Source organism: Polypterus senegalus, chromosome 17, assembly GCF_016835505.1.
Source record: "Polypterus senegalus isolate Bchr_013 chromosome 17, ASM1683550v1, whole genome shotgun sequence".
NCBI lineage: Eukaryota > Metazoa > Chordata > Cladistia > Polypteriformes > Polypteridae > Polypterus > Polypterus senegalus.
In genome coordinates this window covers 26,726,155-26,870,333 of record NC_053170.1, presented here as the reverse complement: position 1 = coordinate 26,870,333, position 144,179 = coordinate 26,726,155, and positions in this window count along the sequence as shown.

The following is a 144,179-nucleotide window of genomic DNA, read 5'->3' as shown; positions in this document are numbered from 1 at the left end:
GCACACAATCAAGTGAACTTACATTTTTAAGGTCTAACCAAAACTCAGAGTGTATAATTAAAATACAGGTAACTAAAGAATAAAGAATGTGAATAGGTGTATTTGACTGGAAACACAAAACTCAGCCAATATATTTCATTTATTTTAAAAATTAGAGACATCAGTAGACAACCAACCTTGAATTGGACAGGTCTAAAAATGGATAGATGGATGATACCAGTCAATTGTTGTTATATTACTGTAGACAGCTGCACTTTTTTTAACCAGGAAATTCCTCTCTATTTGGGGTAGCGAAAGTACAGAAAGTACAGAAACTTGCATTAGAAGTAATGGACTATGTTAAATGTGTGCTTGAGAACACGTAGTCCAGCCTACAAGATAGTATCTTTGAAAACTTTACAATATAAAAAGCAGCAAGAAAGATAAACTCTTTTGAAAACTTTTACAGCCACTGATAAATTATGTTGATCTTACTGTTTTATAAACAGAAGTTTTGTAAATAGGCCCTGTGCATTATCATATTGTGAAGATAGGGATCTTAATTTTCTATTCATGCACTACAGTATGCTCTCCTGATAGAGGCACATGCTTTGAGAGATTGAACTGATTTCAAGAAGATCCCATTAGCCTGCTGTTTACAGGGTCATGGTGGGCAGCTGGTAACCTTGGCTCCCATCTATATTAATGACTAGCCATCCTTATGATCAGTATTAATTGTGTTCGTAAAGTTTCACTTATGCCTGCTTCCATCCTTTTCTTTGTATTGATATTTTCTTTAATTTGGACTGTAGATGCTGCAGTTTGTGTATTTTTGAAGCATATGTTGTTATTCACATGTGGTGACTGGAGTTTCTGACACATGACATCACCAGAGGGATGCTATTTAAGATGGTATGCTTACTTCTGTTGATGTTTCTGAATATTGTGACAATCTTCAATGGTATAGTGTAAGCTATCACAATCGATTGTTTACTAAGCACTATTATCCTGTCAGGGGTTACCCCAAACAGTATTATTAAAAGCATGGGGATTATTGTGAATCCAAGGCTGTCTAATACATAAACAAGTGTTTTATTTCCAAATACTCTGTCCTGGGGACATTCCCAAAATATGTGACCCACTGAGTTTTTGAATGACAACATCTTTAACAAGTAGGGTCTTGATTTGGGTACATTTTTAATGTCTGAGTAATCATATATCTATACAATTTGAATTGAGTTAGAACATATTGCACAAAATTTATCTAGAGCTGACTTCCATTGACTATATAAAAAAATCTAATTCAAAATGCTGTCTATGACTAACTAGAAGTGCTCAGTTTTAAAGTTTGGAAATGCTATGTATGGTTTTATGTCAGTGTGATAGTGCAGGTCGACTCCATGCTCTGACTTCTGTCTTTGGAGCCTTTTCAGCCTGACAACATTGATAGTCTGACCAGGATGAGTTGGGCAGATAATGATACTCACAGAGCAAGAGGTAGGTGTAACAGGTACTCAGTGCTTTTATTGAAAATGGCCAAACCTCAAATTAAAGTGCAGTGCATTCTTAAAGAAATAAATAATCCTAAAATAACAGTGTCAGTCCATGAGGTTAAAATCCATACTAAAACGAGAGTAAAACCAACAGACATCAGGTCTTTCCTACTCCAACAGACACTTTGAGTGTAACACCCTCTTATTCTCCCCAGCTTACCCATTGCTTGCTCAGCTGGTGGAGACACTAGCAGCCGCAGTCCTCACCTCCAGACCCCTGTCTTTGCTGCCTTGAGTGGCTAAGTCAGACCACTCGGGGTCAGTTGACCTCCAGTTTTACTTCCCTCTCCCTCAGCATACCTTGGATCCACGGGGAGGACACCACCTCAATTGTACCCACATCTCAACAGTAAATCAGTGGGGACAAACCACCCCTAGAATCTCGATCCTTCACTCCATCACAGGAATGTCCACCATGCTGCCTTTCCCTCACTTGCTGGCAGGCTCGTCCTAATGCTCTCCACCCAAATGCTGTTCTCGCAGATTGATTTCTGTTCTCTCTTTTTTTCTTTGACCCCCTTTGTGTTCCCTGCAGGCTTCTCTTATACTAATGCTCCTAATGGCACATACTGTAGGTGTGAATGTGCCACACCCTCCAAGGAATCAATAAGGCACCTTCCTGACATACGCACTCACATGTGCCTACGCAGTCAGGCAGGCACCCCAGCCGTCCTTGGAGAGAAGTGTTTTTGGGCCCAATTAGAGCCTGCACTTTGAGGGGCGTGATTATTTATGTGCACTATGCCAGCGTATTGGACGTTTTACCATATACCCCCATTTCCACAAAGCTGCCAGAGGCATGGGAAGGCTCCACACTTCCACCATCCAAATGCAAATGGTGGGTGAGGTCCACAGCATGGCCACACATCATACTAAAAACAGCAACAAATAATAAAAGTACTAAAACAAACCCCCATTCCTAAAACCCAAGACCCCCTTCAAAAATCAGAACATTAAAAGAATAAGAACTGTAAAACAACAATAAAACAATCAGCAAAAAAGAAAGTTCAGCTCTTAAATATTTCCTTCTCTGATTTGGGTCCCATGGGTTCTTTAAAAGTCAGGCACCTATCCTACTTGCTGCTCCTTTGTCCAGTTTTCAGTCCTAACTTCGTCTGCCCATCCCACCTCTGCCACCAAATTTTATGGGCCTAGTTGACCCCATGCTACCGGGTCCATCCAGGGAGCTTCTTGAATCTGGATAGTCAATAATCATGATCAGAATGAGCCAACAGACAAGGACACTCACACAAAGCAAGGGGATGGTGCAGTAGTGCTCTGGTGCTTTTATTATTAACAAACAGTCTTCCAAACGATAGTGCACTGCCACAGTTCCAAATATGTTCAATAAATAAAAAAGCCAAAAAACAAGCAGTAAATGATGTGGAAGTTGAAATCCAATAAACATTCCTTTAAAGTAGAGTAGAGACAGTCTTTAAAAACTCACAAGCCCCAATGCTTCCATCAAAAAACTGGCATTTCCTTCACTTATCCTATCCGGATCTTGTTGTGCAAGGCTTGGATCCCCATTACCATTCCTCAGGCAACCCTGGGATGCCACGCCGAACCACACTCATCTACCGCCGCTCATCTTCAGCCACTGAGGGAGATGTTGCCACCGGGCCACGCCTATTTGCCTGGTAATCGCTCAGTAGGAGCGCTCCTTCTCTAGCCCCTGGCTTCACATCCAATCCAGACCACCTGCCTCCGTTCTGCTGCACGGGCTCTCACTCTACTGTCTCTCTTTCAGTCCCCTCTTTCTTCTTTCAACCTCCTCCATATCTCTCTCTCACTGGCCAGTCTGTTCTCCCTTCCTCCAATCTGCTTTTTCCCCCCTCTAGCACTTGCACTTCCCTTTTAATCCAGGGATGTGGCACAGCTGTGGAAATCAGCAGCTCCCGGCACCAATTAGGGTTGCAGGTGATCCTACACGTATGTACTAAGTGCAGGGTCATCCGCTCCCGCATTGCACATGGGATCCACTCTCGCCACACTACAACACCCCCACCCAAAGAAGTGAGGGTGGCAATTATTCATTCAAAATATACCCACCAGCTACTGACCTCACTCACCACAGTCAGCTATAAATACAAACTCTATATACACACTGTATATACTGCCTATGATGTATACAGTATGGATATTATGTGTTCATCTCATATTGTTTATGCAAGTTTTTTTTACTAAAGAAGGTTAATCTTGTTTCAGTTTCATGGGGTACAGAGGGGTGAACCCTGGGCAAGGTTCCTGGCCATCACAGGACACATTCAAGCTTAGGTCCAACTTGAACTTTGTGAGGAGTGAGCTTTGGATTGTCATTAACCTGTAAGGATGGATTACTTCTCTCTGAAGCAGGTAAAGCCAGTGTTTTTTTTCTGTGAGATTCCTGATGAGGTGTTTGTTTATTGGGTCCTTAATAATAATAATAATACATTTTATTTATTTAGCACCTTTCCCATGCTCAAAGTGCTTGAAAGAAATTCAGAATGAACAACAGGGCACATACAATATTGCATACAAATAACTACAGGATAGACAAAGCTTTAAATTAGAATAAGAGACAATAAACCAAAAATAAAATACAAATAATACAAGAAAGCATTGAACAATTAACATAGATTACAATTCGTAAAAATTCATATAAAAATGAGGATGATTTAATGAGTAGAAGGGTAATTTCAAGGTCCATTGGTTAGGTGCCTTAGGTGAGGAGAAGACATAATGCACTTCTACCATCAATTCACATAGAAAGTTCCATACTGACAAAAATAGTTGCAGTCATCCAGTTTATATGAAAACTAGCATTGTTGACAAGCATGGCTGTCCTGGGCCTCATGTATAACGCCGTGCGTAGAACTCGCACTATAACATGGCGTAAGCACAAAAGCCGAAATGTGCTTACGCACAGAAAAATCCAGATGCAGGAATCTGTGCGTACTTCCACGTTCTTCCGCTACATAAATCCAGATCAGCGTGAAAAGTAACGCTCGTGCACGCGCTTTATGTAACGCCCCAACTCCTCCCAGAATTACGCCTCTTTGAATATGCAAATGAATATAAATCGCCTTATGTGAAAAGACAATGGGAAAAGCACGGGGGAAAATATAAGAATTTCAGCGAATACCAAGTGGAGGCAAAGGAAAAACATACTATTTGTTCAAATAAACCATGGTATAATCAACAAAAGGAAGTTGATCGAGTGACATAGCGTGTTGGAGAATCTTTTTTTTTTTTTTTTTTTTTTTATTTATTAATTTTATTACAATCAATACATAGCAATCAAGTTTTTACAAAAAAAATTATGCTAAGAACAGATCGATCCCCACCCTTGAGAGAGAGAGCAAGCCAAACGGTGTAAAATTTAAGGCTTGTAAAAATACCTAAATCCACAAATTCTCTGTGCTTTATAAACTTATTTCAAAATATTACTGATTAGATCCTGCCATGTTTTGAAAAAGTCTGCACAGATCCTCTAACTGAGTATTTGATTTTTCCAATTTTAAATAATATAACACATCAGTTTCCCACTGACTTAAAGAGGAGAGTTTGGGTTCTTCCAGTTTATCAGAATAAGTCTGCGTGCCAACAGTGTAGTGAATGCAATCACAATTTGTTTGTCTTTCTCCACTTTAAGACCCTCTGGAAGAACCCCAAACACAGCTGTTAATGGGTTAGGAGGGATTGTGAGTCCAAGACTGTCTGAGAGGTAATTAAAATTTTTGTCCAGAATAATGTTAATTTGGTGCAGGCCCAGAACATGTGACCTAGTGAGGCTGGGGCTTGGTTGCAACGTTACAGGTTGGATCATGTCCTGGAAACATTTTGGAGAGTTTTAGTTGAGACAGATGTGCTCGATATATAATTTTGAGTTGTATAATTGTATGCTTTGCATATGGAGCTTGAGTGAATTCTCTGCATTGCTACTTTCCACTCCTTTTCTGATATATTAATTGAGAGGTCATTTTCCCAGTGTCCTCTTGGATCTTTGAAAGGAAGGGATTGTAAAAGGATTTTATATATTGTAGAGATGGAGTCTAACTCCTTGAAATTGAGCAATATTTTTCCAGCGTGGATGAGGGTGCAAGATGAGGAAAATCTGGAAGGTTCTGTTTAACAAAGTTCCTGATTTGAAGATAGTGAAAGAAATTTGTAGCTGGAATGTTAAATTTGGAATGTAATTGTTCATAGGATGCAAAGGCGTTGTCTATATAAAGATCTCTAAGCAAGTTAATTCCAAATTTTTCCAGATATTAAAAACTGCATATGTTTGTGAGGTTGAAAGAGGTGGTTCTTTTGCAGGGTGCCACAGAAAGAAGCTTCTCCGTCTTAAAATGCTTTCTACATTGGTTCCAGATTCTAAGTGAGTGGAGCACAATTGGGTTATTAGTGTATTGCCGATAGCGTGTGTTTATTGGAGCACAGAGCAAGGAATACAAAGAAGTACTGCAGGATTTTACTTCTATTGCGGTCCATGCCTGTGTATGTTCTTCTATTTGTGTCCAGGTTCTTATCGACTGTATATTTGCGCCCAGTAATAAAACTGGAAGTTAGGTAGAGCCATGCCGCCTTCTGCCTTTTGTCTTTGTAGGGTCGCTCTTTTGATGCGTGGATGTTTAGAATTCCAAATAAATGAGGTTATTGTTGAATCTAATTGCTTAAAGAACGATTTATTAATGTATATTGGTATGTTTTGAAATAAAAAAGGAGCTTAGGAAGAATATTCATCTTAACAGTGTTAATTCTTCCAGCTAGTGTGAGATGAAGGGTTGACCATCTATGCAAGTCTTGTTTAATTTTTTCCATGCAGGCGACGAAATTTTGTTGATAAAGAGCTTTATGTTTATTTGTGATGTTTACCCCGAGGTATTTAAACTGTTCTGCAATGATAAAAGGAAGGGTGTCTAATCTAATATTATATGCTTGAGAATTCACGGAAAGAGTACACTTTTATTCAGATTAATTCTGAGACCAGAGAGCTTTTGAAATTCTGTGAGTGCTGCTAAGACTGCAGGCACAGAATTTTCTGGGTCCGATATATACAGTACCATGTCATCTGCATATAATGAGATTTTCTGTTCCAGTCCTTCTCTGCTAATCCCCTTTATCTGATCAGTATTTCGACAATGTATTGCCAGTGGTTCAATGGCAATTGCAAACAGCAGTGGTGACAAAGGGCATCCTTGTCTTGTGCCACGTTCTAGTTTAAAGTAGTCTGAGCAAATGTTATTGATGCAAACTGAAGCTTCTGGGTTAGTATACAGTAATTTAATCCATGCACAAATGTTGGGCCAAACCCAAACTTCTCCAAAATAGTAAAAGGTATTTCCATTCAATCATGTCGAATGCTTTTCTGCATCCAATGATAATAATATTTCTGGGGTGTTTGATTTAGTTGGTGAGTATATTACATTAAACAGGCGTCGAAGATTTGAAGATAAGTGTAGGCCCCTAATAAATCCAGTTTGGTCTTGTGATATTACGAGGGAGCACTTTCTCCATCCTTCTAGCTATGATTTTAGAGAGTATTTTAACGTCGTTATTCAGAAGTGAAATTGGTCTGTATGATGCACATTGTAATAAGTCCTTATTTTGTTTTGGAAAGACAGTGATTAGTGCTTGGCGAAAGGTTTGTGGAAGAGATTGGTTATCTCTGGCTTCTGTAAATGTTGCTAATAGGAGGGAGCTAGCTGAGCGGAGAATTTCTTGTAAAACTCTGCAGGGTAGCCGTCAGGGCCTGCTGCTTTTCCACCTTGGGTGACTTTATAGCATCCAGTAATTCTGATAATGACAGAGGTTTATCGAGTTCCTCCACACTAAAAGCGTCAATTTGTGGTATCTGTAATTTATCCAGAAATGCATTAGATTGTATATTGTCTTCTTTAAACTCAGTAGTATATAGGGATTTATAGTAGTCTCTAAAAGTGTACATTATATTTTTGTGTTCGATGATTTTATCTCCGTTAGTGTTAGTAATTACGAGATTGCGTTGCATACATCTTGCTTGTGAATTTGTTGCTAAAAGCTTATTAGCTTTCTCTCCATGTTCATAATAATGATGTCTGGATTTGTAAATTAGTTGTTCAGTTTCTTTAGTTGTCAAGAGGTTTAATTCTGAATGTAGAGCCTGCCTCCTCTTATGTAGAGTCTGCTTGGTAGTCTGGCATGTTCTTCATCTATTTTAGTAATTTACGCTTTTTATCTCTGCTACTTTCTTGCGGTTTATTTCTGTGGGAAAGATATGAGATAATCTGTCCTCTTAAGAAGGCCTTAAGAGTTTCCCAGAGTATTCCTGCAGAGATCTCAGGGGATGTATTTGTCTCTAGAAAGAATTCAATTTGTTTGGATATAAATTCAGTACAATTCTCGTCAGCTAATAGAAGCGGATTGAGGCCATCTCTTGGGGTGAGTGTATGGGGCTTAGTAATTTCAGCTCCAAGATCATGAGCATGGTCTGAAATAACAATAGCATCGTATTTACAAGATTTAATCTTAGGCAAGAAGTTATTATCTATAAAGAAGTAATCAATCCTTGAGTAGCAATGATGTACTGGTGAGTAGAAAGAATATGTTCTTGAATTTGGGTTTAAAAACCTCCAGGGATCTGATAAGTTGTGATCAGTTATAAACTTTGTAATTATCTTTGCGGTGTTAGTTGCGTTCCCCTGTGGAGAAGTCTTATCTAAAAGTGGATTTAGAACACAATTAAAGTCCCCAGCCATTATAAGTTTATGAGTGTTCAGATTGGGAATGGATGCAAATAAATTTTGTATAAATTCCTTATCATCAACATTAGGTGCATAAACATTTATCAAAATCATTTTACAGTTAGATAAGTCTCCCATGACCATCACATATCTCCCTTCAGGATCCAATACTACATTTGATGCTACAAATGGTACTGTTCTATGTATGAGAATTCCCACACCTCTAGTTTTCTTTGTAAAACTAGAATGGAACATTGCCAGTCCAGTCTTTTGCAGCGGAACTGATCCTTACTTAGTAAGTGGGTTTCCTGTAAAAATACTATTTTAGCATTTAGACCTGTTAGGTGAGAAAGTACTTTCTTTCTCTTTAATTCGTGATTCAGGCCTTTAACATTCCAGCTTACGAAGTTAACTGTCCCATCATGGAGACACTGATTCTGAGTTTTTGATGTCATTTTATAGTCTTAACTGGAAGTGAAATAGTTTAGGTCTTTAATTTAATAAATATGAAAACTAGCATTGTTGACAAGCATGGCTGTCCTGGGCCTCATGTATAACGCCGTGCGTAGAACTCGCACTATAACATGGCGTAAGCACAAAAGCCGAAATGTGCTTACGCACAGAAAAATCCAGATGCAGGAATCTGTGTGTACTTCCACGTTCTTCCGCTACATAAATCCAGATCAGCGTGAAAAGTAACTTTCAGCAGCTTTATGTAACGCCCCAACTCCTCCCAGAATTACGCCTCTTTGAATATGCAAATGAATATAAATTGCCTTATGTGAAAAGACAATGGGAAAAGCACGGGGGAAAATATAAGAATTTCAGCGAATACCAAGTGGAGGCAAAGGAAAAACATACTATTTGTTCAAATAAACCGTGGTATAATCAACAAAAGGAAGTTGATCGAATGACATAGCGTGTTGGAGAATCTTGAAAGCTCACGTTCACAAAATCGTACGTGCCGGAAATAAAAAGAAGTCACATATCAAAGTCGCCGTGATAGGGCGAGTTGTAGCCCACTGTTTGAGTGTCATATGAAAGCTTATTAGGGTACAGAGAAAAAAAGGCACACAGTGGGGAAAAAGCAAGAAATGTCAACTTCAGTCTCGACATTTCCACTTTAACCACGTAGTTTATTTTGTCATTAAAGTAGAACATCATTAACTTCATCTTAAAATCGTTTAATTAACCAGTTTCTCAAATCACATCGTAATTAAAGTAGGACGTTAAATGCTTTGTTTTGTATTTGATCTTCTATGTGCTCTATGTGTGTGAATCACTACTTGCTTCTTAAACCCGCTCTCTTCCTCCAACTGGACACAGAATCCATTACATTCATGATATTACAGCTCTCTGAATAACTAAAATACTGAGATGTATACGTGATATCATTTTTATGATGACAGGCGTTAAAGCACATTATTAAACATGAGTTTCACGGCGCAGTGATTGTGTGCGACCTTCGATGAAATAATTTATTGCAGCAGTACTCAGGGGCGGCTCTAGGCTTGTGGTGGCACTGGGCAGAGGTAGAATCGGTGGCTCCTTCACCCTCCAATGTCAGTAAGGTAGCTTATGCACGGTGGATGGCCACGTCCGTTGCAGACACTGCATAGCCGCCTCGTGCTCATGGCCTTAAGCATTAAACTTTTGCCGAAATTTGTCGCTGCGTTTTAGCTGTGTTGTTATTTTCTCTTTCTGTGTTATATTCAATATATATTGGCGTAGCCGCCACTGCAGTCCTTGCTTTTCTTTCCCCAAATACCCAATCACCACACAATCAGCTCTGTAATAGAAGTTAAGCCATCTGTAAGCTTAGCACCGATTCTTCAAAATGTTTAAGGAACATTGAAATATCTTCGTAGTACATGTTTAATTATTCTATCCTTCACGACACTCCCAGTGAAGAATATAGATTATTTAAATGAAGTTAAAGTTTTATTTGTATAATATAATAAACATATTTTGCTGCATTTTCACCTTAAAAATGATATCGTCATCATATGTAAATACGTGCTTTATAAAGTGGCTCAGGTTGTGTGATATTATAACTGTAGTGTAAGTTTACAGTGAGGTAATTGTACTTATAAGTACAAACAGTTCTACAAGGAGCAATTGATTAAGTGCGTTTATAGTTCTTGGGATGAAACTGTTTCTAAACCGCGAGGTCAGGAAAGGCTTTGAAACGTTTTGCAGTGGCTGAGGCAGCGTGTCCTTGAAGCTGTATACCGATAATTCTCTTTCCGATCAGCTGCTGCTGTGATTCACACTCAGATACAGTGATACAAATACTCCGAGTGGTGCAGTGAGAGTAATATGGAAAAAGATGATCCGCTGTGGCAACTCCTAACGGGAGGAGCTGAAAGAAGAAGAAGAAGAAGAAGGTGCAGTGAGAGTAACAACGCTAAAGCAGTTATGGTATTTGGAATACTATGGCTGTTCCCTGGACCATTATATTGTTACAAGTTAATTACAATCAGATGCGTTACACTAATAAACAATATGCGGTTAGTTTCAGTGTATTTATAAAGCCGCGTCAGGAAAATAAGGTGTAACCACACAGGAACAGCAGCATTGCTTTGATGCTGGGTGCCGCCAGTCTGCACAACCGAGCGGAGAACTTGCATACGACAAGGTATGAGGTACCGTGGAAAAATGCGTGGCTTTACGCCAAGTGTAGGTTTTATACATCGCAATTTGAATGTGGAAAAGTTCTTACGCAACATTTCTGTGCGTACGCACCGTTTGTACATGAGGCCCCTGGTGTGCCAGATCTTCCATTTTTTTTAAATAATAGACGCCTATATTTTCATTATTATTTTTGTTCAAACAAACAAGATGAACTGAAATACAGGACATTAAAACATCTTATTTTGTTGAATTATACGAGGACATCAAAGCATGTTGTATCAGTAATTAGTCACCTTAAAACATCTGTGTAAATGAAGCAGAAGCTCGGGAAATGACTGTGATGCCTTGGCCTAGGACTAGGAATTACCAAATTAGTTTACAGCTTGGAAGAAGACAGAGTGTGGAGGAACTAAAAAAATCAAAAATCTGGAGCGAAGTCATCCATCATATGGACAGACAGCCAATCAAATGTGTGTAATATCACATGTCCCGAAGCCCCATGTGGCATTTTAAATATGGCTTATCTGAGGGACCAAAGCAGAAGATAAAACAGCAACGACAAAAAGAATGTCAGAAGAGTGTGAAGGTGATGTCAGAAAAGGAGACTGAGAGACATGCGACCATTTCATCTGATAGTCAGTGAAAGCATCTTATGAGTAAAATTGATTGCTAAGTCAAAAGCCATCCCGGGACAAACTTCCAATCAGACTCTTATATATATATTTTCTTTTATACTTCTACTGCCATTAAAATTCTTTAATAAACACCATATTTCTATACTTTGCCCTTATATTTAGAGTGATTGAAGTAATGAAGTAAACATTAAGAGCACCGGGAGCAGTAGGAAGTTTCCATACGCTCTGATCTGCAAGGCTTATCAGGAAGGAAGAGTGGAGCTCCTTCCAATAGAAGGATCAGTATGGTAAAAGAAAGACATCATAGGTTGATAAATAGCCTATAGCCAAGAATGTTGAACATTTCTATGTTTAAATATATTCTTGGAGACCAAAGTAATATTTAGGCCTGAAATATATGTAAGACATCGTACATTGTTCACACCAATGATAAGTCTTTTGAGGTACTTGGGAGCGACGAGCTGTGCATGCATCATTCATATGGCACTTGTGTGGTTAAAGTGCTAGGGAGTGACAAGCAGTGCATGTGTCATTCATACGGCACTTATGTGGTTAGGGTCTGTATGTATGTGCATATCTGTGTATGTGTGTGTTAATCTTAAAGTGCGAGAGTAGACCAATCCAGTAATGAACTTGGGTAGAGAGGGTAATACCACAACGATACACTTGCTCAGCTTGAGTATCCAGTGCACTTCTTTCTCCCACTACAGAGTCATACATCAGGCTCACCTGGAAAATGCAATAACTGATGGGGATGAACTTTGGACACTTTTACTGACAATAAACTACACTAAAAAGCTAAATGGATGTGTTTGTATATTTGTCAAATACGTAAATGAGAGGAACAGTGGAGAAAGTGGCAGGAACTATAATCTGCAGCCACTGTGGCCCACTGGGAATTGAGTTGGACATCCCTGAGCTATATGTTGGATGCAAATGTGAGATGATGCTGGCGGCGATTATTCTCATGCTTGTCTTGATTGATCTGATAGCCTTAGTAGACCAAGACCACTTATAATGCTACAACCTGTTGCAGCGCCTAAGTCAATATTTTTCACTATTTTCATAACCACTTAACATATGAGAAGTTGTGACTAAACGCTGGTCAGTGCTATCAACCCCCCTCCTTTGCCATTTGCTTCAGTGTCATAATCAGGTGGTCTATGCAGCCATGGACTAGAGTCAGATCTATAGTGAATGGCTTCCATGTCTACTCAGTTTTTGTGGCTAATGTCCAGAAGATTAGCAGATTGAGATAATGTGGAAAATAATGCAATCTGGAGAATACTCTCAAATAGCCCACCAATAGCACTGAAGGTGTCATGGTAAAGGGTATTTTAAACTGTGATAGTTAGTCATTATACTGCTTATTAAAGGCAGTTCAAAAAATGTCAAAAGGAACCTGAGACCTGATCAATGCCAGGGAATGCTCAGCTGCCATCTATCAAGTAAACTTTTGTGATATTAGTGCCCTTACCTAGACATCTACATTTCAAAGCATGCCCACCATAAATCACTGCCTTTCTGTAATTGCCACTGAGCACAATTCAACACAATTCTCCACCACAAAAGACAACATGTGTTGTCAGTTTAGTTGACATTCATTGAAGTTTTATCTGATACTAATGAACATCACTTGCCCTTTTGTTCTGAGCAACATATTCCTTATGCTCTAGGTTTAGAATCCTGTCTTAGGAACATGTCAGATTTGTTGTGCAGTGGGCCACTGTACTCACCGATTTGTCATAGAAAATGGGGTCTAACTCCTGAGGCTGTAGCGAGTATTCATTCATTCATTCATCTATTACTGAACCCATTTAATCCAGTTCAGAATTTTCAGGTTATAATATATCATGATAGCTATAGGATTAAATCCATCAACTGATATTGTGATATTGCTGTTTGACATTCAGAACCAATTGTAGCTGAGAAGTTACCTCAATATAGCTGTATCTAGAAAATTTTTTTCTTTGCTTCTAATAATAAGCTATGATATTTGAGGAAATTAAGTTTAAAGATTTCACCTGTTTTCCAGTAGAAGAATATTTTTAAAAATACCATATTGAACATCTCCAGCAGTCCTGAATTACTATGGTAAAAAGACATTTTTGCAGGCCCAATACTTTATTAATGTAAGTCAAATAGATTATTAAAGAATATGTCCTCTAATGGGCTTCTTCAGACCCTAATATATATAATATAAGAAATTATATCTATTACGGAAGGTCTTTGCACTGAGAATATGTATAAATCAAAAAAATCTGGAATGGTACCTTTAATAAAAAAAAAATGGAGGAATGAAAAAGGAGAAAAAAAGATAATATTAAGTATAAAGTAAATCAGAGATGTAAACAAAACATCACCAGAATTCTGTGGCTTTAAACAATTGCCTGACAGTTGGGGGGCTAACTCTTCTCCCATTTCTCTCTTTCTTCCTTACACATTCTCTCAGTCCAGCCTTTCTTCTTCCATCAGTTGAGCCTTCACCACCAATCACTCTGTCTTACTAGTTTCCCTTTGCTTCTATAATAGTATGGCTAATGAAGTCACTTCTGGCCAAGCCTTGGGCCTCAATGACTACAGATAAGCCACCTTGACATCTGTTCTAAAGAATCAAATCATTGCCATTTTCCTATTGAATGTGCTTTGGGGCCCATGCAAGTTCACATACAGAGAAAACTGGATTTGAGTATCAAATATTTCTTTGTTAATGGATATTGGATTTGTTTTTCATTTCCCTTTACTTGGCCAAGATAGATTAAGCGTACAAAAAAAGTTGAAGTTTGGGATAATCTTGCCTACTATTCTTTTACCTATATCCCAACAGTCATTAAAAGCCTCAACTATAACAAAACAGCTGCAGTTTAGATAAAAGAGAGAGCGTAACAAAAGGTCTTTACATTTTTGGTGTGTTTGTGGTGTTTATGTCACTTATTTTTTGACTCTCTATTGTGCCCTTCATATCATTTTCCTGCATTCACTATATTTGAGCTTACCTTTTGGATTGGTTAATATAATGTATAGCTTTTTGTCTGCATGCCATGGGTTGTTTCCTGGATGCTTGCATGCATCCCAGTCTTGGTTTGCACTTTACGGGGTGGCACGCTACACTCTAGTTCTGCAGCTCAACTTTTTCTGCTGAGTTGGAGTCTATGAGCTAAACAGCATGATAAGCTACATTTTAACTAATTCCTGATCTAAGATTACAGTGAGTCTATATGCAGAAATGATGTAACCAAACTTGTCAAATGGTATAGAGGTGATCTAAAACTTTGTTTTCTTGGCATACTAACTTTGAAAGTCAAAGCAGAACAACTGCTTTACATATATTTATGCATGTGAAGAATTGTATAGGTACAGGCAATCATAATCTATACTAGTATTTCTTACACTGTTATGTAGTTCAGCAAAACCTTATTGCAGTTCTGTTAGCCCTCAGTCATAATGCCTTGGATCATCTGTAGCTAATGGAAAAAATAGTGATGATCAACATATAGGCAGAATTTAATGCAACACTAATTTGAGCTCACCCACACCAGAAAGCAGAGGTCCTGATCTCTGTAATGATAATTACTAAACATCTCTGTTGTTTGATGTATGCAGGGTTGTATTTGTCACCGTGCATTTAGTTGTGCTCATTAACTAAAATGGTCATAATATTAATTTGTTCTATATTTTTTTACCATATGAGTAAACAAGTCAAAGTACATTTCTTTTTTTTAAATGCTACTAAATGTGGATGTTTGCTAGTTTTTGCAAGGTCAGATATTTAAAAAGATTTTGTGATGATCTGACAGCAGAAATAATTATATTCCTATCAAACAGGAAATTGTCACCTTGTGCAGTTCTTCAAAGATATACATTGGAACATGAAGTTATGTTACCCTGCAGACATACTTCAACTTTTGAAAAAGTTTAACTTATCAATTCTGGAAACGCATAAAACAACATTCAACAGTTATAATACAATAGAAGAACATTAAATATGGATACAAAGAATTGAAAATAATTTCTCTTATAACTTTGAAACTTACCTGACTTAATGAATCAGGCAGATCGAGAAATGAAGATTACAATTTCAACCAACTGAAACTTATTGCGATCAATCATTTACAAAATGTCATTAGTTAAATTTGAAAATTATTTTTCGGAAAGTCACTCAAGAGAAAGTTTGTTTTTTTTGGAGCCTGGATCCAACCAACATGTAAATGATGTATCAACAAATGAAGAATGGATGTTGAATGATTTTAAAAAATTTGAAGACTAGTTTTTCTTTTTGATAGGTACACAATCATAGTGAATGTGGACTTTTAAGACAACAATAATTTGAAATGCAACTCCAGTGTGCTTATGTGAAAGTAAATTTTTGACTATCACTGCTAACAAAAACAAGTGACCAAAATAGGCTAAATACTATATGATGCGTACCTTAAGGCTATCACATTAGCAAAATTTACACCATATATTGGACATACAATGCCAGCACATACTTTTCACTTACATTTCTTGTCTGAAACAGTTTTTATTAATTTGCCATTTTTCTTGATTAAAATATTTTTCATATAACTGATACTTTTGTAATTTCCATTTTTTTTCTTATTTTCAAATGGGTTCAGCTGATCAAAATATTTTTGTATAGAGGTCTGCAGTCCCAAATAGTTTAAATACTGATCTAAAAAGTTTAGCTTGCCTGTGAAATGGGACGGGGCTGAATATTGGTGACACATGATGTCCGGTCTCAGTTATTTCAGACGCTGTCCTCGCAACAGCCACCCAAACGGCAAGTGGCTTGATCATAGGCTGCAGTGAGGTGGGCTTCTATGTTCACACGCTGTGGTTCACTCACCTTGTCACGACACTTGCTCATGTCTTCCTGCATTGTCCTGGGCATCACAGCTCCAAAACAGATCGTGAAACAGCTGGAAAAGTCCAAGAAAAACTGAAAAGCCATTATTTTAAATGTGAAATTAGAAGTGATAAAATCTAGTTAAATAGCTTTATTAATCATTTTTAAAGAAGGACAATGTCTTATTTGGGTTTGTTTTGATGACAAATGTTGTTACACTAATTCTGTCAGCGTTAATGTATTATTTGAAAATGTTTTCCATTTAAATGAATTTCAATTATGGTAGGAAATTCACTTTACGAAGGTGTTTTCCAGAATGAATTGGCTTCTTCTTAAAGCAGGAGAAACACACACACAACTGTTAGCAGTTAGGATATAATCATTAAGATCTCTGCTGGCACTGAATGTCACTACTTCAAGTTGTAGTTACTTTAGTGATTGTAATTTGACTGGCATGAACAAGAAGGTAGTCAGAATTGTTTTGTATTTGTAAGAACTTTTTTTGATTTTAGACGGTATTTATTTCAAAAGCATATCTCCTTGGTTTAGATGAACTTTTGATACTTGAATATCAGATACCCGAAAATGTCTGCTTAAGTGGTTTTCTCATGGACAGATTTTAACAGAACTTTACAGAAAGGTATTTCTACTTTTAATCAAGTATGACTGTTGGGCTCTTTATACAACACTGCACTTGAGCTAATTTGGCTGTTGTTATTGTTCATTCGTATGAACATCATAAAATCCGATTCCGTATTACAGGTGCTTTATAACAATTGCAAAAACTATAATCACATTTAATTTATTGCCTTAAATTGAACTAAATATTGTACAGAGTTCTTTCAATGTCTGTTATGCTTTATCACTTCTTGATTCCAAAGAAAAGGAAAATACAGTATGTTACTAAAAGAGGAAATCATGTTTGTTTAAAAAAAAAAAGCATTCTGATAAAATTATGAATTCAAAACTATGAATAACTCCTTGAAATAGTGTAGGATTTAATAGATCTCCCCCAACACTTATTTACCATATAAGTATTTTCACTTGGGAGCAGCAATTAGTAAAGTCAAATTCTTAAAATTCCCCTTGTTGCCTAATTGGTCAGTCTGAGATGAGCCATATGCTATCTCATCTTTTTTTCTTGGCCACTTGTACTTCTCTCCCACAAAATCTTTCAAGCTGTTTGGAAACTGCATTTTGCTAACATTTATCACATTGTCAATGTATCCTCCACAAGGTTAAGCCTGTCCTTCCAGCAGTATCATTGTAAAGCACCCACACAGCTACATACATGCAGATATCTCAAGGGTGATTTAAACTTTCCAGTGGGACAAATTCTGTGGCATCAGCCTGTGTTAATGCAAGGATAACATCCACCCACCAAGAGTTTCACCCAGAAGCCATGACCTTAGCTATTCTGGTTGCAAGATAAATGATTTTTTCCCCTGTGATTACCATGTATAAAACTATTCAAAAGAAAAGTTACTGCAGATAAGTCTTGCTTTTAAGTGAATCACTATTTTATAGTACCTTTTTATACCATTATCACCACACTTTTTACAAAGCATGTAAAAGCGATAAAGGACAAGCAGAATCAAACAAGACATTGATTGTTCAGAGGAGTAGATTATTAACAAGAAAATAGGCACCTGAATGAACCTTTATTTTATATAGTGCCTTTAAAAGGTAATAATGCCTCATAGCTCTTTTGCATATAAAACCTTACTATATTTTTTTAATATATCCAGTACATTTTCTTTGTTTTTTTTTTTCCTTCAAGATCATCACACAACACAGTTCATAAGAATAATTAAAACTCCAATTAAGAACCTCACAATATGCTTATTTTCAAGTAGAGATTTTTTAAAGGGCACTTCCTGCTTCAGTCAAAATTCCTTTTAGATGGCATGTTTTTTCCTACTTTGGTATTGAAAGAAGCCGGAATTTACAGTATTTATGTTTCAATGAAAAAATTCCACTTTGTAGCAATAGTCTTATTATTACTCATCTTTCAAAAGATATGCAAATAAAAATGTACTTGTAATTAACCTTGAACTTGAAAAAAAACTATTGAAGTAGATGGTATGGGACTGAGGGGTGTAGGTATTGATAAATATGGGCAGCATTATGGGAACTGGAAAGGATTTACATTTGCAGTTCTCAAAATAGCCATGTGACAGCCATTGTACCTTCCGACTTCTCTTTTTCTAACTGATTTAAGTTTCACTGGTGTTTGCTGTTTAAGTTACTTGCCACTATCTTTTTCTTCCAGCAGGTGGTGGTGTTCTTAGGAGGCTGTGTTTCCATTATATTGAAAGTTAAATTCTTAGATACAAAGTGCAATTGTAGGCATAATAAATTTAAGTAAGAGGTGTGTTACAAATTAACTATATAAACAACAGTAACAATACTGAAATAAAGCAAAGCAAGCCAGCTACCATTGAAAAATAATACCTGCCTGCCATTCATTTTCTGCACCCACTTGGGAGCATTCAGGGTTGCTGGGTACAAGTAGCCAGCCTTGTATAAGATGCTAGTCCATCCCAGAGCAAACTCACAAACCACCAGCCACTTCCATTCCTGCTGGTCTTATTTAGATCCACCAATAAAACAAACTTGAATGCCTTTCTCAGCAAACCAGCATATATTCTCTGTAGCATCCTTAATAACCTCATACGAAAAAATTTAAATTTATCAAATTGGGATATTGTTTCCTTTTTTTCTTAGTAATGAACACACCCAAAAACAATTCATGCACTTAATAATATTGTTTGCTTGTCTTCAAGGAATTTATTTGCATTTTTTCTACTCCATGTTTAAGTTTTGCAGCTCACTCTGTAATGCATTCAAGGTACCTTTGAGGTATCACAGAGAAGTTGCAGCTTTGCTGTGTGCTTGGGCATCCACCTACATTACATCATAAATGCAATCTTTTATAAAATATGTACAGAACATGCACAGTGTATGGAAGTGATCAAGAAAGCTAATAAGATATTAGGTTTTGTATCACGTTGAGTTGAGTACAAGTCAAGTGAGGCTATGTTTAAGGTATTGTATATAACGCATCAGTTAGGCCTCATCTGAAGTACTGTGCTGAGGCTGGGTCTCCATATTACAAAAATAAGTTATAGCAGCACTAAAGATAATCCAGAAGAGAGTGACTAGGCTGATCCCATGACAAAGAGATATGAGATATGAGGAGTGACTGAAGTAGCTGAATCTTTTCAGTTTAAGACAACAGTGATTAAGATTCAAGGTTCAAGAGTTTTATTTGTCACACATACAGTTGTACAGGTACCAGAGGCAGTGAAATGAAAAAAGCTAGTTTATTCCATACTTGTGCAATACAAAAGCAACACACAATAGAAGAAGATAATAAAATTAACTACATTTACATAAAATTAACTACATGAAATTAAATTAAACTAGATTTAAAATTAAGTTAAAATGTAAAATCTGGGGCGGCACGGTGGTGCAGTGGTAGGGCTGCTGCCTCGCAGTTAGGAGATCCGGGTTCGCTTCCCGGGTCATGCCTGCGTGGAGTTTGCATGTTTTCCCCGTGTCTGCCTGGGTTTCCTCCGGGCGCTCCGGTTTCCTCCCACAATCCAAAGACATGCAGGTTAGGTGGATTGGCGATTCTAAATTGGCCCTAGTGTGTGCTTGGTGTGTGGGTGTGTTTGTGTGTGTCCTGCGGTGGGTTGGCACCCTGCCCAGGATTGGTTCCTGCCTTGTGCTTTGTGTTGGCTAGGATTGGCTCCAGCAGACCCCCGTGACCCTATTCGGATTCAGCGGGTTGGAAAATGGATGGATGGATGTAAAATCTGAAACAGTAAAAAGTGTAAAGCGACTATGCAACAAGTTAAATTGACTGTGCAATAAATTTTAAGATCAATTGTTTGTTGGCATGTCAGACATGCTTTAAGTTAAGTTTAAGTTAAAATTAAGAAAGGAGTTATTACAGTAGATTCCAGTTTTTACTTTAAAATAAATACTTTACAAAAACACAGGGTCATGGCTGGAAACTTGTAAGGGGGATATTTTGCACAAATGTTAAGTTTTCCTTCATACAAAGAACCATAAAAACATTAAGTACATTACCAAGTAGTGTGGTGGACAGTAGGGGTCTCATTTATAAAGATTTGCTTGGATTTAAGTGTGAAATTATGTGCATGGCAAAAATATATATATTAATAAGACTTTGCATATGCACATTTCTACGTAATTTACCCTTTATAAGTCACAATCACCTTGTAAATATGCATACGTGAATGTACCTTGAATGCCACCCTGAAACATCCATTTATGGAACATGCTAATCAACCTCATACATATGCAATCAGGATGCTGTAGAACTTCATTGGCTGGTACAGCAGCCTCTCAGCTGACGTATTCAGAAACTGCATTCAGGAGTATCAGGCTGTGATCTGCAACTGAGAGCACAAGATCGTGCACGGTGTTATAGCACCTCTCCTCTGTGTTCTGGGGGCTGGAGAAAGCTGCCAGTATCTGAGCGGGTAGTCACTATCACCTGGCACATGTAATGACATGATTGCTGTTACAATGAATAGTACAAGCCATATACAAAACACTGAGGGTTCAGCCAGTTAGCTTACCAACAAGCCATTCACCACATGCAGCACCATCACTTCTGTCAAAGCTATTTTGCCTCAAAATAAATGAATCACGGGTTGACCCAGGCCACAAAGACACAACATTTGTCAGCCACATCTTGGGATCATAGATGACTTGAGTATAAATGGAATTTAAGTAGTTACAGTTAACAAAAGCAGATTCATTTTTGGTAGGTGCATTTATTGCAATATTTGTGCAGTAAATTGCTCCAGTTACATTAGGAGAATGATGCAAATTGTCAATTAATATTGAAAAGAACATGTTATATTTTATGTATGCGTTCCCACACTATTCAAAAACTGGATGTAACGCCTTGCTGATTGGTTAATTGCTTCCAGCACAGTGGGCATGATGGAGTGAAGCTTGGCTGAGATATTCCTGACCTGTCAGCCAGTTCCCTGAGAAGTGACAACAGGTAACTGATAAAAACTAATGAGAAACCAAAGAAATTCTTCAGTGTAAATATGCAAATCTTTTAAAAGGGAACTGAAATACAGTATGTGCATTATATTCAGAATTTTTGAGGTGTAAAATTTTTGTTCCATCAACACACATTGCAATATAAGTTTGGTGATATTAATTACTATGCATGTGAATTGTCATTTAGGAGGTTTGCCTATATTTCCCTACATCTCCACTTTCTCTGAAATGTTGCATACGTATGTGTCAGAGTTGCCATAAATATAAGCATGTTCGACCATCAAATTTTCCTTTATAACAATTGCGTGGTAAGTTACATATGCACATTTTGAGCCTCGTTTTGTGTGTACACAAGCTATGTACATAACACCCCAGGACTTTAAGGACCTTCAAATCTCGACATGATATTTCAGACAGTCGAGGTGAATAAGATAGATGAGCTTGTTGGACTGAACGGCCTGTTCTTGTCTCAATTTTACTAATGTTCTCAAGGAAGCAGAAGGCAGACCACACTGTCCTCTACATCAGAGGAGGATGCTCTGGAGAGGGTCAACAGTTTTAAATTTCTTGGAATCACTATCACTGATAAACTAAAGAGGGCATGATATAGTGTTGCTCAAATCAAGAAGATTCATCAGTGCCTCTATTTCCCCAGACTTCTAATTAAAGTCCAAATTTCTCACTGATGTCTATAAGTGTACATTTGAGCTCATTCTCACTGGCATCCCATCCTGGTATGGTACCTGATCAGCTGAAGACCATAAAAGCATGTAGAGGGTGGTGAAGTTGGCACAGCATATTACTGGCACCCAAGTGTGTTTGGTTCAGGACATACACAACACTTGCTGTCGTAGTAAGACCTCAGCCATCCTGTACAGTCACTCTTCTCATTACCTTTCTAGCAAAGTGGCACTCACATCAGTAGATTCAGAGTTTTTATCCATAGATTTTAAGGTTACATAACAGCCAGTCATCATAACAATTATTGTAACATAAATAATTGCAAATATACACCATTGTATGTAATTTTGTAAGTGCACATATATATGTATATATCTAATGCAATACCAACACATACAGTATATATATTGTGAGCTATGGCCAGCCGTTCATCCTGGCCAATACCCCCACACCGCTAGATGGAGCCCTTCTGGCAGCATGGAGGTGCCCCGAATGCCAGCAGGGCATCATGGATATTGGAGTTTTCCTTCACAGCCCTGCTGGATACCATGGGGGCCGCAAGGGGACGCTGCAGGGAGGCTCAAAGACTTTTATGTGCCCTATACCCCGGAAGTACATCCTGGTCACAGGGACAGAGGAAATGATGTACTTCCACGATGAAAAAGAAGAGTTTTTGATCTGACCCGGAAGAGCTAGGAAGTCACATGGACTGAGGCTTCAGAAGCACTTCCGGGTCAAGGACTATAAAAGGACTGTGGGAGATCCCGGACATTGAGCTGAGCTGGGTGGAAGGGTGGCAACATGTCTGGGAGTGGAGGATTGGTTTATTGTAGAGTATTGTGTTTAATTTAATGAGTTTTGTGGAGAGGAAGGTGCTTTGTGCACTGTTTGTGAAGAATAAAGTCAACATTTGGACTTTTACCTTGTGTCTGGCGTCTTGGACAAGGGTTCAAGGGAGCAATTGCGCCCCCTATATGTCACAATATATATATATATATATATATATATATATATATATATATATATATATATATATATATATATATATATATATATATATATATAGAGTGGGGAACAGCCCGGACACAGACAGGTAGACATCGTTGTTTCAAACCCAAACACACATTTATTCATATTATATACACTATATACAATGACACACACACAACCCACCCTCAGTCCAGGCCTTTTCCTTAGTGCCTTTCTTTTGGCTACCTCCACTCCTCTCCACCAGGCCTCGTCCTCTTCCACCCGACTTCAGCTTTGAATGGAGGGAGATGGCCCCTTTTATCCTCACCCGGACATGCTCCATGTGCCTCCCAATGAGCTTCTGTCGGTTATTCCCTGGTGTTGCGGAAGTGCCGGCTGTGCACCTGGAAGCACTCCTTGTGTCCCTGGTCTTCTTCCACCCAGCACTTCTGGGTGTGGTGGAAGTGCCGAGGGCCAGGGCTCCTTAGGCATCCGAGCACCCTCTGGCGGTGAGCACAGGCCCATATAGGTTTGAGCTTCCATGCTGTGTTCCGTGGTCCCCTTTCCAAACAGGGCGTCTGCCCTCTCGTGGTCCGGAGGAGGCACAATCCCTCCTTCGGTCCTTCCGGGCGTCCCAGCTGGGTACAGTCCCCAGCTGCTCGCCACTATATATATATATATATATATATATATATGCTGTACATATATACAGTTAGGTCCATAAATATTTGGACAGAGACAACTTTTTTCTAATTGCAGACTTTCAGCTTTAATTCAGTGGGGTGAACAAAAAGATTGCATAAAAATGTGAGGCAACTAAAGCCGCAGTTTCTGCAATTCTGCACGGATGGCACCTAGCACCTGCATCATGGACAAGCACAGAAAGTCAGTTGACAATTGACCTACCTGGTTGTCAGTCATCTTCACCGACTGCTTTCTGTGGGGCTCCTCCAGCCCAATCGGGTCTGTTCCTGGGACGAGATGAACATTCCTTGGTCCCGCCTCTATACAGTCATTGGCGGGCACACAAGACACACCGTCCAATCCCGTGCCCATCTCAGGGAGGAACTTCCGGTCCGCGGCCATCTTGGCTCCTCTCCTCCAGGTGCGACGCCATTTTGGCTCTTCTGGTTGCATCATCTCCTTACTGGCAGCTTTCCCTGCTGCTGCCGCGTTTGTAAAGTGCCACGGTTCGGCGTGCAGTTGCCTTCTGTATGGACCCGGGCAGCCGCTGCCTGTAAAACATAAAACAAACCCAGCCCGGGCTGTTGGCACGCAGGGATCGGAGTTGCTGGATCCCGTCTGCTTGAAGCACCACACCGTCCCGGACGCCTTTAGCAGCAGCACGCTCAGAGGAGCCCGCTGCACTCATCCAATGCCCGTCTGGATTTTCCCACACCTGGTAGGTCACCGACTGCATTCCAGTGGCGGTCTGGGTTTTTTTTCCCTTTTCTCGGGGCCGTGAGCACTCCGCACCCTCGGAACGTGTGCAGGGGTACCTGCTGCTCCGGGCTGTCCACAAAATATTTATTTTGGGGTCCCCATCTTGGAACAGATGGAGGGCCCCACGTTGGGCGCCATTGTGAACATTGCTCCGGACACAGACAGGCTGACACGCTCATGTCACCAAGCACACTTTTATTTTTCCTTATTTGTACAGTTCCGTGCTCACCAATAACCAATACCCCTCAGTCCTGGGGCCTCATGTATAACGCCGTGCGTAGAACTCGCACTATAACATGGCGTAAGTACAAAAGCTGAAATGTGCTTACGCACAGAAAAATCCAGATGCAGGAATCTGTGCGTACTCCAACTTCCACGTTCTTCCGCTACATAAATCCCGACCAGCGTGAAAACTAACGCTCGTGCACGCGCATTATGTAACGCCCCAAATCCTCCCAGAATTAGGCCTATTTGAATATGCAAATCAATATAAATCGCCTTTAAGCGCGGCCTTCTGTGAAAAGACAATGGGAAAAGCACGGGGAAAATATAAAATTTCAGCGAATACCAAGTGGAGGCAAAGGAAAAACATACTATTTGTTCAAATAAACCGTAGTATAATCAACAAAAGGAAGTTGATCGAGTGACATAGCGTGTTGGAGAAACTTGAAAGCTCACATTCACAAATCGCACAGTGCCGGAAATAAAAAGAAGTCAGATATCAAAGTCGCCGTGAAAAGCCGAGTTGTAAGCCCACTGTCTGAGTGTCATATGAAAGCTTATTAGGGTACAGAGAAAAAAGGCACACAGTGAGGAAAAAGCACGAAATGTCAACTTCAGTCTCGACATTTCCACTTTAATCACGTAGTTTATTTTGTCATTAAAGTAGAACATCATAAACTTCATCTTAAAATCGTTTAATTAACCAGTTTCTCAAATCACATCGTAATTAAAGTAGCATGTTAAATGCCTTGTTTTGTATTTGATCTTCTATGTGCTCTATGTGTGTGAATCACTACTTGCTTTTTAAACCGGCTCTCTTCCTCAAACTGGACACAGAATTAATTACATTCGTAATATTACAGTTCTCTGAATAAAAATACTGAGATGTATACGTGATATCATTTTCATGATGATAGGAGTTAAAGCACGTTATTAAACATGTGTTTCACTTCGATGAAATAATTTATTGCAGCAGTACTCAGGGGCGGCTCTAGGCTTGTGGTGGCACTGGGCAGAGGAAAAATCGGTGGCTCCTTGGCCCGCCCGTCAGTAAGGTAGCTTATGCACAGTGGACGGCTGCATAGCCGCCTCGTGCTCATGACACAAGCATTTAACTTTTGCCGAAATTTGTCGCTGTGTTTTTAGCTGTGTTGTTATTTTCTCTTTCTGTTTTATATTCAATATATATTGGCGTAGCCGTCACTGCAGTCAGTGCTTTTCTTTCCCCAAGTAACCGATCGCCATACAATCAGCTCTGTAATAGGCGTTAAGCCATCTGTAAGCTTAGCGCAATTCTTCAAAGCGTTTAAAGAACATTGAAATGTCTTACGTAGTACATGTTTAATTATTCTATCATAACGACACTCCCAGTGAAGAATATAGATTATTTAAATGAAGTTAAAGTTTTATCTGTATAATTTAATAAACATATTTTGCTGAATTTCACCTTATAAATGATATCGTTTCTGTTTCTGAACCGAGGTCCGTTACAGGATAGGCTTTAAAACATTTTGCCGTGGCTGAGACAGCGTGTCCTTGAAGCTGTATATCGATAATTCCCTTTCCGATCAGCTGCTGTGATTCACAGTCAGATACAGTGATATAAATACTCTGAGTGGTGCAGTGAGAGAAATATTGAAAAAGATGATCTGCTGTGGCAACTCCTAACAAGAGGAGCTAGAAGAAGAAGAAGAAGAAGAAGAAGTGAGAGTAACAACGCTAAAGCAGTTATGGTATTTGGAATACTATGGCTGCTCCCTCTACCATTATATTGTTACAAGTTAATTACAATCAGATGCATTACACTAATAAACAATATGCGGTTAGTTTCGGTGTATTTATAAAGCCGCGCCAGGAAAATAAGGTGTAACCACACAGGAACAGTAGCACTGCTTTGACGCTGGGTGCCGCCAGTCTGCAAAACCGAGCGGAGAACTTGCGTACGACAAGGTATGAGGTACCGTGGAAAAGTGCGTGGATTTACGCCAAGTGTAGGTTTTATACATCGCGATTTGAACGTGGAAAAGTTCTTACGCAACATTTCTGTGCGTACGCACCGTTTATACATGAGGCCCCTGGTCAATACAATGTCTTTTCTCTTTTTCTTCTTCTTCAGACCGCCTCCTGCCTCCTCCGTAGACCTTGTTCCAATCTTCCACCCGACTCTTGTCCCATCTGAAGGGAGGCGGTCCCTTTAAATAAGAACCCGGATGTGCTCCAGGTGTGTTTCCGGCAATCTCCCAAAGCCACGCCCCAGTGTGGCGGAAGTACCGGCTGTCTCTCCAGAAGCACTCCGGGTGTCCCTATTTCTTCTTCCCCCCAGCACTTCCTGGTGTGGCGGAAGTGCTGAGGTCTAGGGTCTTCCTGGTATTGGGGTCCCCCTGGCGGTAACCCCGGGTCCCTACAGTGTAGAGCTTCCCAGCTCTTTACCCGAGGCCTCCAGGGTGGTCCTGTCTTCTCAGGCGTCCCGGCTGGGTACCACCTCCATCCAGGTATGACCATATATATACTAGGGGGTTTGCCACCTGCTAGCTTTGCCCACCAAACCTAGGCCTACACTACGTGCCAGCCACTTCATGTCTATGCCACTTGTGTTGTGAAGAGAGTGGCTGAACGCACCCCAAGGGGATGTGGTTGCTCCTCCAAAACAAATAGTTTTTTTTACCTCCTCTTTGCTCGATCAACTGCTGGGTTGCTGCTGCTGCCATGCTGTGTGATCTGCATTTTGCGCTGTGATTCGAACATTTATAAGCTTGTACAACAGCTATCTTTGTCATCTACTCTTTGTTTTTTACTTCCGGCCCGGGGCATGGTTAAATCTGTTGTCACAAAGTCTCGTCTCATGGGACGTGAGTTCTTGATATTTTTTAGTTTATAATTTAAAAACCAAATAAGAATCTGAAAATCTAACAAAATTACACTAAAGTTTGATAAATTCTGCAGATAATGATACCTAACATATATACAGTATGTAGGTTTTAGAAAAAGCCCAATTTAAAGCGTGACAAAAAAATGTGACATAAAAACATCACATAAAATCATTGCACTTTTAGGCTTAGGATTTTATATCTATAGAGTAGATAAACACATTTATATATACTGTATACTGTATATATACATATACACACACACACACAAATATATATATATATATTCTGTATGTGTTGGTATTGTATTAATGTGAACTGTTCTGAAAGACATGTACAGCAAGTATGAATTTCATTGTACTAATTTACACTATGCACTATGTACACATGACAGTAAACTTGTACTTGAGCTTGTACTGTTGTCATATATACATAGTACAGGTAAAGATTTAGTTGCATGGTCAACCAACATGCAACAAAGTTAAACTTGGAACAATAAAATGGAAAAAAGCCTACAAAATTAAGGTGGTGGTATGAAGATATGGTGTTGATAGAGCAACCAAATACAAAAGTCCTTTTTATTTTTCTTGACTCTAGATCCCACCAAAATAAGTAACAACATGGAATAAATTTTGTTATAAAATTGTCATAATTACCTGCATGGGTCAGGAGCATTTCCACTTTGTTTGTTGGCTTATGAAATTCCACAGAGTGGTAATTGTTTGTTTAGCTCATTTAGATTTCTGGGGTTTGGTTTAACCTTTGTGTTATTGACTTTGTGTTGCCCTTCCATTCAATTAGCAGTGCAAATCTGATTTTTATCTTAGGGACAATTTGAGTATTTTTTATGGCAGGAGGAACTATACATTTGTCATCTGTACTGGAATGGAATTTTTTGGACATATGTCAATACCTGAAAGCAATTCTTTTGGCATCTTGGCTTCTCACATAATCATTGTGGTACTGACAGATATGTGTTGGATATTCTGACCTGGTTTATTAAATTCAGTATGACTGTGTTGGTTAAGGGATTGGAATCAAGCTGAAGAAGGACTGGTTAATCACTGGCCACATGCCTCAGGAGTTTTTCCTACCGCCTTGTCCTCTTGTTTTCCTTCTCTCCATTTCTTCTTTCCCTTCATTCCTATCCATCCTCATCCAGCCTGTGCCTTTTGGCAGGTCGAGAGGCTGTGTTTCCTTTTGTCTAAGTATGTGACTTCAGACATGGGTGGACCTTTACTCATTCTGGGAAAGAAAAATACAGAGTTTCATTTGTGATAAGCAGAGGAAGTCTCTTCCATATGTATTGTCCCCACTAATCCATTCCACATGCGAGCACAATGAAAACCACATTTATGTCATATTGTTTCAGTGTGGCTCACATTTTCTTCATGACATTTTTAAGACGAGGCTCTGTTTCTGTGTATATCCATTGTAGATTTTTGCTGATGTGATCATATTTTGGGTTTAAGTGGGTGTTTTAGAGAATTACTACATTTTCCTTCAAGTGAATCACGTCAAATTCCAAAGTGATTTTGCTTAGATAAAGACAAATTAGTCTTGTTTTTTTTATTAGAATTACTGAGTCTGGGGGAATGTGGGTATATGTAAGTGTGCCCAGTGTTGGACTGAAAGCCCATCAAAGAATTGTTCCTGCCTTGCATCAAGTGCTGCTGGGATAAACACTAGTTCTCCGAGACCCTGAATTGCATTAAGTAGGTTAAAAATAGAAGGGTTTTAGTAGAACTTGTATTTGTTTATTTTAATTTTAAATGTAAGAAACACAGATTTACTTGCAACATCAGTTCACTTTGTCAAGAATGCAGTTCTTGTGTTCTGTGTGTACAAGTGAATATCAAAATAATTATCAACATTGTTAATAGTAATAATAACATACTAATTAATAGTGAACTCTGATCATTTTGAATTTTTATATTTACAGCAGAATCTTTGATGAGATTCTAGGTGTGGTTTGGCCAGTTAGACTATCTGCAAAATCTGAATGCATTCCTAGGTGAAAAATCACAGACCGCTGTGAATAGGGAGTAGACGATAGACTGTGGAATGTTCTGGAAGAACTGATGAGGTGGAAGAATTGATTGAGACATTCTCTTAATATAGATTATTAATAAACTTTGCTCAGGATATCAGGCTGTTTAATTCCACATCCCTAGGATATTAATTTTAATTCCAAACATTATTTTATAGATTATTTCTGACCAAGAGCAGCGGCAATGAAATTTACTTCAACCTTAAATGCCATTCTAATTATGAATAATAGCACCCAGATTCAATCATGAATCAATTATCACAACAATGTTACGAGGTTCCTAGTAAGCACGCTTCTAAAGAGTTGGACTTTACAGTATAGGCAGTCACAATTTCCATTCTTTAACTTGAAACACCTTCCAAGGAGTTCTCACCATCTTTTACTGCAGAATTGCCGTATTTAAGCAGGGCAGAGCTGAGGATGCGATACTTTAGAAGAAATTCTACAATTGCATTACATAGCCATCCATTTCCTGAGACCAGTGACTCCAAAATTGTTTGTTGGTGAACTTGGAGCTATTTTAGCAGCATAAAATGGAATAGTGGGGCCACTGCCAGTTACAGTGCCAGTCTATAACAGGGCATACTCTCATAATTTGTGAAACTTGTAGACATGTGGGTAGGTGTGCTCATATTTCCAGAGAGTACTATTGTCTTAGATAAGTTGCCATTCTGTCACAGGCCACCCTCTTGTGTAATCTGTCTACATTGAAATTAAAACTGTGTCTTTAAAATTTAAAATAATCAAGAAAAAGAGATAAATTAGAAGCAAGTGATATAAATTAATAGAGAATATTCAAGAAGCCTGCTTGTAGCACTGGGCTGATTGTGTCCTTTCTGGCACTAATAGCTTGTACTCTGGTCTCAGATTACTTAGGTTTCTTGCCACCTGAGCAACATGTGACCATATTTTTGCCTTTTAGCAGGTAATCTGTGTTATAGTATAATGAAAAATTGTGAAAGAGCTGCTTAATCTTATAGTAAAGTGTTGTTAACAAAAAGTGTTGCTGGGAAAATGTCGTATAACTAAAGCACCATGAGAATATACTATAAATAAAAAATAATAATTATACTATAAATATAGTACCATGGGAAAGGCAAAATATAAATAAAATGTATTATTATTATTTTTATTTTATTAATCTTGTATTAAAATGCTTCCTTAAGGTAAGTTGACTTGTATCACTCTGGATTCCACATCAGTGGAAACTACAATTAAAATATTCAATGACTAGCATTTTTAGATATTTTTTTCAATGTTGTGTCTTTGCAGTAGTTAATGTACAGTACAAATTAATTTATATCTAAGCTTGTGTTTGACTCATTGACTGTCTTTATCAGCATATCAAAATAAACGCAATAATAACATAACATTTTTTTAAGTCTGCTATATCCAATTCAAGTTCTTGACTACATTAATAACAATCATTATTTTTGGATGTAGCATACAGTGATTACATCCTGAGTTCAAATCTATGTATGTTGGAGCAACTGTCACTCCTATATTGACCCCATGTTGGGACCCTATGATGGGCTGTTTCCCCATCCAAGGTGAGTTGCTGCTGGGCTAGTTTTTGACCTCCCAATTACTGTCAACTGTATTAAGCAGGTTAGATTATTATTAACAGTTGCAGTATTGAGAATTAAACCAATGTACTTCCATCAGTAAAACTGAAAAGTGTTGATGTGAGGTAAGATTCACATTAAATTACAGCAACTGATAACAAACGCTGCAAACTTTGTAGAATAGTTAATTAGGCAGTTTGATGGCACAATGATTAGCTCCAAATAATGCAACCCTGTATGAGCAGAAGAGAGTCAAGAAGGACAATATATTGACAAACAGATGGATATGGGTGACAGCTAGATTTGTGGTTCCTGACTTAGACTCATTGTTCCTGGGATAGGACTCGGCTGCACAGTTCCCTCTGACCCTGCACTAGACAAAGAAGGCTAAAACTGTATGGCTTATAACTGAGTATGACCTTTTGTCATGTTTGTTTGCTATATTTTATTTCACTCTGTGCACTTTGTGTACTTTTAAGTTAAAGGTTGCAGATAACTTTACCACTTGTGAGCCTGTAATCACACTGATCTTAAAAAAGTCCACCTTTACTGTCTAAGGTTGATCTTCTTCTGGACCATTATCGGGAAACGTCAGAGCCCATGTTGTTAAAGGTGGAAAGTGAAAAGGTCACTCAGTATGCCTGCATGGGTAGGACTGCAAAATGCCTCTTGAAGTTGTGTCTGATGAACTTTTGAACATATTCGTTCATTTTAGAATAAATAAGTTCAAAAGCAAGAGTTGGTAATATTCATGGTTCCCTTTATGAAGTCTGTGACAATAATGGGCTTTTATTTGTGCTGTCTCAGAAGCCTAATGATTTACTTTTCCATTTGTTGCAGGCACTTATATGTGCTCTTAGATTTGCAGTTGCATGTTTTAGTAAGATTCTATCATTCAAAATCAAAAACTTACTCATAGAGGTGATCTCAAAATCATCATCAGAGCTTTGATGCTCTTAAATTACAGCCTGTTTCATTTTAGTCCTTCATGTAAGGGATACAGCTACATGTTCAATATGGTCTGGTTTTCATGGCTAGGAAATTGTTACCTTAAAGTGGTTTGTGCTGGTCAAGGATGGCCGTTTTTTTACACCACCTTCTGTGCTTGTGAATGTTACTTCATTTTTTGCCCAGATGCATTTTTTCCCAAATTCCCAGGCGGGCTGCTTTCAAATTATCCATATAAGGAAAAGTATGTGTTTCCTGGTTCTTTACATCTACCCTTGTAAAAATATGACTTAAGTGTGACAGCTGTGTGGTGGGTACCTGTATAGGAGGCATTCACAGAATGTTCTTTATGTTCCTGTTTTAAAGTACATTTTTGCTTGTTTTTGAAGTGTAATGTCTCTGTACCCAGCTTGATATAGTGAAGCTTTGTGTGTTTTGTTGTGATTTTCAGATTTTTCAAAGTGACTTAAAGAGGCTTACAATTTCAGTTCTGGGGGGATCCCTGTGGCTGCAGGTTTTTGTTTAAAATAGTTTCAAAATCAATGAGTAGTTTTTCCCGTCAATGTTTCTCATTGCTTAATTATCTAGTCTTTTTGTGTTATTCTGCATTCAGAAAAGTGTAGTAATATGAGATTTAAAATTATAAGAAATTTTACCTTTTTTTTGTCTTTTTATCATGGCTTTAAATGCTTAAGTCCCCATTTTTATTTTTTTCTGTATCCTAATAAAGACAACAGCTTATGGATACTATGTTATGGCATCCAAGAAAAAGGTTAATTATTTTTGGGGAAATTTTTGATAATTTGTTAATGTAGTTTATTCTTTATATGTCTAGCCATGTCATTTTGTGAGGTTAGGGTGGTTGCACTTATATTGTTGGCAAATATGGCTGCTGTTAGGCTGTTGTTAACTGAATTTAAGATAGTGTCACGCAGGACTTTATCAGAGCATTACTGTATATAAAAAGAAAAAATAACAAGCAATATAGAGTTAGTTAGGGGAAACAAAAATTAGTATTAGTACCTTTTTTCAATGATCTTTTGACACATTTTTTTTTCCATATCAGTTTTGATACTTGCTTTTACAAAGTGTGTTATGATTATTTTTTTCTGTTTTTAGTTTTCTGTTATCCATTTCTGGGTTTTATAGTATGGAAAACCCATTTCTGTTCATATTTCCTACCTTTGGAGTCTTTTAAAATGAGTAATTATTTTTCACATCTTATTTTCTTATTAGGGGACATAATTTTTTAAAATTTTGGGCACCACCATTTTGTAGCCCTCTTGCTGGACTGCTTTGCTAGGCCCTCACACATGAGAAATCACATCACTTGATGTCCTCAACTCTCCAATATGTAAGCTGGTGCCACACAAAGACCAGTGTCCAAGATTCTGGATATTCTAAAAATGTACTTTTTAAACTCTACTGGTTACTTTTGATCATGAATTCATCTCTCTGCCTTGTATTAAGGGTTTCTCGATCAATCAAGAACAACTATGAATGAAGTTTCACCACAAGGTGTCTATCATTTAGGATGTGGTGTACTGTTGATTTTCCTTTGTTTTACTGTTTTGACTTTCTTCCCATCTCCCAGTACTTGACTCTTGCTCATCCTCTTTCTGACACACTGACACCGAGGACTTTCAGCCAATGAATCATTGAGCAGAACTGTGACAGGAAACACTACTGGGGTCTCTTCATACCAACAGCAGTACGCGTACATAATGCCTCACTGTGACTGTCAACTGAGAAGTTTTTTTTTTTTTTTAATTTTCATCCTTTTTAATCATTATGATGTATGTTCAGCTATTTTTTAATGTTTATATATATATATATATATATATATATATATATATATATATATATATATATATATATATATATATATTTATATACTATTTATTTACTTAAAGAACTTCTGTAAATAGCCAGATTTCCCCTGGGGACATCTATCTATCTATCTATCTATCTATCTATCTATCTATCTATCTATCTATCTATCTATCTATCTTTTGAAAGCAAATTTTACCAAATTCAATTGGTAATTTCAGAATAAACACCAAAATGCAGAAACCTGCAGCCACAGTGGGCCCCCATGATTGAACTTGAGAACCGCCTAGAAATGCAAAAGTTAAACATCTTACAAGGTAAAGGATCAGAGAAGTGTGTTTAATGATTACTTACATAACAAATTTTAATAAGTAATTTCTGTTTTTGTATTATGTTATACCCATAAATACTCCCCTTGTCAAAAATGGTGCCTAAAATAACATAGGCAAAACTACTATTTAAAGAATTGGGCAGGTTTTTGAAGCAAAATAGACTTTGAATATATCCTATCTCTGTATATATGGAAGAGAAAACAAGGTGAAGATAACAACCATTCAAGCCCTTCTTTGCTATATACAGAAAGTATGACATCAGTCCAACATGGCATAGTGCTGATGACACCAGTATTTGTATAGCAAGATGATCAGATTTACAGGAGTGACGTCTGTTTGGCTACTCTCTTAATCGCTTGATTCAATCAAGAGTCTAAGCAGGACTTTCCGTTCATTGCTGGTTGACCTGGAATGTTGGCTCTTTGTTCCCTAAAATAGAATCATGCTGGTCTGTTTAAAGAATGAAAACAAGCAACCCTCTGATAACAGGTCATGTTTAAAGAAAAAAACAAAGAAAGAAAAGGAAGACACTTTTCTGTCTTAGAATTGAAGCAATGAAGAAAATTGAGGCCAAATAAGATTGGTTCCAGAAACTCCAGGTTTATTAAGAACCGCTGTTCTTATTAAATTGTTTTTATGGTAAAGGAAGTTATTGACAGAGACAGCTCACGGTGTCATCAATAGGAAGTGATCTACTCTCAGTCTTAAAAAGTGGTCTCTATGTGGCAGACTAATGGAGTTCTTCTCAGTTTTCTTACACTGTATAAAGACCACTTTTAAGCCTCGATTTTGTGAGATTGCGACTAGCTGCCAGCAGTTTTCGACAGCACAAATCTTTGAACTGAAATGCTTCATGGTGTGAGTCCACGGCAATTCACTTAGTGATGACAATGGGATTTGCACTGTGGAAAGGTGAAGTGTAGTAACGGTGTTGCATGGAAACATAACTTAAATCTTTGACAGTACATGTATCTATTTTTGTAGATGTTCTGTATTTATTTATAAATTCAAAACAGACAATGTTTGACCAATCAGTTGTCTTATGATTCTGAAGCTCATTTGCTGGGAAAGGTTCCAAATCTAAATCAACATACTCATAATCTAGATTAAGTTGCTTTAGCTGAGTCTGTACGTGGCAGAAGATCACCTCATTTGAAAAGTATAGCCTTTAGGCAGAGGCAAAGCAGCCCAGTGCCTCTAGCTACGAAAGAACATTTTTCACTTCTTCCTTTATAATTTTACAGTACATCTGTCAGTGGTGCTGTCAGTAATATTGTTGACCGGTTTAAATGTGCAGTTTTAGTTTCTGTTTAATGCTTTGCGGGTATGATTCCTCTTTTTGGTATAATTTTTTCCTTGAAATGTATAACGTGTTGACTAAAATACACAATTAATGTGTCTTTTCTTTTCTATTTATAATGGCTCTGTAGAACCTCCTACAACTTCTGTGGTTAGATTTGTTTTAATATGTGAGCAGTACATTCTAATTCAGACATTATAGCCAAGAATTTGAAAGCATGAAAAATATAATTACATGCATGAATTATTATAAGTCACCCAAATGATTACCAATACACTGCCCTCTTCCCAAATTGATTCTAAGAGACTCTGGTTTCCCTTTCCTATTAACTTATACTACAAGAAGGTAACTTAGTTCCACTTGGGGTGCAATTTGTAATTTATTAGCCTCTATGTCATTTCTGGTCCAGCTCTTTGTAATATACTGTAGATTTCTGGCCAAAATTCTTTTTCTTTTGCATTTCCATAAAATACAAATATTATGTAGGTTCATAAATGTATTCATTTTTTAAAAAAGGTTCCATTACAGTACTGTAGTTGGATACAGAATACCCTGACACCTTTGAATACAAAGCGATAGTCCACACCTTTATAGGATGCCAGTTCATGGCAGGGCACAAACATCTGCAGCCACATCAACAACATTAACTCACATAGAACAAATAAGCATCCTGCATTGAAGTATGGAAGTAGGCCAGAGTGAAACCGGTAAGGACACAATTCTAGCAAATATAAATGGCTTCATTTCGTGCCAACCCTTCCATACTCTTCATTTAAGTAATCTTCCCTTCAAGCTTAAAATTTGAAAACTATTTTGAGCTGGTGAAGTCTTCTGAGTTTTTTTAACTTTCCCTTCACATTATGTATATATAATCCATGCAATCCTCTCCCCCACTTTTCCAAACTACAGAGAGCCAGAGTCCTGTGTATCATACTTCAGCCCCGGTTCATTGCTTATGAAAAATAGAGTGTAATCTTTAATTGTTCCAAAGTTTAAATACCGAAGCTTCCACAAATATATGTTGTCAGCAGTTCTTGACATCATATAATCTTCGTGTCTTTAAGCCTAAAAGGTCCCAAAGATTACACAAGAAATTAAATATGTAAGTGTGTGCCTTAAGGGATTCTTCAAGTGGGAATGTGCTTAAGTAGTCATTATGGGCTGGTTCTAGGTTACCTGGTAATAAACATCACATGTAGTGTTCGTTACCCCAGGTGTATCCAAGGATTATGTCACAGATGACAGGATAAGGGTGTTTCACCTGCCGGCCCAGTTACAGCCAAAGTGAATGGGCTTTTGACAACGCAATGTTTATATCTATGTTTTGAGCTACAGAAATATAAAGAAGTCACGAAGGGATGGGGCCTTAGGAGCATGCTTGGTTTCAGTCTTTTCCTCTCATTGCACATGTTAATTGCAGATTTTTAGTTGAGACTGTAACAATGCAGTTGTTTAATGCTATGGAAAGATGAAGAAGGTCACACATTTTTATTCCAAAGAATTTATTTTAAACAAATATGGAATGTAATTTGTACTTTTTAGTTCAAAAATATCTATTTGCCCACAAAAACTTCAGAGCTGTAAGATATATTTCCAACATGGTCATAAGGCACTTTGACTTTGAATCAAGCAGGGCTACCTGTTGCAGAAGGATGGGCTGAGCAGAGGAAGGAAAATCGGGATGAGTAACAGACAGCGGTCAAAAACCACAAGACGGTAAATACAACAAACACTCGACGAAAAGTAAAATTTTAAAGGCAAGTAGAATCATTTTTTAAAATTTCAAAAAATACATTTTACACTTTAAATACCATTAAAGGATTTCATAGTGGTAGTACAGCACAATGCTAGAGCATCTCAGTAATGAATTGTTTTGTTTTTTTTCCTTTCTGCCCCAATCATGTGACCAGTACAGAATAAGTAGTGTTTAGCACTTCCTCCCTTCAGTTCTTTCGCTCCATATCCCAATGTCTCCTCAAGTGCAGCTATGACAGGACTTTTGCTCTTTTTCTCTTTAGCCTTTCACCACAAATATCTGGATCTGTTCTTTTTCCTCACTTGGAAAGCTTCTTTTTATAATCTGTAACATTAAGGACTTTATGATGCACAGATTTATCATTTGTATAGCTCCACAATCCAGACTTGTTCTAATTTAGTCCAGCTGGTTAAGGGCTGGGCAGGGCTGGCCTGTGAGACATCTTTCTTTCCTTATCATTGTCATCTTTTTTTCTCTCCATATTCTCTAGTTGAATGCAGAGGTTCCCCTCATGGACTATGCTTCCTGTTCCCATTGGTATTCTGGACTGACTTTTTGTTCTTCATCAGGGCAGGTGTGGTGGTGCTGGAGGGAGGATCTTTGTGTTTTTATTATCATCATTTATATTTAATAAAATATTTCACAGATATTTGTATTAATAAAAATTGCTAATAGAAAAGTAGTGTTTAGTCATATAAGTGAATGGGTAGAGACAGAGGCAGGAGGAGTGAAGATGAAGTGAGAAGGGAATTTATTAGGAGACTTGGCTGGGATGGTTTACATAGTCTTCCATGTTCTTGCATATCTGCTTCAGGGTGTCAAGTCAATTGTCAGCTAAAGCTGAGTGATAACAACATTTTTATTTTCATGAAATAGCTGTATAAAGTCATTGCTTTTTATTGTATGTCAATACAAGCCCAAAGGGTAATCGTCTATACAAATAAATCCTAGGATATTGACAAAATAAATTATGAAATGTTGATGTTAGTGCTAATGTTGAATGAGTAGAGTATATTCTTTGAGCGTGTTTTGATAATGACATCATATTTAATGACATATGTAGCTCAAACTTCATTCCAATGGCAAGCAAGATAAATTGATCAAAGATGTTAAGTACCAGTGCAGGAAAATGAGTATAATGGACAAAGGGATAAATATTTGCATATCCATCTTGCTCCATTCCTTGCAGGATCATAGGGTGCTGAAACTTTTGGAGTTTCTCACACCTAAATATAATAACATTAGATAGTAGGAGTCCCCATTTGGAGTTTCATTCACCAGAATATATGTGAAAGCATGCCAGTATGCAAATAAACCCTGTTGGTGGGTACTCACCTGCTAAAAGCCCTGTTGGAACCAAATTGTAAATAATGTCATGATTTTAGGTTTTGGCTCTCAGGGATTCAGTTATGTATATTTTTATTTTGATTTAATGCTTTTTCAAGCTGTTCTTTATTGTAATTATTATGAGAGTGGCTATCATTGTGGTGGTATTTTGAAACAGAGTTTTACCTAAAGCACCTCTGTTTTCTGCTGATTTTCATGACTTCAGCCATATTGCTTATAACGTCAATACTTGTTGCTGCCCATGTGTAACATAATTTGTATAAAAGATGCTGGTGCAGTACCAAAGGCATCCAAGCTTTGGATAAAACTATTATTCTGCTTTCTTTTACTCACAAATTAATGTAGTTAGGGTTATGGATCACTAGTTATAGCCAGAGACTTTTTTTACAATATTAATTTCTTGAGCCTGATTTCCTCCTAGTTGTCTTTTTGCACTTGTCAGTGTAGCAATTCACAACTGTTCTTTACTTTGTCCATTCCATTTTTTCAGCACCTCCTTGTCCATTACCACAATTAGTCTGCTCCACTGTTATCATTTTACATACTAATATTTTTTTCTCTCCAAATTAGTCTGGTGCAAAATCCTTAAGATGTCTGTAACCAATATAATAAATATTATTGGTCAGTGAGAACATCCTATAGATTTTTAAACAATGAAGTTGGTTAGAAATGCCACAGTTAAGAAAATAACAACTTAAGAAATTTCACAAATGAGAGGTGACCTAAAATCAATTTCTTTGCTCGGTTGCCCCAATATCTTATCCAAATACTTTTTAAAAGTTGTCAGGGTTTCTGTTTCATCCATTTGGCTATGTTGTTTCCTCTAGATTCTCACAGCTCTTTAGATGAAGATCTTCCTGGGTTTAGTCTTAAATGCCCTTAATTTTCACAGGTGCCCTTGAGTATGTGATTGGCTATTTAATCAAAGTAATTCTGTTGGTTCAACTTTAGTGATGTGTTTGAAAATTTTAAATGCCCGAATTAGGTCCAGGGTAGGATATGCCCATTAGCTCTGGGATGCATGTGTTTGCTCTACTAGCTTCAAGTGCTGAAAAGAGCAAGTCAAGTCTTTTTTGTAGCATGGGGATCAGAAAAGCAGACAGCACTCCAGATGTATTCTCATCAGTGCATTATACTATCTAAATGGGTAATAATTCTTGATTTTTAGTAATCAGTTTTTACAATATAACTTGACACTTTATTCGCCTTTTTGATTGCCTGTGCACATTACTCGGATGATGAGAATATAAACTCCTAAACGATGCTTTCTGTAAGACAGTGTCTCCCATGTTGTATTTAAATGTAATGCTCGTTTTATGTTTGTGTGGTGCTTTGCTTTTGTACGTATGTATTAAACTGCATTTCCCAAAGGTTCGTTTACTTTTCAAGACTTTTTAGATCAAATAAAATAGTTCTGGAAACTTGATAAGTATTTGCTATCCCTACAATTTTAGTGTCATTTGCTAATTTTACTAACTATACCACAATCTGTACCATTAGTATAAATTAGAAAGAGTAACCTACAGATGTTTAAATGTTGAGATTCATTAAAACAGTGGAATGCATTTTAATTGCATGTTTGATTTTTTGTTGTTATGCCATATACTATATTAATACGTTTTTTCTTATTCTTGAATACTGTTCTTCACTAAGTAAAAATTACTGCACACTTACACAAATTTACCTGTATAGTTAGGTAAGTAAAGTCATAAACATTGTGACATTTACATCTATATGAAAATAAATAAGCACAATCATTTTTCTAAAATCCATAATTTCCAGTTCAGTGTTGCAGGACACCACAGTCTAATATGATAGTACCCTGCACTGAGTGTGAGTCCATTGCAGGACCTACTCGTGCACACAACTACACATTGGAATTACCAATTAATTATACACATACCTCTTTAAGGGTGTGGGGAAAAAAAAACCCTGAGAAAAGCCAATGAAGGCATAGGTCGACTTTTTCAAACTGAAGGCCGACAACTGTAGAGCACAGTGATCCATGAGGCAGACTTGCTAACTGCTGCTTTATTACATCACTCAGTAATCAAACAGAACAACAGAAACTAATCTTAATAGCTAAATATGTTTAAATAAGCTCATGCTAATAAAATTTTCCATTAACATAAGAATTGAGATATGACTCATTCACAGCAGAGCAAGGGAATAAAAACATCAAGTTAGCAGCATTCCTGAAGAAGATAAAACTTTCTGGGGTTATGGTCATTGATAACATGCAATGTCACAGTTTTGCCCTCTCCCTCTCAGGCACATAACAAAGTCCTTAACTATATAAACTGAATTAAAATAAAACAGGCTGGTGTATTTTAATCTCTACGCTTGGTATTTTGTTTTTACTTCATATATTCTAATAATATAATTTAAATTATTCTTGTTTAGCACTCTTCACTGGTTATAGACTCAAGGTGCTTATGTAGTACTCTGCAGTTCCGTCACTGTGATGATTATCTTTCATAGTGATTATCATACTGATCTTGACAAGAAAATAGAATTACTGTATATATTATTTTTGGTTGTATCTGTTTTCAAAGTACTGACTACTTGAAAACCTGATTCAAACTAAACTCGTCAAACCATAGCTTATTATATTGGACTGTATTGGACCCTGTGCATTTGCTTTCTAAGGTTCATCCTCCAGAAGACCACTTAAGGCACAATAGTCTGCAATGTTGAACAGTTCTTTGTATTCTTGACAAAAATCACATACATGTTGACATTGTATGGCTAAAGGTCACATGACACTTCTCTTTATTTGGAAAAAGTCATTGTGATAGATGCAAGACTCCTAGCTAACCCTTTGATCCTTCCCATCATTTATTAAAAGATGAACAAAAATAGCTTTCAAAGACAAGTTGATGATCATAACATAAATGTCATCCATCTAGATTGCTGCCATACAGAAAAGGGAGTGACTTTCTGGCAGTTTTTTTTTAATTGTTGACCCCGATCAAGTAACAAAACTGCCTCTGTGCGTGACACAGCAAAATATTTTAATGTATAGGCAACTTTGCTGTGGAGATACATTGCAAAATGACACCATGGGAACTTGTATTGGACAAAGCCTCTGCGACTGTCTTTTTTCTTTTCATGAGGAATAATGCTATTTTTTTCAATTGCAAATACAGAGGTGATGTGAGAATGGAGCTGGATGTAGTTTAAGTGATTATTTTTATTATTATAGTCTATCAGTTTATCTGTCTATCTAGTTTGCTCCAGGAGATGGACAGGCCTTGCTAATAATGACACAAGCTCTAAATGTTGCAGTATATAGAGTGGCAAGAACTTTACCTGAGGACCCTTAGCCAGTTCTCGCAACCTCACTATTAAAAGAGTTTAAAGATTCTTGATATGACTTAAATAAGCTACGCTCTAAAATGAAGGTTCAGAACTACTAGAAAAAATAGGCTGTGTCAACTTGAAATAACCAAAGTAAACAAGGTCTAATTAAGGTGTTTAGATGCCTAAGGTTTGTTAAAACTAAACTTTGCCCAGCTTATAAATATCAGAATAATTACAAAATCACAATACATAATGAAAATCAAAATATTTTAATCCTAATTTAATTCACATAATGTGAATGATAACTATGGGCTCCCAATGATTTGGCAATTCAAGGCTGCTTAAAGTACCAAAGGCAGTATTTTGTGGTGGTAAATGAGCTTATCATTTGTTTTCCTTAGGGCACCAACTTGTAAATAATGTCGTGATGTAGAACGTGAGTAAAGGACTTGCATAATCCCACCCCAATAACGGACAGTTGTTCTGGACAATACAGGTGATTAATCCATTTTAGAATGTTCTGTTTAAGTTGATCGGCACCACCCAAACCATAAAACATTAACAATTCAAATGTTGTAAAATTTGTTATTCTTAAAAAAGGGGTGCACAAAATGTGATATGGACCTCCACTCAAATCAGGGAGTCAAAGAAAATCAGACATTATTATAAAAGCCCCTTGTACCATCAATTATAATTAGAACTGGTATAACTGTAGTAAATGTGTCTTTGGCGATGCCATCTACACAGTGGATAAGTACATTTTTGATTTGATGTACTTTCTTAAGGGGAAATTGTGTTTTCATATGAACTTTGAGGGGGTCAGAGCACAGTGTCAGCCATTGTACAGCACCCCTGGAGTAATTTTCAGGTTAAGGGCCTTGTTCAAGGGTCCAACAGATTTTTTAAACACATGTTATTTTCTAGGCAATTAGGACCCCTAAAGATTGTGATTTAAGGATGGTTTACTATGAATCACTTTGTCATAAAGCTGCACACATAAAATGAAGCCCTCAGTTTTTTAGCATTGAGTCTAGCACCTGATTTCCATTTTACTTTCAGACAGTAATTCAGGGAACTGCATTCACTAACCTGTGTCTATGGTTAAAACTTGCTGTCTCTTGTTCTCAACATGCATTATTATGTCATGCTTATGATCTTTGTGGCTTTTTAATCACTATGATTTTTCTTAGCCCTTTTAAAGAAGATTCCAGTCTCCTGTATAACGATTCCTAACTCTGATGACCATGTCAGAGCTTGTCTGCTACATTTAGGTCCATCTTAACTAAACGTTCTACTCAATAGGTTCTCTGTTGAGTTCTTTAGGGGACAAGCCTCTCAGCTACAGGTAAACAGTGTTTTCCTTAGTTCCTGGCATATGCATGTTGTTAATGACTGTTGGCCCAGGTTTTGGTGAGGGTGTCCTGCTATAGACTGGAGTAAATTAATATGATTATATTATTGCAGACTTGTTAAGAAGGATTATAGATAATATTTTATAATTAAAACTGTCCACTATGTTAAAAATGTAAGTCAGCTTTTTACAGAGATAAGTTAACCTTCTCTTCTCTGAAGCTATTTAGCTAACCGTGTAAAAGAGGAAGTTTTATTAAAGTGTTATTAAAAGCAGTATTATAGAGAGGGGTTTTTATATATATTCAAAAGAGCAGACAGATATATTTTGTAGACAAGTTTAGCAAGGTGAAAAGGTCAGAACCATAAATAATGAACTGGTTCTGTTTCTGTACATTACACATGCCTAAAAGTGAAGCTCTCAAACTATTGGTTATCTTCATGCATGCATACCTCATGCACATTTACTGATTTGGTCTGGCAAAATTCCAATGGTCAGATAGGTGCAAGAAGTGCTTCATCTCGACCATGACATGCTCTGTAAAAGTCATCTACAAGTAGGAAGCGGTTCAGAGTAACCAGGAAGAAGGAGAAGAAGGAAGAACATACCCATCAAGAAGGCACATGCAGCGAGAGCTACAATGCGACCTTAAGAGACTCAAAGCCACACACATTAAGAGTGTTGGCCAGCATTGTCTATGACAGCTCCTGAAAGTTTCCAGGTTGTATTAACTGATTTACCACTCCCACTTACAGTACTATTTGCTTTTGGCACATTAAGAATGTTTATGAACATTATTGTTAGGTCACCTTGAAACCTGGGGCATATAGAAAAGAGGAGATGTCCTCTAATAGGATAAGTAAATTACAGTAGCAGTCAACTCTGGGTGCAGATGGACAGTAGGCCCGGCAGGAAGTGTATTGCATTTTGCAGGCTGTGTCTCCTTCCAGGCCATGGAGTGCAAGGATAAGATGACATAAGTGTCGCCCACATAACAAAATGTCAAATGTTTTAGGATAGGGTCACCTCAAAATCTTTCCACAATATAACAACTGGGATACCATCCAGGGCTCTTTCTTGGCTTGCACTGGTTGCTGTCAAGTCCCAGATATTTGAGAGATTCAAAAATGCTCCTTTCTTAATTAATTACCTATATAAATTATAGACACAAAGATCAGTTTACTTTTTTTTAATAGAATTGGGGTATATTGTGGAGGTTTAGTTAGTACTGTTGCCTCAGATCTCCAGTGGCATGCATTCACATCAGTGTTTCCAATAAGGGGTTTCTCTGGTGACTGTTTTTTCCCTCTATGTGTGAAAATGTTCTGCTTTGGACTGACACCCTTTGTTCTCACTTTGCACCCAGGGCTAACAAAATGGGCTTTCTGTTGTCCAACACTGTAGTAAATGCGGTCAGAAAATTAATATGTGAATTAATACAATGCGATTATGATATTGTAGAAGAGTGAAGTAAGAGGGTTACAGGATACTTGGTTGGAAAGGTTGGTATTGTCAGGCAAAGATAAGGAACTGGTTAAGTGCTGCTGCCTCACAGCATCAGCCACCATGGTTCAAATTCTGGCTTGTTCACTAACTTTGAGTTATTTTCAAGTTGCTCCAGGTGTCTACAAAAGACTTCTCCAGTTTCTACTGATATTTGCAAAGAATGTACATTTAACACCAATTTGTAACTTTATACTGGCTTAGTAAAAGGGAATGTAGATCTGCAAATGAGTGAGCTGTTGTCCTGTTTATGGTTGATTCCTACCTTGCACCCAAATCTCCTGCAAAGCTTTAGTACTTTGCAGTTAAAAGAAACTGATGGGGAGTTTGAAAATAGACAGGTAGATGGGTATCCCAAAAAAACACAACATCATTAAAAACTTTAAATGCACAACTAAATATCATTATTATGAAGAATTTTACCATGTCAGTTATTTCATAGACCAATGCTAAATGCATATTCTAATGTCTTAGCAGATAAGCCACTTTTTGACTTATTTTTCACTTTTCTTCCGGTTTTATGATGAGACTGTTTATGTTTGCATCTAACAAAATAAACTGGTCAAGACACAAGGTGTTTCTACAAATTGCTTTCACATGCAAGATGACAAATAGTAAAAGTATTTTTCTGGAATTAGCAAGTAGTTTAACGAAAACCTTTCACAAATCCCTTTGTATAATTAGAAATGTTGCACAACAAGGCATAAAAGCCATATTTTAAGGAATGTGACACCTACAGTATACAATTTACTAAGTACTAAATACTAAGTATCAATTGAATGACAGCTGTAAAAGCAAAAAACAAATAGAAATATTTCATAGAATAGCAAGAATAACAATATTTAACCTGAAACTGGATATTTGCTTACATTAATGGTATTTTATTTAGGGATTATTGTAAAGAATCCTTGGATGCCAAGAAGTCAGGAATTCAGCTCCTTAAAGGTATTCTGTATCTACAGATTATTTTTTTTTTTATTCGTAGCCATATCCCAACATGGTTGTCTACCCTGGTATGACACTTAAACAACGTGCCCCATTGTCAGCACAGGAGCCCCTTGCCATGTGACTACACTGTCAACTGTCCCCTTGTTAGCTGACACTAAATTCATCTAATGATACCTACTTTTTTAACTTAACCTGGCATTTAAAACTTTGTTACTGTGCATGATATTCGGTACAAAATGAACAATTGTACCAGACACTTGTAAGTCTAGAATAACATTCAAAAAATGTTAGCACATATAGGAAAATTCTAGAAGATTGGAGTTTAGTGTTTAAACAGGATGCTGCAATGTTTTGCTGCATTTTTGTTTTTTCTCTGTAAGAATTTACATCTGTTTTAAATAATTCTGTACTGTTACAGTATATTGTTATTATAGCCACAGTTTTATACTTGACTCAAGTCTCTTCTTTTTACTTCTTTATTTTACAGTACTGTTTTATGTTTTTTCCATTCAACTGATATTTGTTCATTGAATTGTGTTCATTGATCTATGTTTTTAACAACTAGCAGTCCATGAAATGATTGCTTTGGCATTGTAGTAACACTTCTGTTAGGTTTTATTGGTTTCTTCTTTAGGTACATTTTTGGATTTTTGTCCTTTTTGACTCCTTTTCTTCTGTTTTTGACAATGATTGTTGGATTCTGGACTGGTTGATGAAATGTCCTTTTGTTAATAAAATCTTTAAATACTAAGGGATGTTGCTTTAGTTATTGCAGGATGGGGTCCTTTTACAGTTTCCTCTCTCCCTTTGGTGCTTTTGGAACTTTTGAAGATTTGAGAAACTTGCCCGTTTTATTGAGCCTTTGCAGACCAAATGTCTTTTCTAAAGTTTGGTGGTGAAACTAATTTTGATTTCTAAGCCTAATTTTAAGACTTATGTTGTACTGACTGAAAAAGCTAGTCACAAAACGATTTATGAGTAGTGACATGAAGAAAAGGCAAGAGTCGATACCAGAAGTCAGAAAAAGTCTACAAAGACAAATAGCTAAGCAAAAATCAAAGTTCCCTTGAAGTCACTAAAATAAGAATTGCAAAAATTACTAATTAAAATAATTTTGGATAATCCACAAATGAATGTGGTAACCTTTATATGGTTGTACCGATGATGTCACCTGATGCACACAAACAAAACGTTGGTGAAAATGGTAATAATCAATTAGAAGGTTTTCAGGGAAGCCTCAGATAAAGAAAAATAAGGTATACCATTGAATTCCTTGGGTGCAAATCCCCCCAAAAAGATGTCAAAATAAATATTATCCTTGGTAGGAGATGCACAAAAAAAATGAATAACAGGTTCTGTTCATAACAGAGGCTACAAAATGGAGGATAAGTCTCAGTTTGAATTCCTAGTTAGAAAAGGACATTTTATGAGCACGGTGCAGTCATGGTGTAGCAGGGCCGTTTTTTAAACTTCTTTCCCTATAAACAGTACAGTGCATTTGAGAGTCTGTTCAGGTTTTCCTGAATGACAAAGTGGTATCATATTGAAAGCTAATGGTCAACTTACAGTCATTAAAGTAGCACTTTCATAACCCAGTTTATCAGGTTTACTATTGGTACTTATGAGTGTGGAGTTGAGCAAGGGCTTACTGGTAAGAAGAAGTTGAACTAGTAGTAGTATTGTCATGTGTACAGAGTATAGAATGTAGGCCCAGTCAAGACAGAGTATGACATGCGATATGATGAAGGATGTTTTTATTGTAGTCAGCCACCCCACTTGACAGACAGGTTCAAGGTCTGTGTAGGAAGGACCAGAGAGATGCACCGATTTTATTTCCTTTTTTCCATCTGTACTGTAATTTTTTCCTTTTGTGTTAATTATGTAAATAAATACGTTTTGTTATATATTTTGGCCTTCCTGGCATCATTCTGGGTTGAGTTGGTAGTAATAAGAGAACTCCCTCTTGTTAAACCTGATAGTACCAATGTTGTAGTAAAGGATGATATTAGTGGTGACACCTCAGGAACAAGGAAGCAAATGTAAAAACAGAAAGAAACCAGTATAAGAAAGAGAAAAACAATGCCAGAACTTTAAAAATACAGCTTATATGACTCTGAAATCTGACAGTTCTTTATTCAATCCAAAAATGTTAGTTCCTCCTATGTGACTTATATACACAGCACTGTGTTCCGCCTACCTACATGCATCCTTTTCTTTCCTTAGATTCTTTCTCTTTGTTTCTTCTTGATAGTATTTCTTAACTTTCTTTTTTTCCAGGTTGTCCTGTCTTAATTGTTGCTAGGTTAATCATTTTTCATTTGTTATTTAAGCTTTTTTTTTCTTGTCTGTTTTGTGTTAATTATGCAGTTTGTTTTTGTATCGATGGAGGGCCGAGACTCCTGATTAGTTAACAGCCAACTGATGCATCAGGTAGGTTAGGTGCAGCGCCTGCAGACCATCTAAGCTTCAGTGCAGTGGTATTCATTTCCTAAATGTCTTGTATTTTGGGGTTTGACTGTATTACTTTGCTGAAGGCTTTTTGATTATTGAACTTTGAAGTTAGTAGTTTAGTTTTCAATTATCTTTGTTCTGTTTTTGATAAATTAATTTTTTTTTAGTTTCAATTTGTAAAAACTTTAAAACTTTACTTTTAAATTCTTGTTTGTCCTTAAAACCTAAAGTAGATTAAATTTAATAATTAACTTCTGATTTTAGCAGGTTTTTGTTTAAGATTTCTCCCCAATCTGAGTATATCCAGATAATCTCATAGGGGTATATACAGGTACTCATGATAAAGCAGATGGTTTTACTTAAGGGTCTCCCCAAAATTCAGATAACATTGCATTGTTTAAAACATAGTTAGTAAAGCAACACTGAATCACTGATTGCAGAGAGTTAAATTAAATAACTATTAAAAACATGATCTACTTCCACTTATCACTAGTTGATACACTACAAATGTTGCGTGCATGTAATACATTTTGTTTTTGATTTATCTTATAGTATAATTTTAATTGTATTGGGAAGACTTAAGGCTTATGTTAGACAAGTTGCTTGATCCTAATATTTTTCACCTTTGCTGACTTTTTGCATCATTCAGTAATTTTAATCCTACACCTTCCATTGCACTATTTCCTCTTTACTCTCTTTTACAGTTTGTGAAGGGTGATGCCCACCTGATCTTCTGCAATGTAAATCTGTCTTGTAAGGAGTTAGAACCCTGCTTTTCAGGAAGAACTACTATACCTCTACAGGCTATTAATCATGTACTCATGCCCGTCATGTTTATTATGCCATCTGACAGCTTGCCTTTTAAGGTTACTGCCCCCCTTCTTTATATCAATTAGCTATCTACATCAGTTAGGTGTACACACAACCGATAATATGTCACAGTAATAGACTACATGTAAAGGTTTGTAAGAATTTGCGTCATTTTCCCCTTTGCTCTCCCATCATTTCAGGAGACAGCGGCACTATGCTGTCATTTTTAGACTACGTGACATCCTAAGGCATTGTGCTCACCAGGAAGTTATTTGGTGTTCATACTTTTCTTCCCCTGGCTGATCTGGTAAATGATATAGAAATATTTCATATGTACAAAGCCAAGTATGTTGTTACTGCAGCTAAATTCTTTAGAAGGTTCCCAGTAAACAGTATATTTTTTGCACCAGGTGCACTACTTCTGCATGCTATGAGTAGATGGTGGCTGATTAGCTCTAGGATTTCCTTTGGGCTGCATGTAACCCTGAAGCTGATTTAGAACAAATAATGCCAAGAAAGGACTGTTGCTCCAATGAACACTGCCCAAATTTAACAGACAGTGCCACCTCACTACTTATTGAAGTTCACATATTTGTACTGGTGAATGAAAAGTCGTGCATTGTGGATATTCATCTCTTCTGAAACTGCATTGTTGGAATTCCCCATTTTGGCATATAAATTAACATAATCAAAATAAGCATAACAAATACAAGTTTTCCATAATGTCTATCCAATTATTTGATCCGCATTTTAAATATAGTTTAACCAGCAGTGATTTACCATTTGTAGATATTCATGAACAGCTTCTCTTGCAGAGTCTCTAAAAGCAGCACATTTGTCTAATATTATATATGTCTAACCAGCTACAGTTAAATGAACACAAGATGGGTCAGGCTGTCTTTCGTTAGCACACTTTGTACTCTAGCACACTTTGTCTAATTTTTTTTTGTGTTCTCTTTTAAGCAAAAATAAGAAATGAATATGATCAACAAACTATAAGGAGTTTCAGTCAATAGGTGTGAATTTGGCATGATACTGGAGCAGTTGTTACAAGAAGTAACAGCTGAGACTTCAATTTCTTATTTCTGTGTTTACTTGTTTTCTATTTAAATGTATTACAATTACAATTAAATTTTTGTATTACAGTTTACTACCACTGGCTAGGAGTTCACACTTTTAACACCCCCTGAATTGTGCTTTCTACATTAACCAATTCAACAAGACTCTACAAGGCTGGTTTCTGATATATTTGGCCTTTGTTGTTTCTCAGTTACACATGAATCTTGTAATTGATACCAGGGATGCACATATTTACATGCTAAAAAAATCTTAATGACTCAATTTGTTCTGTGAAGACTTGTCAACGCACATCACAAATGCACAGTGGTAAAACATTTAGACTAACAAGATAAAAATCACTTGCTAAAACTTGAAGCCTTGTCATAATAAAATATGTCCCTGTTATAGTTAGACAAAAGTCATTTTCTAACGAGGTCATCCACGTTTTCATGAGGTTGGGTTCTAGCCCAGTGTCTTTAAGTTTATCAAACTACCATCAGCACTATTGGGCAAATGTAATGGCGTCAGTTTACTTTACTAAATCTGAAATAAAGTTAAATAGCCTGTCCAGATAAATAACAAAAAAATACAAACCCTCCTCCTCCCATGAAGGAATTCTTATCTTAAGAACAATGCATGACTGTAGAGCTCTTTATGCTGTAGACATTTTAATCTTAAAAGAAAAAAAGAAAAAATGTCATCCTTTGAAAAGGTCAGACTGGCAAACTTAAGAGATAACTTTGTGTGTTAACTTGCAAAGGGGAAAGCCCAAAATTATTTCTGGAATGATTTTTCGTTTAGGTGCAAATATAATTGAAAACAAGAAGCCTATTGTTGTGTTGTTGTAATTTGGGTTTTTGCTTTCCCATACTGCTTGATAGCAATGTTTGCATTCTGTCTTAACCACTCCTGTTCAAAACCAGAACAGCAGCTGGATTGAACTTTATTTGCACTTTCTACTGCATATAATGTAGTGATGAGGAATAAGGAACATGCAGGCTTTGAGCCTAACAGGCAGGAGCTCATCTGCCTGATATTTCGTGTTTTATGTTCCAGGACAGAATGAAAAAAAAACTAGAGATTATGGTTGAATTCACTGTACCTTTAAAACCCTTCGTACAGCATGAGCTCCACCAGGCACCACGCTATTGGCTGTCAGAAACAGGGGTGAGCACAAGCAAGTTAGGACAAGACTGCTAAATGACACATGGCCAGTGATTTTCATTTGTTTATTTGATGTGGTCCAGTAACAAGATCAGCAATGGCAATTGGCAAGTCTGAAATACCCCATGATTAGAGGTCACGTTATGATATTGGCTAAAGCAGCCTGGAATTAAATTCTCAGACTAAAGGGACATCTCTAATACTAGGAAGCTGATAATTTAGTTCTATAGCTAAAACATCCTATTGATCCTGCTCCACTTTGATGAGGACAGAAAAAGTAATTACTTTATAATCATAATATGAGAGACGTTCAAAAAGTTTCTGCACATTTTTTTAAATTCTGTTTATTAAGAATTCCATCCATCCATCCATTTTCTAACCCGCTGAATCCGAACAGGGTACTGTACTTTATTTGTCTCAATGAGAACATTTAGAATTGTTAATGTAAGCAACAATCTCTCGAACTCACAGAAGATTTTCAAAAAAAGAAAAACTTTTGACTTGGCTCATTATAAAGGCGAGACCCTGTACCATTTCTTGAAACACTTGTGAATAATTTCTTGGCTACTTAGAGAATAAATATCTGTAAAGGCAATTAAATCATACATTTTACAAACAACTTGATGAATGATTACTGATTATTTCCATCACTTACTATGGACTCTGAATTACAGTAACCCGTAACAATGAAGAATTAACAGATTCATGGATTGTTAATACCATCTTGTACATGCATGTGCTCCTGAATTTTATAGCAACAACACACGTTCCTTATTTCTCTGGTTGTCATTTGTCTATTTGTATTTGGGTATTGATTGTTATTGTATAATGAAATCTTTCCACAGTTTTAGTCCCTAAGTCTGTCTTTACCTTATGTGAAATAATTGTGATGTTGGGATTAGTGCTGCTGCCTTACAATTCCAGCAAACTGAGTTAAAATCCTGCCTGACTCACTGTATGTATGGAGTTTGCATTTGCTTTCCATGTTCATAAGCTCCTTCTTCAGGTACAGAAATGTACCACTCTCGTCCAAAACAATGTAGGTTAGGTTAATCCAGTAACTTGTCTCAGTTTAAGTGAATATGGTCATTTAAATGAATGAGCCCTGTTATGGACTTGCACCTTCTCAAAGGGTTTGTATTGTAGCAATATGAGTGTCATAGTAAAAGTTTTAGTACTCTGAATAAAAATACTATTCAAGATATGCTACAATATTTAATGAACTGATCCATTCCTTAGCAAATCTTTTATAAGAGCTGATGTAGACTATTCAATTTTAACTCAACTTGTAAGCTCCAAAGTTGTTTTTCCATAGGCACAAAACTGCGAGAAAGCCATTGACAGTGCTAATGAGTGAACACATTATTGTGTGAGGTTGTTAAAAAGGTCCCCAACTGTTGGTGGGTCCATAAAGTCACATCATATATGCCTATTTCTAATTGACTATCAGTTCAAATGACTTGTTAAGTGTGAGAGAACACCCAATCCCTGGAAGTCGTAACATGTGAGAAAATTGCATAATGAATACCCACCAAGTCTAGTTCTGGATGATAGGGACTGGAGTCCATCCCAATAACATGAGATGCAAGGCTAATAATACACAGTGTTCTGTAATGTCTATGGCACTGGAATAGTTAATAGACTTTAAACCAGTTAGAATAAAATAATTTTAAAAAATCACTTACACTGTTTTGCTGTTTAAAGGTGTCAAAGTATGGTTGTGATAACAGGTATTAATGCATATCACTCACCAAGGTTTCTATCATCACACTCATAATTTGAAAAAATAATTATATGATTGCATTACCATTTACTGGGACTGCTTAAAGGGGCGTTCAAGTGGGAGGATGATGCAGAATTATTTAAGATGGATAACCTCTGTTCAGTGGGCAGCTGTTGCAGAAGTGGCTATGATATAGGAGATAAGATTAAACATTGTGAGGTTAGTTAGTTATGTGTTATCCTTCTTCCTAATAAAAAGGCTGATCAAGTTTTCTTAGTGGCAAAATGTAAATATGCGTTTTCAACATAAATTTGTATTATTTTTGTTATTATTTATTTATTAAGAATGGAGACAGTAAGAATTATTTACATTCCAGTGTAAAGCATTGAAAACCACTGCCAGAAATAAACTGGACTACCTGCAGTATATGAAAAACAACACAGACAAATCACAGTGTAGGTTTGACGGAGGAGAACACATTACTTTATACAACAAGCTAATTAGTGTTGTGTACAAAAATAAAGCACCATTATCTTTTGAAACCACCAAAGAACCTTTGAGACTGTTAACTATTACAGATTAATTCAGAAGGAGGAACTCATAAGCATCAGCCATTATGTGTAAAACTGGATAAGAGGTCACTTACAAGAAACATCATCTACTGATAATTGGCATAAAAGCATCATCAATGGTGATGACTTGGCCTGACTGGTAAAGATTTTATTCTTTGGAATATATATTAATGGTATTTGTTTAAATATAAACTTTATGAAATCTTAAGCTAACATAAGAAAATAAAGGATAGCTAATACTGGGAGAACTGTAGAAACGTTTCTGTAAAAACTGGAAAAATCACAAATTGGATACCTAAAAAACACCAAGGCAGGCCAGATGAGTGCAGTATGATATAAAAATTGCATTTATTTATACACAAAATGAGTGGTGCTGGGATTTACAAGGGATTTTCTTTTAAATATATAGATATATGTGTTAAAATAAAATTAGATGTGAGTAAAAAGAAGTAAAAAAAGATATGGGGTACAGATTTGTTGATTATTAAATTGACCAAATATTGACAAAGTCTTGGGTACTGTATGCAGTTAAGTTCATCATGCTATGAAAAGATGTGTTAGCCATACAAGAGAAAAAATTTGCAACTGTGAACTGAAAAATTTGTCTTAGTATGACAAGCTATGGAAACTGAATCTTTTTAAATCTGGCCCACAAAGTCTACATGAGGCTTGATTCAGACCTTCAGACTTCTTGAAAGGTAATAACTCACCCCCAGATTTTTTATTGTAGGTTACTTGCCTGCTGTGTTCTGTAGTGATGACAGAAACACATTTAATCTCATATTTTCATAGATAACAATGTTTATGATAGAATATCAGTCTTTGATGACAAAAGTTGGACCACAGCAAACAATGTGGAAAAAATGTTCAAGGGAAAAAAATAATTTGAATATTGCTGTAAATCATATAACAGTTTGCATTAAGCAAGTTGAGACTAGGTTGCTTCTAATTCATTTTTAATTGCTAACACTTCTTAACGTATATTCTTATTTTAATGTATATTAATGTATCTCAAATAGTATCATTCTTTACTAGGGCATGTTTAGGTCCAAATTAAGTAAAAGAAACAGCACAAACACACACACAGCACACCTGCATTATATATTATCGGCATTATATATTTACAGCACTTCAGAATTCTTTTTTTAAGGTAGATTAGAATGGATAGTGTGTTTGTATAATCTAAAATACTACATATTTTATACAAAAGATATAATCACTTTCCAACAAAAAGGGACTCTAGCTCGCCCTAGGTTGTGCTCAAATTTAAATCAGCAAAACCCCATGTCTGTTACATCTTTTCCCACTCACAGAGCTGCCCTCTTCTACCCACACATATTCAAACACATTCCTGCTGTATACTGTAAAAGGATTTGTCAATGAGCTTAGGTTTGGTTAATTTTTACTTTTATTTTAATCTAATCTACATTTTGATGTCACATTTTTGACAGATTTACACATTTAAAGCATCAAAACACTAATTCTAATTTAAGTCTGAATGTATACAAAATATTCTCCAACCTTGGTGCTCAGACACAAAGCATCCTTGGAATATCCATCCATTTTCCAACCCGCTGAATCTGAACACAGGGTCCTGCTGGAGCCAATCCCAGCCAACACAGGGCACAAGGCAGGAACCAATCCCAGGCAGGGTGCCAACCCACCGCAGGACACACACAAACACCAAGCACACACTAGGGCCAATTTAGAATCGTCAATCCACCTAACTTTCATGTCTTTGGACTGTGGGAGGAAACCCATGCAGACACGGGGAGAACATGCAAACTCCACGCAGGGAGGACCCGTGAAGCAAACCAGGGACTCCTAACTGCGAGGCAGCGGCGCTACCACTGCGCCACCGTGCTGCCCCTTCCTTGAAATATCACACATTTATTATAGTTTTAAAACATTAGAAAACTATTGGTTTACAGTTATTTCATGGGAGCTATCACTTTTTTTTTTTATAAACGTTATCTTAAAATTAAGAGGTTTACACACTTTGCTCAAAACATTTTTGATGACTTCAGTTGTAACTTCAATTTCATTTTTCAGATAACTTGTTCAAAACAGAAGTAGATTGGGTTAAAATATGTACAGTATTATTTTTTTGAAATTCTCTATTTTTTTTATCAACAAAGCAATACATTTTTAAACAAAGTAGTCATTAATGAATTAATCAGCTAATTAATTAGATTTATAAAATGCTTTTCTACCAGCTCAAAGCTCTTTACATAGACAATAGGGAGCCACTTCAGCCACCACCAATGGGTGGCATCCACCAGGATGATGCAGTATGTTCACCAGACATTAGCTACTAGGTAGTAAAACGGTGAGAGAGATAGTTAGCCAGTAAGGCACAAAAGATGCTTAGGGGGCCACAATGGACAAGGTCATAGTGGGCAGTTTATCTAGGACATCGGGAAATACCCACTCTTTACAAAAGATGCCCTGGGGTCATTTATGACAGGACCTCAGTATTACTTCTTACCCTAAGGATGCACAATGTTTACAGCACAGTGCCCCCGTCATTACAGAGAGGCATTAGGATCCACACACAGACTGTAGGGTAGGCAATACTACAGTATTGGCCTCACTAACATGTCTTTCAGCAGCAACCCAAGCTTTCCAAGACAGTCTCCCATGCAAGTACTTGCCAGGATCAGATATGCTTAGCTTCAGGTGGATTACCTGTTCTGAAGTGCAGCTGGTATGGCTGCTGGCTGCAGATGGTGTGGCTATTCCTTATTACTGTTCCATCCCAACTCCAGAGAACTGGTGTGAATTCCAGTCTGTGCCCTTCTGTTTCTGTGTCCAGGTTTTCAAATTAGGTTAACGTGTAGCTGAGAACGAAACTGTCATGAGTGAGAGTGAGTATGCATTTGAATGGGTTGCCGCTTCCTCCCAGGCTTAGGCAGTGGCTTCTTGTGCCCGTATACTTTATAGGTACTGTAAGTTAAAAAAAAAATAGATGGATGGAGAAGAAGTTCACCAGAAGGCGATAACCAATCTTTGCTTATACCATATTGACCTGTTTGCAACAAGTAAGCTCTGATGTGGATTTTATTTTTTTATAATCCGACCATGATAATAGATCTGCTATCAATAAAAGTAACCAGAGTATTGAGAAAGTTTTGTGAATCATCATTTTTAAAATGATTAACTCACAAACAAAATCACATTAAAATGAACGTTGGCTGTGATTTAGGCCAGTAATGTTTTTGAATAGCGCTTTTATATAATGTAATAAAATGTATTGATAAATTTACTTTTTGATAATTGTTTCTGAAATTATATTTTTTTTATAAAAAGAGCAAACTAGACTCTTAGAGTGAGTTTTTTGAGCACCCCATGCTAATCTAAACATCGCATTTTTGAACACCAGGACAAGATAAAGCTAAACATCAAAATCCGCAATGTCCATTAGTTAGTTAGCTGTCCTTTTGGTACCAGAGTTTATAGTACAGTATGTAGAGAGATAAAGTGTCACTTGACTTTTTTTTTCTCAGTTTTGGTAGCTTCAGGATTACCTTGCTATTTTCCTTTATCATTTTATGTCATCTGAATTTCCTGAGATACAATCTGGATTTATGGCAGAGTTCATCTGCTTCCCTGACCTAGCCTTTTTTTTTAGTCTTGCCTTTACTGAGACAAGGATATCAACTACCTGTCATTCATTTAGTACAATAAACTCAAGAAAACTGTTTTTAACTTCCCCCACTTCACCTGTAAACTACTAAGCACTTGCCCATCCCATTTCTTCACTGTGACACAGCCAAGATGACATAGCGATCCTTATCTAAAAATGCAGAATTAAATAAACTTCACATTCCACCACGGTTTTCTATCTAATCTTTTCTTCAATCAGTTGGCACTGATGCTGCACAGTCAAAACAGCCAAAGCAGCCTTGCTGCAGACTGAATGAAGATCACGACTGGGATCGCTATGAAAAACGATTACTAGTAATTATCAACATTGCTACAGTTTCGAAACAGAAGCTACTCACCTGCTAGGGCTTGTTCGCGTCTCTCTTCTAGTCACAGATGAAACATACTTGTGCTTCCCCACCGATGACGCTCTGCAGCACTACAGGGCTCTTGTTCCCAGCGTCCCCTAGCACACTTGAAGCTTTAGCATCATTCCTCTTCTCTTATAATTCTGAGATATTAGAAAATAGCTGGCTAAACCACGTCATCTCTGCCAAATGCTCCTGTTTAGTTTTGATTGTTGAACTAAAACTACTTAAATAAGGGTCAAACATCATGTACTGTCTCACCCTGGGGCATCTGACCAGGACATTTCCAGCTGAGAAGATTACAAAAAACCCAGAAGGTGAGCTGTTAGGCCACAGATGGAAAATAATTAACAATGGGGTCTACTTTGTGACTGACTTTAGAGGGTGCACTCTGTTATGACCTGAGGCTGGCCAATCTGCAATATTACCATGTTGTGGTTTAACCTGCACCTATGAGGATTTTGTCAGGACCGGAATAAGTGAAAATATTGTCTCCCTGTATGGAAACCTATGGGATTTCATCAGAATCCTAGAAGGCAGCAAATGGGCCCAACCAGTGAGAGATAGCTTTCTGCTGACAACTTAGAGCGGGATATGCAACACATGCCAAAGATGTGTGATAGAGAATAAGACCATGGATTACAGGTAGGTATGCCATATAGACTGGTACATATAATAAACTGCCATGCTAGAGGTTAGGTATCATTTAACTCCCTTAATGATTGTGCATTGCCTCAAACTGATTCTGCTTGCATCTTTGCTTGTTCTTAGCAGGACTTAGACTGATGTTTCTCATTCAGAAATTAATAACTGAGTGGCTTATACTTCATTATGATTTTAGTAGCTGGTCAAGATATCACACTAAAAATACTTGCCAATATATTAGGTTAGATAAGATATAGTGGTAGAAGGCAGGGGTTGGCTGGCATCCCAGCTAGGAAGGACGATTGCTTACCTGGCCAGGAAACCCTCATGGTGAAAGGAGAACTTTGGTGAGTGGGTGTCCTGGCTGGGATGGTTGGTGTTACCTTTCCCAGTCAGGAGGATTTACAGCAATCGAAGCACAGGTGGTCACTGTCTCCCAAGGCTGTGTGTTTTCCAGTCACACTTGGTGGCAGCATAATTGGGATAGTTCTCTGGCATAGATCCTGTTTGGACACCCTCAGAGCTTCATGGGTGTGATAATTCTAGAGGGCAGCACTGCTGGGGTGCTTAAAGGTCATTACTTCTGTGCCCTCTAGCGGCGACAATATCTATTTCACGGGGTTAATACAATTAATAATAATAATAATAAATAATTCTTTACATTTATATAGCGCTTTTTGATCTTACTACATGTAATGTGACTGTGACCCTGTTCTTAATTTAAGTTTCTGGAGAGGTGTAAATATTAGTCAAAAAATGTTTGTTCTCATTATAATTTAGTATAACGTGTATAACTAACATAAAAAAGAAATTATCACATAATCATGATCCTATTGGTAAGTAGTGTTCTGATATCTTTCAGGTAAGGGAGACAGAAGTTTTGAGGTAAGGTTTTATACTTGACTAGCTGTGTAAGCCGTGCTTACTAGAAGCTATTGAAATTGTCAGAAAAAAAGTTAAAATGTAGAGATGTCAGGCAATTGAAAGGAACTATTCTGAGCATCTCTCTCCTAGGAGGTTTCATTTTGCTGACGTGCTCGCATCGCTTGTGTATTAGCAGCCAAATGACTTTGTCCTTCTTTGGAGGTTTGGTTTTGCTGATGTGCTTCCCTCGCTTGTGTATTAGCAGCTAAGCGATGAAGCAGATCAACAAATCTTAACATTGTTGGAAATCTTATTTTTCCTCATAGGTGAAAAAGTCCACATTTATTTTATTTTTGCATTTTAAAGAAATTTACCTGGTTCATGTAGCAGGCAGAGATCTGGGTTTGTTTTTATTTAAATGGAGTTCTGTAACAATCAAAGAGATGCATGCTATAAGAAATTATTGACCTTAAATTGTTTTTTTGGGTGTGGGTATACATGTAAGTGTGTTCTTTAATGGACTGGCATTAGGACATGATTCTTGATTTGCACCTGTTGCTGCTGGGATTAGCTCCAGCACCTTGGAGTTGAAAAAGATGGATCAGGGAGATTGAAGGATATGTGGGCTCTGATAGTGAAACATATGCAAAATTCTAGGATGTTATAGAACAATGTAAGAGCAACTAAGTTCAAATGTTCTAACTCAGGAGATTATACCAATGGAGGCAGACAGTATAGTAAACAAATTTTAAGTAGTATAAATACCAGCATGATGATTAACTTATATCACTAGACTTGTATACTGTGGAAAGCATAAAATGAAAATTAGGTTTAATTAGAAATGGTATTATTTAACGTTCAGTAAACTACATATACAGTATACAGTATTCAGAGCTTTCACTTTTGAAACATGTTGCAGCCTTCTGGTAAAATTGTTCAAATATATTTTCTACACACATCAAGTAACACTCAATACCCCAGAATGACAAAGTGATCACAGGATTTTAGACTTTTTTGCAAATGTATTAAAAATAAAAATTTGTAATATCACATTGACACAAGTATTCAAACCCGTTTTTATGACACTTGAAATTTGTCTCTGGTGAATCTCATTCTGTTGATCATTGTTGAGAGGTTTCTACACCTTGGTCGGAGTCTACTTGTGGTCAATTCAATTGAGCTCACATGATTAGGAAAGGCACACAGTTGGTTGTCTGTATGAGGTCACTCAGTTAACAATATGTATCAGAGTAAAAACAAGCCATGAGCTCAATGGGATTGCCTACAGAGCTTAGAGACAGGATTGTGTCAAGGCTGATCCAGGAAAAGCTGAAAAAAATTCTGCAGCATTGAAGATTCTCAGGAACACAGTGGCCTCCATAATTCTTAAAAGGAAAAAGTTTGGAACAACCATGACTCATCCTAGTGCTAGCCACCCATCCAAAATGAGCAATCATAGCAGAAGGGCATTTGTTTAAGAGGTGACCAAGTGTCCAATTGTCACTTTGGCTGAGCTCCAGAAACTTGTGTGGAGATGGGAGAAACTTAAATTAGGACAACCATCACTCCACTGATCTGGGCTTTATGACAGACTGGCCACACAGAAAACTCTCCTCCATAAAAGACACATGGAAGCCCGCTTGGAGTTTGAAAAGACACCTAAAGGATACTTGGACTGTGAGATACAAAATTTTATGATCATATGAAGCCAAGATTAGCATCCTGCCTGGAGGAAGCTAAGCACAGCTCATCACCTAGGCAATACCATTCCAATTGTAAGGCATGATGGCATGCTATGGAGTTCATTTTCAGAGCAGGACCGGTAGACTAGACAGGTTAAGAGAAAGCTGAACTGTGTAAAGTACAGAGATATCCTTAATGAAAAGCTGCTCCAGAGTGCCCTGGACCTCAGACTGGTCTAAAGGTTTGCCTTCTAGTAGGACAATGACCCTAAGCACAAAGGAAAGACAAAACAGGAGTGGCTTAGGGACAACTCTGAAAATGTCCTTGAGTAGCTCAGCCAGAACCTGGACTTGAAGTTAGTCGAAACATCTCTGGAGAGACCTGAAAATAGCTGCCCACCAACAGTCTCTATACAACCTGACAGAACTTGAGAGAATCTACAGTGAACACTGGCAGAAAATCCTCAAATCCAAGTGTGCAAAGTTTTTTTTTGCTTCATACCCAAGAAAATTCCAGGCAGTAATGGCTGCCAAAGATGTGTCAACGAAGTACAGAGTAAACAGTCTGGATAATTGTGTCAATATGATATTTTAGGTTATTATTTTCAATAAATTTGTGAAAAATTCTAAAATCCTGTTTTGACTTCGTCATTCTGGGGCATTGAGTTTTGCTTAAATAGAGCAAACCTGAATTTAAATGGTTTTAGCACAAGTCTGAAACATAATAAGCTATTTAAAAATGAAGGGGTCTGAATACTTTCTGAATCTGTTGTACCTTTGCTGTTAATTGGTTATATGTGTAACTCAGTCTAGACTGGCATTGTGGCCTGAAGGCTAAGACACAGGAACCCACAAAGTTACCAGTTCAATCCCAACCACTCGGACCCTGAGTGTGCTAATTAACCTCTTTGTAATTCAATTGTAGGATTATGGAAAAAATGTATCCTTTCTGGTATGTAATATAGAAAGGTGTAATTGTAAATTAACCTTTGTTTTCTTTATTGCAACCATGCCATCGTGGTGTCTATTGAAATCAAAGACAGAGAGAAGTAGGGGGATGCTACAGTTTAACACAGTGGTGTCAAACTTTAGTCCTGCAGGTTTTCAATTTAACCCTATGCTTAATTTGTGACCAGTTTTTGCTATACATTCCTTTTAATTGACTTTTTTTTTATGATTTGTTCCTATGAATTGCTTCATTTCTTTCCTTAAATGGTACCCAACCAGAAGTGAAATGTGAATTGAGTGAGCCAACTAAGCAGCTAAATCAGGGCCTTCAACTCCAACCAGCTGCTTAATTAGGCACCGAGTCTTGTTGTTAATTAAACCCACTCTTTAATTCCATGGCCTGTTGCTTCAAATTGTTGATTTTCTCTTTCCTCTTTTGGCGACCTGAGCAGATTAACATTCCTGAGACCTTCATCTTTCTTTATTTTCATATACTCTATAATGGACACAGTTAGCTGATCATGTTTTGGCTCCTTTTATAATTCATTATTGTTTGGCTGCTAATTAAAGAATAAGAAACAATTAAGGGCTCAGTGTCTTCAAGAGCAAGTCAATTAAAATGAACTCAAAAGAAGTTAATTATCAGCAAAAACAGGTCACTAATTAAGAAAAGAGTTAGAATGAAAACCTGCAGCCACAAACTTAAAGACCATTGTTTTCTACTTTAATGTCCTTTATTTTTCCTGCCATGCAAAAACAGTTTTGATAGGCATGAGTTAGTTTGGATTTAATGTTATTTACTGCAGTTCAGCTTTTTCCATTACTGGTTTGCAGGGAGCCAGAGACCACCATGATGGCATCCAACACAAAGCAGAACTACTATCAGACAGGACTATTAATAATTAAGTAATTTAAACTAAATTAGAACATTAGAATAATCTAGATGAGATTAGGCAATTCAGCCCAACAACGCTCACATGCACTATTAACATAATTCTTCCAAAATAACATCAAGCCTAGTTGTAAAGGTCCCCAAAGTTCAACTGTCTACCACAATATTTGGTAACTTATTCCAGGTTTCTGTAGTTTTCTGAGTGAAGATAAACTTCCTAATGTTTGTGTGAAATTTACTCTTAACAAGTTTACCAACTGTATCCCCATATTTTTGCTGAGCTCATTTTGAAGTAGCAGTTTTGATGCATTGTACTAATTCCCTTCATAATTTTAAACCCTTTGATCTGGACTGAACTGGAATCAGCCTATCTCTTCTCTTTTTGTAGCCTAGAAACCAGGGGCCTCATGTATAACGCCGTGCGTAGAACTCGCACTATAACATGGCGTAAGCACAAAAGCCGTACTCCAACTTCCACGTTCTTCCGCTACATAAATCCCGATCAGCGTGAAAACTAACGCTCGTGCACATGCTTTATGTAACACCCCAACTCCACCCAGAATTACGCCTCTTTGAATATGCAAATGAATATAAATCGCCCTTAAGCGCAGCCTTCTGTGAAAAGACAATGGGAAAAGCACGGGGGGAAATATAAGAATTTCAGCTAATACCAAGTGGAGGCGAAGGAAAAACATACTATTTGTTCAAATAAACCGTGGTAAAATCAACAAAAGGAAGTTGATCGAGTGACATAGCGTGTGGGAGGAACTTGAAAGCTCACATTCACAAAATCGCCGTGAAAAGCCGAGTTGTAGTCCACTGTCTGAGTGTCATATGAAAGCTTATTAGGGTACAGAGAAAAAAAGGCACACAGTGGGGAAAAAGCACGAAATGTCAACTTCAATCTCGATATTTCCACTTTAATCACGTATTTATTTTGTCATTTAAGTAGAACATCATAAACTTCATCTTAAAATCATTTAATTAACCAGTTTCTCAAATCACATCGTAATTAAAGCAGCGCGTTAAATGCTTTGTTTTGTATTTGATCTTCTATGTGCCTATGTGTGTGAATCACTACTTGCCTTTTAAACTGGCTCTCTTCCTCCAACTGGACACAGAATCCATTACATTCGTGATATTACAGCGCTCTGAATAACTAAAATACTGAGATGTATACGTGATATCATTTTCATGATGATAGGAGTTAAAGCACGTTATTAAACATGGGTTTCATTTCGATGAAATAATTTATTGCAGCAGTATCAGGGGCAGCTCTAGGCTTGTGGTGGCACTGGGCAGAGGAAGAATCGGTGGCTCCTTCGCCCGCCCGTCAGTAAGGTAGCTTATGCATGGTGGATGGCCACGTCCGTTGCAGACACTGAATAGCCGCCTCGTGCTCATGACACAAGCATTTAACTTTTTCCGAAATTTGTCTCTGCGTTTTTAGCTGTGTTGTTATTTTATCTTTCTGTTTTATATTCAATATATATTGGCGTAGCCGCCACTGCAATCAGTGCTTTTCTTTCCCTAAGTAACCGATCGCCACACAATCAGCTCTGTAATAGAAGTTAAGCCATCTGTAAGCTTAGCGCCGATTCTTCAAAACGTTTAAAGAACATTGAAATATCTTCGTAGTACATGTTTAATTATTCTATCCTTCACGACACTCCCAGTGAAGAATATAGATTACTTAAATGAAGTTAAAGTTTTATCTGTATAATTTAACAAACATATTTTGCTGCATTTCACCTTAAAAATGATATCGTCATCATATGTAAATACGCACTTTATAAAGTGGCTCAGGTTGTGCGATATTATAACTGTAGTGCAAGTTTACAGTGGGGTGATTGTACTTATAAGTACAGATAGTTCTACAAGGTGCAATTGATTGAGTGCATTTAAAGTCCTTGGAATGAAACTGTTTCTGAACCGCGAGGTCTGTACAGGAAAGGCTTTGAAACGTTTTGCCGTGGCAGAGACAGCGTGTCCTTAATGCCGTATACCGATAATTCTCTTTCCGATCAGCTGCTGCTGTGATTCACACTCATATACAGTGATATAAATACTCTGAGTGGTGCAGTGAGAGTAATATGGAAAAAGATGATTCCGCTGTGGCAACTCCTAACGGGAGGAGCTGAAAGAAGAAGAAGAAGAAGAGAGTAACAACGCTAAAGCAGTTATGGTATTTGGAATACAATGGCTATTCCCTGGAACATTATATTGTTACAAGTTAATTACAATCAGATGCATTACACTAATAAACAATATGCGGTTAGTTTCAGTGTATTTATAAAGCCATGTCATGAAAATAATGAGTAATCACACAGGAACAGTAGCATTGCTTTGACGTTGGGTGCCGCCAGTCTGCAAAACCGAGCGGAGAACTTGCGTACGACAAGGCATGAGGTACCGTGGAAAAGTGCGTGGCTTTACGCCAAGTGTAGGTTTTATACATCGTGATTTGAACGTGGAAAAGTTCTTACGCAACATTTCTGTGCGTACGCACCGTTTATACATGAGGCCCCAGAACTGTACACAGTACTCCAAATGAGATCTAACCAGTGTGTTATAAAGTTTGAGCACAACTTCCTTTGACTTGCACATTGTGCTACTGTATTTAATATGATGTATAAAATATTATTTTTTATTTGATAATTATTTAAGTTACATTAAAAAGTGAATATGAGTGAATATATCCATCCATTTACAAAGCCAAGATATCCAGCTGTTATCTAGCCTGGCAATGCTGAACAGGGCATTAGTTCATTGTAAGTCACATTTACACAGTAATAGTTTAGAAATGAATGTCAACCTGAAATACATGTCTTTGGGATGTGAATGAAAAACCATTCAGACATGAAGAAATTGTGCAAACTCAACATAGGCAGTGACCAGTTTAGGATTGAAGACCGGACACTGGGGCTAATAGATTGTAGCACTAACCTCTGTTCCATAATTCTGCCATACCCATTAATGCTGCCATACCCATGCTGAAATTTAACATAATATATTGCTACTAGTAAATACTTCTCTAATGTAGTTTGTGTTTTCCCAGTTGTGCTGAAAACTTATTGCTCTTTAATTTGAGTTGTGCCACATTGTTATTTCCTGCTCAGCTCTTCTTGGGTACTTGTATTCATAAGAATTTCCTGACATATTTGATTTGATATTTTTATGACTGTGTGCAACTGTATTGCCTAGAGCAGTGATGGCGAACCATTTAGAAACCAAGTGCCCAAACTGCAATCCAAAACCCACTTATTTATCGCAAAGTGCCAACATAGCAATTTAACCTGAATACCACCTAAAACTGAACACCAGCATAACCAAGGAGCTGGTGGTGGATTTTAGGAGGCCCAGGCCCCTCATGGACCCCGTGATCATCAGAGGTGAGTGTGTGCAGAGGGTACAGACCTATAAATGCTGGGAGTGCAGCTGGATGATAAATTGGACTGAACTGCCAATACTGATGCTCTGTCTGTCTATCTATCTATTGAGCTTTTAGTTTAGAAAAGCAACTCATACATTAACATCTTTTGTCTTAAAAGAAAAACATAATAACAGAGCTTTCAATGATACAAACAACTTTTTGTTGAAAGGTAAAAGTTTGCATTCGGTATGCTTTTGAACAATTAATGTGCTTTTTGCTGTTGTATGCATGCTGATAATTTGTCTAACCTTGGCTCATACTTTGTAAGTTTGAGAGCAACACATGCAGCACTCAGGTCATCTGTTAGTCTGTTTCTGGTGTCAGATTTGATTTAATTCAAAGCTGAAAACAGCTGCGCACAAGCATAAGATGTTCCAAACAAGTAAGTAAGGAAAGCAATTTCAAGTGCCTTGATTTACTTAAGATTATTTGGCAGAGAATTCCACACTTTAAGGATTTCATTTTCATAACTAACTGTGCTGTCCTTTGTCATCCCTTCGATCCTCTCAAGTGTTTACCGCAGGTCTTCCTATTAAGCTCCGCCCCCAAAGCTTCCATTATATATTACGGGGTCGTAGATCAGGTGTGGCGATTATCAACTCCCAGCAATAATTACAGATGCGGACGACTCCTCACCTGTGCGCTTAAGCGAGGACTGCCCGCATCACAAAGCTCCGGAAACCGCTCCGCCACTCTACCATAACCCCTTTAAGCTGAGTGCGGCAATTATCTGTTAAAACTGGCCTTTTCAATTTTGAGCTGTGGACCCGCTATACCACATCCCCTCCAACCCTACCACGGGAATCACAGACTCAAAAGGCTCCAGTCCGTGCCGCACCCTCAAGCAGCATGTGTGCCGCCCACCTTACCCCAGACAGGAGAGGAAGGAAGCGCTCCCATTGGGCTGCTGGGCAGAGGGGCGGGTGATGTGAGAAAAGTCCTCCCGCGCGTGAAGAGGGGGAGCGGTGAGGGGAGCAGCCCGGCTCCGCATTCCTCTGGCTTTATAGTAACGAACTCTGTGCTCGAGGCGACGGCGCGCGTGCCCACTGAGAGGGCTCTGAGTGCCCCCTTTGGCACGCGTTGCATAGGTTCGCCACCACTGGCCTAGAGGTTTCGGTGATAAACAAAGTCTCCAGTTCAGTCCCAACAGTGACTAACTGTATGACCGGAAGTGAGATACTGTACATAGTTTAGCATTATAGAAACAGGGAAACCATTTTATTATGCACTTGTAATTTTTAAGTTACTTTGAATAAAACCTACAGCTAAATCTAATATAAATGTGTATATTTACAAGGAAATAAACTGTCAAGTAGATTATCAGGTAACCACCGCTGAGTACAAAGGTCAACCTGGTTAAAAAATACATTCATCAGGGTCTGTAATTTACTGAATTAATCCACCCATGAATTCATCCCATTATCAAACTGGCTTAACCAGAGCATACTCTGGCAGTAGTGACTACAAGGTATCCAACTATCTATTCATTGCCAAAAAACTGAGTAATGCAATGAGATGCATATTTAAAGATCTTTCATTTGGCAGGGACAGTGAACAGTTCCTAATACAGTATAAGAAACATATGTAACATCTTCAATTGTACAATATAAACTTCATTGTAATACGCATGATAAAAACAAGAACCCAAAAAGCCAGGTATAGCTTGCTACAAGGTGATGTAAATAAGAAAGAGACAGGCAACAGGTCCTAAGGCAGGCCCTAATGTAGCCTACCTAGTTCTGCAGTAGCAGAAAGGAACCTGGCCAGCATGCGCTAAACCTAGCAGTAGCCAAAGACTTGGTCTAACTGTCTGTGAGGCCTGCAGTGAAGGCTATTCTTATTCACTGCGCAATACAGATGCTGCATTCACATGCTCTCAGCCTACCTGGAGCTCTGAGTTGTAACATTTCCCATTTCCAGTTAAGCACATTTATGTGGGTTTCCAGTCAGGCTATTCGGAAAAATGCAATGCCAGTGTTGATTTGTTGCTTGATCTGCAAAGAAAAAAAGCAAAGTTAAACAGCATTTTTCATGGAAATAAAGAACAAACTAAACATGTTAAATGTGTATTTCTTTGCTCCAAATGAGATTCAAGCAAAAGATGTCATTTTTGGCTTACCAGGTTATGTTTTATTTTATACAATTGACTACATTGCAAAGACACCTAAAGGACACTCAGACTGATTTATTTGGAATTTCCATCTTGGCCATTCGTGTTTACTGTGTGTCTGAGAGCATGTGAATGCAAGCAAAAACTACAAGATAATTTGTCATCAATCTCAGACACTCCTTGTTGGAGCAGTGTACAAAACTTAATACAGATAGACATCAGACAAAGTTAATAAGTAAGGTCAGGCTTTAGCAGAGATGCTATTGTCAAATGTGAATTTGCACAATAATCATGTATTACAGTTAATAGAAATGATTTGGCATATGGACCATTTAAAACCTCTTTATTGACAATATTTTTGTATCCTTTGAACAGTTAGCTTCAAGCGCATTATTTTAACTCTGTAGGTTAGAAACTTTGCTCACAGAATCTCCTGAACTGCTTTTGTCTTCTATTGGTGTTCATGGCCAGAACGATATAGACAGCAGTTCTAAACTGTCTCAACTTACCCCAAAGAGGATAACATAATAAAATGTTGAAAAATGGACCTGTGATGTTTATGTTGTGTTCCCTGGCTTATGCTTGTTTTCTTTTTCTTCATCTTCGTTGTTGGCTGTAAAGTATTATTTTTTCAGGTATTTATCCATTTTTGTTAATATTGTTCTGTTTATTTATTACCTAAGTATGACATATTCTCCTCTGTTCCTTGTATTTCGTGAGTGTAACTCAAAGAGGCAGAGCCTCCCTGATGTCACAACTGAAGTTCCGCCCTCTGGCTATATTGTGAGGCTGGGGAGCAGATCCTTCAGTGGTCCGTTATTGTTTAGAGTGTGAAATCCATTGTGACGATTAATTTTCCTGTAATGGATTTTATGCTTTTGTTTCAGGATTATTCTTAGGGATTGCTGATTATAATTGGTTTGCTTTAGGTTGCCTGTTTTAGGCCAACCCTTTTTGCCTTATTTTTTATCATTTTTTATACTTTTTTGATCTTTCAATTAAATTCTTTTTTATACAGGTACTTTGTGGACTTGTTTCTCAAGCAAAATGTTTTCATGATTTTCTATTCTGTTGAGAGGATTTTTGGTATATTTTGGGACATTTAAAGTACTTTCAACTTTAAATGCCTATTCCTCATTTTTTGCCTGCATAGGCTGAAGCTTAGCATAAGAGTTTGGGCTCAGACTGCATGGGTTGAGGCCTGTCTTAAGGCTGGTCAGTGAAGACTATAGCCTGATTGTGTGGGTATTTTGGAGGCCTCACACCCTTTTGTTATTTTTATCCACTGAATCATAACAAGGCCTTTTAAACAGGATCATTTATTTATTTAGTCTATCTTTATTTTCTGTAAGTGGAAATTTTGCTTAGATCTAGCCAGCAACATACACAAGCACAATCCTACATAAATACATAAAATAAAAATTGATCACATATACAAATTAAGTTTGACCTTTTTAAAAGTTTTATTACAGTCAATATAACTATTTCCACTTTTATTTGTTTTAAATTTTATCAGTAAGTATCACCTCCTAGAAGGTAAGATTTGGAAACAGCTATTCAAGCAGTGTGTCTGAACTTTTATAATCTTACCTGCTTTTCGTTTTGCTTTTTTTAACAAAAAAGTTCTTGAAGCCCTAATTGCAATTGTGCACAGAAAGCAGACCCCAGTAGGATTATTTTCCTAAATTTATTTTTAATGGAAACAGATTGTTCCGCAGACCAGGCCAGGAATGAAAAAGTCAATATGCTTTCAATATGATATGTACAGTATAGTGGTTCTGCAGGATCTCAGATAATAAGTGAACAATTAAACATTGATATGATACTCTGTTGTTCAGTTTGTGTAAAGCATTGTGTAATTCAGATAAACATTGTAAATCTCACACATCCCTGGACTAAGATTATCCAAATTATATCAAGGACAAGACCCATTTTCAGAATAATAATAATTATTTGTAATTAGGATATAGTGGGTTGGATAATGGATGGATGGATGGTATAACAGCAGATCAGGAACAGAACACTAAAAAATATCTACTACAATATCTTGCTCCACTCTTATTGCCTAAATTTGATCTTACTCAATTAGAAGAATCCTATTCCACTCTCCATAACTCAGTAACATCATAATATGTTATTTTACTTACAGTTACAAAATATTTAATTTTCTTTAGCTATTTGATTTTTCAACCCAAAGACCAGACTACTGAGTAGTGGCTATTTTCTTCACATATCTCTCTGAATTGGGTGGAGATGTGCTGCTGTTATTTATTTGATATGATAAGGAACTTAAACAGTTGAGAAGAGTGCTGAGTCATTTTTTCTGGTTTTAAATCATTGTAATGCAGCGTTTCTCAACCTTTAAGTATTTGAGATCCGAGTGTTCATAACAGTTTTAATCGCGCCCCCCTAACATTTTTTTGAAATGTAGATGCATATTTTATTATACCGACTTAACTTTTATCGACATTTATCTAACTCTATATTTATTGTTCTAGTATCAGAATGTAGTTGAAGTTCATTTGTTTTGGTTTCAACAGATGTTTTTTTTCATATTTTGATTCTTGTTTTCTTTTTTTCACATCTTCGCGCCCCCTTTTTGTTACTTCATGCTCCCCTAGGAGGGCCCGCCCTACAGAGTGAGAACCACTGTTGTAATGTGTTTAATAATATTTGTAAAATTCAATACATTTACATACAATTACATACAATAAAAAACAGTGAAAGGAGTGGGGGTTACTCTGAAGACTTCATTAATTGTCAGATTGTAAGATGTCATAATGAAAATGATTAATAAGTTTTGATAAGTTTCGTTAGCCTTTCGAATCCATGACTGTTGTTGTCTTGTTGAAGGTGGCTGGTTTTTAAGTTCCGCAGGTCTGAAGAGGTGGGTGATAGAAAGAGTCTCACTGGGGTCACTATCATTCATCCTGGTCATGAAACTTTCTCTCTGGAGAGGAAAACAAGAAAAGTGAATCAGTGCTTAACCTCTAAATCCTTTTGTTTTGTCTTCCCAGTCTCCATAAAATCTGTGGTATAATTGTGCACACACACACACACACACACACATACTGTATATATATATATATATATACATATTGTGATGGACACCTTTTTGACAGTAGATCCGGGAGAGCAGCCATGGGATCAACACTACGTCCCTCGGAACACTTGGTGGCAGTATACAGTATATATTGCATCAATTTTGGAAAACCGGAACTCATTCCTGTTGGGCTCCATGGCCACCACCAGGGGGAGCTGCATGGCTTAACAAGCCCATCTGGGCGGGAGTGCAGTCACACAGCTGGAAGTAGGTCAACGAGCACCTGCAGCACTTCCGGGTGGGCTATAAAAGGAGCCAACAGTCACCACTCCAGGTGCCACAGTTGGGAGGAGGAGGAGGAGGACAAAGCTGCCTGGGAGGAATGGAGGATAAGAAGAGTGTGTTGAGGTGTTTTATTTTGTTTGGTGTGTTTTTGGGGACTGTGCTGCAGCTGAGGGACATGGGGAAGACATGATCCCCCAGAGGAAGAAAAATGAAATCTTTTTGTTCATTTTCATCTGTGCCTCCATTGCAAGTCTGTGTTGGGTCAGTGCCAACAAAGCACTAATTCCACTACATATATATATATATATATATATATATATATATATATATATATATATATATATATACTAGCCAAAACCTAAACCAGCAGAGAAGTAGTGTGTTAAAGAAGTTATGAAAAAGAAAAGGAAACATTTTAAAAATAACGTAAGATGATTGTTAATGTAATTGTTTTGTCACTGATATGAGTGTTGCTGTCATATATATAGACACAGACACACACACACAAACACACACACATATATATATACATATACATATATATGCATATATATACATATACATACAGTATATATATATACACATATATACATATACATATATAGCAAAATATCCGCGCTTTGCAGCGGAGAAGTAGTGTGTTAAAGAAGTAATGAAAAAGAAAAGGAAATTGATCGATCGATCTGTTCTTAACTCGATTTTTCTTTTTGAAAAAACATGATTGCTTTGTATGGATTGTAATAAAATTAATAAAAATAAAAAAATAAAAAAACAAATACAGGGGAGAAACGCAAAGTGTTATAGCGAAGAGCAACGAGTCTCACCTCACCTCGGACTGCGCTTTCCCTCACACACTGGGTTGATGCCTGCAATTGGCGCGTGCCTGAGGGGACTGGGCGGTCTCATGGTCTGGAATCCCTACAGATTTTATTTTTTTCTCCAGCCGTCTGGTGTTCTTTTTTTTTTTCTGTCCACCCTGGCCATTGGGCCTTACTCTTATTCTATGTTAATTAAAGTTGACTTATTTTATTTTCTTACTGTGTCTTTTATTTTTCTATTCTTCATTATGTAAAGCACTTTGAGCTACTTTTTGTATGAAAATGTGCTATATAAATAAATGTTGTTGTTGTTGTAAAAAAAAAAAAAAAGAAAAGGGAACATTTTAATAATAACGTAACATGATTGACAATGTAATTGTTTTGTCATTATCATGAGTGTTGCTGGCATATATATATATATTTTGTGGTCCCTGCGAGGGGGCGTCCGTCCTGGTTATGTTGGGGGCCTCGGGTAGAGGGCTTGAAAGCCCAACCCTGTAGGGGCCCGTGGCCACTGCCAGGCGGCGCCCAGGTGCCTGAGGAACCCTGGAGCCCAGCACTTCCGCCACACCAGGAAGTGCTGGGGAAGACGACTGGGGACACCGGACGGCTTCCGGGTGCGCAGCCGGCACTTCCGCCACACTGGGGTGTGGCTAAGACTGAGTACCGGGAAGCAGCTGGAGCCCATCCGGGTTCCTATAAGAGGGGCCGCCTCCCTCCAGTCAGTGGTGGATGTCGGGCGGTAGTAGACAGAGCTGGAGAGAGGACTGGAGGCGGCCAGGAGAACGGCACAAGGACTGTGAGGCTTGGACTTTTGGGGGAACGGTGCAGAAGGCACTGGGTAGTGCACTGAAAATATAATTGTAAATATTGTAAATAAAAGTGTGTATCTATCTATCTATATATGTATATCTATATCTATCTATATGTATATATCCATCTATCTATATATATGTATATCTATATCTATATCTATATATATATCTATATCTATATCTATATATCTATCTATCTATCTATTATATATATATATATCTATCTATATATATATATATATATATATATATATTGTGTTACCCAGCTGGGACACCCAAGAGGACCGGAGGAGGCCTTGTGCCTTTTCCAGACCGCGAGGGGGCGTCCGCCCTGGTTATGTTGGGGGCCTTGGGTAAAGGGCTTGGAAGCCCAGCCCTGTAGGGACCCGTGGCCACCGCCAGGCGGCACCCCAGTGCCTGAATATCCCATGTGGTACCCGGCCAGGACGCCCAGGAGGACCAGAGGAGGGCTTGTGCCTCCTCCAGACCGCGAGGGGGTGTCCGCCCTGGTTATGTTGGGGGCCTCGGGTAAAGGGCTTGGAAGCCCAGCCCTGTAGGGACCCATGTCCACCGCCAGGCGGCGCCCCAGTGCCTGAATATCCCGGGAGCCCAGCACTTCCGCCACACCAGGAAGTGCTTGGGGGAAGACGACAGGGGACACCTGGACGGCTTCTGGGTGCGCAGCCGGCACTTCCGCCACACTGGGGCGTGACTACGGAGGAATGCCGGGAAGCAGCTGGAGCCCATTCAGGTTCCTATTTAAGGGGCCGCCTCCCTCCAGTCATCGGTGGAAGCGGACAGAGCTGGAGAAAGGACTAGAGGCGGCCAGGAGAGAGGCACAGAGACTGTGAGGCCTGGACATTGGGGGAATCGGTGCAGGAGGCACTGGGGTGTGTTGTGCATGTGAAATTGTAAATAATTGTGAAAAAACAGTGTGTTGGGTGAAACAACGATGTCCATCTGTGTGTGTCCGGGCCAGCGTCCACAGTGGCGTAGCCAGTAGGATGCTCCACCTGGGTCAAGGTAGGGACCTGCGAAACAAAGAAATATTTCTGTGGATGGCCCAGCGCTGCAGCGGACCCCTCACACTGGCCACAGGAGCGGCCAGTGCACAACCCTGTGGGAGCGGTTTACCCTTAAGACCGCCGCCGGACCGCAGAATGGCCATCCCCAGGTGCGGAGGACAGAGAACGGGCGTCGCCTGAGTGCAGCGGGCTCCAGGAGTTGCGCTGTCGCGATGGACGGCCCAGCCGGCCAGGGGCCTCGGGTGACGGGAGCTGGGAGGTGAGTGCCCTGCCCTGCACTAATCGGCCCTTCGAGGTCGGACGTACCTTGTTTTTTCCAGGGAGGGACAACCCGGATCCGCGTCGGTGGCAGGTGCACGTCTGTTCGTGGGCTGTTGGCCCACGTGGGCCGCTCGAAAACACGCAGCAGCTGTGAAGCTGCCAGGAGGCACGTCACCGCACCCAGAGCAAGGGAGGCAAGATGACTGCGGGCTGGATGTCCCGCCCGCTGACAGGCACGGGATTGGCCGGTGTGTCTTGTGTGCCCGCCAATGACGGTACAGAGGCGGGACCAAGGAAAGCCATTCTCGTGCCGGGGAGAGACCTGATTGGGCCAGAGGGAGTGGCCCACAGGAGGCAGGCGACAAGTGGGGATGATCGACAGGTAAGCCCACCGGCGTCTGTCTCTCTGTTTTCACCAGCAGCTCGGCTCACTCCTTTGGGGTGCGAGCAGCTGTTGCTGGGGGTGCCAGAATCCATTGAGGAAGAAAAATTTAAAACATTATTTGTACAAAATCTTAATTTATCTATCCATTCCTAAATAATTAAATGGGCAGGCTATTTCGTATCAGTGCAATACGCTGCTTGTTAAAACGGATGACTCCTAATCTTTCGTGCACTTAGTGCTGTGTGGGTATTATGAACAAATCGTATTTGTTCAAGTTTTATTAAAATTTTAAATATAAGTAATTTTTATTTGGTCGACAGAAATATGTTTAGTAGGAATGAAAGTTAAATTTGATCATCATTGCATAAATTTTTCTTCACCATAGAAATTTAAAGACTAAATCCAACTGCCTGATGGGCTTATCAGGCAGTACACACTCACTGCACCCACTCTCGCGAATCGAACCTCAGAAGTCAGTGCTAAAGGCGAAGCCTCTCATGTTGCGCTAGGGTGTGTGGTTCGTTTATTTGACAGTATGTAGATCGGGGTGTGTGTATATATATATATATATATATATATATTACTTTTGAGAATGCAACATATAGTTTTGTCCAGGAGGAAAGCAATGTTTCCTCAAATCAATGGCAACCTTTTTGTAGGGTGTGTCCCTGAGACTTATTAATTGTCATTGCGAAGCAGAGCCTTACTGGAAATTTGAGGCATTTCAATTGAAATGGAAGATCAGGGGGTATAACGGTGATGCCAGGAATACATTCAGAGTGTGGCGCTCTGCTGTTTTTTTGTGTAGTTGCCTTCACACAGCCTCTCTGCTGCTTTATAAACGAACGCCATATAAAGCCATCACCTTGTCAATTGTGTAATTACTTTTTTTGAACAGGTTTGATGCATGGAAGTGATCACTCGTACTGCGTTCAGTAAGTTCACGTGAGCTGCTCTCTTGTGTGATGTTGCAATGTCCACGGCTTAATTTAATGTTAAGTAAGACCCGGCACTTAAAGGTTTCTGGCTGCACTCTGGTTGTAATATGACGAAGCTGCGCGAGGTCACTTTTGAGAATGCAAGTATAGTTGTCCAGGAGAAAAGCAATCTTGCCTGAAATCAATTGCATCGTTTTGTTGGGTCTGTCCCTGAGACTTATTACTTGTCATCGCGCAGCAGAGCCTTACTGGAAATTGGAGGCATCTGAATTGAAAAGGGAGATCACAGGGTATAAAGGGGACGCGAGGAATACATTGAGTGTGGAGAAACTCTAGAAACAGGGTGTGTATTAACTTGTGCATTTTTCTGTGAGTATTTAGTGGCAGTGTGACGAAGTTGCTCAGAGCGAAATGAGGTGAATAGGAGGGGAGATGATGACGTGACTCCCCCACCCGCCTTAGCTGTCAATCCCCCACAAACACAGTCTTTCGGAATTTGCATAAGCACAGCCCTTCACCTGCAATTTTAACTTAGTTACAAAGTGATCAAAACTCTCGTTTATATCCTGCGTCCTCTCATTAAACTTGTATCCCGCATTACCTGTGGGCATGTGAAACGCCAGCGGTAGCCTGTCTATGAACTTAATTTAAACTTTAAGTTTACACCGTGCTTTGTTTCCGAAGTAGCAGCACTCATGAATATGGTTGTAAATGTCAGTCGCTCGCTTCTTATTCGCTGCCTTCTCAATTATATAATGCATGTTTTCTTCAGCGATTTTTGGAGCTCTTCCTGGTTTTCTACGTACTGCGTTGATAGTCAGTTCACTTGATTACATGGGAGGCGTGATGATGTTACATGAAACTCCGCCCCCATGGCCATCCAGCTCAACTCCATTACAGTATATGGAGAAAAATAGCTTCCAGTTATGACCATTACGCGTAGAATTTCGAAGTGAAACCTGCCCAACTTTTGTAAGTAAGCTGTAAGGAATGAGTCTGTCAAATTTCAGCCTTCTACCCACACGGGAAGTTGGAGAATTAGTGATGAGTCAGTGAGTTAGTCAGTGAGTCAGTCAGTCAGTCAGTCAGTCAGTCAGTGAGGGCTTTGCCTTTTATTAGTATATATATATATATATATATAAAGAGAGAGAGGTATGAATATACTAATATATAGTAATTTAGAGTGCTTAGATCTTCTGGTCAGTTTTCTCTTGTTGTCCCTCGTACTAAGTGTAAAACTAAGGGGGACAGGGCTTTTGCAGCTGCTGCTCCTCGCCTGTGGAACTCTTTACCTCATCACATAAAGGAGTTGTCTACAATTGAACTGTTCAAAACGAGATTAAAGACTCATTTCTATTCACTTGCATTCTGTGACCTTCAGTAATACTGATGGTTTCCTCATTGTGATTATGTAACATTACTTCTACTTTTTATATATTTTATTTATGTTCATTTATTCTATTTCTATTTATGTTATTCATGTTAATTTTATGTTTTTCTTTTATTCTGTTATTGTAAAGCACTTTGGCCACAGCATTACTATGTTGTTTTAAATGTGCTTTATTAATACATTTGACGTTGACATTGACAATATAACAACCTCAAAGTTGGTTGGGAGCATTTGTCAAAAAGAAGAAACCAACCCTGGTGAGAACACCAGCCCCTTCATTGGGCTTCATTGAGCACCCGTACAAGACCAATTTAGAATCACAGTTTGACGTAAAATATGTTTTTAAGAGAATTTTGGGAAAAAAAAACCAGAAGTGCCATAGGCAACCCACACAGGCATGATCAAATCAATGTAATGGTCAAGTTAATATGAACAATATTATCCCAGAATTGAAAATATATTTGTTCATATTTCAGATGAATGACAAAAAATATGAGACAAAATAAAAAAGGCTAAGCTGAAATAAAAAATAGAATGTTTGCATGTATCCTTAAATTGCTTACTTATCTCAATAATAACTTGAAGGCATTCCGGTTTTATTAGGTAGTTGGGTTTTGACAAAGAAGAGGGGCACAAGATCTAGATTCCAACATTTGGTTAATAATGAAAACAAAACAAGAAAATTTCACAAGAATGCTGTTTCAAAACAAGCGACTTATGGATCATTTTGAGGGAATAAGCAACCTGATTAATTTTATAAGATACAGGAAAGTTCAGGTTTGGTTTCTTAATGAACATGAGGGAAATTGCAGTTTCTGCCTCTGTGTTGCCAAAGAAATAAGCACATTCTTTTTCTGGCAAAAGTCCGCCTTGCTTTTGGTTACAAGGTAAAACCTATGGTGAGAAGATTATATTAAACAGTAAAAGCTATATTACTGTAACAATTGAGCCATATGCATTATTCATGCTGGTAAAAAGGAGACTTGGATGGAAGTGTAAGGAGATTCAGTACCCAAAAGAAAATACTTTCAAATTGTGATCCTGAAGAATATTACTGTAGAAGTGCTGGTCTACAAGATGAACAAATCACTCACCTTTGAGCAGATGAAACCTAAAGTGAAGCTGAAGCTTAAAAATTGTATCAAACTTTAGAAAAAAGATTGCTTGCCAGAGAAGGTATTGATACAAGGTAAGATTAAAGTAAAAGATAAAAAAAGATATTAAAAAAGATGGATATATATCATTAGTACAAATGCTGATATGTAGCTGCAAGAAATAAAAGACAGAAAAGCCTGCAGAGCTGTTATGGGTTAGATCACCAAAACCTGGAAAAAGTCAAATAGATGAACAAGTGCCATGTTTTCTGGTTGGGTCATTGACATGTTAGATTTAATTAGATTGCATTTATTCATTTTTATGAATGGAGAAAAAATGATAAATGGACCGTGATACTCTTCTTAAGGAAATACTGTAAAGGATTTAAATAATTTTAGTATTATCTTAACAATACCATTTTGTAATTAAAAAAGTGTAAAAATGGAGTTGATAGAGATCTACTAGGTATCCACTAGTTATCTAAGAGAAGGCAGTATTCATCTATCTATTATGAAATCTGGTTAGTACTGTATAGTCCAGGGTAACAGGGGCATCTGCACAAGCCAGGAACCAACACTGGATATTTCAGTAGTTAGTAGCTGTGCACACACTTGCTGCCATGCTGTATATTCACATCCAGTCAATTTATAGCCACCGATTGTCTTTAGACGCAGATCATTTTGATGGTGTAGGAAGACTGCAGCAGTGCCCTAAAAAACCCTCATACAGACATGAGGAGAACATTGACTAAGCCCCGGGTGCAAACGTCATTTCCTGGAGGTGTGAGGCAAAAGTGCTGATCACTACACTATAATGTCCCAGGAAAGGACTTTTACACATCATGCATTGGTTTATTATCTGCATCTATTCTCTTATGTTTTATTAGTTTTGTAAGTTATAATGGAGCATGTCAAGCTCTGTATGTAGTTATATTTTGACTGAAATGTTCCCATTTTTTGAAAGTCTTTCCTGAGCTTTATGGCACCACCTCTGTATAAAAGTGTCCTCTGGAGTTTGACCCTGAAACTTCTTCAATGCCAACATTCAAATACTGAAAAAAGACAGACCAACTGGCACAACAAAGCCTTGTTTTTGTGCAAAGATATCTCAGTGGCAAATGAAACAGGGGCAGAGAATAATTTTTTCGTTATGACAAAATTAAAGAGAATATCTAAAAAAATAAAAATATCTAAAACTCACTCACCAGAACAGGAAGATATTTTTAGTCATACTGGCAGATTTGAGACATAATGCACATCAGTGCCAAGTATTTCCAAGAATAAAAGAACCTGAAGTAAAAGTATGTAAATGCTTACATTTTGTTTAAATGTTTATGTGGTGAGTTTTGTGTGTTTTAAACTCTCCAGCTGTTCCCTTTTTCAGCAGTGTATGTAATATTGTGTTAATAAAGCTCTTTTGAATTTTACAAGCTCAAACCCACCTATTACATGTAGGGATCATGGAGGGGCCACATGTATCACAGTAACACTGGGCACAAGGCAGGAAACAGCCCTAAACAGAGCAAGACCAGTGCTGAGCCACCTGGCAAATATAATATCAATTTAGTATGGCCAGTCTACCTAAGAAACACATTTATGGGGGATTAGATGTAGAAAACCAGAGGAACGCTCATGCAAACACAAAGAGAAAAGGCAGATCCCACATAGGCAACAGCCAGGATGAGATGAGATCTGAATCCAGACATCAGTAATAACCATTGCTCCACAGGGCTGAATCCTTCTTCCTTTTTTATTATCTATCACCTATAATATTCATGTTTTACATTTTTATTGTAATGTGTAAAGCATTTTACACTCTAAGAATTACGCTAGATATACAGATAGTGACTAACTGAATTTAGTCCCCGCTAAGATTGGCCTGCTGCACATTTAATTTGCCTTTTCTGTCTCGTGCCAGACTTATATGCTTGTAACTTTATTATATTGTAGCACCCCCTAGTGTCAGATTGACATTCATTTACAAGTAAGCATTCTTTTTGTCACATGCAGTATATCCTATGTATTGTTTTGCACATTTTCACCCATAAAGTATTCATGATTTTGCTCTATCTGCATGACATAGAACTTTTTTGTATTTGTTTATTTGTGCAGCATAACATTTCCGGTGGTGTAAATATTATAGAGTAGGCATGAGATCTTGCAATTTCTTATCTGCCTTATCTGAGTAAGTTGGTCCTCCTTTTTTTTTTTTTAAAAGAAAGTGAATGAAAATGAATGTCTGTACAAATTACAACAAAATGGGTGGGGTGAGCTGATAAAATAGAGTTTTTATTTCAAAGTCCAGTTTTATTAAATAACAAAACTGCCTTTTGCTAATGTTTGACTCGGGATACAAAGTGCAAGGACTTTGCCTTCTTCTTTTGTAGGTCGGCCTGGGACGCTAACCTGTCTGTATCCCCAAAGTGTTGAACAGGCTTGACATTCTTCATCGAGAGTTAAAAATCTGTAACTGGTGATTTAATGCATTCAAATAAGTATTATTATTATTTTTAGCAGACAGCACTTCCATTTACATTGTTTCAGGAATGTGTATGTTCTCCTTATATTCTCATATATGATTTTTCCCTAAGACATCTGGTTTACTGCAGGTTTCCTAATGACATGCTGTCTGACTGACAGGTGACTAGAAATTGTTGTGGTATTTGTAAGTGTCTGAAACTTTAAGCCAGCTTTGTGGAATGTTTCCATTGCTCTCTACTTTTACCTTTCAGGAGAAAATATGGGCATTATCATTTGCAATTTAACTAACATGAAAAATATGAATAGTTTATAAATGACATAGTAAATATTTGAATCTATATATTCTTCCTCATTTAAGTACTAAACACCTTTGGAATAAAGTGCAATGGGAGGTTCATAGCATGTGGCTAGAAAATCTTCAGAAATGACATATACACTATATGTCTGTGTATGAGATCTCAAACATGAAAACCTCAAGGCAAGGCTAACAAGTCATTTATCCTGCAACTAATGTGTATATACAGTGCAAACAAAAGTAATGTAACCAGCTGTATCTCAAATGTTGCAAGTTGCCATGCATAAAGATGTCAGACAAACAAGAAAATGGAAATAGAAATCAAAAGTCTACACAACCTTATTGAGACTTCACCTATTGCTGATATCAAAGTCCAAATCAAGACAAATTATTTTAGACCTTTTTCATCTTCAATAAGAAGTTGTAATCAATAATATTTAAGCAAAAGCAAATGAATCAATCATAAAAAAATCTTTAAAGAATTCTTGAATGCCTTGTGTATGTGTGCACACATTGGAATACGGCTGTTTCAGTTTTGGATGATATGGTTTTATCACTTCAACCAACTCAAGGAGGATCTCCTGTTCACTGTCTTCTTCAGCTGATTCAACATATTTTCTTTAAGATTAAGGTGTATGTTCTGACTGGGCCATTTCAGAATCAGTTAAGCCATTCCTTAGCTAATTGGACTATTTTCTGTCATTTTCATTTTAACAAGTAAAATAGCTTATAGCTCAGCTTTCTGGCAGCAGTTTATCATAATAATACCTTGATATTTTGAGCTGTTCATTTCCCCGCATATTATGAGCCTCGCAGCATCTGTACCTGCTTAAAAAAACGCTGCTGTGAAGTGTGGCAAAATATGATACACTTGTAAGAATATTTGTGAATGTGAAGTTGTACTGATGTGTGCAATATCAAGAGAAATAAAGACTCACTTAAGCCACCTCTGACCATTGGAAAGTGATGGTTTTAAGACCAGAAGAAACCTTTTCTTTCATATCTATAAAGAAATTCAGGTTGGTGACACTAAATTAGCCCTAGCTGGTGTGTGTTGTGTGTATGTATTGTGAGTGTGTTCTCCTGTGATGGACTGGCACCCTGTCCAGGGCATTGTAATTGCTTTGCGCCATATACTTGCTGGGATGGGTTTCATCTCCCTGCAACTGTGATCAGGGTTAAGCAGGCTTGACAAAGGATATGGTATGGTATATTTAGAGTGTATATATTGTAAATCAGTCATAAAGGCTTGGGGCACCTAAGTGAACCCCTTATAATTGGTAGATGATAAATATTTGAAAATACATTCAATAATTGCTGAGACGTCTTCTTCCAATGAGAGTTTTGATATGACCGATTTCAAGATGGCAGCGGAGACAGTTTTCAGGAGTTTGAAGGAAGGAGTTTTAGGAGGGCGGAAGTGACATCAGAGAAAAGACATTATGTAACAGCGCCACCCTCTGGTTTGGACTGCAATTACCAGTAGATGAGCCCTAATGTTATATATACAGTATGTGTGGTATACTCTAATATATATTTATATATTGTGTGTATGTATATATATATATATATATGTGGGTGACAGTTGAGGGTGATCCTCAGATGCACATGCGTGACAATATATATATACTCATATTTGTATGTGTGTGACTCTCAGTTTATATATACTGGCCACCAGGGGGTGCACCAGCCCGCCAAACCCACACAGCCAAATGTTAGACACAAGTCTAGCAACACACAAGGCTTTATTTTCAAGGAGGAAATTCTTTTCACCCATTTCCTAACAGTACCAAGCACAGTACAGCACAAAAAAAGAACACAATACTTTTTCTTTGCTTTTTTCTCTGTCCTTCTGCCTCCACTCCTTCTCTGGCAAGCTTCATTCCTCTTCCTTCCAATTCTGGCTCGCAAAATGGAGTGAGACGGCTCCTTTTATCGAGTACTCCAGGTGTCCCATAATTTCCTTCCAGGTGTGATGGAATTGCTGCAACAAAGGGCTCAGCTGTTCTCCAAGCACCCTTTGGTGGTGAACACGGACCCCAACAGGGCCGAGATTCCAAGCTCTAAGCCTGTGGCACTATACAAAGCCAAAGGGGCTGCCCGATGCTGCTTTGGAGGAGGTAATGCCCCACACAAGCTTTGTACCCAAAGTTCTTCCATCATGACGGCTTCCCGGCCAGGTAAGAGCCCCAGCTCTCCATCACAATATATAGATATACCTACACTTGGTAAGATTAGGTCTACCTGCTAAATTGACACATATGGACAGAACTACACTCACACCTAACTTTTCCTTCAAGTTGGTTAATAAGAGCCTTTAATGAAGGGCAATTATGTATTGCTATTAATGAGACAAAATAAATCTAATTTCTGTCTCTCTATTATCATAAGTAAAATATCCATAGATGTCAACAACATCAATAAACTGCAATTAACAAAACATTCTCCAGGCTTGTGATAATTTATTTTATATGACTTTAGAACAATTTGGCGTTTGGCTAAATTATCACTAATGCTATGAACACCACCCATTATTTAACCCAATTATCCAGTTCAGAGTTGAAGAGCACTCAAACATAATTATCTCTCATGTTAATGCCATGATAGCAGATCAATATTTACTCTTCTGTTTTTCAGAAAAATGAATGCAAAAGAAGCAGAATTGAGGTAAACAATAAAATAACAGCAGTGCTGCGTTATTTATCAATATGCTAACCTGAAACCTAATTCACATGAGACTGACAAATACAAGCTTAGCGGTTCGACTTCTGTGAGAAGCTACTTCACTCTAAACAAAGGTAATTTAAATGAAAGTGGTATTACTGACCATCTTAAATTAGAAAGCTGAAAATTAACCCATAAATGGGAAGCAAAGACACAAGAGCATCAGTCTGAATGGGCTGAGATGAGCCATCAATATAAGGGAACTATCAAGATGTTTGTTACATTTCTAAGATAAAAAATATAAGGTAATTATCAGCTGTCAATATTTATTCCAAACAATAGATACATTGAAACATAAAGCTTGCTGTATTCTCAAATACAGTATGCCAATTTTATCTGTGAAAGAGAATTTTTTTTAATGTATTGTTTTAGCATAATGCAATAACAGATGAGTGAAAATTACTAACTTTTACATTTCTACAAAACAGTGGAAAACAAATAGCAAGACAGTATTTATATATCCTGTTTAAAAGGATTTAGCCTTAAGTCTGAATATATCTAAACCAAATGGAGTTGTTATCTTTAGCAGTGATGTGAATTTTATGTGACACACTTATACACTAATATTTATTTGTTCAGTTAAAAAAAAACTGATATTAAAGAGCTAGTTTATTTATTTTTATCAAGTGAAACTGCATATTATGAGGTTTCACTGTTAGGTTATTCTCAGCATTCTGTTTCTTCTTAACAGTTAAATAACATTTAACTAACAATACTACAGTAAGGATCATATATATAATTAAGAATTATGACTATCTTACTGCCTCGCAGCAAAGAGACCTGGGTTCGTTTCCCAGGTCCTCCCTGCGTGGAGTTTGCATGTTCTCCCCGTGTCTGTGTGGGTTTCCTCCCACAGTCCAAAGACATGCAGGTTAGGCGCATTGGCAATCCTAAATTGTCCCTAGTGTGTGCTTGGTGTGTGGGTGTGTGTACCCTGCAGTTGGCTGGCGGCCTGCCCGGGGTTTGTTTCCTGCCTTGCGCCCTGTGTTGGCTGGGATTGGCTCCAGCAAACCCTGTGATCCTGTAGTTAGGATATAGTGGGTTGGATAATGGATGGATGGACTATCTTACTCCAACCCTTAAATTCCACTATTATCCTAAATGCCATACAAACTCAGACTGGAGTGACAATTCAGTTCTTAACATGACAATCAGTGTGTTTACATGTGCTTTAATAATCTGGTTAGTCACAGAAATCTGTTTCTAAAATGCAATGTAAACCCTCATTCCGATTATAAAAATGGGGTTTACAGCTGAAGATATTTCAGTTACCTGGCAGTGTAAATCCTTAATAGGGTTACAGTTACAGATTTTGTAGTCTGTGCTTGTCCATTGCACTCTGTTTATGCATGTGTTAGCTTAACACACACTTTCATCAGCCACAGGTAGAAGCGTCCACAAGATCAATTTCTTGAGGCAAATGCTTGGGCAATTGCATTATTCCTTCTCCTGACTGAAATAATCTGTCTGAATATTTCAGAAATCGCTAAAATTATGTTGATGAGCTGAACATACAATGCTAAATTAAGCAGCACAATCTCATAGAGCAGTGGCAGGGTAACTTGCTAAAGTAACATGCATTCTATAGTCTGATAAGTTTTTAAAGTAGCGGTTAGCCTAACACAATACTTATTTTATTGAGGGAACAACATCCTTTATTATTAGCATTGGGTGTAAGGCAAGAAACTTCATTCAAAGCTCCTTTGGAGGACTCAGTGACAAAGCCAAGCATAAAAGAGTGTGCTGTATGCAATTCAGTGACAAAAAATATTAATAAAGTGTCAGTTTAGTTTTCATCCAGCTGTTTGCTATTGCTATATGTTCAAACAATGTGATCAGGTGACTCAGCGGCCAATGTTGTAAACCGTGAATTATCAGTACCTAAGGTTGATGATGTAAAAAAGGCATAAATGTTATTTCAGAGCACATGTAGGACTAAATATATTTGTAAAACACAAGAACATTATCACAGGCTTCATGCTTGTTTTTGTTTTCACAATGATCGATGACGGTGCGTGTAACCCTTTTTTTGTGCAGTTTAATAATGTCAGAGAGTTTTATCAAAGGAGAACTTCAGAAGATTACCTGTGGATGTAAACTTCGAATTTTAAGAAACCAGTTTTCTCCCTTAACTGGATTACTCACTTTACCCATTAATGTTATCTGCTTTATGATACTGACTCATAGCAGACAACAAGGACAATGCTGAGTTGGCTTTAAAACAAACCTCTTCGAGTCCTTCAGTGGCCCAGTCAACCACCGGCTTTAACCTCATGGAGCATCTTTGGAGAAACCTGAAGAAGGTAATTTACAGTCACTTCCCATTAAATCTGATCGAGTTTGAAGGGATCTGCCAGAAAGAATGGGATAAACACTGAAATCCATGTATTCAAAGCTTGTAGATACTTACACAAGAACATTCAATCCTGTAATTGATGCCAAAGGGACTTCTACGGAGTACTGAATTGAGGATCTGAATACTTACATGAATGAGATATTTCAGTTTTTGATTTTTAATAAATTTTCATTCATTTCTGAAAACATGTTTTAACTTTGTCCTGATGGGTTGCTGAGATGAAAAAAATGGAAATGTATCCATTTAAAAGTAATTTACAACGTATTAAAGTGTGCAGAAAGTGATGGAGTCTAAATAATTTCAGAATCCACTGTACATATTCTGTGTCATTGTTTAATCTTAAGCTAATAACTCTCAGTTTGCAAACAACTATCTGCATGAAATTGACTAAGTGACTGTGTATACCATAAATGAATCATTAATGTATAGGTTATTATGCCAAAGAAAACTACAGAAAATGTTGCTACTGTCAAATGCATGTCACAGGTCTGTTGTGGTGGCCTTTTGCATCAAAACATTTAGCACAAGTCTTCACAGCTGAAATGGCACTCTTTTTATTACTGTTTTACTTAGAAGGTCTGGTGGCTGAATAATTGGAGGAAGAGTTAAAGCACCATTTTTATGTTCCTTGATGACTGTGAAATGCAAATAAACAAGAAAGCCTTACATGAATAACACCAATCTTGAAATTCATTTGGGATAAAGAATCTTTGAAGAAGAAATTCAATAACAATCACACACATCCTTTTTTTTTAACATTCACTTATTTCTGGTTATGATTTGCAATGCATGCACGTTTGGGGATCACCTTCAAGGCTCTGCCAAGGTAAGCGATACCAGTTCAGGATGAAAGTAGGTGCTGACACTAACATCTTCTTTGCCCATAGCTCCAAGAGCCCACCCAGTGAAAATGCCTAGTCCTGCCCCCAACTTCCGGACCTGGCACTGTATAATAGGAAGGTCAACCAGGAGGAAACACCTATTTTTATGTAAAGGAGGACAAAGCTTCTATGCATGTTGATTATCTGCTCCAGAAGTGCATTTTGTTTGGACTGCAGCAGCCATTGTGCTTCATTGTGCCATTGAGCACCCTTTATTTTTGGTTATATTATTCAATGGGGTTTCACCCAGTTGGTGCCCCAAAATTCTTCAAGGTGGTTTGCCAGGTGTCTCACTGGTCACAGGTTGCAAGGAAATACACCTTTTCCTGACATAGGAAAGCAAGAACCCTTTCTGAGCAGGATGCCAATTCAGAGTCACCAGTCAACCTAACTAAGAGCTTATCCTTGAACTCTGGGAGGAAAACAGCATCCCTGAAAGAAAATCTGTCAACCTTGGGAGAACATAGAAATTCCACCAGGAAGACAACTGGGAATTGAACAGAAGTCTGTGTGTAGCGAGGAAGCAGCAGATCAATGTCTAAGTGGTTTTTGCTTTCTATAAGCCAATCATTTCAATTAAACAAAAAGAAAAAAAAAATGCTGTTCCTGTAAAAATCAATATCCTGTTTTATCTCGGGTCAGCTGTGACCCTGATTAAGCAAACTGCTTATTCATGAGAAATGCAACTCTCGACAACTTTCTGACACCCAAACTCAAAGACAGTACTGTCTCCACATGGCAATTCAATTTTATGACGGCCAATGAGATAAGAATTGCAGTCTGAGCCTCGGAGACTGTTAATAGAGGGAAGTGCCTTTAAACTTCAGCAAATCTGTTATCTTGGGTAGTCCATTTCAAGTTGTAATATTCCTTCCCTTCTAACCCTAGTGCTTCATCTCCTGATCACACATATCACATCAGTAACATAATATAAAGAACTGGAGTTGCTGATAACCTGGGTTTGCTAATTGCTGGTATTGTGGTGGCTGCAATTTTGCAGAATGTGCAGCAAAATAAATTGAACTAAATTTCTGTCTTATTACTTGTACTGCATTAAGTATGTACACCAGCATCGTGGAGCCTTAATGACCATAGCTTAATATCTTATTAATGTTAGAAAGATCCTAAACAAGAGACTACTTTCAAAGACCACTAAGCTAGCAATATGCAACATGTAACCAGTCTCCTGCACCAAAATATGCAAGAATGCACTAAAATGCATCACTTTGTTTTATTTAATAGAAAACACAAATTAACATTTCTATTACCTACTTAAACATTTTTACATTTTACAGTATGCTGCAATTTTGGTCCTTGTGATTTTTATTTTTTCAAAGCACTAAAACCTATAACTTTTTATGTGGTATTGCGTTAGACAAAAATTTTAAGAAGAAAAACGTTTCTGCAGATGTATTAATTTTCTTCGTCTTTCGGCTGCTCCTGTTAGTGGTCGCCGTCTGTTTCAATATTTTCCTGTCCTCTGCACCTTGATCTGTCTAGCAATAGTCATAAATAATATTTTGTAAAGACAACTTTTAAAGCATTAACAGCTTTAAGCCTTTTGTAGTAAGAATGTTCCAGCTTTGCTCCCTGTGGTCCATATTTTGAGGCAAATTTGCTCCCGGTTGTTCAGACTAGCCAGGTAACTCTTGTGTACAACAATTTTCAAATAGTTCCATCAATATTTTTGACTTGGGAATTGTAAAACATTCTCTCTTTTTTTCCTTAAGACACTCTAAGGTTACTTTGGCATTGTGTTTGCTATTATTGTCTGCTGAAAGTTGAACTGTCACACAATCTTCAGTTTTTGAACAGTGTAATGATCAGAATTACAGGAGAGATCATTCAGGGTTGGAGACCGACCAGGTAGCTCTTTTAATGCAAACAAAAAAGACAAGCAAAATGACACCCTTTATTGGCTAACTGCTCATCTGATGCAGGTTCTCAACTGAATGTTCATTTCTGGTGCTGCCATCCTTTAAATAGCCCCCAGGATAAAAAAGATGTGAGAGTTAGTGTCGGGACTCATCCTCCGGTCTGCAGGTGACAAAGACGCTCCCCTTGTACATCCACATGACAACAGGTTCTTGTGTAGCATTTGCTTGTATTTTCAACACTTCATTCTTTAACTTGTCAGTCCCTGCTTTAAAATAAAAGATGTGTCATTTCAATTTGGCACGGTTTTATCTTGTCATAACTAAAAACATCAATCAAATGACTGATTCCTTTTCACTAAGGATCACAATTTTCTAATCTGTTTAAAATGTAATACAAAAGTGTATTACACTTCCATTCATGTCCATAGATCCGTTCTCAAAACTAAAAGCAAAGCAGGCGTATTCCATTTCTATTGAAGATGACATTTCAATCATGCCAAACCTAAATGTTTTCTGTAATCACAGTGAAAAGTGGGGCAAGGAGTGTCCAAGGTTTGGGGTAAGGGCAGGGCTGTCTTAGCACATGGGCATGCTGGGCAGTTGCCCAGGGGCCCCATGCTAATCTGTGTATGTTTGACTTGCTAAGTGGTTGTGTAGGTAGGGGCCCCAGTGTGCTGCTTTGTCTGGGGGGCTATAATGCTGTTAAGATGGCCCTGGGTAAAGGGCATTCCCCTGCTAAACATTTCTGTGTTCTACCGGCAAGCTTACGTTTCGTCAGTGTAGACTGTGGAGTGATTTAATAAACAATGAAAAGAATGTTTTAGGTCTTGCTGAATAAGTTTACTCTTATATTGTCTACAGTTTTTTTCTTTTTATGCATGTTAGAATAAGCTGTGTAGTTAAATTTTCAAGGTAGGAGTTGTTAGCTGTTTTAACTAAACACTGAATATAGTGAAGCATTTATTAGCGTCACCAAGCTTTTTATTCACACCCTCTGTGATAGCCAGATATTAGATATTTTTTCCCTTCTTTCAACATGGCAGAGAATGAAATTAACTCCCTGTTAATGCCAATTGGTTATGTGGTTACATCTAGTTTTGGCGCGACTGAAGAGTCATCTTGAATAGAAATGCAATACACTTTAGCTGCTGCTAAGCAAAATGCATTTTGTTTTGCTTTGTTTTTAGTTACAGCATGCAATCTACGGAGATGAAAAAAGTTCAGTAAGTTTTTGTCTTACATTTTAAACTGACACGAAAGCTGCATGCTTGAGAGCAGGGGTGGGCAAAGTCAGTCCTGGAGGGCCGCAGTGGCTGCAGGTTTTTGTTCCAACCCAGTTGCTTAATTAGAAAATAATCCTTGCCAATAACTTAATCCAATGACTTGTTAATGCTTTACATCTACCATGTCAGGTCATTCTCATACCCTAGATTTGTTTTCCTTTCTAAGGATATCGTCCAAATTATTTGTAGTCTAAAATTGAGGAGTAGTTCTTAGCCCTTTACTTTTTCTCTTCACTTTCCTTCTAAGTATTTAATTAAACCAAATAGTGCACATTAAATACACACACGTGTAAATGGAAACAAGTTAAATGGAGAAATGCTAGTTTCTTTTGTCATTTGCATCTTATTGCTAATAAGGAGCGATTAAAAACTAAGAATACAGCTGTTTAAGACTAAAATAGGCAATAAGGGTTCAAAATCTTAATGAGCGAAACAACTAAAATGGAGAAGTGTTACTTGAGCAATAAGTGCTTCTGATTAAGTAACTGGGTAGGAACAAAAACCTGCAGCCACTGCGGCCCTCCAGGAATGACTTTGCCCACCCCTGCTTTAGAGAACAGCAATTGGTCATTTTGTTGATATGTTTTCAATTATGATATGATAATACCATGCCAAAATGAAATGCACCATATTCATTTCAGTGTTGTTAACATGCTGGACTGCACTTAATTTTGGCATGAATAATCCTTCATAAGCATCTGGGTGGTTTGACATGGCTTCCAATTTTTTCTAATAGAATCAACTGTACTCATTGGGGCAGTCAAACACCTGGTTATTGTTTTGAACCATTTTTCTTATTTGTCTATTTAGATTTCTTTATTTCCAACTTTTTGGAATAATTTTCAGATTTACAATCCGAATATTGATCCCTTAACCATGGAGTGTTTATCAAGAAAGGTTATTTGAATGATTCACCAGTGGAGAATAACCGTAAGGTAATTGTGTCCTTGTTTACAGTATTCCGTTGGTTTTCGCCTTTGTAAACACAAACACCTAAATATTTATACAGATAGCATATTTCAGTTTTTTTCACTTCACTTAAGATTTTTTTCTAACATAAAACAATGTCATGACAAGCATTATTTTGTGTTATAGTGGTTTGTAATGAAAGTTTTGCAAAAAACAAAACTTCAATGTAGGATTTATTCATTTAATTTATAGAATTAGCCAAGGGTTTGAATGTTTTTGTAAGGCGATGTGTATAAATGGGAAAATATTATTTTGTCCTCAGCGTTTTAACAGATTTACACATTTTAGGCATCTCTCAATATGATTTGACTACTTTTAAAGAGTTTCCTTTGATGCCTTTTTGTCAGGAAGTGTGCATGTGAACATGATAATTCAAAAAAGAATCACTCAATGGGAATGAAATGTGGTAGAGCAATTAGCAATTTAAAAGGATGGAAATCCATTGATGTTGACTAAAAACACTCCAGTGTATTTTTCTTAAAATGGTTTTGCATCTTTCCACCATTGGCCTGTAACAGCATAGTGCTGAAGTCACAGCTTTATGAGTACATGAATTACACACCAAGCTGTAAATGCCTTGTCAGTAGTGTACTAAAAGGGCAGGGCAGTTTCCCTTTGATTTTCATTCTACAGTGGCAGTCATGCAGAATATAACTTTATTAGCCAATTTAAGGGATGCTTTACACTTTCCATAGGAGGAGAATATCCTTTCAAAATAAAACAACCTTAAAGCTCAGTATCTCTAATTTTATCTTTTGATTTTATGTTTCTGATACTAGCCTGCAAAAAAACTTGTCTACAAATAGTGTTTGCTCTATCTGTGATATTAATTTTTTGTTTATTTTCACTGTTCTTTATTAAATAATTTTATAGTTATTGTATGCAAAATGTTCACTATAACTTTGTAATTACTGTACAGGAAATTCTCATTATAAATATATTGGCCCAGTCAAGAAGAGAATCTACACTTTTATGTTGCTTTTTTTTACATAGAAATTCAATTAGGTGTTGAATGTGGTGGATAGAGTGGTTTGGACAGTGAGTTACACTAGGATGATTGGATAATTATTTTTTTTTTTAAACACAGTTATGAATTCTTCTTTACGAAATACTAGCCACACTGCCTGTTGAAGACAGGTAATAGAATCATTTAAAAATATTTGCTACCTCTATGTCTAGGTGTACCTTCAGTGCTTTTCCTCAGTGTCTGAACTTCTCTTGATTGGTGCTCCCTCTCTTGAGCGCATTCTTGTAAAACCTGCTCCTTAGACTCAGTTGTTATTTTTGAGGTGCATTTCTCACCTCCTGCCCCGCTTTATTCTTCCCAACTTTGAAGGTGACTCTCTCAACATGCCCTGTAAGTCTTTCTCCTCCTCGTGTGTCTCACACTCGCACTTCACTTCCTCTTTTGCTCACATCAACAAAGCCAAACTGAACAATCATTTTGCTCTGAGGGACTGTTCACTCACAGACCTTAGTGTTTTACTGTATAGTAGAATGACAAGATAAAGAAAAGGAAGAAGAAAAATATCAGGGTTGTTTTAACAACTCTGGTGAAAGTCAGAAATGAATTGACCTTAAGAACATTAGAAAGCTTTAATCAGCATCAGGGCTGATTTAAGGGTACATTGCACCCCTCTGCAGACTCAGTTGGAAGCACCCAAAAAGAGACCTTCAAAATAGAGTTCACCTTTTAGATCCATGCAGTCTGATTCGGAACTGAAATTGACAAAGGAGGAGGGAGAGTCTCCCTTGGAAATTAGCATCCTAGTGATCAGATATAATTTGACAAATTGGCGGTGGGGAAGTCCCTTGAAGATTGGCGCCTCTGTGATCACATTTGAAATAATCAGCAATTGTCTCCATTGGCAATTGGTGTACTAGCAATCACACATGAAATTGACCACCAGGAAGGAAAATGTTTCCTTTGGAATCAACAAACTTTCCGCCTCACAAATGTATATGAAATTACTTTTTGGGGCACCCCTGGGCACGGTGACCCTAGGCTAGTGCTTGCTCATCCTGTTCCTAGAGCCGGCCCTGATGTGCATGAATGTCCTAGCCCAGGCAATTAGCACAGTAATTATGCCAATTCAGTTTAATCTTATATGGCACTTTTCACTGATGACTGAGAGTCCACTTCATACTTACAAACTGAAACCTTTTAGCTTACAACATGCACATACAGGAGACAGAAATACACAATATATTCCCCTCCAAAAGTTTTGTTTTTTCTTGTGAAAAATCAGTATATTGCATTGATTTAAATGTCCTGATCCAAAGCACACAACAAACCATGTGAAAGCAGTGAAATGATATAAAATAAAAGTGCTTAAATAGCAAAATAGAAATGTCCTCATTTATTAAATATGTATCCCTCTATGTCATTACTTGGTGGAAACACCTTTGGCAGCAACTATAGTTGGCACACCTTGATTTTGGGATCTTCCCCCACTCCTCTTTGTAGAATTCCAGTTGGGGGATGCAAATTTGTTTTCACCAACCAATCAATAGCAATCTTCAAGTCATTCCAAGGTATTCAATCGAATTATAGTAAGACTTTGACTTGAACACCTCAGAACATCCATCCTCTGAATTTCTGGTTCATTGTCAGTCTTTTTGGAGCTGTCTTCAGGCTTGTCTCTAGAATCCACCTGTACTTGACTCCATCCATCCTCCCTCTAGTCCAGACAGGTTCCGCTTCTCATGCAGATGACAAGCATCTTGACAACACTGTGCTACCATCACCATGCTTCACTGGAACGTGTTGTTTTGGGGATGGGCTATGTTGGGTTTTCTCCAGACATATTTGGCATATATGCCAAAAAGAACTATATTATCTCATTTGACTCTAAAGCCTTCTGAAGGTTTGTTGCAGGGTCCTGCAGAGGTTTTTTTGGCAAACTTCATGGACCTTTTTGAGAAATGTCTTTCTGCTTGCCACCCTCCCATATAAATAGGCTGTGTGAAATATCTTTGATATTGTCTGATCTTTGATTTTTCAGAAGAATGCTCATGCTGCGATTCTCCCATTCTACCATATCCCAAACTTGTTTTAATAGATTGAGTTCTGGTGACTGGGAAGGTAATGAAGAACACTGAAATCATTGTCATGTTCATGAAACCAGTTTGAGACAACGTTTTGTTTATGACATAGTGCATTATAACCATTAGAAGATGGGTAAATGGTGGATGTTGGGTAAATGTGCATGTTCTACCCAGTGGTGGCCTGTTGTGTTTTTGTTTCCACCCACCTTCTACACACATCTGGATACAGCCACCTGAAAACTCTAAATATACCTTGTCTGATAGATAGTAAGTGTGCATAACTGTGACTTGCAGTGGACTGACACCACTCCACAGCTTTGCAACAACTGCTTCAAGAACATCCACCTGCCTTGAAAACAGTCAATGTGCGAAAATGGGTGCAGCGAATAAAGAATGAAATCAAGAGCTCACAGTCAGTGCAGATTTTAACTAGTGTATGTATTGGCAAGTCAAGTGAATAATAATCTAAAATTATTTGATTTAGGATACAGAGAATAGCATTTTCTGTATCAACACCAACTGTGTCAGTTTCTCCGGCCTTCTCCAAACTGACAAAACACTACCAAGCTAAGCCGTAACAGAAAATATTTGTTAGGTATGTTAATGTCCACATCAATGTGAATATCAATATCAACCATTATCACAGAGCATAATTATTTCAAGTAAAAGTTAACAAAATTCAGCGATACATGTCTGACCAAGCAAATCTGTCAATTACTAATTCAGTTATTATAATATTATTAAATAGTATATTTTAAACAGGATGGGGTTAATTTAGTTTATACTTAATGCAGGAGAAAAAAGTAGAAATGTTGATAGGCTATTCTTATGGTGCAATCCTTTATGTTTATCAAATCAGCTTTTTTGATCTGTTTTATTTTATGCTGTTTTAATTACCACAAACTACAATTAAAATAAATACATATCAGCTAATGTCACCTAATTTGCAGTTTATGATTAAAGGAAGGTTAAGTGCACTTTGTCACGGTTCCCAAGGTACACAATATAACAATAAGATCTTCAGATAATTATATTGTGTAACCAGCCTTTCTATATTATTTATCTGTAGGCTTTATTGTATTACAGGTCTTATTTACAGCCAGATAAACAGAACAAAGGAAATGAAAACTAACGATGCTGAGGGCAGAATCGTTTATAACAAGTAACAATACAGAATAATATAAGAAACATTTTAAGACCTTAGCACTTTTGCACAAAAATCATAAATGGACTACTACTGCATATCAATAAGATTCATATTTAATATTTGAAATTCACAACACGGGACTTACATTCTTGCTCAGAGGGCTTGTCATGTTTGACTTCAAATTAAAGCTCTCTGCTGACACCTTCAGGCTCTTTTTAGCATCAAACGCTGTTTCTTGTACTGAAAATTTCAGAACTGCATTATTACTCTAAACCAGTCTGTGGCAAGATAAATCCTAAATTCTTAGGCTAGCATTTTATTAAAATGTTAATTTTATTAGCAGGTCCTCAGGCTGAGTCAGTGTTGCACAACTATTATAAAGTTGTGCTGTCAATTTAAAAAAGAAATCCACCAGAGTTAAAATTGTGCATGCCTTTTGCTCATACACAATTCTTAAATTAAGAAAGTCATTTTGAATTTTAGATTCTTTATTCTTTTAAGCAGTACTGTTACCTCATTAATTTAATTAGGTGAGCTTGGGATTCTGCACCTGGTGGTTATCCTTGTGGAGTGCTCTCATTTTACCCATGCCGGTGTGGGCTTTTGTTGAAGAGCTACAGCCGGCCTCCCACATCCCTAAAGATGTGGTCGTTAAGTTAATTGGATGTTCAGAACTGGCCAAGTGTAAGTTAGGGTCGACATCTAAGTATAGGGCCCCTGTACGCCTATGCCCACTCTATTTTTGTTGTAGGTTTCACAACATCTCAACAAACAACCATTTTAGGTTTTATTAGTGAAAAAAACAAACAGAACTGCAAAATGAGTATAATGTCAGCATTGAAAAACCCCACTGCTAACTGAACTAACTAAAGCAGTAGGTTTACACTAAAACTATTATTTGAGAGTGTGGTGGAAAAGAAAAATGCAATTTTGTTATTTTCATGTTAACCTGAGGACAGATTTGCCTGTAGATTCAGGGACTGGAAAACATGAGTCAAGTAACATTTTGTAAATACAAAAATTACAAGAAATGCCAAATATGGTCATTAGTCATGTTTGCAGTTAGGTAATGCTGCTGGCCAAAATTAGAACGGAAATTGTGTGGGCATTTGTGCCTTCCGATGGGCTGGTATCATCAAATGTAGGCAGTCACTTTATTTTCAGCATTTGTATGTGGATTAAAATTATTGCTAATAAAAATCATTCAAACTACCATGTCCCAGCCCAGACAACTATGACATTTCAGTTTAATCTTATATGGCTCCAGGTTAGGGGTTGGGTTTTGTACTAATGGCCCACATTCTCAAAAAAATGTTATTGATAGAAACTGAAGATACACACAGTAAATCTACATGATTAACAAAGATAGCCGACTTTCCAGATAATGCACAGCTGCAGTTGGTTGAGAGCTTGATGTTAACAGATCAAAGGTGCTGGGATGTCCATGGGTGGATGAAGTATACCACCAGCTTCACAAACTTTAATATACCAAAATATGTTATCTACAATATATTGCATTCTGGAATAAAACAACAATGTTAACAACTGGCAAAACAGCACAAGCAGCTAAAGAAATATGAAGATGCACATATGAACTGCTAAGTTTTAATAAATTAATGAATTGAGATGGAATGAGTTTAGAAACGTGACAATTTGGTCAGTGTGATCTTTTTGGGAAAAGAAGAAAATATTCATAGAGAAGGAGTAGCCTATGGAGTGAGAGCTCTGTTAAAAATAACTCTTAAAAATTTACAACAAATTTACATTTCACATGTGTGCATTACGCTTGTGCTTCTCAAAATTTCTGTGTCATGTCTGTGGCTGCAGGAATATGTTCTAGTTCCCTGTGACCCTCGAGTAAGATAAAATCAGGCCACTAAACAGATAAATATTGTAAACTGACATATCCATCCGCCTATCTGTACATTTTCTGTATCCACCCATGTTTGTCCAGTTATAATACAACATGTAATGAATTTTATGTTATAATATGATATGTATTGCTGCCTCAGACAACCTGCCATATATGTAATTGCGAATTGACGTATTGGTAGGTTAAAAGACTTGCTCTGGGCCAAAGTATGAGTCTGTAGTTGAGGACTAATCATTCAACTGTGCAACTTGCAGTTCAAAGCTTTTGACACTAACACAACTCTCAAATCCAAATCTGCCAGTTCCTTTCTGAGAGATTTTCCTTCCAGTCAACTGCTGTGCTATCAGATTGATTGACAAATATAAACAGTCATAGTGTGATTGTTTTCAATGCATCAAGCAAGGAAACAAAGTACTCCTTGGTGCTAACTTTATTTTCCTCAGATAATCTGATTAAATGTGCATAAATTAATTTTCTAACCTGCTTGCTTACCTACTTCAGGGTCATGGAGAGCTGAAGACCATCCCAGCAACAGTAAGCACAAGAAAAGAACCAATCCAGCACAGGACACCACCACAGATATATATCCAAAGAAAAAAGTGTCAAATGTAAGGTGTAAATTTTACTTTAATACTCCATCCTTTAATGTTCTTATCTTAATTTAGCCACCACAGGCTTAAGGAATTCTAACAGGATATTTTAATCTTGATATTCCTGAATGCCCTTTATTACCACATTGTGTCATTTCATACTTTTTGAAGCAGTATTTGTCTGTGGTATCTGTTCTGTTTTTATAATTTCCTAGTCTGTTCAAACTGCTTTAAATCTAAGTAGACAGAAAAGTGTATATTAGGAATGCCAGGCACCATGAAAATCTAAAGGATTATGTCCACACCAGCAACTGTACTCTAGAATTTTCAGTTTTGTTATAGGTTGTAAAAGGAATGAACAAGAAAGAAATGAAGGTTGTGGGGTTCTGCAGGACACCTCATTTAATTTGGGTATTGTGAAAAAAGGTAAGCACACTAATGCAAAACTGGCAATCAGCTCAATGCCATCTTCACAGAATAGGTCTTTAGAGGCTTGAAGATTGGTCATTCTCAGAAACTGCTTCTGGTGGGACTGTAGATTGCAGAGGTATACACAGAGCCAGTGACACCATTAAGGCAAAGTAAGCATTTGCCTGGGGTGCAGATCATAAGGCAGCTGCACGGGTTAGCTACTGAAGAGTCAGCTGGCACACTAATAAGCTTGGCCTAGGGCGTAAAATAACCTAGCACTGGCACTGGGTATACATTGAAACATTTGTTTTATTTTATGTCATTTTTATATACTTTTGGACACTGACTTCAAAAATGAAAACCATTTTTCACCAACACTTGTCCATTGTCAACATTTTTTTAACAAAACACATCTTTTAGCTGTCAATTAAAGATTTTAATTGTTTTTCAGCTATAATTTATTAAATATCAGTATTTTACTTTATGATGATTTGTTTGCATTTAATTTTTTATATTACTAAAATCAAATCTCTGGTTAAAATAGTTTTTTTTTATTTTAACATATATTAACTACATTGAGCACCATTGGTTCATATCTGGGGACCTGAAAGTTCTTTGTATTTTACTGGGTCCATAGTTAGGACAGACATAATCCTCCTGTGTTTCCTGTGTGAGTGGGACAGTAGAAGACTGACGGCGGACCACTGCTGGATGATTCATAGGGACACACCAGAAAAGGTGGACAAATGATGGGCCACCAAACAAAGATTTGGATCAAAAAAGCTAAGAAGTGACAAAAGCTAGAGAATCTCTATGTAAGTAATTAAATATATATTTGTTGTGGACTAGGAGTCCCAATATGAAATCCCAATAATAGTCAAAAAACAGCAATAGGTCAAAGATCAAACGTCCATTAAATCATTAAGCACAAGAAAAACAGATGATCTAGCAACTCCAAAGCACATTCACAATGAACTACCAGAAATTGTGGAAGACACTCTGGATTTATAGGGAGAAGGGCAGTTTCTGGTGGTGCTTGGTAGGTGGCTGCACCTCTTGGGGGACCACATACAAAACACATGGAACATAACAAAGGTAGATTATATATATATATATACACAAAACTGAAAATAAAGAATGATGCACAAAAACAACAAAAAAAATGATTAAAAGTAAGTCATAAAACCTGAATTTGAAGCCCTGCCAGGGGAGGAACCCTGGCTGAGAAATCACAGTATTGTTGTTTTCTATACATATACGTTTAATAATATTAGATTGACTAAATATTTTCATGTTAAATTGATTTAGAACAGTATTGTATACATGAATGTTGTGTAATTTATTAAATTTTAATTGGATTTATTCTCAATTTTGTACTTAAATATGATGTGATGGAAACATTCTAATTATATTTTTATTATTAGATAGATAGATCCATAGATAGATAGATAGATAGATAGATAGATAGATAGATAGATACTTTATTAATCCCAAGGGGAAATTCACATACTCCAGCAGCAGCATACTGATAAAAAAAAACAATATTAAATTAATAATAATTAATATTATATTAAATTAAATCGCATAGTGTGGGGGAGGAATGATCTCCTCAGTCTGTCAGTGGAGCAGGACAGTGACAGCAGTCTGTCACTGAAGCTGCTCCTCTGTCTGGTGATGATCCTGTTTAGTGGATGCAGTGGATTCTCCATGATTGACAGGAGCCTGCTCAGTGCCCGTCGCTCTGCCATGGATGTCAAACTGTCCAGCTCCGTGCCTAAAATACAGCCTTCCTGCCTCACCAATTTGTCCAGGCGTGAGGCATCCCTCTTCTTTATGCTGCCTCCCCAACACACAAAAATAAGTATTTACAATTAAAATAATTGTTTATGAGTTAAATTTTGCAGGCCTATGTTATATTCCAACGTGACTGGAAAGGGAGAGGCTTCAACCAATGAAGGAAGTGACCTCATTGGTCCTCCTCCTCCTGGGTTTTCTCTCATAGACACAGAATTACTAGACTCTGCATGACCAGCAGCATCGTACATCAATGACGCCACCATATTGCAAGTGGCACTGCTTGGAGTGAAGTAATGAATAAAGATGCCTCACATATGTGCTGCTTCTTGGGATTGTACAAACCGCTGTACACTCCAAACCAGATCCTGGGGGATTATATTTCATAGAAGAGGCTGAACAATTGTTTTGGTTATATTTGGCCATTAGAAAATCCTGTTTTATAATCTTAACTTTAGCTACGCTAGGCTGAGCTAGCAAAGCTATGCATTTATGTGCTCAAGTTAGCCTCCAAACAACGTTTTGGCTAAACGTATTTAGTCACTATGTAGATTGTTGTTAGTTGTTAACATTTCTAAAACTTTGAAGGTTTCCCAAAGAAATCCACCTAAGGAAGCAGTGGGAGGTAGCACTTAGACTGGATTTTGAGAAAGCTGTCATGCGATGTGTGCCGTGCTAGTTTGGTAACAGATGCTGTTCCAGCATCATATGATCAAAGCTACCACCTGCTCACATTAAAAAACAAAGGAGGTCTGATGATTCTTTCTGAGGGTACAGTCAAGGTGGTGAAAGTAACTGAGCGTGTTATCCGACAGTCGACATTAGGGCAAGCTGTTAGTGTATCTTTGATCAATCAGTTTGTTTGGGCTGAGATTGGTTCAGATGATGTGTTTTTTCTCAAGGAGCACATTGAGGAAACACAGTTTGAAATTGACAACCATCATTTTATGCTCATGTCTTTAGTTCTGTCTGTCTTTCACAAACTAAGGCTGCACCATATTGTCAGACTGAATACTCTCAAATTACAGGATCTGTGTGAGCGACTGCAAGTCTGTAGGAGATCAGTGAGGTAGGGGGGAGCAAGACTGTGGAGAGCTTTAAAAGTTAAGAGTGGTATTTTGTATTGTATTCAGTAGTGAACAGGGAGCCAGTGAAGTTGAGAGAGAATAGGTGTAATATGTTCAGTGGATTTAGAACAGGTTATTATCCTGGCAGCAGAATTTTGAAGAAGTTGTAAGCGATGGATAAGTTTTTGTGGGATGCCAGATTGAATAGCATTACAATAATTTATACGTGATGTGACTAGGGCATTAACCAACACTTCAATACTGTGTTGCATAAGAACAGGACGAAGTCTAGAAATGTTTTGGAGATTGAAGAAGGTTAGTCCGAGAAATGTTACTTATATGGGAAGAATTATTTAATCATAATAATGATTATTATTATTTAATAATTGCCATTATTGGTGTATAAATGGATATAAATAATTAAATTTAAACGATTCGCCAAAATCTGTTGTATGTAAACGATACTGTTTTAAACGTTATTGTTTTTTTATCGGAAAACGCGGTTTCCACGTTTAACTGTATTAGTTTAAATGGCACTTTTGCCACTCGCAATGTGGTGGATGCGCTGACGTATCGTGTCGTCTGGGCAACACAGTGAATGCGGTGTCTATCCATATATGTGTATGTTTTCTCTGGCTCCATTCTAGTGAGACAGACAGAACAAACGTTAGCAATGGTGTCACATTTAATTTGTTCCCTATATTTCTCAAGCACAAACTCCTACAACACAGTACCTAAGTCCAAATGAAAGACAAGGTACACGTATAAACTATAGATTGTACACTTGGACACATTACTCTGTATATTACTTTGTATATCATACCATATATAATTGTTTATGAAAACAATGTTACCGAATGGTGCAGAAGCAATAATCTTTCCCTTAATGTCCTTGCAGATGCACTAACATCTACAGACACACACAGTGGAGGGTATACTGATTTCACACACGCATAATTATAACATGAAATGACAGCAGAATCTATATTCAGTCACCTCTAACTCAGCACTCCCTGCCATTCACGGAGCAATATTGAGGCAATCATTGCTGCAACTTCAAATGCAGTGTTTTTATCCCTGGGCAATCTGCTTGATGTGATCTGTGACTAAGACTCAACTGCACTACAATAACTACACCACTTGTTTGAACCTTATTAATGGAAAAAACCCTGAATATATCGATATTCTAGCAGTATTTAATGAGGAGCATGGCCCCCTGTTATGCTGATAAGATTCTCAATTCCAGTCTATAAATTGATGTGAGAATGACGACATTGGCAAAAGTCTCGTGGTGAAGGAAGAGAGAGCAGGATATGCAAGAAAGAAGTGAGGGGTACTATTTGTTCATGTGAACAACTGAATTGGAACATCCATGTGAAAATGAGGCTCACCACATATAGGTAGACATTTATATTTAAATTTGAAGGAAAACTTAAAAGTATATGACGTATTGTTTTCACATTTAAATCTGCCCTTCAATCGCTGTTTTATCACCTACGCTCACACCACGCCCAATGACTTTAGTGCGCGCTTCCGCATTTAAAGGTACAGTTCGCGGTGCATCCTGGGGAATGTAGGTTTGCTGCCTTCCGGGTGAGGCGAACTACACCTCCCGGTACCCCGTATACAAACTTCCGGTCGAAAAGGTAAAGCGCAAAGCAGCGGCGCTGGGCAACAGATTTTTTTCCTCACAAAGTGGAAAGTGAGGAAGTGTGGTATCGTCTTTGTAAATGAGCAAATTTTGTTAAGAAAAATTGAAAAGCAGCAAACAAGGAACAGGAGGAGACTGGTGACAGACATATCAAGTAAGTACTTCACTTTTTTATATAAGAATGTGGTTTTTAATCATAGAAGCTAAGCGAAGAGGTTGGTCTCGGGAATTCTGAGAACACAAAGCAAAGTAAGTGGCAATAAACTCCTCTCTGCTATGCATACATTAGCCGCTCTCCAAGTTGACCGCATTTTGGCAGTTTACAAAGCGCGGATTCTTCTCGGCCGGGTTTAGCTGGGCTGTCTGGAGCGATCGCTCGTGTCCCCGTGCGACCCACTTTTGTGCTTGTGGCGGTGGCGAGCTGACCCCCAACAGACTCCAGGCCAGATGAGCGATAGACAACTTTTATTTTATCTCAGTCTGAATTATGTTTTTAATGTAACAATTTATGCTTATGACTTGAACATCATTCTTTTTCAGTATCAGTTCAGTGTTTACGGTAAAGTTCATTTTATCGTTATTATTATTTTAGATGTTGTGCACCATTTCATTTTAATTGATCCAATTTGTCTAGATCGTGAAATTCTAAAGCATAACTTTTTGTGGTGGTTGAATTTATCGTTTTGCTTCAGTTTTGTTTGTCGCTGACATGTCTCATATTCCCTTTTTAATAACCAGCAGGTGACAGTCATACGTACTGAGACGTTATATCAGCCTCACTGTGATACGTACAGAGATGCATTATATCAGCATGTTACAGGCTTCTACGTAGTTGACGTTTTATTATTGATATGCGTCATTGCTTGATGCATATTTTCTTTTTGCTTGTGTCCCTGAAACTGAAGTGAGTGCACACAAAATGAATAATTAAAACAATTAGTCCACTAATAGAACATCTTTTTCTCCCAACCTTTAACACATTGCTTTACGTTTTTTTGGTACGGAACTGTCGTCCGTTTATTACACAAATACCAAACTAATAAAAAATCTTGAAACCGGAGTATTCACTACACCATTAAATTCCCCATATTTAATGTAATAGTTTTCAGTAGTAATTTTCAATTACTTGTTTCATTTAATGTACAACAATTCCTACTGCAAAAAACAGGAGATTGAGCTGGAGGTGGCAGAGTTAAAGATGCTAATATTTGCATTGGGTGTGACAAGATGGATATGATTAGGAATTAGTACATTAGAAGGTCAGCTCAAGCTGGACAGTTGGTTGACACAGTGAGAGAGGCGAGATTGTGTTGGTTTGGACATGTGCAGAGGAGAGACGCTGGTATATTAGGAAAAGGATGGTAAGGATGAAGCTACCAGGCAAGAGGAGGGCCTAAGGGAAGGTTTATGGATGTGGTGAGAGAGGACAGGAAGATATGGAGAAAGATGATCCGCTGTGGCAACCCCTAACGGGACCAGCCGAAAGAAGTAGTTGTAGTAGTACAGGTGCTTGATGGAATGGTGACATGAAGTACAGTTTCTGAAGTCGTGTAAAGCCACGTTGTCTATATAATATGTTGGTATCCAGAAGTTGTCAACCATGTGTGAGATGTGATCTATATTGTTCTCAGTTCCGCCTCAGAAAATACTTCTGCTTTTTATCTCAAAGTAACTGACAGCTGCATCTGTGCTTGTGCATCTTGTTTTCTCTAGTTAATTGTTTGTCTAGTTTTACCTCTATAGCTCTATTAAGAACTGTGCAATTTAAGATTTATGCGCTGCATTTTTAATGAGATAAATATTAAAGTAAAGAGTGTTTGCTTCTTATAGCCTTGCTGTTGTGTCCTGGGAAGCATATCATTTAGGAAGATTATGATGTTTCTACAGTATGTGTGTGTGTTCAGTAACACCATTAAGAACAGAAGGGTGCAAGAAGATCCTTGTTTATTGCATTACTCGCAGAACTACTGATAATAGTAGCTTAATGGAACACATTATGATTGAAGCACAAAGAATTTCAAAGTAAAAGCAATTAACATTACACTTGCATTTTACTTAAATTAATGGGTAGTGAATTCAGTTTGTTTCCTGGGTTTCTCTGTCCAGTGATTCGCTTTTTATTCCATGTTGCTAGATCAGGTTTATTAAGAATTACACTACACTCAAACTTTAAAAATGAAATTTGTGTCTTCTCCTGTAAGTGGGTAAATTATGTTTTGTAGGAGTTTACAAAAGCACCCTAAAAGTGCAGCTGATTTGTTTCAATTGTTCCCCATTTGTCTTGTTTTTGGGCATTACCCCTTGCATGTCCTTCCATACAGTTTTCCACTACCAGGGCCTGATTAACCTTTTACCTGAGCAGCGAGTTGCTAAAGTTAGCTATTCATTTCTTAATATGTTTGGACGCCGCCTACTCAATACTTATGTTCATTGTTATCAAATGAATAAAAGTACACTTCTTACTTTGTTATGGAGCTTTTTCACATTTATGGACATTCATGCTTTATTATAGGTCTCTAAAAGTTTTTTACCCATTTGTCTTCTCAATTTTGATTTTGAATTACATTCAACTTGGAATTTTTTCCTATGTGATTTACAAAATTTAGTTGATCATATCAAGTCAAATGGAAAATATGAAAAGCTTTTTAGCAGTGTAAGGAAGAAAAGAACTAATGAGGATAAAAAGTTGATTGCATTTGTGGAAATTAAGGCTTGCACTTACAATACCTTACATTCCTCACATAGTCATTTAGACTCCATCTTTAAAGCAAATTAAAGGATCACAAGTTTAAATGAATCTGTGAGCATAACTAACCCCCTGCTTTATAAGATCCCATATTATGGCAAAAGAAAATTTAAACATAACATTCTGAGCAGTTTATATCAAAGTGCAAGTCTAGGGAAGGAGAAAAAATTCAAAACTGTGTGTCATCTTTTATTGTGCATTATTATCATCATCATCATCATCATCCCTTTGCCAAGATCTATCCTTTAAACCTTGTTGCTGGAAAACAAGAACCTGTCTAATAACAGCCACTGAAAGACCTATGGTGACTCTGAATGCGTTAAAGTGGTTATTGGTTGCAGTGAAAAATGAGGTTCATTACTAAATAATCTCTTAAGATATTCCATCTGAAAATACATGCACACTTTAGAACTGGGCCTGGAGAGAAGCAAAGTTTTCTGTTTCTCTTTGTTAATCATAGATAGGGAGGATGTGGAGGCAGTTTGTAACATTAGGACCCTTAAGATTGCCACACAATTCCAGCCTCTGAGCCTAGAACCAGTGATAGAGTTTAACAGGTTTTCAATATCAATTATAGGCCCAAAGCTCTTGTCATCATGTCGTTCACATCTCTAAATCCTGTTTCACCCTTCAGTTAAACCCCTAGGTTGATACCTCCCACTGGAACCTCTGAGACTAAAATGAGCTTATCTAGAACACATTAATTAACCTTTTCTCTTATTTATTTTTGAGCTATTGCTAGTGGGTGAAAGATAGCTTGTCTTCCTTACAGTACTTCACCTCAAATTGTTTGTAAAATTTTACATTGAAATTCAGGCAGATACGTAGAGAAAAGTCTTGTAGTCCAGTGAGGCTTTTTTTGTCCTGTATTATAAAAATTATATATAGCACAAGTCATACCACACATACCAGCAATATCATGCCAGTCACACCATAATGTATGGTAGCTATAGCACAATATTTTGGGAAAGATTTTCATTCATGTTAGACCTAGCACCACAATACAAAAAACAATACTAGCAAATATTTCTGTTTTTGCAAGACAATTATCCAAAGCAGTTGGCAGGATTAAGGTTGCATTGGACTTGACCGTATTCCATTGAAAATGGAAAGACCTCAAAATGTTATTCATCACTTTTCATTACCTAGCCTATTAAAGGTGGTTCATCATTGTGCTTATTCAGGAAGACACATTTTTCATGAATTAATTTTTATTTTGTGTTAGTTTTCATTTTTGTGTTTGCCTTTCTTTTTGGGAGGCAATGTATAAAGAAGAAGAAGAAAAAAAAAATTGCGTGTCTCAATAAAATAAAATTTGCAAGTCTAATACATCAGAATCTCAGGCTGTGATAATCTTCAATATGAAGAAAGGTTTAAGAACTGTTAAGAACCGGAAAATAAGAGCGGTGATGTGTTGCTTCTTGGTCAGGCATGCAAATAAGAATTTCATTGTACTCTGAGTACTTAACAATACTGCTTGTACCACTACGATTGAGATCGATGTACACAAATTGTTTTTTCTTTGTCCTTCCTTATTAATGTATTCTGCCAGCATAATTTTTGATAATTTTGTTCAATATTTAGTATTTCAGTGGAAATGGAGTACAGGGTATTGCAGCAGACATAGATTATGAGCAGTATGTAAGTTTAAATCTTTTTTTCTCATGGGATTATAGAAAACAGATGATTGCAACTTCCCTATCTAATTAAAAATTAAAGACAAAAATAAATAGTTTATGTGCACACTGTGTTACAGTCTAAAGGAAAATTCTCTCTTACCTTTCATTGTGCCATGAAGCTAAATGTTTTTTTACATAATTCTAGCTATATTTTACTTAGCAAAATGTCTCAAAGCTTAATGTTTGTGTGAAATGTTAGCTGTTTTATTTTGTGAAACATGGGATTAATGTTGAAAATTGTTTATTATAAATGGAAGCAGAGATTTAGTTTTAGGAATTTAAGAAAATTACTATAATTATTTTATATTCATTAAAATTATTTTCTGACTTTAATTTTATTGAGCAAATCTAGTTATTTATCCAATTTTGTACTAAGCCATATCTATTACATTCACCTTAGGATCATTTAACCCTTCTGACTTCGAACTGAAAATGCGATGCTGATATATTATGCATTAGGCTTTTTTCTCTCCCCCTGTTTTGCACCTCACTGCCTCTTGCAGCGCCACTTCAAAAATTCTGTCAAATCACTTCATTTAGCACTGATACGATGATGTCAATTAGTATATACATATATTTATTGTAAACTAATAATCCCTTTTGACATAAAACACCAATAACATCGTTAAGATGCTCTTTACATTTTTGTTATATATTTGTTTTATAGGCTTATATGTACAGTGTGTACGTGTGTGTGTGTAAAAAAAAAAAAAAAATATATATATATTTATATACATTCACGCATACATACAGGGATGGGCAAAAGAAAATTTTTAGAATTGTTCGTATGGAAAAAGACATGCAGGTAATGATTATTACAATAGCTTTATTAACTCAAAAAAGTGTCACAATGGCACAGTGCACTTAGGTATAATTTCGTAAGTGCTCAAATTACCAGCCTCACATACTTGCAACTGTAAACCTACTTTTGCCCATCCCTGTATATGTACACACACAGAAATGTAAATTAATTTCTGTTATACTGTTGTACATATATGGTATTTTACCCTTTTCTTTTGCTCACATTCTACCCATATAGCACAAAAGGCTTAAATGATAAATGTGATAACCACAGCTTTGAAATGAATGTACCATGCCTCTTCAGTCTCCATGCTAACAATGTGACATCATCAGAGTCGAGATACACATCTTTAGCACTACATCGTTCAAGACAGAATGGGATCAGAGTAGTCATCGGGTGTACAGGAGAGAGATTTAAAAATCAGTCATGTGCAGACCTTTTGTTATGTACGTACAACTATGGACCCAGAGGGAGAGCCAGGAAATAGAATATCTCTTCTGAAATACTTGTGGGTGTGTGTTGTGTGGCAATTGGACATTTTACTCATGCTCTTTAATGGTGCTTCTAATGGCACTTGTGCATAGCCGATAAGGTGGACTTTTTTCAACAATCTTGTCCTTCTTCAGTAAATAGGAAGTTGATTTCACAGGCTTAAAACTTGCTTGCATTCAACTTCTGAGTTTTTCCAGACTTTGATATTGGCATTGTAGAAAAAGGTTTTTTTTGGGGTTGTCATACACCATTCCTGGATAGTGGATTTTTGTACTCCATGTTTACTAATTCATGTAAAACTAGCCAACCTGCGGTGTAGCATACGCCGCATATAATTATTTATTGATGAGTGAACACTTCCTGAAAGACAAAGTTGTCCAAATGGGGAGGGTTTGAGGATACAACTGTCAGTAAATGAAAAGATGGAACTCTGTAGAGAGCAACATACAATTGTCCGTGAGTGAAAACAGGTTTTGGCAGATACAGGCATATTTTTTTGAAAGTTTGTCCTTGTGCCTTATTAATAGTCATTGCAAATGCCAATCTAACAGGAAATTGTCTGCGTGTAAAAGTAAAAGGCAAATTAGAATCTGATGGGGTCAGGGAAATCCGGAGACTAAGGACAGTTTGTGAGGTAGCAGATGTGATAGTCTTACACTCCAGTACATTGCGGTGAATGCTGGTAACAGAAAGTCTAGTGCCATTACAGAGACCTTTTGCTGGCATGAGGTTCCTGAGAAGCATGATGACTGAACCAATTTTAATTTTGAGTTTATGCCGAGGCATGCCAGTAGGAGTAAGACTATTAAGAAATTCTTTGGGGAATGCAAGTTGATCTGCAAGATCGTCTGTGATGATGTAGTCAACACTGGTGAAAGTTGCTTCGTCATTAGGGATAAGTTTCAGCACCTGTTCATTAAGGTGTAGTGAGTCTTCATTGGTGACGCTTAATATAGCTTGCGTACTGAGTTGTTCCAGAGTGACAGTTAAGAAGTCGATATTGCCATATAATTGCCTCGAGAGCGATGTTGGAAGCCTGCGGAGGGTGAGAGTTGGCAGGAGGGGCCTTGTCGTGCGTTCCCCATGACGTGGGTGGAGGGTTAAAGTGGGCATTTGTGGCTCTTTCATGCATAATCCATGACGCGATAGGAGGGTTAGAGTTGGCGGGCGGGGCTCTCTGTCTTGCGTGCGGTGAAAAGTCAACGTGGCTCAGAGGTGCATGTGGACAGTAGCACAGACGAAAGCGACTGAGGCTGTGTTTGGTAAGTTGTTGCGTGCGTGCACATGCCTCGAGAGCGACACTGGACGCGGGAGGACAGTTACAGTTGGCGTGTATGGCTCTGTCGTGTGTATCCCATGACGCGATAGGAGGGTTAGAGTTGCCGGCGGGGCTCTGTCGAGTGTATGCCATGGTCTTAGAGTTGGCAGGCGGGGCTCTCTGTCTTGCTTGCGCTCTCTGTCTTGTGCGCACTTAGTGAATTATATATATAGATGCTGTACATAATCAAGGTGAAATAGAGAAGGTTAGTGAAATAGAACTCCTTCCCCCAAACAGTGCCAATCATAAAAGCGAGCTAGATATTATCTATAGATACGTACAGTAGCTGCATCTATCTACCTAGCTATCTATGGTATATCCTAGGAGAAACTTTAAAATCGAAATTGTTAAAGTAATTCAGAATGAGATCTGGTTCTGTGTTTGTCATTGGCAAGATTTACTTATATCACAACCAGACCTTGCCTGCTTTCGCAAGCCTCCATGGAGAGCTGCGTGACATCAGCTAAGTGCTCCAGGCACCTTGACCCTATTGATCCAGCACTTCTTTCTGCTTGATACATGTAAATAATAAATGTCAGATTGTGGGTGTATAATTTCTTAAAGTAAAAGTGATCAGCAGGTAGTATTGTGTAATTTGAATGTTTTTGGGTAACTGATGCAATACATAATTGTAGAAGATGCAGAATTAAAATATTTGATAGACAACATGGTTTTGTGGCTAAGAAGCACATAATTAAATGTTTAGAAATGCAAAAGATGTGTATTTCAGTATTATAAACATTTTCCCTTAAACATATGCTCTCTACCGGATATATTGGTTGAAAAATATCAGCAGTTGATCCTCTAATTTAATGTTGTGTGCCCACTGCCCCTTGCTATAAACAGCACATATAGGGTGATCATCTATGAGAAATCCAGAAAGCTAAAATATCAACAGCCCTATTCTGTTAAGTGTAGCAGCTTATTGTGAATAGCCTTAAAACAAAAATGGCGTTGATGTGAATTTCATGTTGGTGTTTTTTATTTAACGTGTTAAATTTTTCCAGCCATTGGCAAATTATTTTTATATTTTTCCAGTGCATGGTCCCTCTCGGCTGTTGCTAGGATCACAATGAAAAAAGATATATGGACTTCATGTTCATTGAATTCTGTTGAATATTTAACCACAAGGAGCCACCAAAAAAGGCAGTATAGGGATGTTACTTGGGAAACCATATCCCACTTAATTTATGTGTGCATTTTCTTCACCCATTCCACCAGTATAAAAATCAAAGCTACATTTAGCACAAAGTAGAAAATTTACTTGGCTGGCGTGCCAATCTATTGTAGAACACACACTCTTACCTGCACATACTCTCTTTGGCCAAATTTAGCAATTAGTCACACTGAGTGTCTTTCCATCGTGCAATTTAGTAACTTATTTTTTTCCAGTGGTGCTTTAACATTTTCATACTTTAAAAGTCTTAAGTTAAATGTGCATAACTTCATCGTCCTGAGCAGTTAGATTTATTGGCTGTGAGTAGCTTTTGGATGTGTTGTGAATTAACAGTATGATTACAGAATCCCACACCCCTACCCAGCATACCTGCATGCCTTTGTGTCTCTTGTTGTTGCATGCCCCAACAAGCTAACTGAAAACTGACTTGGCATTGGCAGATGTGTTTTTCACTTCTTTCTTTTTACTGCCGTCTGTGTAGCCCTTCTGCATATTTTTCTGTCGTCCAAGGAGCACGTCTTTTAGGAAAAAGTCTTTGTTTCTGAAGATTTTAAATATAAGGTCAACGCACACAAGTAGCTGCTTCTTCGTTAAAGCGACTTGCAGAATGCTGCAGGATAATTCTCAAGTCAGACAGCCTTAAAGAAGCAAAAAAATCAAATTCTCCAGCAAAAGTATGTGTGCATCTCAGTCATTTTATATTTTAAATATTGTTTCAGTCTTACAAGATTAGCATCCGGGCAGTTTAAGATGAGTTTTGATTACAAGTGTGTAGTGAAACTGATAACTGTTTAGCTAATTTAAAAATAAAAACGCAAACCTGGTCCGTAAAAATCTAAAAGGTAACTTTTTAAAGCAAGAGCATACATAGAGTACATCTGGTTTAAAAACAAATGAAATTGTTTTCTGTTGATTGTATATGTATTATATTTAATTTTAAGATCACTTTTACAGATGAGTCACAAAGTATAAAATGGCTCATCGTGTACTTTACAATAACAACAAAAGTATGTTTTCTGTGCTGTGCAGTTCCTGTTTACATGTGTTGGCAGTAGTTTCTTTATTCTACATAGGTTCCCTGTTGTAAATGACTAAATCCCTAAACTATTTGGTGCTTCATTAACATGTTAGTGTCTATACCATTTAAATGAATAAGTCACTATCTAAATGTAAGTGTAGCTCAACCTGTTGCCCATGTGCGTGTATATGTTATGCATATGTATCTATTAATGTCTATTTATAATAAATGTGCTAACTGAAAAAAACAGAGTAAACATGGGTAAATGTGGACTTTAATTTCTATTAAAACGAGGTAATCTAACACAGTTGTGGTCATTGAGATAATATAGTAATCAACGTTATATCCTGTTGTTGATTTTATTGGCCACCCTGTCTCAAAGATAATATCAGAGATTTCGAGGGGCAGCTGTTTGGTAAAGATGTCTTCTCAGATTCCTTATGTTATGAATAATAAAGACTGGGATGATGTTTTCTTTGTTTTATAAAAAGACATTTTCTAGCCAGGAGCAACTGGGGATAAAAGATCAACCTCTTTGGCAGTGATGTCCATGAATTTATTTGAGATTCAAGGGAAAACAGAGAAGCAACTCTTGATTATTTGAGTGAAACCATCATTATATGACAGAATTGTTAATCAGGTAGTGATACCAAGACATCCACGAGTAAGGATGCTATTGTAATCTTGCAGCTTCTAAAACTCCTATTAAACCCAAATATAGTGTTAAACTGGGATGGTACTGCAAAGAAAACCAGCAGTTTGGTGAGCAAATGCAGAAAAGTTATCTGGTCATATGAGTCATGCCTCTAGTTCTGAATGTTTATTTTCACAGAAAGGCGTGCATCCTCATGTCCACTTAATGCAGTGGAGTTCAAAAGGGAGTCACAGATCAGCTTGGTAGGAACCACTCCTGACAGGTATTCCACTTATCACTAGACCCACGCACAGTCCCACACTTACTTTCACGTTAAAGTACAAGTTACTGACATCTTTCATAGAAGATTGATCTTGTATACTTATAGTGTAGATCAAAAAACTTGTAGAATCTATATCAATGTGCAATAAAGCTGTTCTGTTGGCTTTGTTAGGACACTTTACCTAAGTCTGTAAGTGTATTTATGTGCATGTGTCTGTATGTTTGTTGGTCTGTTAGCTTGTGTACATTAAAAGTTGATGATCAACTGAATTTGAGAGCAAGTGTATGCATCTAGTTTTGGGAAATGTTAAAGTACGGACAGGTGTTGAATTTCTGACACCTTTTTTTATTTGTAACAGTCCTGGTCATCCATAATGAGCAACTGCTGAAACTTATAAAATTAATACCAGCTTCTATATTTGCGGATGTTTTTTGTTACTTGTGTAATAAGTGAGACCTTGTTATTTACTGATAATGCTCCAGAATATTGGTTATCATTAATGATATTCATTTCCTCTTATTGTTTGTATGTGTTGCCAAGTTACTCAAGTGCTCAATAATGTGTTTTTAATTTCATCAGGGTCATGCAGTGCATGTCAGCATTACTGATCCTGACCTGCTGATGCTGTGTAGTGCGTTTCACAGCATAGCCATGTCTCTGTTCTTCTCGCTGACTTTTGCTTACTCATCCTTCCTAAATAGCACAACATTTTTAATCAGAATATAGCTATCATTAACTCCCCACCCCCCTTTTTTAATCAGCTGCTGCAAATCTAGCTTCCAGACGAGTTAAGACTGAGGAGACTGGATATGTTTTATTACATGAAAAGCAGGTCAGTCTCCTTAGAAGTCAAAATATAACTATGAGGAGAAGTCTAATTTTGCTCCATTTGTAGTAGTTACTAGTATATGCTTTTTATTTACAGGTTTTATATTATATTATTGAAAATATGCATATTTATTTGGGATTCTTCTTTACATTTTGTGATGAAAATTCTCGTAGTGAACTAAGATTCTCTTTGTTCTAGTGAGATACAGATGGTCATGCAAGTCAGAAGCAGTCATTGCACTTTCTCTTTTGACAGAGTATTTCACTGTAGTATGTCTTTTAATCTTCTCACTTCATCCAGCTGGCTTTAAATCTTTGCTGCCTTTGATGATCTAACCTTTGGTGGTTAGTTACAGTAAGTGCTTTGAAATAAATGAGTTGAGATTGTTTTTTTTTTTTTTAAACTCAGATATGTGACGATGTCTTCTGCTGCACTCTTAAACAATTACACTAAAGGTCAAATGGTTTTCAGACCAGGGGAAATTAATGTAAAATTAGATTAATCTGTTCCATTTTATGTCTCTTATTGCAAACGATGGCCAGAAAAAATGGTACAGACCTTTGGTTTCATGTGATGACAAATGTTTGTAATGCAGGATGATTGTATGGGGCAGTTTGATAATGTAAGCTCTTAATTCATTTAGAGTTTAATTAAATTGCAATACAGTAGTCAAAACGGGGGCACCTACTGCTGATTTTTCCAACAATATATTTTTTCTTTTGTATTTATATTCCTGTTAGTTTCCTTTTGTACCATTTAAAGTTTATTTCAAGAGCATAATTACAGTTGAGCAGTAAGAGCAGGCAGACCTGTTTCTGTAGGCATTGTCTCCACAGACAAGCCAATTTTTGAATGTAAATGAACTTGCTTAATTCCAGTGTCATTTGTCTTACAGAATTGGTACAGATTTATTTTATTAGGGTTGCAGGACTGGTTGTCTGTTTATATTTATTAACCATGCATTTTATTTTAATGGCGAATATTCCATTAGTTATAAAATTTTAAATAAAGTGAAATAGATGATACACAGTAATGACTGTACCACTCATGTCCATTTATCTGAATTACCCAGACTTCCAACATACCAGTGGTATAATCAAAACTAAAGTGAATGAGTAGAATCTTATGATCTTCAACAATATTTTGTAATGTATTGGCAAGACACAAAACTCACCCTGCTTGGGTTTTAATAATTAGGTAAAAATGATGCATTGACTTTTTTACAGATACGGTGAACTGATTTTGAAATTTGCTTTGATGACACTGTATATAGATGGCACATGGTTATCACTAGTATTGTTGGGCAAAATTCAGCAAAGCATTTTTTTTGCAGTGAATTTTCTGGGTTTGTCAGTGACTCGGTTTAATAAATTTTTCCTTGAAAAGTCGCATTGCTGATGGCTTAGGCAAACGGCTTTTGTTTTTCCCCCTGTTCCCCATGAAGCTTTGCGAGGCCAGCATGACTTCACAGAGCTATAGCAGCCAATATTTTATAAGCACGTGTCTATGCAACATGTACTGCGTGTTTTATTTGTGTTATGCATACGCAAAACATTCATGTATGTGTGTACTGTATTCTTTACAGTGCTGCCTGATCTGCTTCATGCATGTTTAAATAATTTATAACATATACATTCATGCACAATGTCTCTACTTGATCGATACTCCAGTTGGATTAGCACTCCACATGCATTTTTGATATTATTAAAAAGAACACTTTCACTCAACATTGTAATGTATGGTGGAAGCAGATATAGAACTCACTGTATTTTCATTTGAGCAGCGCATTAGTGGACCATAATGAGAATATTTATGAAAATACTTTGTTGTTCTGCATAGATCTGTTGTTCATTTTGTCTTTACTGCTGGATTAAAGGCTGTTTGCTATGTAGCGCAGACTGGGTACTGACAGGGAGAGCCCCCAGAGTTATAGTGATGAGAGCTCAGGAGATACAGAGAGTGATAAAGGCCCCAAAAAAAATCCCAAATTTTATTTTGGGAAGGCATGGAGATGCAGTGGTTAATAGTGCTGCATCACATATTAAGGTCATACTTTTGGCCGCAATAATCAGTCCAACATACGGTAGTTTGCAAAGATTTCCCTAGCTCTCTGAGACACTTTAAACACGATTGTATCATTATAATCCACTCAAAACTAGTTCACGGTCTCCCTTTCCATTGAATTTAATGCATTTCGACCAGTTTGCCGAAATTACTGAACCTTTCCACGTTTCCACTGAACTTGAGGCAGAGTGAAATTAATGGGGTTACCTCTTTACTAGTTATCACTACTGCTTCATTGCTTTATAGAGACCCATGTTCACAGATTCACCTGGAGCTGGCTGTGTGACGTTTGCTTGTTATACCTGTGACCATGCATCAGATCAGAATTTATTAAAGTGGCACATAAAAATGTAGTGTATGGACAATAGTGTCTGTCTGTCTGTCTGTCTGTCTCTCTCTCTCTCTCTCTCTCTCTATATATATATCTATATATATAAACTGCTCAAAAAAATTAAAGGAACACTTTGAAAACACATCAGATCTCAATGGGAAAAAGAAATCCTCCTGGATATCTATACTGATATAGACTGGGTAATGTGTTAGGAACGAAAGGATGCCACATCATTTGATGGAAATGAAAATGATCAACCTACAGAGCCCTGAATTCAAAGATGCCCCAAAAATCAGAGTGAAGAAATTATGTGGCAGGCTAGTCCATTTTGCCAAAATTGAATTGCAGCAACTCAAAATTGTACGCAGCACTTTGTATGGCCCCTGTGTTCTTGTGTACATGCCTGACAACATCGGTGCATGCTTCTAATGAGATGACAGATGGTGTTATGTGGGATCTCCTCCCAGATCTGGACCAGGGCATCACTGAGCTCCTGAACAGTCTGAGGTGCAACCTGGTGGCATTGGATGGACCAAAACATAATGTCCCAGAGGTGTTCTATTGGATTTAGGTCAGGAAAGTGTGGTGGCCAGTCAATGGTATCAATTCCTTCATCCTCCAGGAACTGCCTGCATACTCTCACCACATGAGGCCAGGAATTGTCGTGCACCAGGAGCCACTGTACCACCATAGGGTCTGACAATGGGTCCAAGGATTTCATCCTGATACCTAATGGCAGCCAAGGTGCCTTTGTCAAGCCTCTAGCGGTCTGTGTGACCCTCCATGGATATGCCTCCCCAGACAATCATTAACCCACCACCAAACTGCTCATGCTGAATGATGTTACAGGCAGCATAATGTTCTCCATGGCTTCTCCAGACGTGCTCAGGGTGAACCTGCTCTCATCTGTAAAAAGCACAGGGCACCAGTGGTGCATCTGCCAATTCTGGTATTCTATGGCGAATGCCAATTTAGCTGCATGCTGCTGGGCAGTGAGCTCAGGGCCCATTAGAGGACATGGGGCCCTTGGGTCACCCTCATGAAGTCTTTCTGGTTGTTTGGTCAGAGACATTCACACCAGTGGCCTGCTGGAGGTCATTTTGTAGGGCTCTGGCAGTGCTCATCCTGTTCCTCCTTGCCCAAAGGAGCAGATACTGGTCCTGCTGATGGGTTATGGACCTTCTATGGCCCTCTCCAGCTCTCCTAGAGTAACTGCTTGTCTCCTAGAATCTCCTCCATGCCCTTGAGACTGTGCAGGGAGACACAGCAAACCTTCTGGCAATGACACGTATTGATGTGCCATCCTGGAGAAGTTGGACTACCTGTGCAACCTCTGTAGGGTCCAGGTATCGCCTCATGCTACCAGTAGTGACACTGACTGTAGCCAAATGCAAAACTAGTGAAGAAACAGTCAGAAAAGATGAGGAGGGAAAAATGTCAGTGGCCTCCACCTGTTAAACCATTCCTGTTTTGGGGGTCATCTCATTGTTGCCCCTCTAGTGCATCTGTTGTTAATTTCATTAACACCACAGCAACTGAAACTGATTAACAACCCCCTCTGCTACTTAACTGACCAGATAAATATCCCATAAGTTTCATTGACTTTATGCTATACTCTGATTAAAAAGTGTTCCTTTAATTCTTTTGAGCAGTATATATATATCATATATATATATCACACCATGAAGAGTTGAAGGTTTCTGTAATGCAGTTTTTTTTCCACAATTTCTCCTTTCACTTTTCTGCTGCCACTGATCTGTATCCAGAGGGCATATCCTACCACCCTTGTGAGGTGCTTATGTGCAGTCATTCTAAAACATTAACTTTAGCAAGGACAAATCTATGGGAGGGGGATGGAAAGTTTATGAACGATCTTTCAAGTACATGCTGTGTAGCACTTCACTGTTAGCTCTTTTTACAGTGACTTGAGAAATATAAAGCTATTTAGTCTCCAGAAGAACTGTCAATGGAACATAGCTGTTAGTCCATAAACATGTAAATGTGTAGGTGTTTAGGTGTTAATTTAAAGCTGACAAAGTGTCTCTGGTACTTTGTAAAAAGTGTATTTATTATTTTCATATGTTACTGGTTAAGATAACTTTCAGTATGAAAGAGCTTTATATACAGTTAAATTGCAGTGTTCCTTTTTTGTAGTCCTCTGGAATGTCGGCACCTTGTACAAAATGTTGTAAATATCAGCTAAAGATTATTCTTGAAAGATTGTAAGTAGGTGGTCTTGCTTCATGGTTTCTTTCACTTTTTTAACATCTCTTACTCCAGCACGTGACTATAGAATATAGTCATGCTGGTCTAGAGCATGTAATTTTGTCACTGTAAAATAGCCATGTGTAATGCATTGATGAATATCCTTTAGGACATTTATATCCCGATACTAAAAGGTAATTTTTGATGGAGGGTTTTTGGTGGCTAAATGACAATTTAGAGTATACTTCTGTAACAGTGTTCAGCTGAAGCCAGATTTCCTTCATTCTTCTTTAAGTGTTGCACACTACTGATAAAGATTAAAATAAAATCCAGGTATAAGTTTGAAAACACACTATACTATGTCAACAAAACCACACATCTCCGGAAATTGTAGGCCTACTTAAACAAAACCTGATGATTACATGTTTTAGGCCAAATACCTATTTAGAATTATGCAAAACATGGACAATTCTTTCAACTACAGAAGAGGAGTATCTTGAGAAAAAAAACACTGCATCCACCTAGAGAACAGTCGAACTCCAGACAAACATTAACTGGGCCGGACCTACAAAAAAAAAAAGGCCAATAAGCTGTGAGGCAATACCAGCACTCTACCTTGGTGCCATGTAAAATAAGTTTTAATTAGAATAGTAACAGATTTTGGGATTTTTCACTATTTAATGTGTCTGTTCTTCAGGTAATATGCAATAGCTAAGGTGTGCACTAGGTTTAAATTCCATAATGTGGTATTATGAATCAGATTGGAATGAATGTGCAATACGGTACAATGCAGTTCTTTTCAATATACTACCAAATAACAGCACCACTTGTTAATTAAAACTATTCAGATATTCATGCAAAATGTGTCTGGTGTAATAGATGGGATCATTTTGGTGTTGGCATGTGTTTAATGAACCCTTTCCAAGACCGACCTTGTTACAACTTTGCCTTTCTTTAGTTAGTCAAGGATAGTTCTCCCCAGTATTCTATTAAAGTAATGAGAAAGCACAGCCAGATGGCTCCCAGAACATTATTAAAGGATCATTAGTGGGTGAAAGGGAAAGGGGCTTTATTAGCTCTAATATAACTGTTGATATTTGCATGGAGAGTACTTCTGTCTCAAGTTGCCCCCGTCTGGGCAACCTGGACATTAACTTGTGTCATGTCCACCTTACAGAGAGCAAAATGTATCAGTCCCTATCCAGCTGAGCCAAAGAAGAAGTAAACTGGCGGAAGTGAGTAATGGGGTTTCTTTTTTTTTCCCCCTGTAGTAAGCTCACTTCACTTAACAATTTGCCATGCTACCTTATTGTGAAATCCAGCAAATTGGTATCTGGGATTCTGAACACAATTATTGTAGAAAAATGGATCTTGATCAGTGCCACCAGTAACATTTGATCCAGATAGGAAGTAGTAGGGTGTTGTACTGTGTTAGCCATTATGAATGTAGAGAAAAGCCAAGCAAAATGACACCCGAGTTGCCTCAAAAGCTTGCATATTGTAATCTTTTTAGTTAGGCAATTAAAGGTGTCATTTTGCTTGGCTTTTCTCTACATCCAGATAGGAATGTAGTGTAAATGATTGGTCCAGATTAATGTGTTCCCTGTCATGGGATAGCGTTGATCTGAATTAGTTTGATGCAATGCCATTTTATCCTTGTCAGATGATAGTAAAACATACTCTCCGGAGTCATCCACAGAAAGCCCAACAATTTCTAAGCTTCCACATTTCCTTGCTTTCTGTTTCTATGGGGGTGGAATTACAAAAATGATGTGTTTGTATGAACACTGACACCATTTATCTTAATTGATGACATACTGTATGTATATGAACACCAACACTGTTTTCCTTAATTTAACACACTACAAAATCAGACAAATGGGTTTGCCAAAAGAAATCATTTTTAGAATTGTGTGATGCTAGTTACATTTAGAATTGTTAATCTTTTCTATCAATTATTTTTTAACCTTTATAATTATCAAGACAAGTTATAAAATGTTTAATAAAGAAATATGTATCAGCTTTCAATTTTGTCTTGTGTTTTGTGTAAGCCTGCTGTGAGCACCTAGAGTTTAAAACCCTCAATTAACATTAGTGCTCAAAAAAAATTGTTTAGTGCTCCTAAGGCACTTTCCTACTACAAGAACTTTTTCGAGGAACCAGAGACTCCGGAACTTTTGTAGCATTCCCACTGCAGGAACATGGGTTATTTGTTGTTCCTGATACTTTTATTTTAGTCCTACTCCACGGTATGTACTTTTCGTTCAACTAGCAGCTATCATGGGTCGAGCTTGGGCAATGAATTGTGCTGATTGGTTGAGCAAAATGACTGATGCCATCTTACAAATCTGGTAGATTGGTTGAGCAAAATGACTGATGCCATCTTACAAATCTGGTAGTATTTTGGACTTTGGAGAGTTATCTGTGAAGATGGAGTGCTGTACTTCACAACACATCACTCTTCACTGCCATCTCCTTGGTACGTCCCATCACACTTTGCATTGATGCAGTAAGTCTCCTGTAAACTCCTGATCACAGTGCACTTTGCAGTGCATCACTCTTTATAGCCACCTCCCTGGTGCACCATGCCATGCACTGCCTCAAAACAATAATCTCCCCCATGATCTCCCATACATGCCTCACTTCGAATTCTTCTTTGCACTTCACATATTTTGCATAAAGGTTATAGTTCCTTTTGTATGGTGGGAACACAAGACACGAAAATGGCCAGTGACCACAAGTGGCCCAGGGCCTGCATCGTACAGGATCTAATGGGCTCCTGAAAACAAAGTTCCAGCAGTGAAAAAGCACTCCTAGATGTCATCCTGTTTTCTGTATTTTGTTCAAAAGGTTAAGACTTGCTTCTGAATACTGAACAAAGTGGGCAGCTTCAAGTAGGATGTGCAAAAAGCAACCCATAACATATGCTACCAGAAAGCCAGACTCAATTATTTTTAGTAGTTTACCACCAAAGAAATCAAGCTTACTAACTCACTGGAGATGTGAATATAGTAACTCTATGTAAAAACACATTTCAGATTTCTTATGAGTTAATGAGGTATCACCTGATCCTGATCCAACATACAAGTAAGTATGCGTAATATACACACGAGTAGGTGTTTGATCACTTAGATACAACTGGTGAAGAGAGAAGGGGTGTGTCTCTAGCATAATTACTTTTCCATAGTGACGGGAGCAGTGCCTTTTTTCTTTTTTCTCCTTGCAGTATTCACAATGAGCATACTGAGGCCTCAAGCATTCGTTATTGGCAAGGCTGTTTTGGTAGGAGTGTTCATGTTTGCTCTTGTAAGCAAAGTTTTTTTTTTTTAAATCTTGAACATGCATTTATATCTTTGGTTTCTTAGTTGAACTGCTCATGGCAACTAGCTAAAGAACTTATTTGTTTGAAGGTAAAAGGGACCCAATATGGTAGATTTAAATCATGCTATTGCCTGCAGCAAAAGTTGATCAGTGAGTCAACCATGATATGCTGTGAATGACACACAGTGCCACTGGCCCTAACATGAGGACTTGCCTTCTTTACTTACTTAGGTGTGTCTTTGAAACTGGTTATGTATGTCATTGTTGTTTACTAAGGCGAAACGAAACCTTTTTTTTTTTGCCGCCTTTGCAAAATTAATGTGGCACCAGACACAGACTGCTGTGAACTGTCACCCCTGACACAATTCATTTCTTTATTCCACTTCATCTTTTTTGTGATTATTGGTTTAGCATTTCAGTTTTTGTGGGTATTGTTCTCTTTTTGACGCCTGCTTATTTCACAAAATGTTCTTCCAATAAAAGCAGTCCTCTGTGAATTACAGTTTTATTTAAAGGGTGTTGTACTGTGTTAGCCATTATGGGTGCAATGAGAAGTCAAGCAAAATTAGATCTTTTATTGGCTAACTGAACAGATTATAATATGCAGTCTTTCAAGGCAGCTAAGGCCTCTTCTTCAGGCAAGAAAAGGTGTCATTTTGACTTCTTATTGCAGTTTTATTAAAAGAACTGCATCTACACAGACAGTATTAACAAAATAGAACTGTATTTGTCTGAGAATAGATGCCTTGAAAACAGGCTAAATTAACACACTAGATTTAGTCAAAAAGCCTAGGGTTTTGTTGTCTTCATGTATAGTGTTTGATCAATTTGGAATTGTGCTTTCACAGGTGTGTGTATATATAACCCTTCTGAAAATGAAGCTGTCAGATTTGCAGTTCAGTGTTGAACATTCACCAGCATTATTTCTCTCTCTTCCTCTCGATTTTTCCTCACTTAACATCAGACTGCTAATTAACACACTATCACTTTAGCTGCTATCTATAGCCAGACTGAGTTTATATTCCTAAAGCTTTTAGGTGACAAAAGAATGTTTCCCCCTCTCTGAAAATACCTTGATTTTAGCCGGATTTTCATACATGTTGTACTGAAGTTAGAATGATCCTTTTGAGTTTTGAATGTACAGTAAATGACCAACTAAAGGAAAACTACGGTATTTTTTCTGTAGATATTAGCTTAGTGTAAAAGGATGAAAATAGTGTGTGCACAAAGGTGTTTTTGTATTATGTCAGTTCATTTTTGTCTTTGTTTTGTGATGTATTCACATTCTTAATGAAGTTCTCTGAGACAGCTCTGTGAAACGTGTCTGACAGAATTAAGAACTGGCTGAAAGATTACACTTGGGAGAGGCCTTTGTTTGCTTTTTCTGTCAAAAATTGTTCAAAGTGAAATTGTCCTTTTCAATTATTATTTGGGCTATTGTTAAAGCAATATTTGTCACAACTACTGTGTTAGATTTTTTTTATTATTTTCAAAAATGTTTTTGTTGAGCTGCCTGTGAAGTTTTCTTAATTTTCCCACTTCTTGTTATGAAAAGGCATATAGCAAAGACAACACAGAATTTCATGCTCTTTTTGTTATATGATATTCGTTACATCAGCATTTTAGCGCAGGACCTTCAATAACTTGCTAAGAGATTAATCTAAAAGTTGAATCAGAACACAGTATTGTGTAAATGGCAGCTGATTAAATTGTTTTGAGTTCATGCAAACAGCCAGCATGAACAATGAACCTTGGACTGGAGTGATCCATAAGGCTGTTTTCACTGCAGCCTTCAGTACATGTTAGATTAGTTATTCATTTTATTATAAATGGTATTTCATCATTTTATGTGTTTTTGTTTTATTACTCATTTAATTTAAAAGTATACCTGTTTAGAATTTTTAGAAGACTCTTACACTGGATTAAGCAGTTTCGGAAAATGGGTCAGTTTACAGACACCGTTTATGGTTGATTTCTTGCTTAAGAACATGTGGATTCTGCATTGCCAGGGTGTTGGCCATGCCTGTAATGTGAAATATTGTTATTACCTCGGAGTAGGAACGAAGTAAATCATGTTAGCTGATATTAAGAGTAGGTAACAATATTTAGGGAAGTTCGTAAAGGCCCACCTTGTTCTTGATTAGTATATGCAATATTCATGATGAGAGTTTGCCTTTACTATTGTTTCTGCAGTTTAAAGTGGCCTTTGATGGAGTAAAAATGCAACTGCCAATCCGGTGATTTACGTCTTTCTTGGTAAGCCATGGTTTCTGCTTTGCTTTTCTCAAGTGAAACCCATTTTCAATCAAATTTTTGTGTCTTCGCTGTATATAGTGTAGTGAACTATAGCAGGCTAACTATTGTTCTGTATATCAAAAATATTAAATGTCACATTTCACTTGCATAGTAGATATCTTTTGTTTACATATCACACCTATCCTGGCAGTGGACTTTGAAACTTGGAAACTGGCTCTTTGGTGTTACTTTGCAAGCAGTTCTCAATAACAGAAATGTGGCATTTGTATAAGATTGCACTTGCAGTATGTTTTTAAGGCTTTTGCTTGCTATCTTAACAGTTTAAAGTAAACAATATATAGGCAAAACTCTCAAAATATAAGTGTTTTTAACTTGCTTTGTCACTATATTCATCACTTTTATAGTCATATGAAAAAGGAAAGCACACCCCGTGAAATGATTTTCTTTTTTAACATATCAAGATTTTATTTTTGTATAAACAGTATCTTTAGGTAAACAATATAAGTGTAGGAAAACAACATTGAAAATTTGAGTTTCCAATAATAATATATATATATATATCAATGTGTGTGTGTGTGTGTGTATTTATGTATGTTCCAGCATCACTTCTGAGTGGCTGGAGCGATTTTCATGAACATGGTACACATGTTTCTCATTGGTCGATTAAAAATACTGTACTGTACTCACCCCCTTCTGGGTAGGGTGCGGGGTGATCCTGCAGTCTTGTATGCATGTTATTGTCCAGACTCTGAACGACCACCAGAAGGTGAACTGGAGGTGACTGCCACCATTCTTTGTTTGAGCAGCACTGCACGTCTGTTTTTGAAATTAGAGTTGGCTGGGTTGGGACCTCAATTATTTTTGGGACTCATTCTGTCTTTGTGACACGAGCAGCCATAGATAGATTGATAGATATTCTAAGATATTTATGTATATATATCTTATATATAAAGCAGACTGTAACAATCTTGCGGTCTTGTATGTATATGTATGTATTCAGTTGACGCTCGGAACGTTTCTGGTGTGTTCTGTAAAAGCAACCAACAGTTTTATCATGAAAAATCCATAGTATTATTTGTTTGTCGTTTAATATTTGTTTTTGTTAACTATATTTTTATCTTGCATTATTCTTATTGTAACAATGTTGTAGTGGTAATAGAATTAAATCAACCTAATAATAATATTAATTAACTTTTTTTACATCAAAAATTCTGCATGTAAAAACTTATTACTACACCAAAAAACAAAAATTAATCTGTCAAAAAACCTTAAAAAAGGCTTTGCTTTGACACTGTTTTGAACGTACAGTATTCCATGAATATATTTTGATTAAAATAGGCTATCTATTTTATTTATATACAGTAGAGTCTCGCTTATCCTACCTTCGCGTATCCAACATTCCGTATTATCCGATATCCCACCGCAAAATAAAAATACACATCAATCGGCAACAAGAACTGCAAGTTGTGAGCGTGAGCGTAGTCTATTTTTTGTTGCTCCCGACTCTGCTGCAGCTAAGTAAGTGGAACCTCGGTTTGCGAGCATAATTTCGTTCTGGAAATGTGCTTGCAGTCCAAAGCACTCGTACAGTATATAAATGCGAATTTCCCCATAAGAAATAATGGAAACTCAGATGATTTGTTCCACAACCCAAAACTATTCATATAAAAATGATTAATACAAAATATAAAGTAAAAATACATAAAGCAAATTAACCTGCACTTTACCATTGAAAAGAATCATGGCTGGTGTGAGTTAGTTTCTAAACTCTTGTGGGATTCCACCCAACGGGATGACACGCGGATGAGCGTCCCAAAGCAATCGCAATCTCCCAGCGCTGTAGCAGTTCGATGTAAAAGCCAATTCGAAAAAGATCGCAGACATTCTATATAAGCGCCTGCCGTTGATGGGTGATACAAGGGACATTGTAAATGCGCTGGGCTCAGTATTACTTTCCCCCCGACCTTGCCTGACTGCTGTGTCTTGTGTATAGGAGAATGAAAGATCCCGCTACATTAAATAACCGCGCTGTTGCTGTTTCAAGCTTAATAAAGCTGGTGTTGATAAAAGTACTGAGACTCGGCTTCGAGTTTTCGGGTGCAAGACAGGGACTCGCACGTCACAGCACAAACACACACACGCAGTCACAGTGCTGTAGTAAACGGTATACGCTCGTACAGATGTTGACTATATTAGTGACGGAGTTAAGGCTAGAAACTGCAATTAATTACATTGAGCAACAAGAAGAAGCTACAGGAATCGACATAATGATGCTGCAAAGATGGCGAGACTTCACAGCGAAGAAACGGCACTCGTCAGGAAAGCAGACTACGATCAAAAAAGTCTTTAAATCATCACAGGACTGAACTTTTTAAGTACAGTACATACTGTATTTAACGTCAGACAGTTCTGTAACTGTAAGTTAATTTTTTCAGTTAATTTATTCTGTTTTGTTGTAAAACATGATTATTAGGTTCATAATGTGTAAAATTCTAACATAGTTTGACGTTTAATACGTTTTTTCTTAACACCTGCCTTTATCCAACATTTTCGCTTATCCGACGTTCGGCCAGCCCGTTTATGTCGGATAAGCGAGATTCTAGTGTATAAGATAAGCAAGTAATTTTATTTTTATCTACCATAAACATCCTATATTTATTTTATGGATTCTGTGGCTCTCTTTGAGAATTTTTTTTTTTTTATTAAATAATGAACTAAATGGCATTTGTTTTGCAACATCGTAGCTAACATGTTAGTATTACAATTTTTTATTAAAAAAGAAATAGGAATTTTTTTTAATACGTTCATAATTAAAAAAACTAACTTATCAAAATGGTAAAGTATAAAAGAAATATAGTTATGATGTTTAACTTTATTTATATAGGTAAAATATTTAACATTTAATTCTAAAAGAAATTTAATTAGAAGAGACAATTTGAAGATTCAGTCTTGTATGCCTGTTATCATCTACTTGACACTCAGAATGTTTGCACAATCATTGAAAATTGCTGGAATCAATTTGGATGAAGCCTGTTTCTCAGATAGACAACTTTATGTGGCGTGTTCAAGGGTATGAAGTCCGAACTTTTATATATTGGCTAAAGACGGAAAAACTAAAAATATTGTATATTACAAGGCACTTCAGTGAACAATGCAAGCACATTAGTGAGTCTTCATTGTTTGTTAATTTATTTTTTATTTTTAAAGTTGTGTTATTTTTTAATTATTATATTCTTCTCAAACAATTAAAAAAAAAAAACCTTTATTTTCCTTGCAGGCAACGCCAGATATTTCATCTGTTTTATTCAATGAAAAATGAACAGAACTGCCGTTTCTGTTTGTGGAAAAAGAAATTACCTCTTGGCCCTAATAGAAGGTATTACCCCAGGGGTGGGCAAAGTCATTCCTGGAGGGCCACAGTGGTTGCAGGTTTTTGTTCAAACCCAGTTGCGTAATTAGAAAACAATTGTTGCCAATAATTTAATTTCATGGGTTTTTAAGTGCTTTAATTCTGTTATATAAACTCATTTTCCTTTGTAAGGATATCCAAATCTGAAGGCTAAAATGGATGAGTAAATCTCAGTCCTTCACTTTTTTCTCTTCACTTTCCTTCCAAGTATTTAATTAAGCCAAACAGTGCATGATAAATCCACACAGGTGTAAAAGGAAACAAGCTAAACAGGGAACTGCTGGTTTCTTTTGTCATTTGCATCTTATTGCTAATAAGCAACAATTAAAAAAACGAGCATACAGCTGTTAAAGACTAAAATAAGCAATAAGGGTTCAAAATCTTAATGAGCGAGACAATGAAAATGAAGCAGAAGTGTTACTTGAGCAATAAGTGCTTCTTATTAAGCAACTGGGTTGGAACAAAAACCTGCAGCCACTGCGGCCCTCCAGGAACAACTTTGCCCTTCCCTGTATTACCCCTTCAGGGAGACCTTTCCTGAAACTCTCTAGCAGTCTCTGATGTCGACCTTGAAAAAGTATTTCCCACACCTCAATGCAAGAATTCCTTCTGCTGTATGACATTATCTCTACATCATCATGATAGGATTTAGATCCGGGATTTGACTAGACCATTCTAGAACCCTCATTTTCTTTCTTTTCAGCCATTCCTTGGTGAATTTACTGGTATGTTTAGGGTCATTGTCATATTGTAAGCTCCATTTTGGTTAAGCTTAAATCTATTGACAGATGGTTTTGCATTATCTTCAAGCACCCTCTGGTAAAATGAAGAATTCTTTGTGGGTTCTAAGATAGTGAGCTCTCCACGCCCTGGTGCAGCAAAGCATCCCAGACAATAACATTTCTACCACCATGCTTTAGACTTGGTATCAGGTTCTGCTATTTTTGTTTTCACCAAACATGTCTTCTGGCACTGTGGCCAGGTAACTCTGTCTTTGCTTCGTCTATCCAGAGTGCATTGTTTCTGAAGTCCTGGTATTTGCCTAAGTGTTCATGGGCAAACTTTACTCTTGCCTCGATGATCTTTTCTGGAAAACAAAGTTTTTCACTACTCATGTATTTCTAATTTTTGTAGCCTGTTCCTAATGGTGGACTCATGCAGTTTGATCAATAGTGGCATCAGCTACCTGGATGTCCCATGGTGACATTCTCCGGTTTCAAGGAAATTCCTTTCAACATCTTGTGTTCTGTTCTTAGGTTTAGCTTGCTTAGGCAGCTTGGTCTAGACAGGTTATCAGTTGTTTGAAATCTTAACTTGTAGGTGACATTCCAGACAGTGGGAAGGTTGACTTCCAATTGTTTGGAGATCTTTTTAAAATAATTTTCCGGACTCATACGTGTCTATAAACTTCATTCTGAAGGCCTCAGAGAGCTTTTTAGATCTCGGCATGGTGATAACATGCACTTCACCAAACCAAGAGCAAACCAAATTAAATGTCTGAGGCTTAAATAAGAATGGTTCCTGCAAGATCCTGTCTAATGATTTGCATTTATGTTATTATTTTGTAGTCCATTGTATATCTTAAATGTGGCATAATGTTTGTTTTATGATGTCACTTTTTTCTATAGATATTGTTTAAATGAAGTCAAATATTTATATGTTTGCATTTGTCTAAATCGTCCCATGTGTGAGCGCGCCCTGCCTGGGGTTTGTTCCTGCCTTGCGCCCTGTGTTGACTGGGATTGGCTCCAGCAGACCCCCGTGACCCTGTAGTTAGGATATGGTGGGTTAGATGATGGATGAGACATGGCCTTTTGCTAGGCAGCATTTAGTTGGTTTGATGTACCTTACACTTTCTGAAATTTAAGCCAAGAGTATTAATTAAATACAAAAACACTTGGATACTGTTTTGTACCCTTTTTCTGATTTAATGTATGTATTTATAACTTGTTAGGGATGCTATTTAGTTCTTATTTTCACTGCTGTCATTCAAATTCACAACCTGAATAATGACTAATTAACTGAAGTTTTTATGGATGGATGATGTTTTTAATTTCACATAATTTATAGTTCTGTTATTGGGTCACTCATATTATGTGGGGCTTATGTATGGATCCCCTTTTATTAATGGACTAGACATTAAGCCCGTTACAATAACGGGCGCTAGAACAGTAGTGCATAAACATTAGTAGGAACAGTCTATATTAAATGGCAAGGGACCTTGTATGTAGCTGTAATATACGTCACTGTATTGTGTGCCTTTTAATTTTCTCTCTCCGTAATACTGGTTTGTATTTCCGTAAAATGCCTGTAATTTTGTCTGATAGTAATACAGTGGAACCTCGGCTCACGACCATAATTCGTTCCAAAACTCTGGTTCTAATCCGATTTGGTCGTCAACCGAAGTAATTTCCCCCATAGGATTGTATGTAAATACAATTAATCCATTCCAGACCGTATGAACTGTATGTACTGTAAATATATATTTATTTACGTTTTTAAGCACAAATATAGTTAATTATACCACTGAATGCACAGCGTAATAGTAAACTAAATGTAAAAACATTGAATAGCACTAAGAAAACCTGTAACAACAGAGAAAATTAACACTGCAAGCGTTTGCGCTATAGCCTTACGACCTGCTCTCTAAAACACTTTTTTTAATGAGTTTTAAGCACAGGGGAAAAAATGAACATTTGAAAATTTAATAAACAGCCAAGAAAAGTAACAATGCACGCGCACAGCTGTGTGTGTGTGTGTGTGCATCCCGTGTGCGCCTGTGTGTGTGTGCGCATCCCGTGTGCGCCTGTGTGTGTGTGCACGTGTGTCTGTCGTGTGGGCGCCTGTGTATGTGCGTGTCTGTCTCTCATGCGCCTGTGTTTGTGTCTGCACAGGGAATGCACAGGAAGAGACTGAACACGTGCCGTTTGACCCCGCGCATGCACACTTCACCAGAAGACACACACACGGACACCTGGACGCACATAGGGGTTTTATTAAAGAGGATAGGTTAATCTTTATCTTTTTTTACCTCTCCATATTTACATTATAAACCTTTGAGATCTCTTTCAAGCATACCACCTGATTAAAAACAGCAATAGACTAAATGCTAAAATATCATCTTGTTAGGTTTCAGTTTTTTTCTGTACCACCTGAAGATTACCTTTTTATAGTTTGATCTCTTGCATGTTAGGGTAGTTGGCAAATCTAAACTGGCTTGGCATGAGCATCTAGTTATTTAAATGAGTGTTCCTTTCAGCAAACTACTGGCCCAGGTCAGGTTGCTCCTTGCCTTGTACCTGGAACTGCTAGGATAAGCACTGGATTTTAAGTACCCACAATTGGATAAGCAGATTGGAGATGGAAGGATGTACAGGTTATACAAACATGTATCCTATTATGAAACACACCATGCTACTGCAAAAGGTGCTGCCATCGAGGTGCTATATTAATTAATTTATAAATATGTGTCTACCTTAATATTAAGTCCATCCTTTTTTTTTTTTTTTTATATGAACTGTTTGTCCAATTCAGGCTTTTTGGAATTGGCAAAGGTGAACAGAAGAATTTAACCTGATGCTCCGCTCTGATAAAGACTAGTCAAACTTAAAGCTATAAATATTAAACTGTCTCGGAAATATAGCACAAAGGAGAAGACTTACATTTTAAACAAGATGCAGTCATGTGTGGCAGCACATACAATCCTTGGCAGAATCTAGCAGAGTGAGTGGAGATTAGTGGGTGTTTTAAGTACTTTGAAAGATGAAGTAATAGGAAGATGGTTGCATGCTAAGCCATCACATTTGAGTTGTTGATCACATGGTGTGAGCACACAAGAGGAAATTGGACATTTGCCTTTAAGCAGTAGAACTGGATTAATTTTAAAAGTCCATTTTAAATGTTAATAGGTTGACAGTGTATTTTGAAAAAATATTTAGACTTCTGGCTAGTTCTATAATAATACTGAATAACATCCAACATTTTGCTCTCTGATATTTCTAACATTGTTTATGTTAGAAAAAAATCATATGACTAGAAAACACATATGTGCAGTAAATATGGTTCTAATTTTGCATGCTATTACAGAGTGATATTCTGAGAGGATTTGTTGCAAGTTGTCTACGTTGTTTGGATGACGTTTGTAAAACTATTTTCAAATAGTCGTAACGTACTCAGTGAATCGTGGCTTTCAGTGGACCATTGCAAAACATTCACCTTTACTCCATCAGCCACTCTAAGGTTACTTTGACCTTGTGTTTGGGATTTTTGTCCCACTGAAAGATGAACTTTTGCTCAAGGTTGAGTTTTTTAGCAGACTGATATAGCGTTCTTGCAGTGTTTTCTAGTATTTTCAACCCTCCATTCTTAATTCTGTTACTACTTGATGCCCATGAAAAGATGCCCCACAGTAAAATGCTGCCATTTGTATACTTCAATGTAGATGTGTGTGAGTACTGTTATATTTGTACCATGTATATACAGTATCTCTTTGAACTTTGAACAGAACGTTCTGTCTTTGGTTCATCTGACCGTTTCTGGCAAATGTTATACCTTTTTTTCCCCCCAAAGAAATGACTTTCTACCATACAGAACAATGTTATGCAGACCTATTGTGCTGACTGGTGTACCTTCACTTTAGCCTCCTATAAAGTTATTATTAGCCTTTTTGTGGTTTTGTTGTTTACACAGACAATTCTAAGACATGGCCTTTTGCTAGGTAGCATTTAGTTGGTTTGATGTACCTTACGCTTACTGAAATTTAAGCCAAGAATGCTTAATTAAATACAAAAACACATGCGTACTGTTTTGTACCCTTTTCCTGATTTAATGTATGTATTTATAGCTTGTTAGGAATGCTATTTAGTTCTTATTTTCAATGCTGTCATTCAAATTCACAACCTGAATAATGGCTCATTAACTGAAGTTTTTATCACTAAATGTAACGAGGCCAATTGTAACACAAACATGTCATTTATAATCTATTAGACTCATGTGTAAACCTCTACACCAATGATTGAATACTTATGCACACAGGATTTTTTTTTCTGTTGCTTCACGTTGTGTAGAACTTACCTTTTGAGTTCACTGCAATAAAGAAAAAAAAGTATATTTATGACTCAACATAGTGTCAGTTTGTTGTAATAAATTGATAAAATGAGTGCCAACACTGTCACAATGAGTAACTAGACACTACCACTTCAGAAAAAGATACACAGTGACTGTGTCATAATTTTAGTGAGTCAATTATGTTAACTGTACTGAACAAAACTAATATAAACATCTTGTTCTTTATCTGCCACATGTTAGCTTGATATTTAGAAAGTTGTTCAAGACGTTCTTTTAACATTTAATCTTTTTGTTCCAGGTATACAAAGGTAGGCAGTGTGGTGCAGTGGCTAAGTTTCTGTACTAAGACATAAGGTTACTAGTTTAGTTCCCATTGTTTGCTCACTTTGTAACTCTGAGTTCTCAAGGCATTTAATCAGCCTGTCCTTCAATTAATTATAGTAGTAATATTATGGATCTTTATATGTAAAATGCCTTGGCATTGTGTTCTGTATAAAAGGGACAATTAAAAGTAAAGGATTTTGTTATATATTAAAGAAAATAATAGCTTTGAATATTTGCAGTATGTAAAAGGAATGTCCAAAAACTAATTGATTGCAAAATTCTAGGTCAAAATTGTTTTATTAGTCAAGAAATTAACTGGGGTGCTTTAAAAGACGTGATTTTTCTCAGTGTAGTTTTTATTTCAGGGATAACAATATCTTGGCTTCCTGCAAAACAGCATAGTTAAATTAGGCTATTTTTATAAGGCAAAAGTTTTCTAAGACTCCTCTCATCTGTCTCACTGCGTCATTTTTTCACTTGTGTGAAATATAGCTGATTAAAATGCTTTCTGACACAAGCACACTAATGCTTTGTTTTTCTTCTTTCAGACAACAACACATCTCCCGTTGCCTAAGCTGCTACAGATTGCCTTTCTGCAAAAAGCTACATGTTCAGTGTCCTTAATCATTGATAATAATTTATCAAGCTGAACTTTTCTCTTGGAGGAGGGGAAATGCTGTAGAAGCTAAAAGACAACAAAGAAGGAGGCAGTGGACTGAGATTTTCGGTGTGATAGGTAAGCCATTAAGCTCATTGAAATAAAATGCTGCATGTTTTAACACAAACTTTTCAATGTATTTTAAAGATATTGTGGCATTATTGTTTAGAATTTGTTCTTTTTTATTAATTGTTTTAAAGATTTCTTTCAAATGTGAGGTGATATTAACTTACCCAAATCCATAGCTGTAATAATGAACTATCTTGGCTTAGTTGTTGCAACATGTGTTTCATGGCTGTTAAGATAATTTTTTTAAAGTAAACTTTAGGTATCAAAAGGTTGAATGCCTTCCAATTTATGACTACTTGTCCATTTTACATTGCCAATATTTCTTCAGATTTTGTTGAGCTCTGGAACAAAATCTTTACAGTCTAAGTAATTAAAAGAAATGTCTCAAGTAGATTTGAATAACTAATGTACTGTAAATATAGGCAGTGCAGCAGAACTGTTTCATATTTGTCACAAACATGTTTCACTTTATTTATAGTACTAGCCAAAGTACCCTGCATTGACTGGGTATATTTGTGGAATGGGTTAAGTAAAGAAAGCAAAGGCCTGTTGTTATTGATTGATGTCCTGTCTGTCATCCACACTGTCTTTCTATCAATGTTTCTGCTCATGTGAGTTGAGAATTTGTTTCTTTTTGGGTTTGATTAGATTCCAGAATTGCAGGAACTCCTTGCTGGGTTTTCACCATTAAGTGCTATCATGTCTGACTAGTCTTCTTAGTGCATGGTGGACAGTTCAGTATGCTTAAATTACAAAGAAAAACAGATAAAGCAGGAATTAAACAACAACAACCCATTTGACTCTTCTTTGTGTTGCGCAGAATTGGGCTTTAAATTCAAGACGTCATCATATTTGGATGGTATTAAAGACTCGGGGTAAATTGTTAATGTTAATTTAGCCTTTTATTTGTGTAAATTATTTATGTTGTGTATTGTCAAGATAAAATTGAATGTCACATGCACAGAGTACAGTAAAATTCCTCTTTGTGTGTCTCTCAAACATGAAACTCGGCAGCACTCCATGATCACTAAGCATGGACCTTGCCTTGAAACTTTGGAATTCTTCCTTTTCTCAATGCCACTTTAAAGATAAAATGTCAATTGACAAATTAACACCTTTTAATGTTATTTTACAAAGCAGACACTTGATGAGAAATTGTTTCTTCTCCTCACTGTTAAGATTGTTTGGAGAATGGCCTGTGTAACATCATATAACTGCAGTTGAGTATATTGTACCCATCTTAAAATTTTTAAAGTGATGTTAGAAACCTAAAACCTGTATCATAATGGATATTGAAAGATCTTTGCTTTCCAAACATTAATTTACAGTTAATGATTTTTCTTTCAAATTACATTTTTGATTTGTGTGCTATATGGAAATTGTTGAAAGATAATGATGCTCTTAATGGCTTTCTGTTCAAGTAAGCTACTTTTAGTGATTAAATTTGCCATGAGAGTTGCACTTTGAAAGATTTAGCCAAGAGGAAGTAAAACATTTGTGTGGCTAATATCCAAGGACTTGTTTAAATACTCTCCCTTCTGTTTTGTTTATTTGCTGTTTGTACTTGTTAATTTTTAAATGAACTATATAAACCCAGGCAAAGATAAATGTGTGATCTCCTAATGTTAATTGAAAATACATCATAACCTCATTTTTAGAAATTGTTTTCAATATTATATAATTAGATATTCTCAATGACATTTTATCCTTTCTTAGGTGCTGCTTGTATTTCTGAACCCCTGTAATGGAAAATCATGCTGGTAAGTGCTCTCTGATTTTAAAGGGATAATTTATAGGACCAGCCATAAGTCTTAATGCATGCTTGGTTTTTGCAATGAAATCGACATGGATGTACAGACACTTTAAGATATCTTAGTAGCATAGCTAAAGCTACATCATCTGCCTTACTCTTTGTGCAGAGCAGTGCAGTGTAGGACCCGGTTTTGCTTCCTTATCCAATTTTGTTTCTATTTATATACTTCTCCAATTTGACATACTGTAAATGTTTTGTACTCTTTTGTTTTATGTGCTGATTACTAATATATCCTGTTCATATCTCATAACTATAACTTAGTAAAAAAAAAAAAGAATAATGCTCAATTAAATCATTACCCAGTAATGACTTATTTTAGTCAGAATTTAGTTTATTGCACATCTCAAGATTCTATGGACAGATGGTATCAGTTGTCACTGTGTCAGCTAGTGACTGATTTATAACTGGAACACTGTATAGTAGCTTCCTAATTGCATTGCTCTTGTGAATTAAGAGTTTGGTGAAATCTCAAGAGGACAAAAAGAAAAAAAAATTCTCATAAAGTATAAAAATTAAAACCATATTAAAGTTATTTTTTTTTTCTTAGTCTATTGAGCTTATTTATTTTTTATTACAAAATCTTCACCAACAGAAAAACAGGCTGCCTTTTATAAAATGTATAGTAACTTGATTTTAGTTTCTTTATTGATTTAAGGCTTCTTGGATGTAGGTTGTTCTTTTAAAAGTGCTTAGACAGCAGACAAACAGATGAAATCAATTTTTGGCAGGATCAAATGATTTTCAGTTGGTAGGTTTTGATTAAAATCAAGGTTGTGTTGGACTGTTGCATGCTTTTCTCAGAGCCTAGTGACACATTATTCATGCTGTATGGGAATTCTTCCTTAAATTATGGCTTCATTAAGAGATATATTTTAAAAGTTTATATAAATATAATAATGATAGGAAGTTGCATGCTTGAATCAGTTAATGTAATTTATTGTGAATGTCATATATTCTTCTTGCCCGCATTTGTTTGTTTTCTTAAATAAGATTTCCTGAAAAGAAATAGCCTTGACATACAAAGAAAGGTTTGGGGCAGCCACCCGTATACTGAATTCTGGCTGCAAAATAGTTTGCACAGATGTGTACAGAGTTGAGTCCAAGACAGAACTTAATGCAAAGTGGAGGTTGTCTTCCTTTTAAGGCAAGTTGGCGAAATTGACGTCATCAGGGTCTGGAACCAGAAGTAAAGTTCTTTGTAGTTTGTGCAGAACCGGAAGTGGTGTTCTTGGGGGCCCTGGAATGGAAGGAATGGATTTATTCCACGCCGTCACCCCCTGGCCTTGTGTGAAATTGCCTTCTTTTGGTCCTTCTAGCTGCCTCCCATGCGCACGTGTGACAATATACATATATTATTACTCTCCCTATATGTATTTTTTAGGAGTCACACAGGATGGACAGGCATCCCGGCAGGAAGTCTGGAAAGTCCCTTGCCTGTACAGGAGGCCCCAACCAAATATATATATATAAATAAATGAAACAGGGGCGTCCGAGAGCTCCAAAAGAAACACACCAGCACAGTCCCGGGTTCAAATAATGGAAGATTTATTATAAAATACCTCCAAAGTAGCACAAACACAGGTTTTCTTTTCTACAAAATCAATCCTCCTTACAATTCCTCTTTCAGTTGAATGTTGCCTTCCTCCCAGCTCCAACTTGCCTGGATTAAGGGAGTGTGGTCCCTTTTATTGAGGACCCGGGAGTACTTCCGGTGTCAGGGCTATTGCCCGATGGAAGTACTTCTGGGTCATACGAAAGTCCCATGAATTGCAGTGTCTTTTTGCGGCCACCACGGTCCCCAGCAGGTTCCAAATGGGCCCTGATATGGAGGGCTGCTGCCATCTAACACCTGGGGGGGATTAAATACGCCTCTGCAACAGTCCTTCCCCATCTTATTTTCTCCTGGCCAAAGGAAGGTATTAGGTACACATCTGGTCGGGATGCTTATCTGTTTGGTTGGTGCCTCCTGTACAGGTAAGGGACTTTCCAGACTTCCTGCCGGGATGCCTGTCCATCCTGTGTGACTCCTAAAAAATACATTTATAGAGAGTAATAAGAATGATTAAAGAGTCACAGAAAGATTTGGGGATGGCCACCTTCAATAGTGTTGGTCAGTTCCATGCTACCAGGTCCCACCAGGAGGCTCTGAACCCGACACCATCAGTAATCATGACCAGGATGAGCTTGGCAGATGAGGACAAATACACACATAGCAAGGGGAAGGTGTAAAAAGTGCTCTAATGCTTCTATGAAATATCAACCAAACAAAATATCCCAAAAGAGTACAGTGCAACAAAATGTTCAATAAATAAATAATCCAATAAAAAGAAAGTTGTCCATGTGGACGTTAAAATCCATTAATTAAATAATCTGTTAAAATGAGCTTAAAACACGGCAGGAAACTGTCCTCATAAACATGCCCCTTGGTGCAGTCCTTTAAAACGGATGTCTTTTTAGCTTGTCCCTATACAACCTCTTGCAGCGAATGAGGAACCTATTTTCAGCAGTTCAGCCCACTGTCAGTGCTTCTCCTAGGCTCATACCCCTGCTGCTGCTGTCTATGGCCCCAGCAGGGTACTACACCAAAGCCTCTGACTTCCACTTCCAGGATTGCTTCCCTCTCATCCATGGCACCACCCTCAGGACGCCTCTCTGAACCTCTCACTCCCCTGCTGCCACGCTGCCTCTCTTTGGTGAGTCACTTCAACTGAGCAGCTCTTCAGCCACTCCAGCTCCTATGTCACTCAGGTGGAGTGGCCATCGTACCCCTGAGCGCTGTTCACATGGTCCCCTAAGGACATTCCTCACAGCTAATCTGCCTTCTCCACTTTTTATCTACTCACTTCCACCGGATATCTTCTCCTCCTGCCTTCCCTCTCTCCATCTGTTAACCTCCATTCATTTTCTCTCGATCTCTCTCTTTCCCTTGTTTTCAACTTTTTTTTCTCCTCAGCACTCACGCTTTCCTTTTAATATGGGGGGTGTGGTACAGCATCGGAAATCAGCAGCTCCTGTGCACTGTGCAAGGCTGTCTTCATCGCACACAGGAAATGCTCTCATCACGCTTCTACGCTCGTACAAAGACGTGAGTGCGGCAATTAGAATTATTTATTTAAAACTCCAACCAGCCGCAGACCCCACTTTTACCACACTATCCCGTATACTTGGGGAAAAAAAGGTTGAGGAAAAAAAATAAATGCGTATTAACAGAAAAGAGTCCAAAAACAAACTGTCTTAACAGGTTGAAAGCTGACCTATAAATATGGCTGAATGGAGGATGAGGTGGACTCGGGGAGGCTGGACGGGAACTGACGTGGCAGGCAGATGGATTCTGGGTACTGCATATGACGTCCTCAGATGGTGCAGGAAGTGATGTCAAAAGGAGCCAGACTGGTGGTGATGTCATTGAGAGGCTTTCCTCGGTTACACCTAGTTCCAGCATATGTTTGATCTCAAGCTCTACTTCATCACGTTTTGCCTCTGGGTCTGTTATAATACCATGCTCAATCAGCGATGTCTGATCCGGTTTCTTACTCACTACCTCAGGGACTGACAGGATGACTGGTTCGAGTTCCTGTTTCTGTTGGGGTGTCAACATAGGACCGAAGTGAATGGTGTTTTCACAGGCAAAGGAGAATGGGACCATCCAGAGTAAGGATTGGGGTCCCTGTCCCTCAACGGCTTCAGCAGATTGAACTGATAAATCCATTTGTTTGGTCAAGAATTTGGCTGTTTAAACCAGATAATCAATGAGCTCTTTTCACTTCTTAACTACATATGGGTCTTGACAATGCAACATTAATTTAGAGTGTGAGGTAGGAACAAGTACCATGACACAGTTTCCCGGGCAAAATCCTTTAAGTTCTGTCCCACGATTGTAACATCGGGCCTACGCTGCTTGTGCCTTTTCCATGTTTTCCTTTAAGATAGGTCTAATTTTGGCAAATCTATCACTTAACTGTGTGATATATTCCAGAACGTTAGTACAGGGAATGTCTTCCTTCTCCCATCCTTCTTTTAGGATTTTCAGTATCAAACGTCAAACGGGGTTGACTCCCATATAGTAATTCAAAAGGGGAGAAAACCAATGAAGCTTGAGGCACCTGCCAATAGGCAAAAAGTTTGAGAGGGAGGAGCTCATCCCAGTTCCTCTCATCCTCGCTGACCACCTTTCGTAACAGTTGCTTGAGAGTCTGATTTAAACTTCTACACAAGACAGTAAATTTGAGGATGATCTACTGTGGTCTTGATCTTGAGCAACTTGGCACCTTCCCTGAATGTCTCCGAGGTAAAAGGCATCCAACATGTGCAAAGAACCCTATGAGTTCTAGTGAGATTGCTTTCAAATTGGCTTCTCTCAACGGGATAGCCTTCTGGATAGCAGGAAGCGTAATCTCCGAGGGCGAGAATGTATTTATCACTTCATGCTGGGGGATCGGGGGTCCTATGATATCGACCCCTATACATTCGAAAGAGTTGTCAACTTGGGGACAATATAAAGTGAGTTTAATCCCCTTGAGTGTTTTGTCGGTTCCCAGATGGGTATGTGCCAGTTCACAGACCAGCCGTTGGTAGGTCCGTGGTACCAACAATTTTGTCTCCCCCTCATGCTAAACTACCTGATATATTAAATCATTGTTAATAACAAAGTGGGGTCTGGATGGCATGGGATTTGAAACTGCAGTGTGGTAAGTGGTTATCAACAGCACAGTACCTTTCAGCTCTAGTCCAACTACAGTCCATTGGCACGTTAAATTGTTGGCAGTTGGTCATGGTGTGCTCTGGCTCCCACACTTGAAACAGTGCAAGGTTGCCACAAGCTTCTCTTTTGGACAGGTTATGTACTCCACATTGCAGCGAGAAAGTTCAGGGTTAGGGGTAATCTCCTTTCTGCACGCTTTGATCTGGCTGCCGCCTTATGTCTCTCCACAGTATCAATCAAGGCATCCATGTTTTTATATGTTTCCTTGTGGACTGGCTGGGTGAGGAAGTCAGGGATGGCATTTACCAGTAGGTTGCAGGCAACTTGCTCTATGACTTGTTTTGAGTTGGTAATGTCTGGCCTTAGCCAGTGCTCTGCTTTTCCCCACAGATCATAAACCTGAGTTTTTGTTGTCAGCTCTAGGACCAACCTTCACACATGGCAGAGCCTTGCCTGCTGGTCTGCAGAAATGCCATACCTTTTTAGTATCTCTGCCTTGAGAGTATAATAGTTGGCGTCATCTTCAGTCGCGAGGTCATAATCGGTCCGTTGGGCTTCACTCAGTGTATTCCCAATGGTATCTTATAGCCGTACATTCAAAAATGAAGAGATACGACTCTTTGTCATCGTTCTCTTGTAATGGCATCAGCATTTAGGGAATCAGCCCTTGACTGATCCTGTTAGACGGCAATGTGTGCTCGAGCCTGTGCTGTATCACCCAACTGGACCTTGAGTCCCTGTATTTCTGCGGCCATGCTGTGTAGCAATGAAGTCAGTCCTTGCTCTTCAGTCATTTTCAAGCAATAATCCTGGCAACTAAACCAGTGTAATAAGAATAATTTAACAATTACAAAAAGGTTTGGGGATGACCACACTGTATACTTGAAAAAAGTTTGAGAAAAATTTAGCACGTCTTTATAGACAGGAGTTCAAAACCGATTTGACTAACCGGTTGAAAGCTGCTCTATGAGTCCTCTTTGAGTCCTTCTCACTACAACTGGCATTGTGGGCACATGCCTCACTTGCCATGGTGGTAATCAAAGCCACGACACAGTGGCCACAACTAAACCTGCAACCGCCATGGACATTGTGACTCGCATGCAATGCCATACACGTCAACTGTAGGTCACAGAATGCAGGTGTGTTAAACACTGACAACTTCCTATACACACTTACAGTCTAATCACAAAATAAAGTCATGCACACTGTTTGGTTAAGAGAAACAACAGGGTTTGCAAAATCAGCCCAGCAAAAGCAAGAGCCATTTCATTGATGACGTTTGGTGCATCCCTGTTTACATGAGTTGAGGAAGAAAAAAAACAAATGCCTCACACAGACATCTGATAGGTTCAATAACCTATCGAGTACATACTTGTTCATATGAAATGATTAAACAAACACATTGATGGTCTGAAAATAAATACATCTCTTCTCATTTACTTAAGAAAGTACTAGGATTTCATAAACGCAAACTGCTATTCCTCCCTGGTCTATAGAAAACAGAATTTGAACAAAAAAAATTAAATACAAGCACAGACAGACTGGTTCAAAAAGGTACAAAGTACTTCCCCTCTATTTTTTTCAAGACCAAAGCTGTTACAATGCACACAGATTTGTACTTTTGATGAGCACTATTTAACTTCTAAAAGACCTTGTAAGTTTCACAAAAAAGTCATCACTTATTCACAACACACATGCAGTATCAACAGCTCATTATTTGTTGTAACCTTGGGAGCCTCTTTATCCCCCCAGCCCATGGTGCCTTTGTGTTCAAAATCCATAATCAAGTTGATCATTATATTGGTAGACTACACCCCCTATAAAGACCAACCACCTACCTGCCTAAGCCAATCTTGAAGTTATAGATCCTGATGAAGTGCTTCTGGAAAGACTTTGAAAGCTTGAAAATAAACACATCTCTCTTCATTTGCTTTGAACACTACAAGATTACATTAAAGCTAGCAATACTTGTGCCAAACAAATTAAAAATATGAGAAAAGGTGGATAGGAATATAAACAAAAATCACAGACACAGGGCAGACAGGTTTAGGACATACAAATGTATTTCCAGACTGATTTTACACAAGACTTACAACATTATTATGTTCTAAAATCAAATGCTACTAATACTGTGTTCACTACAAACAAAGGGTAAACACTACCACCAACAGATTTACTAATTTACTCCAAAGACGACAGGCCCTGACGTTTATCCATTTTAAGCCCTCCTGTTCATTCCAGTTGTTTTCTGTTCCCTTTTATTTGAGGACCAGAGGTCCACGTGTTGAATCGTGTTCAAAATAAGACTAGACAAAATGTCAGTGTTTTGTAAAGTAAAATTGTGCCTTCCACTCAACTGCCACTAAATCTTAACCGTCTTCATCTATATGAGCATGCATATCTGCTGTAACATAGCAACTGAAAAAGAGAAAAAATATTAGTTTATACACACACATTAATTTTAGCTTAAATTAATGTTGGTTTGTTTAAAGCTAATTTTGATTACATTTTTTATTTGCATTAGGTTCCATTAACAATGGCATCACTAACCTTTGTACGTTAATTTCCTTTAGTGTGACTTTTATATAGCTTCTTTGTTTAGTCTCATTATGTGATTTTTTTTCAACATTAATATTGAGTGTTTCTAGAAATGAACAGACATAACTACATTAATTTGCAGTGTTAAAATTATTTTACAATAATTATTAATTATTTACATTTAATTTAGTCGATCATAACTGGATCTGTAGTATAATGATGGGCCTCACTCAGAGGCCAGAATAGTAATGGCCTGCAAGGAATTAAAAAAAAAAAAAAATTACTGAAAGAGTCAAAAGATCTTTGTCAATTTCTTTTAAATTCATACACTGGAAAACAGTATCAAAAGACTATTCTCATCATCTCATAATGATATCAAGAAGAGAATTCTAATGCTTCTAATAAATGACAGTGTTTTTTATGGGATGAGTAAAGAAGAGGATTCACCTTCCATATATCTGTATGCAGAAACAAAGACATTTTGTACAATTTCTGTTTAAAAGGATGTCCATAACAAGGCTCATCCACAATGCATCTTCTTCACCAGTTTAATGGCCATTTTCCAAGGTTGCTCAGGTTAGCTGGTTAAAATGAAAAAATTAAAATTAAATTCTTTGCATTTATATAGCGCTTTTCTAACTACTCAAAGCGCTCAGCAATTGCAGGTTAAGGGCCTTGCTCAAGGGCCCAACAGAGCAGAGTCCCTATTGGCATTTATGGGATTCGAACCGGCAACCTTCCAATTGCCAGTGCAGATCCCTAGCCTCAGAGTTGCCTCTCAAGTCTATTTCGTCCCCTCTCTGTAGTTCATGACTTTCTTAGATTCTGCTTTTTGTCATTCCATACCACTTCCAGCAATGTCATCTTTAGGCTGAACCTCTTTCCCTCTATCTCCATCTTGGTTGACCTCTTCAGCCAAGCGTCGCATGACCATTTCTTTTCAAGCAAAACCAACCACAGTATGTTTTGCTTGGAATAACACCTATCGCCTCCTATCTTCCTCTTAACTCTGCATTAATCTTCTTCTCATACCAGGACACTCCACACATTCACCTGGTCATTCTGATTTCTCATCTTTCCAGTTTTGCTTAATGTCTACCTTAATCAGCCAAGTATCACTGCCATTGAGCATGCTCCCAAAACTCCTTCCTTATATTGCCACATGGAGATGCAATCACCACTTTCATGCATTTTGTCCCGTCACCTCCAGCCGTCACCTTGGTCTTTCCTGTGTTTACCTTGAAGCCTTCATCTTCCAAACTATCTTTCTGCTTTACTTTTTACTAACAATAGAACATCATCAACAAACAAGCATTCCCGTAGCAATCTTTCATGTACTTCTCTGGTTACTTACCTACATCACTATCACGAAAATTCAAAGGGCTCAAAATGGATTTATGGTGTAGCCCTAAATTTACCTTGAAATTTTCAATAAACCCGTCTGCTGTCGTGACCTGTATTTGTGCTGCTTCATACATTGACATCACCACAGACTCTTAGCCATTCATCCATACCTGACTTTCTCAATGCCTATCTCACCATCTCCCTGGACACTCTATTAGATACCTTTTGCAAATCTACAAATACAAAATGCAGCTGCTTTCCCTTTGCCTGTTGCTTTTTCTGGATTTGTCATACAACCAAGATCAACTTCTGTTGTTCCCTTTATACCATACTGTATTTTGTTACCTTTGTCAAGTGTCCGCTTTTTTAATCTAGAACTCTCTCAACAACCATCATTGCCTGCTCCAAAATCTTG